This window comes from Fundulus heteroclitus, chromosome 17 (genome assembly GCF_011125445.2).
Source record: "Fundulus heteroclitus isolate FHET01 chromosome 17, MU-UCD_Fhet_4.1, whole genome shotgun sequence".
Taxonomy (NCBI): domain Eukaryota; kingdom Metazoa; phylum Chordata; class Actinopteri; order Cyprinodontiformes; family Fundulidae; genus Fundulus; species Fundulus heteroclitus.
Genome location: NC_046377.1, coordinates 11,017,102 through 11,160,231, shown reverse-complemented (window position 1 = coordinate 11,160,231; position 143,130 = coordinate 11,017,102). Strand labels below are relative to the sequence as shown.

The window sequence follows — 143,130 nt, the reverse complement described above, 5'->3', positions numbered from 1 at the left end:
ATAAGGCGAGAGGAAAAAAATATCACTGCAGGCTGTATTTATAAAATTTTAAAAGCCTCCATTTCACAGCAACTCATGCTAATGTCCAAATTTATAATTGATTTTGTAATACTGGGTATGGCAACCCTTTTTCTATTTTTCTGTATATTAATATGGGGGAAAAGCATTTACAAGTGTTTCTATGAACATCAGAGCACATTTTAGGATAGATTATAGATTACGAATAATGTTTACTTCGAAGACCTGATTTGATCGCACATTTGCCTCCACTTATGGATCATAACACAAAAAACAAGTCAAAAAGAAAAAAAAAAAGCCAATTGAAAAAGAACAAGGAACATCAGTTATTGAAGACTGAAAATATGCTTTGAATTTAGGTTGCTAAACTGTTAATTCTTGTTAGAATCAACAGTTAGTTAAACCACCTAAGACAACCTGATGAATAAAATTAAATATATGAACATTTAATTTATTTCAATGAAGTAATTGTATTGTTTAATTGTGACAAATTGATCTGTCAAAAATCATATTTTAGGTCTAAGTCAGCCTCCGCGCTGCTGTTTGGTCCCAAATTACCTGGTAGGATGAAAATTATTTTAGGCTTCATATATGAGCCTTTGTTCTGTTTTTATTCACTTATTTAATGAAACATAAATAATGCAAACATACTTTCAAATATTATGATGATTATTAATTATTTAATGCCAACAAAATAGGATTCAATTGGTCTTGAGATATAAGGTTGCAGCAGCTAAAGTGGAGGATCATGAATGAACACTGTGTTTTTCCTCCACATTTAAAAAAAAATGTCTATTTAACAACAGTGGTTTATACTTTTGTTGCACTTGATTTTTGCTTCCACTCACTATTTAGTGAAACTCTGTGCCCCTTTCCTTCACATTATTGGCACCCGTAGTAATGAGTAAAACATTAAATATGGATTAAGCTTTAACTGCAGTTGCATATGAACATTGCTGATAAATCCCATCTTGAGTTCATTAGGTAGGGAAATCCCACAGCTAAGTGAAACATTGTTAATTTATACTTTATAGCTTTTTTAAAAGCTGTTTAAAGTGTCTATGAACCTTCAATTAATACTTCAGATCTTTTGTTATCCTGGGTGTACATTTCATATCACATAGACCCATTTCTCTTACCCACTCTTCAAAATTGACAAGACAAGAGAACAAGTCATTCATGTAAAGCAGACTTGTGTTAATCTTCATGAGTCAGGAAATGGCTACAAGAAAACATCTACTTATAAAAACCTGCACATATACAGTCAGAGCAAATATTAAAAGAGCAAGAGTAGACTTGCATCCTGTGGACACTTAGTCCCCATCCATCAATTAGAAGCTGTCTTCATGTCATATTTGGGAGATGTGGAAAAGTGAATCTGAAAACAAAATGGCTCGTACTGTCAAGTACTGCAGAGATTCTGTGATCTTGAGGGTTTGTGTTCCAAGGACCCCAGGAACCTTGTATGAGTATGGCATGAGATGGTCTTTGAAATTCCAGGAGATCTTCAACAAAAATAGGCTGAGGAAGTGAAAACGAGTTGATCGAATCGGCACAGAAATGGTCCACCTGAAACAAAATCAATCTCCTGGGCAAAGCTGGCGTAGAGAGAAGAACCAGGACTTTGAAAGAGTTAAATGTTACAGAAGAAGAAGAATACCCTATTGCCAAAAAGCAGCTGTACAAAGTATCAGCAGCATTGGTCCCACGAATTCTGTTAAGTGTAGGGGAAAAGTAGGGGGAAAAAATCTTAATTTGGAATATTCCCCACAATAAATATTCAAATTAATATTATGATTTTTTTAATTCAGTGTAAAATTATGTTACTGGAATAAAATATGAATTTCCTTCTTTTTTTTTCTCCGTCAGGATTGCAAATAAACGTGGTTGACGCTGCATAGAAGACATTTTTAAGACAGTAAGTGGGGTTAATACAATGGAAATAACTTGATGGCTGATGCTTTTCATAATATGACTTAATTTCCTGAAGAAGCAAGTGGAACCAGAAGGATGACACTAGGAGGTGTTACAGCCAAGAAGGGAAATTGAAGCTTTCATGCTTTAACATGTTTTACATAAATAAGTCACAAGTGAAACAAGACGACATGAAGCAATGATCACAGAACTAAGTTGCAGGTTATTAATTTTGCATCTTTTTTTTTTAAATACTTTTGTTCAACATGTTTACCTAATTCTTTTTCATCCGACTATTTCTTTACCAAATAGTACCTGAACTGTAAGAGTTATCCTGGCAGATAAAAAAAGCACATTAAGCGATACAAAATTAGAATATCTTGAGTTACTAGCATTAAATAGCAGACTAATGTAACATGATGAACAACTTGAGGGATGTGTCAAGTATAGGATTACACCGCACAGCCCAAATTTAAACAAAAAGTCCTGATTGTGCTGTTCGTGTATATGCTGGTGCATCTGTCATCACAGCACGGGCCAACTTTGAGAAACTCAAACACTTTTGCCCTAAATCTCCTCCGGTGCACAATAATCACTTGTTGTACGACGTCTGGGAGGCAGCGCAACAACTTGTCAAACTCTCGAAGTCCCCACGAGAGCAAACATTCGATTTAACTTGTCAAATGAACCGAGACGTTGCGAAAAGCATTTATCCGTAATTACTTTCCGTCCATTCTCATCTGGGTGATTCTGTGCCTTGAAATATCCCTGGGCCACGGCGTTTTCTCAAATAGCTTTTAAAACCTCGTGATGGCTGTTTCCGTAATGGCTCCATCATCTCATTTGTGCGCGCGCTCCTCGGATGGCACAACACAAGCCAATTATTGGTGACGTCTTTCGGCTTGAATCGGAAGGAGGCAACAAAAAAAAAAAAAAAAAGCACATCCAGGCAATGACGGCCGACTTTATGTTTCAACGCAGCAGCACAAATGTGTTTTACATTCGGAAGCGTTATTGTTGTCAAATGGAAATAAAAAAAAAAAAAAAAAGCATGAAAATAATGAGGAGGTTTTGCCATGTTTCTGCTGAGCCCATCCTTTGTTAGAGAACGGGATAAAAACCCTTCCTTGGTGCCGATTAATTGGTCGACCAAATACAACAAGCTCACATTAGCATGCACACGCACTCTACTGCCCGGCACTCTGCACATATAAGACTTCAATCCGGTGTAAAAAATAGCCTGACGTGGTATGTGGACTTTTCTTCTCGGTAAAGCATGTCATTATTCAAAACGTTCCTTTTCCTGCAGTCTCCAGCTGAGACATTTACCGTGACGAGAACAATAATTTTCAGTCGGCGGACGATTACAGAAAGGCCCGACTAAAAGGGGGATCGCTGCTAAACAAGCACAAGGTGGACCTCGCTTTGTTGTTGCATATTCTCAGCATAAGTGTGTGTGTGTGTGTGTGTGTGTGGGGGGGGGGGGTGTCTTCACCGAAGGCTCAAGTTGGATTTGCAGCTCGTCAAATGGAGTAATTGGAGAGAAAACACAAAAAGCTGAGGCTGTTTATCAGTCTGGAAGAAAACTTCAATCTCGTGGATGAGTGGGATAGATTTATAGCCGCAGAAATTAAACGCGCTCTGAAACAAGAGAGCTGCCTCTTAGGAATTCTGTTCCAGAGCTGAAAAAGCGTGTTAGGCAGCGACGTTCCACGCACCCGCCAGTGTGAAGCCCAAATAAATCAGCAAGCAGTGTAAAAAAAAATGTTTGTTTGTTGAGACTGTAGAAAACAACGATGCAACAAAAAGGCCAGTAACGTCATAATTTAGTTATTTTAAAGGCAACAAAGCTAATAATGTAATAGCTTGCTAATGACGCTACAAGTTATGACATTAATGCCTGGTTGTTGTTTATTGGTGTAGCATTAAAAAAAATCCCTTGAAAATGTAACAACTTCAACCAATATTGTAATTATACAAACATAACGCTGAAATTCTGGGAAATAAAAGATTTTTGTGGGATAGGAGCCTCAAAATTGGTGTCATGGATTTATTGTCTTATTCATTCTTTGAGGCTATGCAGTGCTCCCGCCTTTTAATTGTGGTTGTAAGAGCTGATTTTTATTCTGATTCTTTGAACATGACTATATGTTTGTAATATTTTCCAGATGTAGAGTAACAAAGTGGTCAAAAGCTGTCACTAGCTAATTATTAGGCACCCAATAACATTATAAGCTAGTGGGCGCTTAATAAGTTGTTGGCAAGTTATTACAGTATTAGGGCAATAGAAATGGACAAAATAGCTACTGCTTCATCGGCTGTTATTTCATTGCTAAAACGAGATAAGATTTTGCCAATATTTTTAGGAAAACTAAGCCTTTTATTTTTTTTAGAACTACAGGTTTCCCAATTCCCATATAACATACTGGATCTAAAAAGTTTATTTTTTTTAGATTTTTAATCAGAGATGATTAAATTAAGCACAGAGACACCGAAACTGAAAAAAGCCCTTTAATTTGGCACCAATCCGAAGCTCTTACTTAAAGCGTTGCTAGTGGCTAATGGTTAGTGGTGTGTAGCTATATTACCTTACAATCCTTACAAATATAGGATTTCTTTTTCAGACTATGCAAGTGTTAACGTTTTTGTTTTTTTTTGTACTTTCTTCCATCATGGATTGGTAAATGCCAAACCTTTTGTCAATGGCGGCTCAAGTATTGTACCCATGATTACAAAACATTCTTATCTTGTCTATCACTGTGTCAAGTTGCTTTCTTTCTACTGAGTGCCAATAGTGCTGCTAAATGCGGCATTAAAAAGTTCAGAAGTGGTGGGGGCTTTTTAAAATGCTTTTGTAAACAAGTGTTGTCAGCTAGCCAGAAGAGAAGTCTTTATTAGTCAACGTTGTTACCATTGCGGGGCAGCTCAATAACTGGTTCCTTTTTTACTCCAAAATAAGAGTCTCAAACAACGATCAAGACTGCTTTAATGTCGGATGTCGTGCCACAACTTTTCATTAGACCCCCTGATTTCTTCCTGTAACATCAGAATCACAACACATTATCTCACTGGATGCTAAATCTGTACTCAGAAGGGAGTACAGGATGCTTTATTCACATTTCAATTCATTTTCAGATCATTCTGGACTTGATTTCATACATATTGTGGAACCAGATACTGTTTTGTAGCTGGCATATAAAACCTTTTGTATGGAAACTTGATGTTATGGAGACGTATGTTTCACTTCCCGACAAATTCCGTTTTGTTGTGCGACAAAGCAAAAAAATATAATGTATGCTATTATTTTTCATATATATGCATCTTTTACATCTTTATATAAAATTACATTCATCTAACTGTTACCTTTCTTACACTAGCTTTGGTTAAAATAAGACATCTTTATTTTGTTTAGCTGTTAAAAACAAAATGAAAAAAATACACAGTGGCACCTTTACACATTCAGATCTAAAGTGCTGAAGCTGTTTATATATATATATATATATATATATATATATATATATATATATATATATATATATATATATATATATATATATATATATACACAAACATGACCAGAGTGTTTATTAGAAGAAGCCCATAAAACAACCTAACATCTAGAGATGACGTCGATTCGCATTACCTTTACTCACCTGAATTATGTGTGTTTGTCGCCACCTGGTGGCCACTCAGTTGACGTTAGTTGTTTTACTGATTTTACATGCATTTTACTCTATAGGCCCACATAATCAGTTTTTACGTCCTATGTTTTTTTATATATAAGTGGATGTTTTACCTCATAGTTTAAAAACAAAGTATAAGGCTACTTTAAATCCAATGAATCAATATAAAACTCTTGACCCATGTATAAAAAAATACCAGATCAAATTTTAAAGTACACTGACATCAGATATGCCCAGCAGTCTCCTGAAATGCTGCTTAACATATATATTTGTTATGGCGTTCAAAAGCTACCTTGAGTTCTGCTTTAAGTTAATTTTTCTCCCTGTCTGGTTTTTTTTTTTTTTTTTAATCCAGAGTAAGGCAATCAGATATGGCTAACGTTATAGAACAGATGTGTTCGTGCATGCTCATGCATTTACTCTTACCTAATTCGAAACTCCTGAAATTCTCTTTTCATTTACAGTAAGTCTGAAGCATTCGCCTCAAGCGTCCAAATGCAAAAAAGTAAAGTTTTGCTGGTTTATAGCTGTTTGGTTTCTTAACCTCAGGAGGAAAACTAACTCGAGCCTGAGAGCGCAGACAGCAAAAATGACATCAGTTTATGTCCCAGTGCCGGTAAGATGGAGGTGTAGGAGTTCTTTCTGAAGAGGATTCTCAGATGTCCCGTGTTAATACCTAGCTGCAGAAACATATTAGGCCACCCAGCGGTGCGCGTCAGCAGCGCGGAGTCAAACATAGATGCCTTCTGGGTTTAGGTTGGAGGAGACCCTGCTCTGCAGAGCACGGAGGTCGCTGGGTAATAGTCGCGAGGAGCCAAGTCGTTTCAGAGAGCCACACTCCATTTCTGTAGATACAAGATAATAATAATAATAATCATAATAAGACTGTTTATTCACAATTGCTTACATATACATTTGTATACTATATTCGATACATATCCAGCTGTAAATCTAGTTCACAATACTAGTTATCTATATATTATACTCATAGGACAAATCAATCAGTAAAATTCTGTCTATAATAGTATACATCTCTTTATTTACTCAGTAATAATCCATGTCCTGTACATATGGAACCACTGCTTATCCTGCACTTGCTGCTATTGCACTTCTGGTTAGACCTAAACTGCATTTTGTTGCCTTGTACCTGTACCTGTGTAATGACAATAAAGTTGAATCTAATCTAATCTAAAAAAAGAAGAAAACATTTTTTGCAATACACTTTACATTTAAGACAAAGATCATCAAAGCAAGAATACCAGTTCTTAGTTAACAAGAGTTCACTAAGAACCCACCAGTCTTTTTTTGCAGAAATAACTGAAACCTAAACTAAAATTGTCAGACTTTAAGCAGCTCTGCCTCATCCGGATACAATATTATGTGTTATTCTGAATATGACCACAAGGTGGCACTGAGTTCACACAGATAGAACACCGTTAGCGTGTAAACAACACATCAGCCAAAAGGGTAATGAGCTATGAAATTGAACTTTTCATGAAACGGACTCTTTTCTCAGACGTGTGCATGCTTGCGTGCGTGTTTGTGTCTGCTCTCAGTTGTCGGGGGGCTCGTGCTCACCATTGTTGTTCTCCTCTGTAGGCTGAGCAGGCAGCACCGTGACCTTGGTGCCGGTCTGCTGGATGAACTGCTGCAGGTTGACCTGCCGCAGCTCCTTCGTCAGCTGCTCGAGCTCCTGCTCTTTCTCCTGGGGTAGAAAACAAAAACCCGGTGGTGACTAAATACGTCTCCTCCTTTCGTCTTTTATCTCACTGTACGGATAATACGTTCATATTCAAACCGCGTGAACTTAAATTCATGTTAGAATGGTCCAGACTTAAATTCCGATGACAAGCTGCAGTAAGACTTTAAGCTAATGTTCAAAGAAACACACTCTCACGTCTTTAAGCTTGAGCTATATTACAGGAAAATAGGCATTTTATGCTCTATTACATAAAATCCCAATAAAACATTTCTAAGAATTGTGGTTTGAGTGTGACAAGACGTGAGAGGTATACATACTACTGAAAGGTGGTGTAATCTGCTCGAGATCCCTCAAGCCGTAACCCAGTTGCAAAAGCGCATTGCACGACGGTTAAGCAACCTCAGGGAGGGGATTGCGTACTTATTACGCGCCTCTCTAATCAGGCAAAGAATGCCGTTAATACCCTCCCTTCCTCGTCTTATTACATCATATTTCTCACATCACAGCAGATGCCGTCTGCGGAGGGAATTTCGTTTCATAAGAGGGAGCACAGAAGCAAAAATCCATTGCACATCCCAGCAAGCATCGCTGGCCTCAATTTGAGGAGCTCAGACTTCTGCGGTTCCACCTGTGCGCGGATGACTGGCTTCTCTCTGCGGCACCGACTTATCCAGTCTTTTCATAAAAAAAAAAAAAATAACTTTCACAACCTTTTCTGAAACTTTCTCCCCAACTTTCGAACCATTTTTTGTTTGGAAGCTTTTTTTTTGGAGGGCAAAACTCCAGAAACGCGGCTGTAAATGGCCGTCGGCTCTGAAGCTGCGGTGCCAGGAAAGGCCGATTTAAAAAAAAAAGAGCAAATGTGAGCTGACCTGGAGACTTTTACCCGACTGGCAGAGCGATCGCTCCAACGCCTTGCAGCTGCTTTCCAGCCGCGCCGTTTGTTGGCTCTGCGCTTCCAGCTCTGCCCTCACTTTCTCCAGCTGGACCTGCACCTGGAGTCAGAAGTGGAAGGAAAACACTCATCAAAGGTTTAAAAAGGGGAAGCGAGCAAAGGGACTTGGAAAGACTTATAAACGTCTACTGGGTGATAAAAAAAAAGGGATGTTGAGATGAATAATTTCTCGTGACAGCATAAAACCTCTGCTTGGGACAAGCCTTTCATTGGCCCGCTCTTTAAACACAGGACATTCCTTTCTCTTCCCGGCCTGGTGTGTGTTTGGGAAAGAAAGACAAACTGATTTGTACCTCCTCCTCCTTGACCTTCAGATTGAGTTCAGCCTCCTGCTGCAGTCGCTCCTGCTCCAAGCCCGTCTCCATACTCTAAACAAAGCAGCAGACATCACTGCAAAAGCTTCGTGGAAACGGTCATCTATTTTACATCGCTTGTCTGGCAACAGATTTTGTACCCCTTGAACTTTTTCGTGTTTTTCCTCTCACACCCACAATCTACAATGTATTTATTTCCAGTTTCATGTGTTAAACCAACGTAAAATAAAGAAAATGTATACATAGTTTTTATTTTATTTTTTAGAAGCCTCTGAAAAGAACGCGTTAACGCTTCGTGTCTTGACCAACTTTGCAACTTCTAGAAAGTGAAATTTTGTCTGTCCTTTAATGCAAAATAGTTTGAACCGGATCAGGCCGGCTGGAGAGCATCTGTTCATTTTAATTTTCCAGTCTTTGCCACAGACTCCTAATTAGATTTAGTGCTGAACTTTGACCGGGTCGTTCCAACACATAAACGCTCGGAGCCAAACGAGGTCCGCTTGTATGCATGCTGAAAATATGCCCCCCAGCCATGATGAGTTAACATTTCATTTCCATTTGGGATTAATAAAATACCTTTAGAAATTAACTGAATCTCAGCTGAATCTAGCTCACACACTCCAGGATCCCATGAACCACTATGGTTCAAGACTTTTCCTCCATATTTCGCATTTTGCACTCAATTTTGCCTTCATCTTCTTTGTTCTCCATGTTTACTTTGTCTTCCTCATAGGTTGTGTCAAACTGCACATTGGGGACTTCAAATAGCTTTATTTTAACAGTGGCTTCCACCACTTTCCCTCATCGCTCAGATTTGATGAATCGAGGACAAAGAATTGTTTAAAAACTCTCCCGGCTGAGCTGCTCACTTGCCTGCTTCTCATTAAGGCTCTTCTGGCTAGTTCAGGTGGACGGGAATGTCTTGGTGGATATGCAGTTGGTGGAATGAAGATTGCTCTGTGAGATTTTCAAACCTTGTGACATTGGTTTGAGCTTCTTATACATTATAACTTTCTCCCTGACCTGTCTGCTAGTCAGGTAACAGTTTCCTTCTTTGACAAAAACCTGAGACCTTCACACAACGGCTGGATTTACACTGAAGTTAAATTACACAGGTGTTGTTTTATGACTGCCAAAGTTTCCAAATCTTTTACTTCCCAATTGTGCTCTACCTTGTATGGGTCTGTAACATAACATGCCAGCAGCTCAAGGCGCTCTACTACCAGCTGCAGATGTGGAGCCACAGTACAGGACTCCTGCCGTTTACAGCTCCGGTAAAAAACAGCGAAATCACGCAGCTTCTCTGCGGCGAAGGGCTCACCTGAATGCGCGTTAAGTACTCTGAAAGCTTGGCTTCGCAGTTGCGCACGCGGCCCTGCAGCTCGGCGAGCTGCCGCCGCAGCTGCCGCTCGCTCTCCTGCTCGATGTGCAGCTCGTTCTGCCAGAACTCCTCCTCCTCCATCTCAGCGTTGTTCCTCCTCACCTGCTGCTCCAGGACCAGCAGCTCGTCCTCCAGGTTTCCTTCCTGCTAAGTGGAAAATAATCGGAGTCGCCGCACGGTTTGCCTTTTTCGTCACAGGGATGCTCGGTTGGCGGCGGCGTTTGCTCACGTCTCTGGCCTCCTCCCAGTCTCGCAGCTCGGCCTCGCAGCCCAGCAGACGGCTCTCCAGGGCCTGCAGTTTGTCTCTCTGCAGCTGCACCAGCCGGCTGAGCTCCCTGGCCGGACTCCCAGGCGCGGACGCCGGTCCAACGCCTCCGACTCTGCTCAGGTTCAGACTAACGCCGCGCTGCTGAGGCTGTTTGGCTGACGGTAAAAACCAAAGAGACGGCCATGCAGTTGAGGGCACGGATGAAAAAAAAAAAACACCCAAGTTTGTATTTGCTGTAGCGATACCTTCGGCGTCTTTGCTTCTTCCGAATATTTCCCGCAGGCCCCTGGCTCCGCCGGTGAAGGTCAGAGACTTGCGTTTGGGTTCCCTGCGTCTGAGCGAGCGGTCCGTCCCCGAAGGCCGAAGCTTGGCCAGAGGCGGGAGGCTCTGCCGGTAGAGGCCCCGCTCCGGGACCCGAGCCAGCCCGTCAGAGGTGGGCCGCTCGCTGATGGAGGGGCCGGTCCGCTGGAGGATGAGCTGCACGTCGCTGGCATACTGACCCCACTTGTTGAGGGACACCACGGGGTTCTCATGCGGGGCCAGGTGGCGCTCGGTGTCTCGCCATTTCTCGATCAAAGTGTATCTGCCAGTTCGTCCTGGAAGGAAGAAAGGCGAATTAGAGCATCCACGACGCCGATTAGTGTTCATATGTGGATATTTATAACTGAAAAGGCAAAGGAAGCTATGAACTGAAGCTATTTTGCAAAGAAGAATGGTGCAAGAAACTCTGTGTGTGTCGGCCGCAATTCCAGGTGGTTCTACATGGGAGTGAGTGCGAGAGGCTGAATATGAATAAATAACACGCTGTTACATAAAATAACAATAAATTACATTCTGTACGCTGAAGCTTGTGGCTGTAACATGCAAAACTATGAAAAATTTTTGTAAGGCAGAGTCTATACGAGAACTCTGATGCTTTACCATCAACAAAGTCCAAATAAACTTGCAAAGCATGAAAGTCATCTTTAAGCCATGAAAAGGACCAAACTCAGTCTTTGAATTCTTTCACGGCTCTCCCACGCTCGTGCACCACCAGCGCGTTCGGGGAAGCCCACCAGAACGTGGACTGAAAGAGTTTTACGGTGGGAAAATTCAACTCAACAAGCGGCGATTGTGAGGAGGCTGGAGGCTCAATAGTTTTTCACGCTTTTCCTGCTGTGTGTACATGCGCTGTGTGGCTGTGTACCCTGCGTTCTAGTCTGTACACATGTAGATAAGAGCAGCACACTGCCTGTTTCACCCCCCCCCCCCTCTCCATCCTGCACAGTGAGGATCTTTGTGACAAAAAAAGGAAGAAAAAAAAAACGAGGTGCATTCATCACTGCAGCCATTTACATCAAAGTGGCCTGGCCTGAACAAAAGGCAAAGAGGACAAAAAGGACAACGAATGCCACACATCTTGCTGTGCCGCCACTTTGACAGGCATGTTTGAGCTCTAATTTATCTAAAAGGTTGGTTTTAATCTACAAAAAAAAAAAAAAGGGCTTCTGCACAAAACGGTTCCCATATTGTCCATTAAAAGCAGCCTGCTAACTTACTTCGCTGCAGCTCCACAGCACTTGTCAATAAAACCAAAGACTGCAGTATGACTCATCTCATTTTGTAAGGGCTTATTTATGGGGAAAATCTTCATGCCCTCCAGTCACTTTTCATCTTTATGCAATGCATCACCTCGAGTCAATCTGGCAACTTGCCCACCCAGTATCGAACACATCACAGAACATATGCAAATGTATCTCACACAAAATATCATCTACATCCCACTGACTACTCTTACTTGCATTTAGCCACAATTTTCTGTCGCATGTCAAAACGCGTCTTTATTTTGCATGAAGCGTTAAACCTACCAATCGCTTGTGCCAAAGCGATGACCACTTCCTGGCAGGTGGTGAACTCTGTGACGCCGCACACGATGCGCTGTACTCCGTCCACCCAGACTTTCAGCTCCATGGCCTTCATCCAGAGGCCCTCATTCCTCCACACCACCAGGGGGACCTGTTAGTGGTTTATTATCGCCACCTTTAAGCCAAAAAGAGAGAGAAAGAAAATAATTTCTCAAAATTTGTATAAAGTCAGCATTATAGTGAAGATGAAGTGTGAGTAAATAGGCATAATCCCGTTACTGAGAACAAGGTATCCAAAAGTATTAAAATGTTGAAATTTCAAACCCAATCAAATTTTTAATCACACTGTTTTTTTATGGATTAAAATAAATTTAAATGAGAAACCTGTTGCTGCACACAGCCAGACAGCTGGCTGAAAGAAGGCTAACAAACTTTTACCTAGCTTGAAAATGAAAATTTCTGTTTTGATTTTTTTCAGTCCAATAAGACATAGTCTATGTGTTGTTGTTTTTTTTAAATTATATGCACTAACTGTCTTAAAAAAGGAGAATAGTGTTAATACTAAAGGAGGGCCACTCATCACTTTTATTAAGGTAATGCTGTTACAGTTTGGCTACGAACGGCATGTTTAAGCAGTTGACTACAGGGTGGCTACCTGAGCAAGTAGCCTTATTAATTAAACAGCTATTGTTGTATAATTAATTAGCTTGTTGTGCTCACAGTGATGCACTTTAAAGAACAACAAGGTTTAATTTTCTATACTTGTCCAACTACTAAATATGTTTTCTGCAATCTTTTCTTCTAACTCTGTTCCTGAACCTAAACCACCAATACAGAAACGTTACACATAACCAATATATGTCACATTATTTTTGCTGCAGAATTATTAAATGTTTCTTTTCGGTTTTCGCTAAAATTAGATCTTGTTAGCCCTTTTTTTTTTTTATCTTTTGAGAAAAAGCCGTGATACTGTGAAATATTCGTTCAAGGTTAGCACCATGTTTCCATGGGAAGCTAGCAGTGCCCCAATGCCTAAACTGAATATTACCTATAATCATAAATCTGAAGCCCCCTGTTGATAGTTCGTCCCCAAGACTAAATAAACAACAAATCTGCCACCTAGCTAATGCTTTAAAAGTTAGATATAAAAAATTAATCTTTTAATCTATTAATTGAAAGAAGCTTTCAATTGTAAACAATGCAGCTGTGGTTAGACAGTGACAGAGAGGCTAATTTATTCTAGTCACATTCTTAAATGGGAAAGACAGGAAAATATGCTGCTCAAGGATGTGTGTCGCTCTGACATGGATAGGAAATGGCAACAAGTACACGGCCGCTCTCTTAAACCTGCAAATATTTACATTCAGAAACCAATTTGAACAACTGGAACCTAGACAAACAAGGCCGGATGAGGATTTGACTTTATCTTGCAGCCAAACTGTTAAGCAAATAGTAGGGGATGTAAAAGGAAATGCTCCCAAACTCGCTATTAAAAAGAGCAGCAGCATGGAGAGTCCTGTGCTTACCAAGATTGTCGATAGTTGACTTCTTAAAGAACACAGAGTGACATAGAAGAAAAAAAAATATCCTTGTTGGACACGACTGATCAAAAAGATGTGTTGAGACAAGCTGACGTGTTTGTGCGTCTCAAGATAAGGCTTTACAAGTTTTATTTCTACTTTTATTGCACTTTTTTTTTTTTGCCCTTTCAGTTCTGTCTGCTGCGTCAATCCGACACTGAGACAGCGAGAGGAGATCAGTTTTCCGTGAAATGGCTTTAACAAGGCAAATGTGCACCATCAGCCAAACTCGGGACAATTTAGCGGCTGAGGAAACACGTAGCTCTCCCGACGGTTTCTGTGACACAAACATGAATCATAACATAATGTCTCTCTCACTTCTCACCCAGCAGCTTCGTCACATTTAGATTCCGTAATTGCCGCTTTATCGTTTTATGTTCGGCGTAGATTTTAGGCCAAACCTAAATTTGGCCACCAGTGTATTATAAAAACCAAATCAACAAGCTCTCCCGTGCTTGCTTCATTTCCTTTGGGCTATTTCCTAAACGACTTCCAAACCACTGGAGAGCCCAGCTCAGCGAGGACGCAAAAAGCCAAAAAAAAAAAAAAACTTGATGTCGACACTTGTTCTTTGGAAGTAGATTCATTTATTGCTGCTGATGAACAGCTGCAGGAGCAAACCTGTGGTTCAGCAATTGTAGCTGTGTAATAGAACTGCTCCAATGTATTTTTCATTTGCCCGGCGCTGGAAAAAGAGCGTGCGGACGCAAAACGAGAGCCATTTCCAAAGTGCTGACACAAGCATCAGCAGCGGGGCAGTCATTATGAAGCTGGCAACGCCTCAACAGCTGCCAGAGCAGCAGAGCAGTTAAAGCGCAGCAGCCCAAACGCTCCCGCAACCTGGCTGAGCTGCGGCAGCGGGCCATCAGATCAGCTCCTATTTTTCACCGCTCATATCGTTTTGACACGGAATTAAAAAGCAGCGAGCATCTTCATCACAGCTGGAATGGGACCGCTCTCCCTCCTGTAATTTAACTACCGGAGCCCCAGGGAGGTTGCATCGTGCTGCACGCGAAATGCAATGTAGTCAAAACAGTCAAGCATTCATTTTTAACGTTTTTTTTTTCACATTACTCTTGAGATTTTAGGTGATGGACCAATGATTTACATGATATTCAATACTTTTTTTCTCCGCCCTTTTTACAAAATAAAATCCAGCTTGAATTTCGAGTTCTTAGCTGAACAACTGTGTTAGGTTCAGAGATATACAGCTTTACCACAGGCTATTAAGGGGGCGATAATGTGCTCATTTGTATGCAGACTGCTCAAAGCAGGAGAGGAAGAAAATAACTGAAAAGAATAAAGTGATTTCTCAGCAGGTTTTGTCTCTGAGACAATCTATTCACGGTGGGAAAACAAAGGATCTCTCCTTGAAGGCCTTATACGAAGCCTTGCGCACATAGGCCAATAGGTTGACAAAGATAATCTTGAAAAGGCATGATGCTGCCACCTAGGGCTGGACGATATAGAAAAAAAGCATATTGATAAAATAGATCATATTGATTAATATCGATAATTATCAACAAATTCGAAACACATATTTTCAGTGCAGCCCTGCCCATTTTATGCAGTTTCTTAGCGACCTATCTTTACATAAACAACACACAAACACGAAATTCAAACTTTATTCAACCAATTTTTTTTTTAGCATACCTGCATATTTTTTAAAAAACGAAAAAAGAATGTGTGCTTTCTGAACTCTTTGAAGGTGGAGCTTGGTGTGTGTGTGTGTGTGTGGGGGGGGGGGGGTTCCTGGGTCTGCGTTGTGATTGGTCGGGAGGACGTAATGATGACTGTAGTATTAACCTACATGATAAGCTAGAATACAAAAGGAATGAAAACTGTTATTCTATTGAATAACACTATGTTTCACTATGGCTATTGTTCGTTCAGGGTGATATGCAGTGTTAGTTTTCCCTTAAACTTATAGGCTTTTCCATATAGGCGGAAAAACCTACACTGTGGTCTCATCAGACCAGTGTACCTATCTATCCCTGACAGCCATGCGTCACCGTGGGCATGGTGTGTTCAGGGCGACGTGTGACCTGTTAATCCTGGTATCTGGCCATGTCTCGGTAGGCTTGCAGTTGTTGCTCTTTCCCTTTTTAAACGATGAATTGGACAGTGGTCCATGAAACGTGTAAAGCTTGAGTTATGGTATTGTAATCTGAACCTGATTTAAACCTCCACAACTTTCTCCCTGACCTGTCTGCTGTGTTCCTTGGTCCCCATGATGCTGTTTGTTCACTGAGGTTCTCTAACAAACCTCTGAGGCCTTCACAGACCAGCTGGATGTATACTGGGATCAATTTAAAAACATGCGAACCTCATTTACTAGTTAATTGACTTCTGAAAGAATTTGGTTGCACTGGACTTTAATGACGCATGGCAAGGTAAACTAAAGTGAAGGGGGCTAGCTTTTTTTTTGCTAAAGATTTCAGAAGCCATGTTTAAGGCTCCTTCCACGTCACAATCTTGCACTACTTTGTGTCACTCTTACAGGGGATAAAACTCGATGCTAAATTCGACTTTACCAAGACGAGACGAGTTTAACCGTTTTGGGTACTTTTGTGAGACACCGCTAATAAGACGGTTTAAGGTGACTGAGCTGTTGATTTACTGAGCAACACACATCTGTGGCTCTGGATTTAAAGGCAACTTTCAAACCGTGTGTCTTCTCAAAGAACCCTGGCACGCGAAGGAGCGGGGGAGATCGAGCTGTCCGCTCTTCAATTAGAGCGCAACCTGCTCAACCATCTGAGCCGCATCTGTCCGAGGTGAAAGCTTAGACCAACAGCGGGATAAACGAAACAAAGCAGATGGCCGTCGTAGGAAGATGAGGCCAGGAAACGAGTTGCGGCTGGTTTCAGTAAAAGGCATGAAATGTCGGCTGTTGACCATGTCAAACGGTTTGCAAAGCTCTGACACGACCCTGTGCGACAGTGTTTGGTCATTTACGCATTCATGGTGTTCACAGTTGACCGTTCTGTGAGGAGATCTCCGAATGGCACTCAGCAAAAAGGCATCTGCCACCAACTTGTGAACGTCAGCGGTTATGATACCACATTTGGATGCACACGTTGTTTTTCCAAGAGCGTTGAGGCGAGTAATCAAGCCGAAGTCATTCCCTGCTCTGTGATACGATCTGCCACCAAAAAGAGCCAAACAAAACAGACAACACAATTCCTAATCAACAGTGTTTACAGTCAAATAATTGCTCTTCTAGTGAAACCTCAGGCCAGTGCTCAGAAATGTAGCTGACAGAGTGAAGAAAGCTTGTTTTTTTTGCACAATAAAGGACCATTTTAGTAATAAGTTACAAAACTAGAACCATTATGATGTCAGTATTTATTGACGGATAGACGCAACCAATCACTATAAGTTATATGATGTGAAAAAGAGTAAAAGATACAGTATATCATTAGTGCTCTTTTCTCAATTTCAGCAACTGTAACACTAACATGTTGCTTCCTCACCAATACTCTGGCAATAATATATTGTTATCATCTATATTATTAGTCACAATTATGAGATGATTGCATGCACTACCTTTTGCTTGCAAATGTGTCGTTAGTTTTATTGTTCAAGACTGGAATATTACCTTCATCTGCAGCACTGTTACAGAGGTGGACAGAAATAATAAAATAAAACAAGATGGCCGACACTGAATTGAAGTTTAAGAATTTGAAGTTAAAAACATATTACACTTCTACAAAATAATGGATTTCAAAGTTGGGGGATTGATTTGACTCTAGGACATTGCGCAACTGTTTATTTGTAGTGCTGGTGTGTGTTGAGTTTCTTTTTAATATTGGCGTTTCTGTGGATGTTTTGATATGTGATTAGCTCCCATGCTGGCATTTCCTCAGGCAGTTATTCTTGTGCTGCCAGTGTTTGCATTAGGCGAAGGTAAAGATATAAACCGCACGCAGAAAGCAAACATCGGCCGGTTCTCAGTATCAGGGTAACGCCGGCTACCGAGCTTGTGAAACCTTTTGTATTGTAAAATTGCTAAAACTTACAGAGTGATCTCTGTTTTTCTCCAGCTGAAATTAAGAGTTGTGAAATGGGCTTTCCTTCTTGTATGCGTGGCAGCAGCAGATGTTCAAATGTTAAATGGTCCGAATAAGCAGAACTACAAGCGCCATAAGGCTTAGTTCCTGGATGCATGTGTGACTGAGCTGTCTGAGCAACTTAGAGACTAGCAATGGGTGATGCCAACGGAAACCGGCTTATAACTATTGAAGCCCCCAGGCTAAAGAGGCGCTGACCTGGAAACCCTAAAGGTCACAGTGTGAAGCTGAATTCTGTCCCAAACCGCTCCGACTCCATCACCGATGAAGTCTGTTTCCTCGTGGAAATGAGCTTTGATTTTCTTTCCCCTGCCGGGAACTTGCAGCTCTCCGGTCACTATGGAGACTATTGCTACGCCTCAGCCACCTCCATCACTCGCTCCTTGCAGCCGCTGGCAATGCGGCTCTGAATTTCCATGATAACATTTCCATCGTCTCCGTTTTATGGCCTCAGCAGCACTTACTTTGATGCTCCCTCTTCCGGCATGTAAATAAATAAATCATGCCACGCGAGTGTACATAAATTAGCATTCTGCGACATGGGTTTCTATTTTTGGACCGCGCCGCTGTAAATGCACTCTCTCATATTCAGAGCCGCTCATTGAGCTGCATCCAGACAGTTTTGTCAGAACATGCGGGAGAAGTGCTGTGGCCATTTAATGAAGAGTCAGACTCGGCGCTGCACATTTCAGCCCCACTGAACAATTCATGCACAGAGAATTTAACGCTATACTTCAACCACAAGCAATATAAATATACGCTTAACTTCTTTGTGCTTTGAGACTCTCACAGTGTGATAACAGAGTAAAAAAAAATACCACGGTTTCACGATATTTGCGCAAAAAGTTAGTAATTGTAAAACATCCTGTAATCGTCTTTAACAAAAACAGAAAACCAATTACAAAATATTAACTAACATACTGAGCTTTACATTTAAAACAGTGCTATATATAACGTTTTGTTAGAGTTATTTTGGTAAAAAAAAATATAAAATGAAACATCTGCTAAATAATAGTTGTTAACAAATATGAATACTCGTTATGGTGTGTACTAATCCATTCAATTCACAATGCAATACAATACACAATAATAGGGCTGGGCAATAAATCGAGATTTTTAAAATTTTTGGATTTTGTAAAAAGAGTTATAAGATGAGACTATATTGTTCATATCGAGATGGTCTATGTTGCGTTAGAATTATACTTTTATGTGTTCCATTAGGTTATTTTTCAGCTGTGTCTTATATTTATCTACAGCTGTTTGTTAAAAAATCTGCCTATGAGATATTTTATTCAGAGATGCCATTTTATAATTACTTTCTGGGGGGAAAAAACCACATTGAGATAAAAATTGTATATCGGTATTCATCCTAAAAATATCTATATTATTTTTGGTCCCTATCGCACAGCCCTACACATTAATTAGGAGTTTTTAGCAATACGTTTGGAAAGCCTGAAAAAAAGCTGTTTCTCCATGAAACATTTTACTAATCACAAATTGTGTTTAGCATCATCCAGAACCAGTATAGAATAATCCTTTCCAGGTTTGACTGATCCATATATAGGTCTAATTCTAATTTAGTTCTGATGATAGCGGGGGGAAAAAGGTACTAGAGATGCTCCGTTTTGTCTAATTTACATGAAATATAATATAAAACCGTTTTCTTTTAATTTCCGGTTAGTGTGGAGTAATCCAATCAAAGTTTACTTTGATCAAAGTTTTTAGCAGTTTTGAACTAAAGATGTTCACATGCTGCCCGGACTCGTTAGAAAATAGATCTTTATGTTGGCACAGGTAGGTCGCTATGAAGCAGATTGAAATAGTTGCGATATTCTCCCAATGCTTTCTACTCAGCACTTTCTAATCCCCTGCTTGATGAAAAGATTTCAAACTTTATACGATTTATGGATGCATGACTAGCACCTTTTTGTTAGCCAACTCCTTTAACACACAAGATCAATAGCTCAAGCATTACTTAACAATAAAAGCTTCAAACATTGGTACAGGGTGTCTATCAAAAAGCTATGATTTTCTTTCCTTTTTTAAATATAATTTTGTTACTAATAGCTTTTATTGGAAGAATACAGATAGGACAGGGAATGAGAGAGGAGGTAAGAAGTGCAGTAAAGGTCCTGAGGTCAGCAGTCTCACCTTGAACGGCTGCGCACTGGTAGCATCTGATAACAGGGCTCCTGCTCAATGCTATCCAATGATTCGCCCTTGAAGGCACTCTTATTCACATCCATCCCCCCTTTTTAGGGTTAACCATCATCCCTTAGAACAGGGGATGACGGTTCCCAATCCTAGTCCTCGAATACCCCTGTCCTGAATGTTTTAGTTGCATCTTTGCTGCCACACACCACTTAAATGACTAGATGATTAAGAGGCTTCTAGAGGAAGTCGTGCATTCTTTTGAACCCGGTGAGCTGGAACAGAGACACGTCTAAAACACGCAGAACAGAGATCCTTGGGGACCCGGGTCGGGAACCAACCAACGCCTTAGAACACAGAAATATCCCATATTTTAAAGTCAAAAGAGGTTTCCTGTATTTAATTGACACACTTTTCCCATACTTTGTGTGTGAGGGTTGTGTTCAGGCCGCCCATCAAGAAGTATCATCTATCTGCATTGCTAGGAGAACAGTAATGCAATATTTTTAGAGAAGTATAGCCGTAGTTAGCCAGTGAAACTAACAGAGATAGAAAAGAACTTCAGATGAAAAAACTATTTATTCCAATGGTGAATATCCACAACAAAGTCTGATGACAGGAGGTTTTATTCACTTTTTTTTGCTTGCAAACATTGAATGGGTAGACCTAATGAAATTGCCAGTGTGTGTAAGTGCTGCTACTAGCATAAAGTGCTACGTATCAGAATTGAGCAACTAGGAGAGGACAGAAAAATAATGTAATGTGTTCAGCGCGGGTATTGGCTTTTCATTACTCTCATAATGCCAGGGAAATTGCTGCGAATAGGAAAGGTTGCTGCTATCAATTCCAACCCCTGCAGTCTGGCAACTTTTGCAGCAGCCATTTGGACTCCGACGTCAGAAATATTGTGCTGTCTGGGCTGTAAACCACAGAGCTAATCTTAGTTGTGACTTCAGGCTGCCTCCCCTGAAGTTTCATTCTCGGGATGCCACAGGAAGGCAGAGCCAGGGAGGAGACGCAGCACACCAAGGCTGGGCCTCCTATTAGATCTTCCCCAAAAAACAGCGAGAAATACATGAGGCGGTTAATGTAAAACGTCCTAAGACAACTAATTAGAGTTAGAGCCTGACTTTAAAGGAAAACCCAACACTTAATTTCCTGCCGTCTTGAGCTCGCAACGTTCTCCGTCTTTTACTGAATTAAAGTTTAACAAACTCAGCGATTATGGTCGAACTCCTGACCCTTATGTTTCTTCAAGCCAGATAAGGCAAGAAAGACAATAAATTATAGCAGATATATAGCAAAAATATGCATCCAACACAACTACTTGTAATAACTAGGGCTGGACAATGAATCTGTTTTTTTAATTTAAAAAAACGCAATTTCCAAATGGCATGGGTCTGCAATTTTTGGCTATGTAACATTTAATGGATAAAACGCTTCCTTTAGCTGTCGGTAATATGTTTAAAGTGGGTTTGCCTCCACATGTAAGGGAAGAGAGTTACAGCAGTGAGATAATCTAGTTTTATAAGTTGTTTTTTGAGTTTACATAATCAATACTTCTTTACCAGAAACTTTCAGGAATCTCACCGTAGCATTAAGTAAACGCCCAAACTGTTTAACACATGGTCTTCTATGTTGGTTGCAATTTATGTTGAACAAGGATTGATGTCCAACTCAACAAGCTATTGTCTTTAACAATAACGTTCTGAATAATAAAAACAGTAAAATGTATTGTTTTAAATAGTCTTGGTTTACAAACCTCTTTATCTACAGGCCATTGTTGTTGCTTGAGGTAAAAAACTGAGAAAAGTCAAAATGAAATCGCAATTATGGTTGTAATATATCGCAATTTTGATTTTTGGGCAAATAAACTCTGTAATAAGTAGCCAGCAGTTCAGGACTGTGATGCAATCAGAGGACAGTTTTTTTTAAAGGGGGTTGCAGAAGCCCAGAGGGTGAGGGGTGGCGGGTTCTGCAGCACTGAATGGCGCTCAAACAAAAGAGCGCGCTGCGATGTGTGCGTGAGCCCACATGGCCGGTGGCATGACTGGATGCAAACAATCCCTCACCATAGCGACCGGGCCCTGGCTTTGTCCACGCTTTGCACACAGACGACCGGACTGATTGGAGGGCATGGTCTGGGAAAGGAGGCCAAACAATCAGCAACAATTAAGAAGCGAGCGGTGCTTTCCTGTTGCTTCCGCTTTGTCTCCCCTCAATGTGGGTACGAGAGAGCACAGAGGTGTGCCCGGCGACGGGGTTTCTCAATTTTTGAGATTAGGTGGGGTGCTCGGGATCGTGTCTCCCTCTGCAACTCACAAAGCAGTTATATAATCTCCTTAAAGAAGATGGTAATCACCCACTATGGAGCAACTCAGCTGCGCTATACAGAACTGCATCACGTTTAGACAACATGATAACATGTGTTCACTTTGTAAAAGTTTAAGAAGGCCTAGTTTACTCCCTGGCCTCTAAATGTAATCTAACTAACTAACTAGCTTGGTCGCTTCCCTCCATCCTTCCATAAATCACAATTGTTTAATCTTTGCAGGATTGTGGGCAGTTAATGGTGGAGGAGTAATGGTCTTTTTCACTGGGAAATGACTAACCTGTCTTCCAGGTGTTTGACATTAAAACACATTTGGGCCGTTTCCTTTCAACAACCACTGATATTATTGTCCTAAATGGGTTTTAGGATTAGCAAATGCTCCAATTCCTGGTGACAGCGACCAAGAATAGGCCAATGTGGGGATTAATCAGGTGGATCAATGGAAAGGCGATCTGACTTAAATAAGATTTAAGTTATTTAAAAAAGAATAGGGCAATGAATAAATACAAATCGACAAATGTTTAAAGCCAATTTTGACAGCAATCGATCCAACAGCCAATTGACATCTAGTTAAACCTTCTTCAGCCTTAGAGTAACATTAAGGGAACGGCCACAACAGGAAAACAAGGAGCTGAGGCTGCAGAGTGGCAGACATTGTCATGTTCAGAGCCATGCTGGTGCTGCGCGGGTAAACTCGCAACCAGAAACGCTAATGTCAGCAGCTGTTTCCTATACAAGGAAATTAAATTAGATTTGGACCCTTGTCCTGAAACAAGATGTCCCTTTCCCTGATGGAGTGTCCTCAGTGGCCCTTTCTCATACAGTAATACACTGATGACTCTGTGCTTCAGAGTTGGCAAGCCGCCTCCCTGCACTGTAGTGTCCTGCTCCTACCTCTTAGTGTAATGTCTACAGCAATCTTTAAATTAGTCCGGTCTCTCCCTCTGGTTCAGAGTTTGCTTGAAAGTTAGCATCAGCTTAAATGAGCTGAATCAACGGCTTCAGGGAAGCAATCCGCCTGAAAAGCACTGCATTCAGCCGCTGTGTGATTTTAACATGCTCAAACATGCGTGCACATGCAGCATTTTTCGCGAACTACATGTCAAGTTTCTGGAAAGATGTCAGGATCACCATGGTGAAGCAATGAAACCACCGCCCTGCAAGCTCAGAAGTTAAAACTAATCAGATTGATGGAGCCAATAAGCCTGTAAGTCTGGCAGCTTAGCTGACCATGTGATGGAAGTTGGGGTGGGGGGTGGGGCGGGGTGTCTGGTGCAAGACAAAGATTTACTCCAGTAAGCCTGTTCAGACGTTTCCTTTGCAGCAGCAAAAGTCTTAGAGGCAAATGACTACCAGGACAGGACAGCTGACTTCTGGCTAAAAATCTTTTTTTTTGTGACTTAAAGTGCTCTTAAGTCACATCACAGGTGAAGCAGACAAATTTTGGTCCAAACAGCTCTAATTCCCCATAACATACAACATTTTGAGCATTTGGTGTCTGATAAGGGTGAACGGCCAATTTGTCTTCATCTATTGTCTTCCACTTAGCTGAGATCAGGTGGCGGGGGCCAACTACTCCAGGAGAGAAACCCAGACATCCGTCTACCCAGTGACTTCCTCCAGCTCATTTTAGGTGGATCCCTAGGCATTCCCAGGCCAGACGGGATATATATAGTCCCCTCCAGCGGGTTCTGGGTCTTCCCTGGGGTCTCCTCCCAGCGGGAAGAGCCCGGAAAAAGTCCAGTCAATAGGAATGGGTGCCACATGTGGTGTGCTCAGTGTAAGCACTGTAATAAAATATTGCTGTGACCAAAGATGCTAGATTTGTTGTAGAAAAAGTAGATTACGATTCTGTGCTAAATCAAAGGGCTGTTTTTGTATTTTCAAGGACTCTGCTCTGCAACTTCAATACTGGCTAGAGCTCAAGTAGATTATTTAATATTATTTGAGATTTATAAAACCATTAAATTTTACTATTCTCTAACACAAATTATACAATTTCATGGCTTTCGCTGCTATCAGGTTAAAATAATTCAATTCTGATTGTTTCTAATATGTTCCATAATAAAAAAAAATAATAATTTTTGTTATTGTTTTTTTTTTTTTTTTTTTGCAGAATGGGCTTTGTCTGGGTAAAAGTTGTGCATTTCGTTGTGTGTGAGCGTGCAGGAGGGGTTCGCCCAGGTCGCTATTTCTGCTAGGACCACCACTGCTGGTTGTAGAGTACAAACTTTGCTATAAGCTAAACGAACAAGATCACAATGTCCTCACATACCTCTGCCTATTCTTAATCAATTTATTCACATTGTTGTTAATCTGTTGAAAAGATTACAGCAAAATCAATATTAAGATTTGATTTCTGGAAATTATCTCAATATAACAAGTGTTTACAACTGTAGACCAGACATATTTTACTTTGTTTGCCTCTCTGTTGTATTCACTACTGACAATAATTTGTATTTTACCAACTTTACAACTTGATTTCAATGCATATCATGAAATAATTTGCATATCGTATGATCCTGGGCATTAAGTAGGGTGTTATTTCATATCACAACAAACCAAATGATCTCTTTTAAAGACGGCAACTAACATACATATGCACCAATCAGTCTTGTTGTGACCGTTATGACCATGAGTCTAACAGTGTGTTGTACCAACTTTTGCTTTCAAAGCAACCTATGTATAGCCTTTGGGGCACTGATTTAGGGACGTTGGACTTGCATCCATTATTACAAATCTCTGTGATCATCCATGTTAGAATATTTCAGCATTATACAGCTGACGTGACCGTTATTAATGCTGACAAGAGAAATGTAATAAACAAAATCAGCTCTTCTTTGAGCTTACAACCAAATGTGTGCTGGTAGACTCAAATTCATTTAACAACTGGGATAGAGGGTGTATTTTTAACATGCTTTAAAAAAATCGTAAAAAAGGGATTTTTGTAGTCCACAGATACATTTCTGGAGTTTAGAAGTCAGGGCTGACTGGGAAAAGGATTGGAACTGTAATGCAAAAGGAGTCACCGTTAAAGGCATACTATGCAACATTTTTCAGTTAATTAATTTGTTCCATACCGTTTTGGATGATTAAATGAGTCATTTCAGGTCGAACAAAGTTTTTCTCGGCCGCCCTGGTGGTCTGTGGGGGAAATACCGTACTTGCAATTGCAAGAGCTCTCGGCCCGCACCCACAGGCTCAGAAGTCTGGTGCATCACGAGAGTCTGTCTTGCTTTACGGCGAGAACTGCTACACGCCCCCAGTGAAAGGCATGCTCGTTGCTAGCGCAGTGGCGATATTTGTGCAGTTATCATGGCGGAACCAGCGAGAAAACAGCAAAAGCCCATGTTGGAGCAGGCAAGAAAGAGGAAAAGGGCTCTGGACAGAGAGAGGAGTCGTACACGGGTGAACATCGGGCAAGCTTTTTCAGAATGGCGAGAGCTAAAAGAAAAAGAAGGCTGCAAGGCTGACGTGGACCTCGCGTTTCTGCTGATGCGATTGTAAGTAACATTGGAATGGTTTCTCTCTCTCTGTGTGCATGTTCATACTTTCACTGTGTTAGTCATTGTTTGTACTGCCGTTTTTTTCGACTTTTCGTTGCGTTCGCCTGTCTGCTAAGCTCAAAACAACCGCGCCTGGCTTGACAGAGAAACCAGAACAGCTGAGCATCTTTACGACAGTGCACTTTTACTTTCGCCCTCTGGGGGGAGCCTCGCTGGAAAATTCAACCCCGGTTGCATAGTATACCTTTAAAAGTAGTAAATTGTGTAACAAGTTCAGCACTCTTGGCCTGCCCCCTGCTGCTCTGGTGGCTCTAAGTACTCGGAGCTTACTTCGCTTCTGCTTTAGGCCGGCTTCGCATCAAAGTGTCTCTGCTATCAACACACCTGGGCTGTGATGGAGCGGCCTTAATTGGCTTTCATCACACATGAGCTTCCAGGACATTTTATTCTCTCTGCTGTTGCTCGCTGGCCCCAACAGAGGCATGTTTGGGTTTAAACTGCTCTGCTGCTGAGTGAGCTGCAGTAGGGGATTCATCAGCAGAGCCTCTCTCTCCCACACACCGACCGTCCACTCACTCATACACCTACTTCCTGCTGGCTCATTGATCTGGTATGTTCTCAGGGCACAAACGCACGACTGCCCTCCTTGCGTGAGTCAATCCCTTTAACCCTTCTCTTGCGTTGTCGCTCACGACGGAGGATAAGGAAGAAAAGAAAAAAGAATACAGTAGAAATAGCAAAGTTACGCAACAGCTGATGAGTGAAACTATATAGTACATTTGTCCGGGAAGCCAACATTGTGGCTGATATGTTTTTCTCAACCACATACCTCATTGAGCCGCAGCTCGTCGTCTGTCGGAGCATTTACAACCCCCCTCCTGGGGCTCTGGAGCCTCAATATGTCTCCTCTGTACTGAAATCCTCCGCCTTCCTGTCGCGGTTAAAGCGGGTTGATAGTTTGAGCTCCCGCGTTCAATCCGTGCTTCTCCGCTCCTGCAGGAGTTAACGGTGCGCACCCTCCTCCTCCTCTTCCTCCTCCTCCTCCTCTAGGAAGCCATGTGGATGCAAACACCAGTTTCCTCCGTCCCCTCTTCGGACATCCGACATGAGGGGTGGACGCATCTGATGCTCTGCCCATCAGTGACGGGGACATGACTTGGTGAATCGGAACTGGGAGAGCGCAGCGCTGCGCAAGGCACGGTGAAGCCATTTAAAGCTTCCGCGCACCTGTGGTACCTGCCGCACACATGATGGACCCGGTCAGAGACACTTTCATGCTGTCTTCAGAGGAGCAGAAACATTGTGCGGGCACACGTGCTTTCCTTTAAAGGCGCCATCCAGGGGTGTATTCCCCTCCAAAAAATACAAGGCGACAAAAAAAAAAGAATAAAAGAAGCTCAGCCAGGTAATGCAGCTTGGGTTTTATTGGCAGCTGGATTCACACCCAAAAAAATGTTGCTGTTCCGAAAATCGCAATGAAGAAGAAGAAGAAGAAAAAAGCTGCCAATTCTGATCAGTACGGTTTTGGGATTGATGACGTCACGAGGGGCACAACAAATGAGGCATCAGAGAAGTTACCAATAACTATTGAAAATCCCTTCACAGAAACTTCAAAGACTCGTGGCCAATTATTGCAAATGCTTGAAGGCATAATATGTCTTCAGCTACTAAGTTTAGGGGTAATTACTTTTTCCACATAGAGCCGAGATGTTTTGGATAGCTTTTTTTAGTTTTTACAACTAAACTAAATCATCACTTGAAAGCTGTAACTTTTACTTCATCAGCTATTAAAATGTATTTAATTGCCTGGAAAGTAGATGTGAAGACGAGCGTACTGTATATTGCAAAAACTAAATGTTTATAGCATCTGAGCACTGGACCCACCCAAGTGTATTTATGTCCTAAATTGTCTATATATATATATATATATATATATATATATATATATATATATATATATATATATATATATACACACACATATACACAACTCATATGCCTGATTTTGTCATCATTGTTATCCAAACACAAAACAGGAAAAAAAAAAAAACTACATCCAGAAGAAGAAAGGATTAAATGTTAAGTGTTACCTGGTTTCCAAATAGTTATTTAAATTGCATGCTTCGAGTCCTGTCCAGTGCAGAAGACTTTTTAAATCTATGATTTCATGTAAAGTTGAAAAAGATAATTTGGCTAGCCTGCGACTTCCAGCTTTGTCGGTTTAGTTGTAACATATTCAGGGATCAACAGCTGGAATTTCTCCAGATTCAACTCTTCATTGACAGCACACCCATATAAGCAAAAAAAAAATAAAAATAAAGAAAGAACCAGAAAACTTGTTCAGGGTAAACCTGACAGAAAGTTTGTATGTTTTTATCTGGTACTTGTGCACCCCCTTTGTAATACATTCCTGGACAATGGCCCAGGTTTGATTTGGAAATTTGATCAAAAACATGGGAATGAAGACAGAAAGAAAAAAATTACTAGTGGATATCACTAGAGGCAGGTCTGTGTGGAACCTTGCTTTTTGGGTGGATAGATCCTATTTATTAAAAATCAAGAATTGATAACTACAGAAAAACTCTACCCAGTAGCTTTAAGCAACAATATAAAGCTGTAATTACATATGTAAATCTTTGCTTTAAGCTTATTCATGAATCATATTTGTAATTGTAAGTCTCATGAAACAAAGAAGGCACTGAACAATACTTCTACAGCTTTTATACATTTTATCAACATCGGTAAACTTTTTTGGGTTATGAAAAAGCCAGTCAAGTTCTAGTTCTAATATTCTTACAATTTAGTATGTTTGTATTTCATTGCTCTCGGGAAATACCTTTGGGAGAATGTCTATCAGGGAAGCTCTGAGTCACACCATGAGCCATTTACATGCAAAAGGAAAACAACAGGAAGTAAATGGGTAACAGTGTACAAGAACAGACAGATATCAAAATGAAACTTTGAAAAAAGGATTTGGACAAAAAGGACTAAAAAAATGCAAAAATAAAATACAGATTTTAGTGAAAATGCTATTTGATTTTTAATAGGCCGTTTTCCCTGTGTTTCTAGAGTGGGTTCAAGCAGCTGCTGCAAGAAGACAGACATTATTTGAGAATCTTAAGTCCAACAAAAAATTATAACCAAAGTATTTCAAATTCTGAAATGTGCTGAAATGTAAATTCCAGTGTTTGGAACAGATTAGTTAAGATGATCATGTGGACTGTAGTCTCTTGCAAAACTTCATGCATCCATTGAACTTTTCCACATTCTATCATGTTACAACTTACAACCACAAAAATCAATGTCTTTTATTGGGATTTTATTTCATAGACCAATAATAACATCATTCTTCACAAATCTCTGAAGAAAACTGACATTTCGGGGGCACGGGCTCGAGTCTGCAAGTGTGTGAATGTAATAGCTCCGACCTCAGTCACAGCCAAACAGACTGGTTTGATTTTTTTCTTCAGGTATGGTAAACTTATCACCGACCCAACTACAAATGCATGTTGCCGATAGCCAATAAAAGAAAAGAGAGGCAGGAAGACGGCAAAGTTTGTGAACAGACTTAAAAAAAAAAAAGCTAAAACTCAATTTGTAACTACACAACATAACTATAAGGACAGTTGGTTATTTAGAGAAATCCTACTGAGAGGGCTCAGTACAAATGCCCAATACGAGTGACTGCTGCAAAATGAAGGACTTGATGTAATTAACTGCCCACTGTTGCTATGTGCTCGTTGAGGAGAGATTGCTGCAAAGTCAGTCACTAGATGCGATAGACTGGGTTTCCTTAAACAAGAGGCTTTGGCATAATAAACTGAAGCTAACTGTCTTGAATGATAATTAGGATCAAATTATAAAGGTATAATGGACTTTGAATCAGTTTGAATGGATTGCATTGACTAGACAGAAATTAGATCTCTTTACCTTGTAAAGTGACTTGAGACAACATTTATTAGTCTGCACTATAAATAAAGTGAACTGAACTGCATTTAATTCATTACTTCAGCGCAGTCTATAAACTGACAGCATTGAAACAACCAGCTTGTGAGAAGTAATGATGTGTTCTACCATTAGGACTGCACTGATCTAATTTAGACACAGGGCTGTTTTCAACACAACCAAACATCATCTCAGCTAACAATAACCATCCTTTTTCTTTGAAAGACATAAGTGACTTTATTATTTTACTGCATTTATTGCTTGAAGATCTTCCATCTGTGTTGCCTTAACATCCCAGTCACCTCTCAGGTCTTCGTGTCTTGCAACTTCCATCATGGCAGCTACCTGTTCTGCTTTCTTGTCACCACCAGCATCAGGACTTGACAGATGCTCCTAGCTTCTAAAGGTTAGCATTTTGCTAACATTTAGCATTTAGCATTTGAGGTCCAGGAAGACTAAATATACTCCTCTCTGCACACAGGGGGGCAGGTGGTGGATCGTGCGGACAGCATAAAGTTCTCCTGGACTGTGAACACCTCCCACCTGGTGAAGAAGACCCAACTGCAGCTCTTCTTCCTCAGGGAACTGAAACGGACTGTACTTTCTACTAAGCTGTTAAAAACATTTACAGAGCTACCATAGAAAGCATTTAATGTGCGGTAGGGAAGCTGCACAGTGCAGAAGAGGAAGGCTTTAGCACGGATGGTGAGAACAGTGCAGGGCATTGTGGGAGGCAGTCTACAAGATCTGGACACAGTCTATGATGCACGAGTCCAGAGAAGGGCCAGACGCATTGCCACAGATCCCACCCACCCAGGCAATGCGCTGTTTGACCCACTTCCATCAGACAAATGCTTCAGAAAGATTAAATCAAAAACCAATAGACTCTAAAAAAAATCTAATTTCCAAAAGTTGTGATGGCTATCACCCCTTGCTGAGAAGTTTGTGGTCTGTTACAATCACACTACTGGTAATGTCTATTTGCACACTAATTTATCAGGGAATGTCTGACTGCACAGTTCTGGAAATGAAGGCTTAAGATTATTGCACAGCATTTACTGCAGGCCTGGGTGTGTCATTGAGGGAGTGTTTAGTGATCAATTCATATCGATTGCTAACGATATGGATTACTGTGTTGTTGCATGAATTGCATGATATCCGACTTCTTGGACTTGGATACAAATCTTATCAGACCCTAAAGACTATTTGTACGCTTTCAGTTTCTCGGAAAGTGTGTTTGGTCAGTGCAATCAACTGATTTAATTTATTTTTAGTGTGGAAACATTATGTCTATTGTGTCTGAGTGTTATTTGTGTACATACTAAGCCGGTGTCTGTCTCAAAAAAAACTTTTCACCAAGGCAATATGGTGACAATAAAGATTATTGATTGGACCGTTCTTCCTGAAGACCATTTGTGAGGTCAGACACAGATGTTGGACAAGAAGGTCTGGCTCTCGGTCTCCATCCTAATTTGTCCCAAAGGTGTTCGTTAAATTCTCCACAATCTCTTGGTCTGCTAATGCATTCAGTTCCTTTCACTGGAACTAAGTTGACCGCGTAATATTGAGGAGCATCCTATTACAGAACCAGGCTGCAATTCACTAAGCGACCTATTCTTTCACAAATGTTTGTAGAAACAGTTGGCCTGGGTGTTTGATTTTATACACCTGTAGCCATGGAAGTGATTGGAACTCCTGATTTCAATTATTTGGATGGGTGAGCGAATACTTTTGCCAATATGGTGTTGTTCAAAACATATCTAAATCAGCTCCTATTGTTTCTTTCCTATTTACACATTTATAAATCATTGTGACTCTGGATATATAGTATGACAAAATAGAGGAGATGCTGTATCCTACTGCAGAGTAAGTTGGAGTTAGAAAATATACAGATTATGCCATCTTTCACCATGATATTTCATTTGAATCCAGGTTTCTAAGACATCCTTCTTTCACTTATTACATTAGTGCCAAAATGAGAAACCTCCGCTGCTCGATGATGCATAAAAACTAGTTCATGCATTTTCTTTTTTCAAAATAAAAACCAGTAAAAACATTTTCAGCTTACCAAAAGTGCTGTAGCAGGAATTTTGTTGACAGCTAAAAGGGCAAGCTCACATTCCTCTAATTTTAATGTCTTTTTATTTGTCGTCTTTAAAATCCAGAGACGAATTTAAGATGATTTTTTCATAAGAAACTCAAATATCAAGTTCTGTCAAAATTGGCTGATTCATATCGTCCAACAGAGCCCTTTTCTCTCAGACTGCTGGTTTACAGATGTTTCCTAGAGACTCTTAAAAACAGAATCACAGGAGGATCTTCTAGTTATCAGACTCATCTCCTGTTGAGGATTGTTTGATTAAGTTTATAGTACAGTTTACATTTGTGGTATTTAAAAAAGAGTAATTTATGCCATTCTGTCTTCATTTATACCAGAACGGAAGAACCGTTTCTCAGATCTGTATCAGGAGAGCAGAAGGAAAGCAGAACCCCTCCTTAGGCCTCAGACCTCCATCATAATCTGCACATAATCACTTTTTCCAGTAAGGCCGTCACTTCAACTTTATAACAATAAGGGCGGAACGTCATTCCAGACATTCCCAGAAAAGTACGACATTTAGACACCCCCCCCCCTTGCTTTAAAAGTGTCCGTTTAGATTTCACAGTATCTTGGCGATCATGTCAGCAGAGAGCAATCTGACCAGAGTGCCGACATCCCCGACAATGGCCCCCACTGTACAGTAAAAAAAACATCTTCCCTTTTCCCAGTTTCGCACTGCTGAAGATCTGTGAATGGATCCTTTCTGTGTGTCTGAAACATGCTCAGCAGGATTATGCGACAGCACCAGCATGCTCCACTTTAGGACCCCCACACCAGTAGCAAACAAACCTAATCTCATGTTTCTCCACACCTGCTGCCCCTGGCTATTCTGGTTCATTTGGGCACATGTTATTTCTGTAGGGGTCTTTAAATATTCTTCCGGCTTCGTTAAAGAAAGTAACTCATGTTGGACTGTTAAGGGGGAAGAAAAAAAAAAAAAAAAAAACAGGCGAGACTTTTTTTTTTTCTTGACAAATCCCATAATGCCTTTTTCTATTAAAAGTTAGGACAAGATTAAGCTTTTCTTGTGAAACATGAAATTGGTCCAATTCTCCCAGAATAGGAGGTGGAAAAAAAACAAGTAAGAGATTGATAAAGGGATTTGGCTTCTACTTAGTCTTATCCTTTGTCCGCCAAGACAAGAGTATTTAATTCATGGCCTTTTGTCGTCACAGTAGTTCTCAAAATGGGTGAAATTGGAAATGGTACCCCCCCCCCCAAAAAAAAAAAATTATAAATAAGGTGGATTAGTTTCTAAAATCTGGAGGCATCATACGAAGAATAAAGCATGTTTGACACATTCTGTTTATATTAATGAAAGCAGATCCAATGCTGTTGATGAAACAACGCTGCCCCCTGCAGGATATAACTGAACAATGATCTTCATTTAACTAATATAAAAGTGAGTTGTGCATTTTATGAGCCGTATTTTATCTAATACAGTATTAACATTTCTATGATACACAGTGTTCAGTTGGGCTTCACTAACAAAACCATTTGTTCTTCCACAAACTCCATTCTCTGCCTCTAATGCTTTTTGTTTTTCAGCTCACACCATCACCTAGCTTTCTATGGCATTTCTGTGTTGATTGGGTCATATATTTTGATTGTGATCCAGCTGAAAGACCCAATGACAATCCATTTCAGTTTACCGGTGGAGTTCACCAGGTTTCTATTTTAAATGTCCTGGTATTTGCTGTTAATGACGCCACTGACTCTAACAGGGTTCCCAGGGTTCCAGATGAAGTCCCACTAGAACAGTGGTCACTAACCTTTTTGAAACTAAGAGCTACTTTGGTGTTGTGTCAAGGGCTACCTGCACTGACCTTTGAACTAGAAGAGTCAGAGCTCACCTTAACTTTATGTAAAATAAACACATTTTTCATGCTTTGTTATAGATATTGTCATATTAAAATCTATATAAATGCAAGTGTGAATAAACAGGAAGAGTAATGTATTTAGATGCATTCCACTGGTGGATTGTGCTTTTTTTCCCTCACCATGTTGGTAACCCCTGCACAAGAGTTTAGTAAACTCCACGTGTTTACATTTGTAATAGCAAAGCAGATAAGACTTTTCCTGGCATGGCCTCCGAAAAAAACAATTAGCATCTAGGTAAATTCTAACGGTGCCTCTGGGAAAGCCTTGTTCTTCATACTGTAGATCCAGTTTTAAAACTTTTAAATTGTTGACTTGAATGTAACCATTTCTTGATTGACAACGCCTGAATGACATGTTCTCTTTTCTTTCCCGTTTTGAGTGGCTAGGAGAAATAGGCCTCATGTAATACTTGTAACCCAGGGAAACAAGAACTCAATAACTACCAACTAAATGTTCCTAAATATATCAGTCAGCTAACAAAAATTGGTAAATCTGCTTTGAAAAACAATTCTTTACCATTAAATGAATGTACTCAAGTGAAAATTTTAGACTTTGTTTGATGGTGCTGCTGCAATAGAAGCAATTTAAAGCTTTTTACACACTCTTATCGGGGGTTACAATGGAACGCGTTTGTGACCCAAATGTGTATAAAACAATAAAAAAATAACAGTCCTCAAATTGTATCCAGTGGGGTCATGCTATAAAACATCTTCCATGCTTACAGCGATAAGTAACATCATCTAGTGGCTCCATTTGGAATAAAAAGCCAAGGCAAAATTGGTGAGATGTTAGTTTGAACTAGAAGAATAAATCACTGCCCCAAATGTATTGAAATATTTCCATTCCCAGGTGGTGTCAGTTTCTTTAGATAAAGTGAATCTCTGGGCGACCCAAGATATTTAAATAAAACCATATCTGAGTTTAAGCAGAGAGAAGAAGCTGTCTTTTGTTTCAGTATAATTGTGCTTGAATGGCAGTCTCTCCGCTGTCTTGAGCTTAAAAATCTCGTTCTATGGAGGGGTTTCTGCTGACTAGCACTTTTCTGTCTAACTCCTCCCCTGTTACGGCTTCTCTGCAGTGCAGTTCACCCTCCCAGGACCCCTCAAGGTTAACGCTGCTTGAGGGGCCTCAAAGCCACTCAGATCTGATTAGAGCAGCCATAGAAACTCCATGGAAAAAGATTGAAATAAAATTATCTAAAATAAACACTTCCCCCCTTTCTGCAGTTTGTAGCAGGGGCGGCCCAAGTTTGTATGAGGCCTCAATCAGAATCTCGTTATAGGGCCCATTAACAGCAAAGCCACTCATGATTATATAGACTTTGAAAATCCTGTTGTTTTGAAATCATGTTTTCTTCACAGGCCATTAAAGAGAAAATGGAAATGTTCCCCCCCCTCCCCCCAAACATACCGTCCCAATCATGAAGCATGGAGGAGTCAGCATCATGCGGTGGGGATGGTTTTCAGTTCAATTGAGTTTATTGTTTCTTCTATCAAACACATTTAGTATATACAAAAATGAGATACTGTTCCCCGTGAATCGTGGTGCTCAATAAAACGAAGCTTAAAAGAAGGTAGAGAGAGAATCTAAATCGTAGATTCGTTGTGCTCATGAAAGAAAATATCTGCTACATTTTGAGTTCCTGTTTTCTTAAATGCTCCTCCATAATTTCCAGAATAAAAAAAATGAAAATGCATGCAAAACTGTTAACGGCCTTAAAAAAAAAATAAGAAAAAAATCTTGTTACATTTAAAAAAAAAAACACTTAGCAATAATTTATTACTTCATCTATTATGACATCACAGCTGTTACTATGGAGAGTGAAAAGTACCAAACAACAATAATTACCTAATATAATTAATGAAATACATTTGGAAATATACAACATGTCTCAAATATATAATTATGTGCCAAATATAAAAAAAACAATATTTGAATTTCAAAAATAATATTTAGACCAAAATAATGGCTCTTCTGGTCTAAGACGGTGTTCCCTAAGCGATAAACAGGTAAGTAGACGTGGTGAGATCTCTGTAAACTTCACTACTGACTTGTCAATGCACAATCATGAATTTATAGACATTTTCTAAATTAGATATCCCCAGTCTATAACTAAAGATGTCTATAAACCCTCTCAGATACAGTTCTCCCAGAACTGGACAGGAGTAACGCATCCTGATGAGTTTATAGACAGCATGACGAGTTTCTCCTGTCCAAGAGGAAATCCTACATGGTTTTGGAGTTACTTTCACTCTCTTAAACAAATCGCTTGAGCAGACAGCAATTACAGAACAGGAGTTATTTTCTGGTACCACATATGGAGCAGGACGGCTGACTGACTTAATATCTCGTCTGCTGTTCTGGAGGAATGTGTGCTCTCTGGACTTCAGGCTCACAAAATTGCTGAAAAGGTTTCACATCTCATCGAGGACCGTCAGGCTTCGACGAGCAAGTAATTCCTCCAGAACATCAAGGGGAACAGAAAAGTCAGCTTTCCAGGTCCATGTCTATGTGTTGTTGGGTTAGTCAAAAATAAAGTTAATACATCTAGAAAACATCTACAAAATCCAGAAAAGCATCTTCTTCAGCCAAGTACAAAGTAGCTTTTTCTTCAATTTAGAAAACTTTACACAACTCCTACAAAGGAAACTTAAACTTTGTGTATTTCCCAATATGTTTAACTAATGACAAATTTAAATAATTGTTGTAATTTGGCACTTTTTGTCCTCTAAAGGTTCCGTTTACTGCAACCTTTTTGAATTGTCTCCGTTTTACTGCCATTCTTTGCATCAGCGGCTACGTTTACATGGACAAAAGTAATCAGAATAAAGGGCCGATCGGAATAAAAATGGGTCACGTAAACAAGGCAATCGGAATACCGACGATCCGATCAGCATGCATGTAAACGCTTGTCAGGATCAAGTTATTCTGAAAAAACAGCAAAATTACCCATATATATATATATATATATATATATATATATATATATATATAGCCCATACATACATACATATATATACATAGACAGTAACGGAATATATATATTCTCCAGACCTTCCGTGTTACATTAACGCACAGTCTACTGTGTGTATGTGTATATATATATATATATATATATATATACACTACTGCTTTGCTTGCTATTTTTGTTGAAAGTATTATTTTTTAGGGTAATTTGGTAACTGCACACGTCAGTGCTACAATTCTGAATAAAGCTAGGTGCATATAAACGCAAATCATGATCAGATTAATTTGATTGTGCGCCCTTATAAACGGTACAGTCCGATTATTTATTGTTTTTTAATCCGAATACATTCCAATCCTATTGTGAAATTTTGTGCATGTAAACATAGCTTCTGTCACCAAAATATGATAACATGAATAAATCATTTGCATCGTCAGCATTCTTCATCTCACAAGGCCCTGCAACTGAGGCCAAGATTAACGTTAATTTCATGGTAGATGTCAAGGAAAGTGCTTTAAAAGTACCTAAAATGTTGTCTGCTACTCTTATTTCCATACAAACAATGTGAGCATTTCATTTCAGTATTTTTGTGTACTATAATAAAAAGGTTAGTCATAAAGAGTTGTCATCACGGCACTAAAAATGATTCCTAGTGGATAAACTGTGCTGTGTGTATTGTGTTGTTCTTGTTTTTGAAAAATGTGGATCCGATTTGGTGCTCAAGGATCTCTGGCCCACTCTCTGGACTTCACGATCTTTCTTGTTCCTGTTGTCATTGTCCTTTTGTTTTTTTGAGGGGTTTTGCTATGTTAAACTGTTGAGAAAAAAACAAACAAAAGGAGTGCTCATTACACTTTCTGCATTTCAGGTAAACTAGTCAATTTGGAAAATATTCACAGCACTTTACTTGTTATGTTAAAAGCCTAAGATTGAATTTAGTTTTGCTCCTCGTTCCAAACACAATATCCCAAAATGACAAAGTGAAAAAAAATAAGAACAATATTTGACTAATTTATTAAGATTTCACAGCTTTTACCCAATAAGTTTTTGAGGCAACTTGGGTCTACTTGGCTATGGCTTAACGGGTCTGACACAAATGTTCTGGGCTATTTTCTGCCATTTGTCTGAGCAGATCTCCAGCTCAGTAAGCTTGGATAAACAGCCTAGTTTTAGGTCTTTCTAGAGCAGTTCAGCTGGATTCAAGGTCCCGTTGAGGACATTTACAGAGGACCCTTGAAGACACTTCTTTGTTATATTGGCTCTGTATTGAATTTTTGCCGTAGTTTGAGGTCTTGGGTCAGCTGTAGTAGGATTTCTTGAGAAATATCTCGGTTTGGCCTAATGTCATCTTACTCTCCATGCAACTTGTTGCTTTGAGTCCGCTGTATAAAAATGTCCCGTCAACATGATGTTGCCACCACCATTCTTACCAGCAGAATCGATGTTAGCCAGGCGATGAGCTGCGTTCATTTTATACAGATATAATGCTCTCAACGTTGGCTGACCCATTTGGTCCTCTTTCCCTACCGTATAGATTTTTGTTTTGAACTAATTCAGTTTTAAAGACAATGTCTTTGACTTCATTGCTTGGTGTCTGTTGTGAAATACACCCTCAGCTGTGAGACCCAGCATATATAAGAGTGCTGCAGTCCAAATTATGTCCTGTCAACTAAAACTACCACAATTGGACTCAAATAAAGCAGCTACAGATGAAAACGCGTACATGAGCTCCATTTTAAGTGTCACAGCAAGAATAGTGCTCCTTTTTAATGTATTGCTGGCATCAATAATAATAATAATAATAATAATAATAATAATAATAATAATAATAGTCAGATTGCTTATTTTATAAAATAGAAAGTCGTCCGATGAAGACAAAACATTTACAACTGCCTAGGATTGTAAACAAATAATTACTCTTTGGATTAAACAATTTCTTGAAATTTAAAAAAATATCTTAGAATTTTTAGAAGAGGAAGAATAACCATGTTAAATGTTTTTAAGTACTCCTTCCTTTTTAAGCAATCCTTCAAAACGAATTAAATAAAAAAATAACAAAACAAAAAAAAACACCTGCATCACAGGTTCAAGAAGCATGTGCAAAAACACTCGGGGAATGCTTTCAGTGCTGTTTGTGTGCATTCATGCAATGACAGAATAACCAGAGACATCTACAGGCTGTAATGACATGGGATACAGTGTGACGAGTGAAAGAGCTCACCTCACGCAGATCCTTGTGAAGATCTTTGAGGTTCCATAGTATGCACCGAAGATTGTTTGCCGCATTTTCTGCTTTACTGGGTCAACGATGAAAAGAGCCGATTAGGGTCACACAGCATCTGGTCAAACCATGTTTTATCTTAACAGCTATGAGTCTACCCCTTACCCTTCCTGATCGTCGCTCAACATTGACTGCACGGCTTTGTCCTTGATAATATATCTGGCTTTAGTCACGTTGTTTAAGCTCAGCTTTGCTAGGATATGAAACACAATCTCTTTTGTCCCTTCGCCTGGTTTGCAGTGCAGCATCTTCAAAACTGGCAACAGCGTATTGACTGCAAGAAAAAAAAAAAAACTAGATTTATAAATTGCAAAATTACAGTTAGACAAGTTTTCAAACCCCTTAGAATTCATTTCACATTTTAACATTGCCACAAACTTCCATTTATTTTATATAGATTCTATGTTATAGATGAGCACAACACTCCATATCACCCTGAATACACCCCATTCCCCAGAGTTAATCATGGCGGCGGGGGTGGGATATGGTGTGGATATTTCAGTAGGAACGTGGATAAAAAGATGTTGATGGATCGAGTTAAAAACAGTAATAATGAAAGAAAACCTATTAGAGGCTGCAAAAGACTAGAGACCTCTCCTTAAGACCATCTTCTAGCAGAGGAACAACCCAAACTTACACAAAATCTCTAATGAGCACAGCTAAAAAAAAAAAAAAAAAAAAAAACTAGCCTGAAGGACTATCAGCTGTAAGTGCAGCGAAAGATTTTTGATCGTATAAAATCTGTAAACCATATAAATTTGTTTCTATTATGCACTTCTTTTTGTTTATCATATAAAATCCCAACAACATAGAATGAAATCTGAAGCTGTAACATGTAACAAGTTCAGGGGGTTTGAAAACATTTGGAATTCACTGAAACGTTTATCTTCTGGAACAGGAAAAAGTCAAAAGTTAGAAGGTGAAATTACAGATGACGTCGTGATGTTGTGGATAGTTGCAGAGGTTCTTTATCAGACATATGGTTTGCTCCTGCAGCAGACTGTCTTCATCTAATAAAACTTTAATCTTCTGGAGGTTTTCTGTAATCTCAACAATAGTGAGGGCAACAAATTCAGAGATCTGTCAGGGCACAGAAAAAAACATTTCAATAAATATATTAATTTCAGTCCCATTTGCCGGTCAAAACACAGGGCAGCAACAAAATATCCTAATGTTAAAAAGCACAAAAACAAAACAATGACACTTTATTTTAGGATTTTTGAGAATAGTTATATTATCTGAAAAGGATAACGGAACCAAAATGTTTTCAAGTAAATGACACGGAGAAAAAGGATGCCTTTTTTTTCTTCCACACATTGCATTTAAGAAGCTTTACAAAGACCCAAAGGTTAACTATTTATCTTGCCTTTTCCTTTCTAGCTGTGAGGTTCTGCAGCGCCCCAAGGGCGGCCTGCCGCGTCGACTTCTGCTTGCTGCGGGCCACTAGGGACAGATACAGCCGCACAGCGGTCTGGCTCCACAACCAATCAGCTCCTTGTGGGTCTTGTTCCACCAGCAGGAGGCGCCCGTTCTCTGCATCATTTGCAGCCTCCACGTTCTGCGAAGAAATGATTTAGAGCTGCAGAGGTCAGGCTGGTGGTAGTATTCAGTGGGCCACAAGGAGCAGCAAAACTAAGTGAAATATGATTGTGGCTCGTGGGATGGATTAGCATGATGTAAATTTAACTTTCAGGCAATGATCTTGAGAAGTTAAATCTAATAAAAGAATTCATAAATGTTAAGACATTCAAAGTGTTTACTAATTGCAAATGCCAATACAAAGCCAGACATTTACCTTTGCTTCTTTAAATCAGAGTTCATGCATCTCCCTGCATAGTAGTCTAGGTAAGTGTTACTGTGTTTGTGCTGCGGGGCACTCTGTGGTTCACAAGGCGAGGACATAAATTACAGTGCCATGCAACTACAACAAATTTTTAAGCTTTTTTGGGTTTTATGTTTAAAGAAAATGAAATAATCCACATTAACCTTTTTTTTTTCTCTTGAGAATTGTGGCACGTATTTATATCCAGCACCTGGATGGGGCCAATGCTCAACATGAAGTTTGATCCAAACCTTTCCATTGCAACGGTTTGTTATAGTTTCTTAAATGAGTATCCTCCATTGCCCCATCAACAATGACCAGCTTCTCATGCTAAGCATCTCCAGAGTTAAAATGTCCGTCTTCGCTGCTACTCTGGTGTTCTCCCTGCCTGGCCAGTCCGCTTTGGTTGGAAAGGTGTGCCTCGGTTTGCAGATTGAACAGTCCTCTGAGATGGTGAAGATTCTCAGTCATCCACATCACAGTCATTCCAAAAAAGTAAACTAGACTTTTTTCCCAAAAAGTTTGAAGACGTTTCGTTTCCTATCCAGAAAGCTTTCTCAATTCAAAAAGTAGTGCAAGTAGCAAGGTTTAAAGTACTGCCCAATAAATGCCTTGTAATGGCTTAGATAGCATGCAAATTGAACCGAAACAGGTCCAAGCCTCTGCAATGGGGAGTTGTTAGGGTCGTTATATGCCTGGTTTACAAAAGCGATGTTTTGATCACCCGTATGGGGGTAAGAATTGAGGTGATGATTGGCAGGAATCAACCCTATAGCTGTATTGTAAGTTTTTCCTAAGTCCTATGTTTATTGTTGTTGGTTTTTCTCTCTTAACGTAGATGGCTTCCTTCACGCCCCTTTCATCTGTCTTCTTTGTCCAAAATGTGAACATTTTGGTCCTCAAAAGAGTGAAAGGTTTGAGAAATCTTTCTGGATAGGAAGCGACACGTCTTCAAACTTCAGAAAAAAAGTCCAGTTGTTGTTTTTTTTACTTTTTTGGAAAGTCCTCTGAGATGTTCAAATCTTAGCCTGGGATGTTGTTTTATCCCAGAACCCTGCTAGACCCCCCAACAGCTTTATCTCTGATCCATCTGCTGTGCTCCTCGGTCTTTATGATGCCGTTTGTTCAATAATGTTCTTCTACAAACCTCTGAGGCTTTCACAAAACAGCAGGATTTACTGAGCAAAACACACAAACTTTTTACTACTATTGAGATTTCCGAAGGCAGGTGCTCGCCATGGATGTGATTGACACTTCATAGTAAAGTCTGTGCAAACCACACTATTCTTCCACTTTACAATTATGCAATTATGAGTATTTGAGTATTAAAATACCTTTAGTTTTTTTACTATAGCAAACTTTTTTTTTTTTTAACCGAGAGATGCTGATAACTAGACTGAGATGAAGACTTCATGTGGACTGACCAAAAGAAGCTAAAATCCAGCTGATAAAATCCCAGTGAACATAGATGTGCATATCAAAGCAATCATTTTAACCAGTAATGTAAAATATAAGGAAGCTTATCTAGTAACAAGCTCCTCATGGGGCAATTAATCAACGCTCCATCTAAATATCCAATTGCATGTGAATTTCTGGCATTGCCAAAAGGGCATTACTGTGCAAATCAAGTACCTTCATGGGCTTGGCACTGAAAATATTCAAACAGCCAACAGTTGTCTTTTTGGGAGCCACATCTTGTTCAGGCTCTTGATGCTTTTCAGTGGTTTGGGATGTGTAGTCAAACTCCGCTTCATAAGTCAGGTTTTGCAGGATGCAGGCACAGTGTTCTGTGGACTTCAAAAAGAAAGGAGACACATGACTAAATAAACCCAACCTAATCAGGCTGGTTGGATGTGTACAAAACTGAAACACAAATAACCTAAAAATTTTGAAATATTAGCCTGTGTTGTGGACTGAGCTACTGCTTTAGTGCCTTCCAAAACTATTAATCCCTCTAAAATCTTTTGGAACATTGAAACATTTATGGGGCATTTCTAGGACAGATCAAAACTGATTAATACAAAGTTGTTACGGCATTTAAAGTTGCTGTTTCTTGCATTAAAAAAAAAAACTGTTAAGTACACTGCTAAAAAAATAAAGGAAACACTAAAATGAAACATCCTAGATCTGAATGAATAATATATTCCTATTATATTCTTATATTCTTTACATAGTTGAATGTGCTGACAACAAAATCATAAAAATGATTAATGGAAATCTAATTTATTAACCCACTGAGGTCTGGATTTGGAGCCACACTCAACATTAAAGTGGAAAACACACTACATGCAGATCTAACTTAGATGTAATGTCCTTAAAACAAGTCTAAATGGGGCTCAGTAGCATGTGTGGCCTCCATGTGCCTGTGTGACCTCCCTACAACGCCTCGGCATGCTGCTGATGAGGTGTAGGAGGATCTCCTGAGGGATCTCCTCTCAGACCTGGACTAACGCATCCACCAACTCCTGGGCAGTCTGTGGTGCAACGTGGCGTTGGTGGATGGAGACATGATGTCCCAGATGTGCTCAGTAGGATTCAGGTCTGGGTAACGGGCCGCTCCACAGCATCAATGCCTTCATCTTCCAGGAACTGTTGACACACTCCAACCACATGAAGTCTAGCATCTCTGTACCTAATGGCAGTCAGGAGGCCTATGCGGCCCCCCCCAGAGAAATGTTCCCCCACACCATTACTGACCCACTGCCAAACTGATCATGCTGGAGGATGTTGCAGCAGCAGAACGTTCTCCACGGTGCCACATTTACAGCCTGTTAAAAGGTCATTTCGCAGAGCTCTGGCAGTGCTCCTTCTGTTCCTCCTTGCACCAAGGCAGAGGTCCTTATTGTCCTTCTTAACGTCTCCTGATGTACCGGCCTGTCTCCTGGTAGTGCCTCCATGCTATAGACACTACGCTGACAGACACACCAAACCTTCTTGCCACAGCCCGCATTGATGTGCCATCCTGGATGCGCTGCACTACCTGAGCCACTACCTGTGGGTTGGAGACTGTCTCATGCTATCACTAGAGTGAAGCACCGGCAGCATTCAAAAGTGACCAAAACATCAGCCGGAAAGCAGAGGAACTCAGAAATGGTCCGTGGCCACCACCTGCAGTACCACTCCTTTATCGCCTATATTTTCCTCCTGTTGTCTATTCCATTTGCACAACAGCAGTGAAATTGATTCTCAATCAGTGTTCCTTCTTAAGAGGATTATTAAGTGGATTTCACAGATGTGTGACTGAATGGGGTTACATTCGGTTTAAGTGTTTCCTTTATATTTTTAAGCAGTATATTTAGCTTTATCCATGTTCCCCAACAACTCTAATCAGCTTGTTCTCTGAAGAAAATAACCCCCACAGCATACGGCTGCCATTCATGTTGATTTCTAAAAAAAAAAAAAAAAAAAAAAAAAAAAAAAAAAAAATATTGAAAGCCACATATTTTCATTCTCATCAAAAGTGGGCTTTTCTTTGTGTAGATCTGTCACATAAAATCCCAACTATATACATTAATGTTTTTAATGTGAACATGGAACCGCACTGGAAGAATAAACACCTATGCACAGTGTATTTAAACTTTTGCCAAAACTAAAAAAAAAAAAGAAAAAAAAAAAGAAGTCCTGTAAAGCTGAGAATTTAGGCATTGTGCAAGGAACATTTCCTCTTCGGCTTATGTTCGTCTTCTCACCTCGTCGTTAGGGCTGCCGCTGGCTACGGTCCCTTGGATGTAGTAGGCCAGCGAGTCAATGAGATCTTCGCACTTCCTCATGTCTTTCCTGACATTTGGGCCAGCAGAGCTCAGGTTTCTGCAGGCACACACGCAGATGAATCATCGTCATGAAACATGCATGTCCTTCAGTGACCAGACGAGTTCTCAGCATTTAGAGTAATGCTCGTGAGTATCTGAGACCTATGGTTGCACGATTCTTAACCAGTTGTGAGAATATATTTAACAATTACCATCGTCTTTTTATATGTGCCGTCAGCAAACAATGGGTGAAGGTTTTTGCCATTAAGTAGGAGATAAGAAGGTTTTAAAACACGATAAGTAGACCTTGATAACATGAGCTCTGTGAGGACATAATTTCAGATGAGAGAGCCTCCTGAATAATTCAGTCTGTCGCCGTTTTCTTCAGACTGGAGTCGTAGACCAAATGTGTCAAATTGCCGCAGGTCAAAACAAGTAAAAAGGCAACTGCATGACTCATAATCCTTACCAGCCATATCGAACAAAGAAACTTTACAGGAAATGTGACATAGGTCGCTTCTTTGGAACACAGCTCTGAATTTCCTGCTCCATTCTCAGCGGCAAGGGTGGTACTGATTAACCACTTTGACCTGTTTTCCAAGAGATAAACCGCAAACACCTAGATCTACGCTGAGTGTAAACAATGTTGCTAAACGCGTCGCGTAAACAGTCCTTACATTTCCAGATCCTGCTCTTCACAGTTCTCATTCCATGTTCATTTTAAACCAGAAAACACTGACGTACCCTATGAATATATGACAGATGTTTCTGCAGTGGGAGGGTTTTAAAGATGGATGGATGGAAAACATTCACTACCAAAGGCAGACAGAAAGAACAGGGCACAGGGAAAGTACCATGTGAAGGAGGGAAGTGAGGGTTTTTCATGCTTTCATTTCTTTTTACAAGCTTATCCAAATCTGGAAGATATCTAAATCCCAGACTTTTCCGGGCTGTGCAGAAACCCTGTGTAAAGTATATATTGTTTTATAATGCAGGGGGCAGGAATCAGTGGGCTATAGACCATCATCCTCCAAGCTTTACAGCAGTAAATAAAAATAAAAAACTGGTTGAATTTCCCACCGTAGACAGCCCGTAGCGCAGCAGAACGCCCTGGGATCAGCGATCATCTCATCTTTGGGGTTATCGGCCGCATGAAGGCTAGAGCTGGGCACCAGAATGGACTTGGTGATGATACGTAGGAACCTTGATGAGAAAAGCTCCTTTATTGTATCATCTGAAGACAGATTCCACAGGAGACCTGTACGTGAAGGGCACAAAAATATCATTAGCAATGTGTCTTAAACAACGTTGGTGTAATCTATTTTGACCTTTTAACTGCAGGCAGTTTGGTCTCCTGCACACTTTTTCTGATCAACCTTTTGTTAATATTCACCCAAAATGAGCCGTTAAGCCCAAAATAAAGCATTTTATTTAATAATAGCTCCACTCAGATTACAGGTAAAGGTAGAGAAGTTGTCCTCGTCTTCAGATCCTGTTTTTCTTGTTGGCAGCTTCCAGCGGATGGCGCTTCCACCTCCAAAGTCCAATCGACGGAAACAAAATGTAACTCTCTGGTGTTGTGTCCCACTAAACTTTGCAGACTTACTTCCAGAGATTGTTTTGGGGGGGGGGGGGGTTAACATGCATGTCTGCTGTGAAACCAAGCAACTGATTAAAGACTTAACTAAGTTATTGGTCACACGTGATAAAATGCACACCGTGGACTTATTTTCAACTTTTGGTCAACCAGGAGATGTTAAAAGATATGTGATTCTGGAATCTCTGATCTTCTACCTGTTTTTACTTGAATTTAATCTTTTAACATCTACCCCTGGCCCAAGCACTCTCTGTTTATCAACCCATTGCACAGACACTGAGCTTCCCCACCCTGGAGCGTCACAAGAATGGAGGTGATGATCAGGATGATTTTACCTCTCTGTGCCTGAGTATTTTGGATGGTATTGCTCCTTTTAAGACTAAACACTGCAAAGCATCCACAGCCACGGCTCAGTGGACACCCTCATGCGCTTAGACTTTCCCCCACAACATGGAACAATTTACAAAAAGACTTGAAATTAAGAAGGAACTGGTCCCAATAGCCCAGTTTAAACTCTTGTTCAAAGGCTTGTAAATGAAATCCATGGTTTGTAAATCTTTTTAAATGGTCTTACGAAATTGTTATGAAATTGTCTGTAATGTATTGAATTGTTGTGATCTGTGCCGCTGTCTTGGTCATGACTCCCATGAAAAAGAGATTAATAATCTCAATGGGACTTTGCTGGCTAAATATAGGTTGCATAAAATATAACAAATAGATGTCAGAGCCATGAATAAGAGGGTAAGAAGGAAATGCTTCGCATTTCTTTGGAGATGTTTAAAAACGGTTTAACTTGAGTATCGGACTGCTGTTAGAGATGCTACGGCTCATTTTATTTCTAATTTAGTATCTGAAAACATCAGCAAGCCTCAAATTGTTTTTGATTCTCTGAACTCTCTCTGGATTCTTTATGATTCTTATCGCCTGACTCCTTCTGTTTTACTTTGTGAGTTTTTAATATTTCTTTTATTGAACAAAGTCTATACGGCCATGTCCCCTTGACTGTGCCATACCTCTTTTATCCTCAGATTTTTTTTAGATCATCTTTCCACCTCTTAGATTTCAGAGATAATCTGAAAGATGAGACCTTCATATTGTCCTGGTGACAGAGTTCCTCTCAGGTTGTTGGAGGTTTTTAGTGCTCTAGGTCCCAGGATTTAAAAATGTGGTTATCCCCTCTCTTTCTTTAGGATGTAAAACATGCTGCGGTCCAATCTCTTTTTAAGAGCAATTTGGATCCTACTGTACTCTTAAAAAGAAAGGCCTATTTCCAAATTGCCCTTTCTTTCTAAACATTTAGAGAAAAAGTGTTTTTTTATTCCACTAGAAGACTACTTACAGCTTCATAATATAAATTGATACGTTTCAGTCCAGCTTTAAGTCTTGTCACACACAGCTCTGACACTAACGTCTTATGGTGTGCAACGATGTACTTTTAACTGCTGATTCTGCCAATTCAGTAAATTCTTGAGCTCAACGTTCTTTAGTTAAATAATAAGATAGAGGTCATTCTATTTGGAAAGTCTGACCTGCTGACAGCATGCAGCGGTTCTTTTGGATCACAGGAGCCCATTGGGTGTGGTGCATCTTGAGAATTCAAGCATATGAACATCCAAAGTGGCAGAATATAGAGCTGGAAAATCTGAACATTTACAGCTGGACGCGGAGCATCAACCAATCAGAGAGAGCCTGCTATGTGACATAGTGTCAGATTTTTAGACGGGAGGACCATGAAAAGGCCGGAAGTCGACAATGGAGGACAAACTCATCGTTTCTGCCCATCCCATTATCTATGATCAGTCGAGCTATCACTACAGAGACATTATAGGACTTTGCCTGGAGAAGAATTGGTGAGGAAGCTGGAATCTCTGGTAAGTTATCAAAACTTCTACCATTTTAAATATTTCCCTGCATTCGATGAAAAGAACAGGATAGCTCCTCCCAACGCGCGTCAGACCAGTCTGTCAAAACGCTCTGCACAAGCGTCCAAGTTGAGGCGCTAGACGCATTTTTGACGCTCAAATCACATTCTGTATGGATGCAGCATTCGGCTTATTAGAAAAGTCAAAGTTATTCCTGCTTTTATCACTTCTAGACTGAACTACTGCAGCTCCCACTCCATACTGGGATAGACGAGTCTCTTCTTTAAAAACTCATCTTTTGACACTGACTTTTAATGCCAGAGAGCATGGCCATTAGACCAGCCCTTGTTTCTTCTGTGCTTTTTAGCACTGACTTTATTGCTTACATTCTCAAACTTGTATTTCATTGCTTCTATTATTCTGTTGCATTTTTCACTTTGTTATTTACTCCAAGGAACAATCTGGTTCCCTTTTTGTTTGTAAAGTGCTTTATAAATAAGTAAATGATGATCATTTCAGAGATCTCTGGTTTTTGTCTTCTTCCATACCGGAACATAAACAATTCATTAAGGTCAAAAAATGCATCAAAGTACATGCTGGTTTGGGTGTTTACAGATCAAACATGGTGGGAGTTGTTTGATGTATTTAATGAGAAGAGAAACAAATACTTTTGACCGGTCAATCGGTAACAAGAGTTCTCTGGTTGACTGATTGGTGCCTTATCATTTACAGCACAGGTGTCAAACTCAAGGCCCGCGGGCCAAATTCGGCCCGTCAAGGTAAATTATCCGGCCCTCGAAAGCCAAAAAAAGGCATATATCCTTTTAAAGTGTATAAAGTGGCTAAAACTGTGCCTCCTGTAAGTGTAACTCGCCACAATATCAACTTTTTTTTCAGATAAACTGTATAAACTGGGCCTAAGGGTGCTACTTTTATGTTACTGTGCATTTTTTATACTACTGTGTGAACTGGAGTGAAATTATGAAATGAAAAGTATCGTTTCTACACATGCAAGCGGCCCTTTTAATGACTTCATGATGCCAAAGTGGCCCCATATAGAAATTAGTTTGACATCCCTGATTTACAGTATTATGTTTAGAATTAAAACATCTTCAAATTTCTACATTAGTTCTAGACAGATTTATTAGGAGCTCAAGCGGAGGGCCAAAAACGCCACAAGTGGTTCTGACTTAGACTTAGACAACTTTATTTGTAATTTTGTATGCACAGAGTGTGTACAGAACGAAAGTTTGTTGCATACAGCTTGTAAATTGCAGTAAAAGTTAAAGTCTGGAGCTTCACTTTGCAGGAACTTGCACTGACCTAGACATTATTGTCAGTACAAAGCCACCCAACTTATGAGTTTGTTCTCTTGTTCCTTTTTTTCCTTTTCAACTTATCCAGGATCCAGCCATGAGCGGAAACCCAGACTTTGCTCTCCCCAGCAACAACATTCAGCTCATTTTGGGATATCCAGACGTATTCCCATGCCAGAAGGGGTATAAATTACCTCAAGCAAGGTGTGTTACCAGCCTGGAGGCCTCGTCGGATGACTTAGTCACCTCTGCTGGCTTCTTTTGAAGCAAACCGGCAGCAGCGCTATTCAGAACAATAAAACTGAGCAGTTACCCTACGAATGAAGCTCATTTGAATCTTGAATAAAGCTTTCTGTTCTTAAATATAGCACCAGTTATCCATCATCTATACCCGCATATTTGTACAGGTTGTGGGCAGGCTGCTGCCCATCTTCAGCGTTCATTGGGTGAGAAGTGGGGTAAATCCTGGACATGGGGCATGGCACTAATTAGTTAAAAACAAAAAATTTCTCACAAACCAAAGAAGCACAAAAAGTATTTTTCCCCATTTCAACCTTCGGTTTATACTAAAACGCCATAAACAAGTACCAGCAACTTCCATTTCCAACTCATTGATGTGTTCAAAGCCAAAAATAAAACTGTATAACAGGTCAGTTGGAGTGATGTATGTACTTAGTAGTGCAAGAGATTATGAAATTATAGAGACTAGACTGCAAAGCTGCTTACCATGGAAATTACAGATAAACGGACTCTGAAGGCAAAAATGTCTGACATACTAAGACTGGACTGAATGACTTATGGGTGATATGTTTCATAAAGGACATCTACATTACTGCATGATCTTCTCCACCAAATGTGATGAACGGAGCGCTGATATCACACTGTGCCCGCCCCTGAATGGGTGGACACATGCTTGGTTTTTAATGTCTGTGTGTGAGAACAAACGGGGTTCTCATACCGGTTGCCTTGTGTTGTTATGAGAACCCAGTACTGAATCTGTAAACATCCTCCTGTTTATTAGATTAAATATGGTAAAAATATAGTAACGGTTTGAAAAAGTTTTATTACTACAGAAGTCTACCATAGAAACACCACATTACCAGATAAAAGAACCAGGGCAAGCCGTGAGCATGTCTACAGTTTAGCAGTAGGTACAAAATATTTAAAAGCCTGACCTGCAAGCTCAACTATGGTCTCCTTATGGCGGCTGTTTTGTAGTGCTTCCAGGATCTTAGTCAAGTTGTCATCGGTCTTCAACACTGTCTTATTCTCGTTGTGTGTGTAGACGACATTACGCAGGGCCCCTGCTGCGGCGCACTGCACTTCTTCGTTGTCGTACTGAAGCAGCAGCAGAAGACTTTGAATTCCATTGCAATTGTAAACCTGAAACCAAGAGATGGAGCTGATGGCTCATGAACAGAGACTGAAAGACGTGCTGTGATTCTTTGCTTCTGATACTTTAACAGCCAGTTAATAGTGAAAATGATATTAGATAATTTATGTGGAAAAAAAAATACCTTAGTTCTAGCTTCAAATCCATGTAAACATTCACGCTGTATGTGTCTGGCAGCTCTGATCAGGACTTCCTCATTGTTCTGAGTCAGATTGCACAACGCCACAGTCATGGTCATATTTGGAGGCTTTTTCGCCGCCCTCCTAAGTGAGAAGTCACAAATATTTTTTCTGTTTAATGGGATGGCTACACAGATGATGAACAAAATGTTTAGAATGGAAGCAAATCTTACTCTACTGGGAGACTCTTCTGCTGGCCATCACGTTTGGACTCTGTCAGCCTCCTAAAGCCCGCTGCAGTGGGGCCGCCGTCCAGATGGGTGGATACAGGCACCCTATTCACACCTCGCTGTACCGTCTGCTTATCATATTTTACGACACTTTGTCTGTGACTCCAGGTATTACCTGGGCTTTGCAGGACCGCCGGGGATCCAGACAGACTCTTTGCTCTTACTGACTGTCTGGGTGAAATCCCAGGTCGAGACATGACTGGCCGGGGGACAGTGCCTCGGAACTTAGAGAGTGTGTGCTGTTGAGCTGGATTATGCGTGTCCAGCAGCGCTCCCACCCAGTTCATATGTTGGTCTGAGACTGGGTTCAACTCCTTGACAGAAATCTGGTACTTCAAGCGATGGGGCGAGGACTTTTGGCAGGGTGTTGGGGAGGCACCAGCCTGTCTGTACCGCCTCTGAGAACGGCTGTCTTCTAAGTGAAGCCTTCTGTATTCTGATCCATTTACCTTTATTTAAAAAAAAAAAAACAGGGAGTAGAAAAAAAAAACACAGGAGTAGAAAAAAAAAACAGGAGTAGAAAAAAAAAAAAAAAAACAGTGAACCATATGTAGGACCTCAAACCAGGGGCGGTTCTAGACAGGGGCCAACAGGGGCTCATGCCCCTGTAGAAATGGCCCTGGCCCCCGTTATGGCCCCTGTACTAAAAGCATGATGTTAAATAAACTTTTCATAATTATTTGCATTGGCAAAGAAACCATAACTGATTGGTCACTTTGACCAATATTATTTTTTTTACCTATACAGCTTTACTCTAAAAAGAATTTAAAACTTTATGATTAACTTTCTAGATGTTTTAGTTTAGCTTTAGCCATATTGAGCAGGGGGCAAAGTTTTCAACTGCTAGATCAGGGGTCTGAAACCTGCAGTTCCAGAGCCACAAGTGACTGACTTAATATTATTACACAGTTAAATATTGCCATTTTATTGTTTTTAAATTTTTTTGTTCTGTGCCCCTGTAAAAAAAAAAACAAAAAAAAAAACCTTGGCCCCACCGGTAAATTTGGTCTAGAACCGGCCCTGCCTCAAACATTTCGAGACATTTGACTTTTCAAACTTTTCCACTCTCTTTTCAAACCATCAGTGATAGCATGCTGCAGAAAACTTTTCAGAACACAGTGTTTCAAAACACTCCATGACATTTCCCACATTACGTCACATCACCACCACAAACAATATAGTATTGAAGACATTAATGTAATGGATCAACGCAAAGTAGTGGATAATCACTGATACCCCTAAATAAAATAAAATCAAAGCCACTATTCCATCAATCATTTGAAAAATGGAAAGGATCTGACACAGTTGCCAAGGTAACAAAACATGGCCGCCCTCCCAACCTGACAGCCCAGAGAGCATTAATCATTGAAACAGCTAAGAGGTCTCATCATAACTCTGGAGCTGGGTAGTAACTAGTTACATTTACTCGAGTAACGTTTTGCACAAAACATACTTTTAGGAGTAGTTTACCTGCACTGTACTTTTTTACTTTTATTTGAATAATATTATTTAAAAAGTATTGCTAAACTTCTGGCTACCTACTGCGAGTCACTTCATTGAATAGACTTGTTTTAACCAAAAAAAAAGCATCAGAGAGAAACATACCTATGATTCATATTAAAGTGAGACCTCTTGTTTGTACACAAGCTTGGTTATTAATGTTAATTTATTTCTTCTGAGACATGAGCCATTTGGAAGTCAAGTGAACATATAACAGTAGATACTGTCATTGGAAGTACTTTGCATTTTTCTAAAATACCGTGACTGCTATAATTATTGGTTTCATAAGTTTTACATTTCAAAAGTGTTTTTTCTGCCTAGATATGTTTTTTTTTTTTGTAATTAGGCTCTGCTATGTTATTTTTAGTACATTTTTATCTTAGTTTTTAAAATACTAGAACTTATGACAATTGTGTTGGTTCAATTAAATATTTTTTAAATATTAAGATGTCATGATTAGTTACTCTGTACTTGAGTAGCATTCTTACCAAATACTTTTTTACTCAAGTAATTTCTCAATTGGCTACTTTTTACTTTTATTTAAGTAAAACTATGTTAAATCAGTGCTACTTTTACTTGAGTGCAATTTTTGGCTACTCTGCACACCTCTGCTCTGGAGGAGCTGCAGAGATCTACTGCTCAGGCGACAATCTGTTGACAACACAGTTACTGGGGCTTTATGCAAAAGAAATAATAAAGGAAGTTAATTAGAAATCATATTTATAGATGGAAACAAACCATGTGGAAAAAGGTGCTCTGGTCAAACACTGTACATAACCCTAAATAAACCAACGGCATCCTGAAATATGCTGGTGGCCCCATCATGCAGTGGGGAGGTTTTTCTCCAGCAGGGACAGGGAAACATCACATTTCTTTTCTTTCACTACAGTACTCACTACTTTGAGTTGGTTTACCACTTAAAAACCCAGGGAAATGCCTTTTGTGGCAGGAATGGGACAAAACATAGAAAGGTTCAAGCATGTTCTTAAATGCAGTCTTTCACAAAAAATGCTATTCCTTATTTTGACCTCTCTGAGATATACTTTTTTATCAAAACAATTTTAATGTCTCTTTACAAGTTTTTCTGGCATGATATTTTACATCACATATTTAAATTATCCAACTAGGTTTTGTTTGTTTTTTTGTTTTGTTTTTTAAAACCAAGTCGTTCTTCACAGTCTGTCATTTTTTGGTAACAGCCACAGTTGGAAAACAAAAATTACATTATGTAGTATAATGACAAAAAAAACCCCCAAAAAAACAGATATTAGTAGACGGTTTCCACAATGAAAATTAAATAAGGCTTTTAAAGTAACGACAGCGATGAAAACATTACATCAGAACAGCTCCACACTTGTTTCACCAGACTTGTACTGTCACTAAATATGTATTGTGTAAAATGTAGCTAAAGATAAGAATACTGTGATTCATTTGACAGGCTTGCAAGAAGTGAGTGCAAAAAAGAAAGCAACATCCCAGAACAACGATTTGCCTATATTCAAATTCAGGAGTACACTAGTGCAGTGACATTGCAATGCGAGACGATGATTTACCTTTGTGTTGGAATTATCTCCATCAGCATCATCCAAGCCTCCATATTCAGCCTTGTTTGAGTTGGATCTCCCTGAAACAAGTGCAAAGGGATCCTAATTAAAGCATACAGTTCCACGTGGGTTTTACCTTAATGGATTGCAACATCTCCTTTACTCAGCGGTTCTTTTTCCAACTTGAGTGCATCAGCTAACAGGTTGACAGGCATCCATACACCCATTAGGGGCATGCATATTATCTTTTAAGGCTTTGAAAGGCCCATTTGAGCTGTTATTTTTTTTTTTTTTTAAACACGAACTTGAAATAATTCCTAACACTTTGAATTAGGTGTACAGCTTAGAATTTATTGTGCATTTTGTGCTACGCACACCAGTTGAGTTATATGCACACACCATTAATGTTTGGAGACAAGACACAGACTGAGCTATTTGGCCAAAGTGACAAGAAATGTGTTAGAATGTGCCAAAGTGAGGCTTTTAAACCCAAGAAACCTGTACCTACGGCCAAGTATGGCTGTGGTAGCGTCATGGTAAGGGGGTGTTTTTGCTGCTGGCGGCACTGGCACATTACACAATAATAATAATAATAATATTTTGGTTGCTTGAACAGGAAAATTATCTCCAAAGCATTCAAACTGGTACTGGAATTAAACTTCTGGTATAGCTGCAACATCCAACCTACTACAAAATAAAATTGTTTTATAATCATTCTATCATGAAAGTAGAAGTTCAAATGGGTATTTCAGATAAATGCCATAACATGATATTCATATTAATGATAGATGGATATTCATCTCTCACCTTTTGAGATACTGAAAACAAAACTTACCCCCCCCCCCCTTTTTTTATATACATAAAGAAATTCTGTAAATTCTCACACACAAAAAGGGAAAACATTTTTTTTTTTTTACAACCATAACAAAGTAGATAAATAAAAATAGGTAAGATGGCGAAATGTAAATATATTTCACATGGAATATTTATCATGTCATTTTTTTAAGTCTAAAAAAATGGGAAAATACCACTTTCTGCTGTAGATATGAGGATCTGCTAATGAAACTGAAGTGGATATGTAACGTAGCTTGAATGGGTGCCAGAGTGGAAAGAGAAAGTTTATTTTTAATGAGTTTGTGAGTCAGTTCTACCAGCATGACAACATGAGGTCTAACATTCCTCCGGAGCAGGTTCAGAAATGAACTTCCGTTCTATCACTTTTCATTCAGTGAACCTTACTATGGTGACAGATCCCAGGCTAAAACCAAATCACAAGCTTCTTACTCACTCCTGGAACTATGGTGTCACTGCAAAGCCACTTTCACATTTTAATTCAGGGACAACAAAAGGCTTTTGAGTGGAGGTATGGGTTTCAACTAAAGATGACACCTCATACGGGGGGACATAACGAAGGAGGACTACCTCCAAGTTCCCCAACTTTACCTTAAATCAACCTAGATGGTGGAAGCTTGGACTTAGCTGGGTGTTCTGACACAGCAATCTTCCCAAATATGTGTAATACAGGTTCTGGACCGGATGACGCAGGACAACATACGTTTCTGGCAAGGATGTGACCTTTATGGACGTAAAAAACTTAAAGGATCTGACTGTTTGGGCAAAACAAACTTTATTTCAAACAAGCTGATTGGTCGGATTATCCGGGAAGAACAATGGCGGAGGCATCTCCATGGCAGCAATAAATATATATTTTTAAATTCCCTACAGTGTTCTTGTTTTTGCTGTTTGTCATACCTACACATTTAATGTCAGACAGTTTCAAACATCAGACATAGACAATCGTAGTAAATACTAAATACTTAAGAAAATAAATTGTTTCTCATTTGTGGTTGAATTTTTTTAGCTCATCAGGGCACGACGCATTGCTTTTTGAGGCCTTTTAACCTACTTAATGTTGTCAGACAGGTTTCGGTTTGAAAAATGTACCCGGCTATATAGTTTTTCCTATAGTAAATTAAATATTTTTAAAACTGATTCCTGTGTTGCGTTTAAATAAACCAGAATTAAAAGCCCCAAAATGATTTTGGCATTCCTACTGATTATGAGAGGGTATTACTTTTTAATTGAAACTAATATTTATTAAGTACGTTTTGTGCTGTCAAAACTAAAGAGGAAACATGATATCTGCTGGCTGTAGATTACAATCTGAAAATTAGCAAGCAGGAATAATAAAATTGAGTTTCAGGTGGGTGGGGGTTGTGTGAATACTGATCCATGTTTATTAAATTAAACGTACTCTGTGTCTGGGCGTACAGGACCTGACGTTCCTCCAGATGCCCAATTTGTGATCAGTCTGTCACTTTTAATGCAGTGTGAAGGGAAACGGACCAGGCGTAATTAGAAACAATAGGCTCATTCTTCCAAGTTGATCAGGTGGATAAAAACATATGACAAGTGTGTGTGAAATGCTGCAGCTCAGCTGTTATCAACGTTCGGGCAGATCAATGAAACTGCAGGAACCTGTTGGACAAGGGACCTACTGTGCAGCTTTTCCACCCATGAGAAAAAGCCTACCTGTATTTACTCTAACCAGCCTTCATGTGGATCTCCATCAGGCTGCAGGTGTGAGTGGTGGGGGGGCAGCTCACCATGGGGGCGTCTGGTTCCAAACTCAATTAAATAGGCCACAATAACCCTAATTAACAAGATGATGACTGACACGTACATGCTGGCGCAGTTTAGATAATTAACATTAATTAATCTGTTTGCAGTACATGGTTAAAATGAAAATAGAGCAAACAATGGTTTATTTTGTCCCCCGAGGGGCCTTCAAAGACATGAACTCTCTCCAACAGAGACAAAGGCCTGGTGGGTGTTTAGTTTAGGTTGTTGTATGAGCAGGAAATTACAGTATAAATCAGAATATTACCAAAGTACAGACCCTTTTTCGAATTCCGCAGTGTGAGCCGGACCTGCTCCTGGACCCGGCGGGTCCTCTCGGTCGACTCGCTCCTCAACGAGGACTCCGCAGACGCCGGTCTGGGGAGAGCCAGGCTGGTGTCCGCCTGGGCCCGAGAGTCCAACAGCTTCGAGTTTAAAATGTTGCCCTCCATTCCGAAACAACGTCAACACCCCCCCTGCCCGAGAGTTTAAAGTGCTGGTGGTCATGCAGCGCCTTTCCACCGGGTTAACAGCGCGACTTGTTCTGCTTTGTGACGCCGTCCTCAAACCGGGGAGCGAGCGAGCGAGTCCGGCGTGGCGGGGGGCGGGGCTTAACGCGCACCTGAGGTGTCAGGTGTCTCCTCCACTGAGGCTCCACGGAATCCTTTTGTCCACGGAGCGATGACAAACGATGAAATTCGGCTAAAACGTATGATTCATCAACAGGGGCGGTTCTAGAAAGGGACCAACAGGGGCCAGGGCCCCTGTAGAACTCTTCCAGGCCCCTGTACTAAAGAGATGATATTAAATTTCTTAGGATGATAAATGCTGACAAAGATACCGTGACTGACTGGTCATTTGGATCAGTTGTATTTTTTATGTTTATAGTTTTACCCAATAATAAAATAACAAAATAAATAGAAAATAAATATAAAAAATAACTATAATTAAAAAATCAAGCTGTTTCACATTAAGCTCCAGCCGTACTGAGAAAAGATCAGGGGTCTGCAACCTGCAGTTCCAGAGCCACAATTGGCTCTTTGGCTTACTTAATATATTAAAAAAAAAAAAAAAAAAGCTTTTACAACTGGGCCGAATATCATACATGGTGGTGGTAGCATCATGCCGAGGGTCCATTTCGCTGTATATGATGCAGTTGCATCGTAGCAGATGAAGTTATGCAGGGTTTTTTAAAACGGATATGGCAGACTAACATGTTTCTAGTATACGGCTCATCCATCCTAAAACTGTTTAGACTGTGTTTAAAGGCCAGGTCGGTAAGAGCTGTGCAGCATGGAGGTGGCTGCATCATGCTGAGGGGAGTTTATAGTTCATATGTGCATACTAGTGTATTCAGAATTAGAAAAATACATCAATAGCTTTTTAAAGACCTTCTTTTGCTTAAAAACATGTATCCAAAAAAAAAAAAGAAAGGGATCCATTAATCACAACACATATAGCCTCCACATTAATGAACGCTCCACAACGGTTAGAGTTAAGTTGTTCTTTCCTTTAATGCACTCTTTTGTCTCCAGTCCAGATCACGTTCACATTACATCATGATAAACTGTAAGAACACCTTCATTCGCCATTGGTTAAAAAGCTTCTCGACAGGAATAAGACCAGATGGGTGTCGGCTAAGACTCAAAACATTCAGGCAGAACTAACCCACCAGTTAGACGGTGAAGAATACGACCGTAAAAAGCTAAAAATGCGGTCTTTAACAAAATAAATCTTTTCTACGTAGAACATTTAACATAGTGTGAAGAAACTCATCAAGGTTAGAGTTTAATATCTATTTTAGCCCAAATAGATGATATTCCCCCCCCCCCTACTATAGCACAGATTTTGATATTTGGCACGTAAAATTTTAAATTCATCTCTCGTAATAAATATATACACACAGACAGAAAGTAGATTAACAGCTCAGTCAACGTTTACATTACAAGAGAGAAGATTGTGTGATGGAGACAAAACACAGTGATGGGAGAAGGAGACGAATATTGGAAAACTGTTTGGTCTGCCAGTGTAAGAGGCTGAAACACTTTATTATTTTTTGTTTTAAAATTAAAAAAAAAGACAACTATATCTGATGTTTTTGTTTTTCTCAAAAACCACTCTCACGTTTTATTTAAAAAATAGTTATTTTAGCCTCGGCATAAGGTGAGACCCATTGTATTTTCATTCTTTGCAGGTTTTTCAGTGAGTCAGAAAGCAAACAAATACTCGATTTGGAAGGGAAGCTTTGTGTTTTTCCTATGGATGACACTGTGCGCTCCTTCCGCTTCATAAACATCCCACACTGTACACGTGCAGCTTGTGCGTCATTTTAAAAAAAAAAACTATAGAAAACATTAAAAGAGAAAACGTACAGGTTAAAAACACACTTCACAACGCCTCAGTTATCCACGCGTCTCGAGCGTTCATTCAGCCGTCGAGGCAAAAAGGTGGGATGGCCGTTTTCGTACAGGTGACGGTGTTTCTTCGCGTTTTCAATCTGGATGCAGTTTACACGGGACATAGAAATTCATGATAAATGCGGACTTTACTTTGTGGAAGCGTTTTCTCGAAAACTCTAGGCACATTTCGACTGCAGGAACTTTTCTAGAGCTATTATTTATCTTCTCAGTTTCCGATGCCTTTGCCAAAAAAAACAAAAAACAAAACACATAGATACTGACCTCCCAAGAAATAAAAAAAAATAAAATAAAATAACGAGGTCCAGTAGATTTCCATTGTCCCTGAACTTCTGGGTGGAGATTTCTCCTACTTTAAAGAGACGATCGTTCTGTTTCAGGGTGTAACCGCTGTGAAATCATAAGTTGTCATGCCTAATACGATCAACTCTAAATAAGCTCTGTGGTGTAATCGCTGTGAGAGAATCATCAGTTATGGTTTTTACTGGTTGAAATAAACACTTTTCATAAAGAAAAGATAAAGATCCTCTAAGCGGATGTAATCTTAAACAAAAAAAAACAATGTTGTACACCAGAAGCACAGAAGAAAATATTTAGGTTGGGGTTAAATACAAGGTTCTAAAAAATTAAGCTCAGGGTCTCATAGCCAAAAAAAGGGCCTTAAGATCCCTCTAGAAAAGTTTATTCAGAGAAAACTAGAATATTTACCTATAGATTCATTTGTCATGAGAGAATAATCACTGGTAGATGCATCTTTTTTACTAGACCTCTTTATCAGACTGCTTTAAAGTACCACAAGGGGAAACAAAATTATAAAATAAAGCGATGTTCATGGAAAGAGCAGACAATCACCACCTAATACATTAATGTTTTGCAGAAGTCTGTTTCATTCGAAGATGCAACAATCAGACTTTTCTGGGCCAGTACAGAGTTCCTATTTTCTTTGAGGTTTGACTTTCAATTAAAAAAAAAAAAAAAAAAAAAACAGGCTAACACAAACATGAAAGGGGGGAAAATGTACCGCAGGCTTAGTAAAAGAGGTAGTCTTGATTTGAACAGAGATGAAAGAATTACAAGATCATTGATGAATCGAACACATACGCCTTTAACGCTTATTTGTTGGTTATTAAACTCAAACTGCATCAAATTAAAGGTTTCCTATTGATTTAATACTTCAACATCACATCCTTTCTAGCTTTTTTTTTTTTTAAATTACTTTGTCTTTCAAATGAATGAAACAACCCAGCACTAAAGTAGGATTATGATTCTCTCGGGGTGGTGAAGGATGATTTCACAGCTTTTATTTTGGAACCTGGACCAACATCAATTCGCTCCATTTCACAATCTATACAACACGTTCACTTGTCGAACCTCAATTATTTAACAGTGAATATTGATTATTTTCCTTTGTGACTCCTTAATTATGATCATTTAAAAATGAATGAAAAAAAGGAATTGCAATACTTTTTATGGCATCTTACTCAGACCCGGTTCAAGAACCAATATTTAAGAAAGTCGAGTGGTCAAAACAGCCGTGAAGTGACACTTCCTGGATCTTTAAATGTTCAGTTCACTCATTTTCGAGTCCAACTCAAAAACTCATGAGTGAGGCGAACAGAAAAGCAATGTTTGATGTTGTAAATAAAAGAATAAGGATGCAATTTAAACAGAAATCAACTGAGAAAAAAAAATGTATTATTCAGATTTAGAGAAAATTAAATCATTCAGAAAATTGGAACAAGCAATAAAAGTCTGAAAACTCAAACCATTTTCCATACTTATGCAGACATAGAGAAAAAAATGAAAATATTCTAATTCCAGGGGTGTGTGCTTGTTGACCAATGGGGAAACAGTTTCAGTTTTGATGTATAGTAGAATTTTTTATATATATATATATAATTTGGTACTTGATCACAATTCAGCACCAATGAAGAAGAAAAAGTCAAATTTTGATCCCTGGCCAACTGATCAGTGCATCTCTACTTCAGCATCGTTCTCTGCAGAATAAAACCAGAGCTGCAGCCTGCATGATTTAACACCAGACTGTAGAGCACTGATAACTAGCACACATTAGTTAGGTAACGCTGCAGGCTGAATTTTAATTAGTAGCATTGTGTCAGAAAAGGTCACCAAACAGGAAGATCGTATCCAGTTTAAGTTCACTGAGGTAGAATGTATAGAAAACTTTATTAATTTCCCCCCCAAAACGACTCATTTTAGGTCATCGCTCATTTTGAAAAGCAATGCAGGAAAGCAGATTTTATAGCCAATTTATCTTTATATTATGTATTCTTAAAAAAAAAAAAAAAAAAAAAAAGAATCAAAGTTTACATGTGATGGAGCAAAGGGATGAACGTGAAGGTGTTTTCTTTTTAATAAATATTCACGTGTAATATATTTGCCGTTACCATCACGTGTTGATGACGTCACCATGGAAACATTCTGCACACCAATGTGCTCTGGGAGCCAGCTACCCCCTCTCCCCCCCACCCTCCACAGGCCGCATGACGCCACTAAAAAGGTAACTGTGACTGTCGGTGAAATAGAACGACCTAAGATTTGACATTCGTACAAAGTTTCGGTAAGGCATCCCATAGTTAAAGTTCATCCACACCACCGGCGGCGTCCTCTGCCCCGCACTGCAGTCTGGGAATTGTCTGCGACGCGACCGCTTCCCGGGAAGTCTTTTCGCCGCGGTCCTTGGCAACAGCTTTGTTCAGTCTTGCAGCGAGGGTAAGAAACAATAAATACAGGCGAGCCGGGGCTCTGAGAAGTCTTTAGATTCATGCAGGAGACTGTACAGACTTTCTGTAAGCTGTCCCCAGTCGGGACAGGAGAGCGCGGCGGGGGTCCTATCTGCAGGAGGGGCCCAGCACGCTGCCCGTCGAGGGGGCGCCGGTGGTCGTGCTGTAGTTGGGGTAGTTGTCGTTCGGAGGGGGGCTCGGGAGGATGGAGTTGCCGTTGGTGGGGGAGCAGCTGAGCTGCAGCCTCCGCAGGTACTCGGCGTGCACGGGTTTGTGGCTCTGCAGCACTTTGATGGCGTCCTCCACGGTGAACCACTCCCGCTTCCGGCCTGCAGATGGAGACACAGCACAGGCACGTGTTGGAAGACTAAACGGCAACAACAAGTTTGCAGCAGGCACAACACGGCATACATTTTCCTGCAGGTTAGGAGGATATTGCGCTGCACAAGGCGGCTGCATGTTAGAGCAGCTCTGTTGTTTTTATCCTGCGATTCTTTTTAAAAAAGGAACGTTCTCCGTTCTGCAGATCAAGGCTGATTTTTTTTTTTCCACTGGTGTTGGAGGCTGTGCAGCTAAAAGTTTTTTTTGTTGTTTTTTTCCTCTCTCTTCAGTTTTTTTGGACATTTGTTATGAGGCGTAACCGTAGCAACAAGTTGTTTTCTGTACAACCGGGAGCCGCTGATTAACATCTCAAAGGCTGAAATAATACTTCAACAACATCACCGAATCCCACATGAGCTGAAAAGGAGGCGCCGAGGATGCAGAGCAGGAGTAAGAGGGGGAGAGAGAGAGAGAGAGAGAGACGGAGGAAATTAAAGACACGTCTTCTAGTAATCATCGTGGGCAAAGGTAAAATCTTTGGGCAACAACTTTGAATGAACTCCAAGATGGTGGAGGAGTATAAATACCTCTGTGTTCACCTGGACAACAGACTGCACTGGAGACACAAATGTGAAGCCGAATACAAGAAGGGAGAGTTGTGGAAAGTATGATCTCCTCTGGTGCACAACAGCTTTGGCTTTTTTTTTTTTTTGTCCAGAAAATACAGGCCTTATAAATGTGACAACAGCACCCCCTGCTGTTTGGTCTGTACCTACGGTCAGAAGTATGATGAATACTATTAATAAACACCTAAAAAAGAACAAAACTTAATGTAACTGAAGCCTGTCTTTAATATTCATGGCTTGATATGATCTTTGCCACATGAGGGTCATAGTTAAAAGTTGACTACAGGTAAGAGTCGGGCTAAAGGCCAATTATATTCTTGTTAATATGATAGTTTAAAAAGTGCGACAATGTTGAAACATTGTAGTTGTTACAAACGTTGTTTCAAAGGGATACCGGGTCATTTTCAGAACGACTGCTTAAATGCATCAAAACAAAAAAAAAGTTTTATTTCTGACCCATTTTGTTGGGAGGGGGGGACGACGTAACAGTAAATATTTAAGAACCACTGCCCTAAAACAACTTGCTGAAGAAACCCCTGAGTTACACCAGCATTTAATTTCTCTTTAGGATGAATCATTTTTTAAATTTATTTAATTGATCAATTAAAATTAAAACTTTATTAGGGTCTGCAGGGAACGTCTTCTACCTACAAAGTCGAGGTACCCGCAGCTGGGACTGTAGCAGTTCACTGCAGCCATGGCCAGGATTTACGGTCCTGTTATCACCGCATTCCCACTCGGTCTCTGCCGGCCGCCACATAAATAAAAAGGCCGTGCAGGATATGTGGCGCAGCAGAGAGAGAGAGAGGCACGTGTGAAGAGAAGCCGCACCTATGTTAACGGAGTCCTCCCAGGCCTCGAACGTCTCCGTCACAGTCAACACATACACGTACGTCCGGTGCTTCCGATCCTTGTTTTGCTATAAAGATAAAAATAAACATTGATGCATTTTTTGAATTACAGTCAAGTTACATTTTGATTTTACATGTAAATTTTATTAAAATGTCATTCAATAGTTTTTTTTTTTTTTTTTTTTTACAAACATATATAAAAAGGAGCTTACCTCAAATACACCAAGCAGGCGCCCAAGCTTGCCCTTCACACCAGCCTGGGGAGCAAATTAAAGAAAAAAAAGCTGATTCCTTCTCTGTTAATTCATTCTTTGTAAAAACAGGAATTCTGCATTGCATATTAATATAAAGATGCAAATCCAACCCTATGAATAACTTAAACCCTCCATGCTCTAAAATACAGTGCCTTATTAAAAGTATTCATACCCTTTTAACATTGTTTTTTTTTTTTTTTTACATTTACTAAATTTTACAAACCAACACTGAACCCCCCAGAATAAATTAAAATATAAGGGTCTAGATTAACATGTATTCGTGTGTTGACGACAATTTTCCCCATTTTAACTTACAGCAAGGCTGACCATGCATGTCTAACACATAAAAAACGTAATAAAACCTAAAAGTTTATGGCTATAATGGGACATAAGAAACAAGTGAGGGGTATGAATACTTTTGAAAGGCGCTGGGCAAACACACAGAGGGATGCTTGTGTCGTGTTTGTTGTTGCTCTAATCACCCCCCCCCCCCCCTTTCAGGGGTAATAATGTCTAAAGGAGCGTACAAATGTTAAATGAGGTCTTCACACACAGTTTATAGCACGATAAGAGCCACGTTTATCATCTGCAGTGTCTTATCGCCTGGGTGAAACCCTCCGCTGTCTCCCCCATTACAGGAAGGCCATTATGTCTCTTTCATAAGCGTTATTTTCCAGCCAGGACGTACTCGACAGGTATCAAATGTTCTGCCGGGACCCCCGTGACATCTGTCCTTCCCGCTTCCCTGCAGGCTTCACAAGCGTCAGCCTGTCCGCTGATGTGTCCGCCGGCGGAGGAGGAGGCGGCGACGGCCGAGTGTGTCTTCAGATCCAAAGTTTAGATTGCTGACGCGGCAAAGAACAAGCGGTTCTCAAACAGCGGGACCTCTGAAATGCCAGGGGACCCCCCCACCCCACCCTGCCCGAGTGACCGAGATACTGTCGCTGTGGCCATTTAAAGATCTCTCCATCGGAGTGTGTAACGCTTCCAAACACACAGCTCCGCCTCCTGGCCGTTCTGTGACGGGACGCCCTCAGTTTATTAAGACTGACCTATGGCATTTGCAAGACTTCACGCCAACCTCAACAGGTGCTATTAATGTAAATTACACTAGATTTTTAAGTTGATCAGGGCGTCTAGGTCAGGGGTGTCAAACATACGGCCCGCGGGCCGGATCTGGCCCGCCGAACAATTTAGTCCGGCCCTGTGGCTAAATGCATTATCATTATTAAAAAAAAAGTGTCCTTTCTGTCAATAAGAATTGTTGTCTTAATGCCAAAAAGAGCTCATCAGATTTGACTTTCACAAGTGGAGCAGTACTGCTTTTGCCATAGTGCTCCGCTTGATTTATGAATGTGAATAGTTTTATTATGATTCATGCGGGGAATCTCAAATGATATGGACACTACAATGGGAAAGTAGGAGAAAAAAGGAAGAACAAGAAGAAAATAAAAACAAAAGGTGAAAGAAAGAGGAGATAAAAGAAAGAGAATGATAAAACAATTATTTAAAAAAAACATGTACTTCGTTTAATTGAAAATCTGCAGTTCCTATATTGTCCACGAGGGGCGCTGTGTTTTAATTAGCAGATTAAGCTTCAGGTGTGGAAAAATTTAAATCATTTCTTAATTTTTATCTGTTTGATGTATTTTGTCATGCAGGACAGTGTTTTTAAGTTCCAAAAAATGTGAATACATATTTTTCAACATTGTACAATCACTGTGATCAGTTCTTATGCATAATGCACTTAAGTAAATGTTTAACTGAGTAAAAGTATTGTTGAAATTGCACATACTTTTCTTAAAAACGCTGAGGTTATTCATAATATATTGTGTAAAAGTGAAATGAATTTAATATAAAAATCAACAACAAGTCCACATTTATTAGTTCTATTTAATCTTGCAATGGGTTTACTCGTGTGGCCCTCTTGAGATCAGATTAAGCTGAATGCGGCCCCTCAACCAAAATGAGTTTGACACCCCTGGTCTAGTACTTTTAATCAGTAATGGCCTTTGGTTTTCCTGCAATATAAATATGACATAAGGGCCCATTTCTTTTAGGCACTCTTCAAAATGGGGAAGAGAGTGGTACATGGCAGTAGAGTAGACCCTGTGTAACCTGCTCTGTGTCTTTCACGTTCTCACGCCGTTCCCATTTTGAAGAGTGACTAAGAGAAAAGGGCCGAAAAGGGAACCAAGAGGTCGGGGACGGCCGATTTAAAGGTGCGTTTAAACGCAGCGGGCGGCGAGCATTTACAAAAATAGAGCAGTGCACGAACCGTGTGCTCTGTGTGACGGTCTGGTGTGGAGGACCCGCGACACTAAAAACATGGCCACCCATTTACTGACCTCCTCAAAGACTTCTCGCACCGCAGCGCCCCACGGCTCCTCCTCGGGCTCCATCCCTCCTCCAGGAACGATCCACTGGTCCGGGTGCCGACTGCTGCTGACCAAAAGAACCTAAAGAAGAAGAAAAAAAACACGTTAATAAAACAGCGTGTTGATCCCCTTTATTCACGATAAAACAAGCTAAAGTGAAGATATCCTCTGGTGTTTGAACTACACCAGAGATGCGGGGCACTCTGGTCCATCTTAGCGATCAGAACAGACTCGAGACTTTTGGCACATTTGCCCAGACATTCTGAAAGTTTCCATAAAGCCGGAGTGTTTCGGGTCAGATTGAATCGGCGATATACGCCACGCTCCACATCAGTCGTGTGCGTCAACGACAGAAACGTGCCTCGGGCAGCTTGAGCGGCAGATGGTGAAATCCACCTCCAGCGAGCAGCAGTAATCTGCCGGAGGAGTCAGGCTGTCACTTAATCCGAGCGAAGCTTTCGCATAGCTTTCCTTACTTTGCTCTAATGGGATTGTGGCCGCAGCTACAGGAGGCCCTCTGATGAGCCTCCTCTGAAGAGTTGAACCAGGGCTGGGAGGCCAAAACCAACGGATGCTCATCCTGGCTGCCATTAGGTGTCGGGATGAATTTCCTACACCTGTTATTTTTTTTACGCAAGTTACGCACACGTTTTATACGCAAGTTACGCACACGGCGTTCAGTAAGCACGTGTGCGTAACTTGCGCACGACGTGACCAGGCTTTAAAGCAAAACAAAAAAAAAATGCCGCCCCATCGGGTAAACGGGAAAGTTTAGCTTCATTTTAAGGAAGAGAAAGATGGCAACGAGGCGCTTTGCAATCATTGCAAAATGGCATATACATCCGCGAGAGGAAATAGAGCCAACAGGCAGAAACACCTGCGCACACAACATGGCATACAATTTAATGAATGTCGTGTTTTTGATTCTTACCGGACAGAAGCTAAAGTTACGACCAGCATGGAAGGCAACTCTAAGTAGCTAGTTTTACATCACTGGCTGGTTCCTAGTAAATCATATGCCATTTCTGGAAATAAACCATTTTCCTACCTCTCTTTGGGGTTATTAAGGGAGTGTGCCTTTCTCATTAATCCAGCCCTTCATTGGTAACATGTTTAATTAGAACTACTGGTAGCTGGAATTCTTACATGATTCTAGGCATTGCAATGGATGTAAGGAAACACGCTACGAAGTTGCTCCGCAGTTCAGGGAGCGAGAGAAAGGTGACACTTGTTTATTTAAATCAGGGGGAGATTTGTTTATTTCCCAAAATTGTACAGTGATGCTTTTTCATTAAACGGATGGCTTCTCCTTTAGATTTAGATGACTGAGGTTATCTAAAGAGAGATTAATAAGCAACTGTCACAACAAACTTACATTTTCTTGTATTACAAACAACTCATCTACTGTATTTAAGTTTGTTCTTATATTCCTTTTTTTATTTAAACAAATATAAATGTTACTCCAGTTGCACATTTGCTGTGGACATCTTGACCTTGTTAGTTTGTAAGGTCGTGTGATAGTTAAGTAAACAAAGTTGATGCTCATTATCAAACTGTTTGTTCTCCTTTTTCCCCCCAAATTGGAATCGAAAAGAGAATCGATAAGGGAATCAGAATCGTGAAAATCTTTTCAATTCCCCAACCCTAACAGGCAGGTCCTGCAGGATGAAGGGATTGGTACCAGTGACCCGGCTCCTTGCTTCCCTAACCTAAACCCATTGGATGGTCTCTGGGACGTCGTGTTTAGCTCCGTCCGACGTCCAGGAGCTCAGTGATGCCCTGGTCAGGATCTGGGAGGAGGACACCCCAGGAGACCATCTGCATCTCGCTGCCTCAGGCATTCATACAAACTACCGATTGTCACTGTGAGACTGCTGCAACGGGATATTAGCAAGACAGACTAACCGGTCGAATCAGTTGTTCAGTTTCACTTCTTTCTGTGACTTGGCATTAAGCCCTCTGTGGGTTGATTGTTTTCATCAACCTTTTGATCCTAAGACGTCCCCCATTTGGTGTCAGTAGGGACGACGCAGCACGATTGTTTTTTTTAATTGGGATCCAGTGTGTTTCCAACGTTTTTTTTTTTGCAGCAGTGCATCCACTAAAGGAAGAAAACGTTTCCACCGACAGCAGATGACGTCTTCCCAGGAGAGTGAGAACTGAGAGAGGTGTGCAAACTTGAACTTTGTGACCCCTTTAAGAGGGCTGTGTAATGTGAAGGTGAGCTGAAACTGAACTTTGGTCATTGTCTGAATGTTTAAATTAAACTGGTAAAGATATTACCACAATATAACGTCTCCAGTTTAAGAATGATTTCGTCGCCTCGGGTCTGCCGCACACTTTTCACGTCAGAATTCAAATCAGTTCCAGTCCTAATTTAGCCGTCAATTTTAATTTTTATAATTAAAATTATAATTTTTTTGTTCTCAGTTCACACCTGCAGATATTTCAACCAAAGTTGAGCTTTAAAATTAAAACCCGCAAGACAGATAGGGGTATAAAGATGGACGGGTAGATGGATGATGAGCTCACGGTGACCTGAGCCGTGGATTTCTGCAGCTCCTCCAGAGCCATTTCTTCCCAAGTGTGTAATATCACTTTTCCCCTCGTTTACACAGCTCTCTCCTGAAAGACTTACTAGATTTATTGTTGCTAGCATGTACTCCAGGAGCTAGCAGCATTACATTAACGCACTTCTAGATCAGTCATTACAGTCAGGCAGTCTTGTAGACAGCTCAGGGGTCCTATCAGGTAATGACACAGTTTACCGTAATGCTCTGGTTATCCATTGAGCTGACCAAAGTCGTACTTACACATTTTAAAGATTTTTGAGCCCATTGTACCACATAAAAATAAGTCAGTAAGCACGACGGTAATCATATATGAAGGCATAACATAAATTTTTGAGAAAAGGTAAGGATTTTAAGTGCGCCTTATAGTCCGAAGAACACGGTACTTCTCACTTATCCCGCTACTTTATGTTGGTCTGTACAGAAAAAAACACACTATAAAAAGCTGTTTATAAAGAAGCAAAAAGGTTTAAAGGGTGTTGCATTTATATAGTGCGACAGGAAGGAGAGCGTTTCCATACTTACCCAGACCTGGAAATAATTACATCAAATCCCCATCTTTCCTGGGCTGCCTAAACATTCCCTCAGGAGCCTAGAGCTTCTTTTTCATTACTGTAACGTCGGGTTTATCTCTTGATTAGCTTGCTTCTGTCAGATTAAAACATTTTTTTCCCTCTCTCTCTGTCTCTCTCTCCTCCCCATCTGTCCAACAATGTGAGTCTGCTGACCTGCAGCCAGCGGGGCTTAAGGGGAGCTCACAGTCGTGGACGCATTCTGAGCAGACGGGGAGCGATGTATACAAAACAAAAAGCTTCCGGTGGCAGCGAGGACAAAAAGAGATTCCTGCTCTGCTCGCTCCGTTTTTAGCGGGTTTTTGTTGTCGTTGCCAGAGAGGGGAGCCAGATCGGTCAGCAGCACGTTATTTATTCATGCATTTGTTTTTTTATTTGGAAATGAACGTGCAGAAAATAAAAATCCTCATGCAACAAAAACGATTTTGGACAGCGAATCAATTTCCGCCCCCTCATGCCAGGAGTTATTTTCCCTCTGATCCTTACCCACAGGGAGGAGGGGCTCACACCACGCAGGCAGTGATTTGAAGCTGGGGCCCCCCCGAGAGCCAAAAACAAAATAACTCGCATCCTGATGAGAGCCGGGTCAACAGTCAGCTGACAGCTGAAACCTTACCACGGCAAGCCCCGCGTGCATTTGTCCAAGAGGGTCGAGACGAAGGGGAGGGAACGCCGTACTGCAGCGTTAAAACCTGCCTGTGTCATGATAACGCCGGTTAGCCAGAAATCGCCCCGAAAATCGCCCTGTCGTACGCTTTTTGGCGTACGACAGACGACTTGCATGTGTGACTAAATCCAGGTGATGACAGTTGCCAGACAGGTACAACAGGCAGGAATATCTCGGAGGACACAAACAGTTCCTGCTTCTCCCTAAAGAGGAACGCCTGGTAGCTGTCACATAAAGACGGCTCCGGATGCCGGAGCGGGCATGGCACCCGGGAGGAGGGACTGACGGGAGGCGCGAAGTAAAGGGCTGCTAAAACAGGACCGAAGCCACCGGATTACGCAATAAATAAACAGTGGAACGTTAAATGTGAGAGAATAAAGCAATATTTCCCTTTCTGGTTCCACAGAGGGGAAATTTGTCTCTGCTTTTAACTCATCCCTCAGGGACCAGCATGGGTTTTGAACCGGTGACCTTTGGAAAAGGCCGCTCTACAGAAAACGCCTCATCCAACAATGATGATCAATGCAGGAGTTAACTTTAACCTTAAATGAGGACAAAATCATGATACACATTTGTAACGCTAAACACAAAGAAGCAATGCAACCCATGTACGGAGGCCTCGGTCCTGGGTTCGCTTCCCGGCCCATTGGACCACACTCAGCCCCCCCCATTTTCCTGTTAGTTAGCTGTCAAATAAAAGCCACTGCTACCACAGAAGAGCCATTTAAATAGTCTAGATAATGTCCAGATTTAACTTTCATTTCAATGTTTAGTTTGAACAACCCAGACCAGTGATGAAGCGGTCCAAAACTCAAAAATCCAATCGTTCTCTGGTCAGCAAACAACTCTCGTTTGGGAGGATGTTGTTACGGAGGGAAGAAGGCTTAAATGTTGCTTCCTGTTGCAGCAGACAACAGGAAGGCTGGACATATTGACGTATTAACATAGACTCTGCTCGTAAGATAAAGAATTATTCACATATTGCAGCACAAAAAGTAAAAAGAGAAGCATTTTGAATGTATCCCTTATAGCTTCTCGTGCAATAGTAGTAAAAGAGACAGTGGAATTTGTTGAAAGTAGGGCTGGACGATAATTCAATAACGATATACATCGATTCATAGACGTATATCGATGATAGAAAATACGGGTCAATAAAAAGTCCAACAGAATAAGAGTTTTCCTTCCTTGTGCATTCTAGCCTATCATGTAGATTAATATTACAGTCAACCAATCACAAACTCAGATGCAGGAATGCTCCGCTTCCAAGCCCCGCCTCCTTCAAAGAGTTCAGAGAGCAGGTGTTTTTTCTTTTTTGGTAAAAAGTTGGTTTAATAAAAGTTTGAGTTTGAAGTCAGTGTTTGTGTGTTCTGCATCTAAAAACAGGTCGCTAAGCATAAACAGCATAAAATAGCCAGGGCTGCACTGAAAATACATGTTTTGAATTTGTTGATAATTATCGATAAATATGATTTATATTTTATCGACATGCTTTTCCCCCCCCCCTATATCGTCCAGTCCTAGTTGAAAGCTCTTTCTTTAAACAATCACTAACCACATTAGTATGCTGCGTTTTCATTTAACCAAGACTACCACTGACAAGTGGTTTGGGTCGATTATTGTCGGGGAACAGACGTCTGAGAATATTCCAAGATCACTCGGCTGCAAACCCGGACGTTTCACCTTGCATCATCTTTTTTGGAAAACCTCTGGGAAGTTTAGTTTCTGCTAAAACCAAACGTTAGAGCAAAAAGGCTTTCTGGGACTGGACGCTGCATATTTACAGCGTAAAATAATTACAGAGAACCCAAGACGGTGGATCCAGGCAATTAGGCGTCCTACTTAGCTGTCACCGCTGTCCCCCTTCATTGTCCCAACTCGTTATGGGTTTGTTGAGTTGCCGTCACAGAGCATTGTGACTGGGGGCTCCACTTTCTCCTTTTTCCCCCCCCTCTCCAAAACAAAACAGCCCGATGGCTCCGATTAAACAACAGCCGGGTATCATGTTTCTGAGAACGACTGGCTGTCTGTGTGTGTGTGTGTGTGTTGCAGCCATGAGTTTAAGGAAACCAGATACACGACGCAAAGCTCAGTTACAATCAAAGCGCCGCGCTGGTTCGCCTCCACCGCCGCCCCAATAACTGCGAAAGTACCTGCCACAACCTGAAATTCCCGGGAGTTGTGACGTTGACACACTTCTGTCAGAATTATTCTCCGAACTTTCATTCGACAAAGCGCTGTTTGGGGTAATTTGGAGAAGACGGCACTGCATGTGTTCTGACAAGCATTAGTCAAGAATGCAGGTAGAAGCGTGCAGCTGTACCATGGATGCACAAATAGGTTATATCTAAATCTCTTCACTGATTTAGCCAACAAATTTCATGCCTAAATGGCTGCGTACTATTTGCACACGAATATCCAAGCAGCGATGCAGAGCGCGAGGTAACTGTGTTGAACTATCAGGCAGTTATTAGACAGGCAAGACTATATGTAGGGAATAGTTTTGTTGCATAGACACAGATATCACTGACAAATTTGAAAATGAAGTCGTGAATATAGATATGGGTGTTGCCGAAAACCAAAACATGCAGGAAACTGACAGTGAACATAGTGAAGGGTGGGGGGTGGGGGTAGATCAGCTGTGATCTAGTTTTATATGGTTGTTTTTGTTCTGCTTGTGCCTCCAGATAAAAGTCATCTTCTCACTTTAAGGTGGGTACAATTTACTTTTTTTTTTTTTAAAATACTCCACACTATGCTAAAATTTCATCAGTATATTGGTATATTTTACATTTTGGACATCTCATTACAAAACATTTAAGTAGTTTAGTTTAATCATCTATATGTTTCACAGATTATGGCACAACATCTATGTTCACTTAGATCAGCTTAACTTTATTATATTTAAGACTTCGATTTATCAAATCTGGAGCAGACTACCATGCCATATATATATATATATATATATATATATATATATATATATATATATATATATATAACCAGATAAACAAATTGGAAATTAAATAAAGTTGGAAATTAAATAAAGAGCTTATGTCTTCCAAAAAGTTATGAAAAACGGTGTACATAGTTTTGGTGAGTTTTCTTTTAAAATGTAGACAAACACTCGTGTGTTTGTTTGTGTGTGTGACTGTATATATATATATATATATATATAATGAAAAATAGCTTTTTTCCATGTTTCTTCTAATTGGCATCTAAACCAGACTTGGCTTAAACTATTGATCCAAGCGGTCTAAGCTCCTCCCAAATGCATTGAAATTACACGTTTATTCCTCTTAAAAAGAGTCTTGTATCTTTCTGTGTGTCTGCACTCAAACCAAACACATTTTCAGACAGCCACTTGTGACTGGCCACTCAACAGTGGCATATTTTCTTTCCCCTTTCCTTGAGGGATATGTTACTTATGGCATTTTTGTGTTTATTCCAAATAAATTCCATTTATATATGAATTAGATAATATTACAGTGTAAATTACAGAAGTAGAGATCCTCTCAATAAACATAAGTAATGAGACTTTCCTTTTTATAAATTTTGATTTGTTTACTTTTGTGAGATAGGAATATGTAAAAAGTTCCACACGTACTACAGGAATAAATAATCTCCAAGATTTTCAGGAGAAAAAAAATAGAGTTTGTAAAGTGAGTATTTTTCAGGCTACTGTCCCTTTAAGAGCCTCTGAACATGCCTGCTACGCAGCTGGTTGCTGCTGAAGGCCGGCGGCGGGATGAATGGCTCCCGCTCAGTCATCATGGATGCTGACGCAACTGTCGGCTCGTTGTGTGACGCTACATCTGATTTACACGTTTACAAAAAAAAGGGTCCATATCTCATATCTTTGTCTCCTAACTATACAGGAGACGTTAAACTGCTTTAAAATAAAACGTGTAAAACCGAAAGCCTCGCCCTCTTTGCTTCGCCGTTTCACGCAAGCTAGCAAACAGTTAGCCGGATGTTTAAAAACCTGACCTTCAAAATAAAAGCATTTCCGCGATAACTGCGTACTGCGAAAACATGCCCCTGAACTTGAGGGTTTTATTTTGCAAAGGCGAACCGCTTGTCAGTTGCCGTCTAGATACGCGGCTTGATATCGGCGCCTTTTTCTCTCTTCTCGCTACGTACTCCCCAAACTAGCCCAAACTGGCTGGCCCCGGGCGCATCAGCGGCGGCGGCAACAGCAGCACAGACTCGAGGCGTTACGACACAGGAGCGGCCGCCAGTACAACACAACAGCGGAGCCACTCGTTAACGCCAACGTGTGACATAAAAAAAAAACGAGTTTGGCACGTTTTATTGGTGACCCCAGAATGAAGTGGCTGCAGCTAGGCCAGAGATTCACAACACACCCGCCGAACATTAAACGCATCAGCAGCACACCGCGGGGTCTCATACCTCCTCTTCCCGTTCATTCTTGAAGCACAGACACGCCGCTCTGATCATAAACCCCTCTCCGTCGTACGTCCTGGTCTGGTTCGGTTTCAGCTTCATCGTTGCGGACTTCAGTTTGCCTCTGTCCCTCTTGATTATGGAAACCAAGAACAAAAAAACAAAAAAAAAAAACAAGCTTCTGTTCAGTTTGAGTCCAAAGAGTTAACAGCGGTGCCGACGCATCGCCGCTTGCCTCTGCGTCCAAGGTTTTCTGTCATCAGCTGAAGTGACGAGGCTCTGTAGGAGGTATCCCCGCTCAAAAACAATGAAATTCAGCTTCCCTTTTTAGAGGAAAAACAGCCCCGACACAAAAAATAGGTAGCCAACGGTAAAAATGTGTGAGGTCCCGCGGGGACAGACAGATCTTATAAAGACTACACCTCCTCAGCCCTCCTCTGGATCCTTACATGCAGGAGATCTGAGGCAGCGACGATCTCATTGGCTGAGCTCCCGTGAGTGGGCGGGGCTACGCTGCTGCTCAAAACAATGCTGATGAACATGTCCTGGCTGTGCAGCAGGAGCATTTCACAGCACAATCCCCCGTTTGATGAGGACAGAAAAAGGTCTTAAGATGAATTTGGGAGGTTTTTTTTTATATATATGTTGACCAGGTTTACATAAAATCCCCACAAAATACACAAATTATTGTGGTTGTGACATGACAAAATGGGGGGGGGGAAAAAAGTGTACGGGGTGTTACTTTTGTGAAACTGTGATTTAGAAAATGCTTCTTTACTCGTCTAATAGTTACACCACATGCTATAAATATGCAGCATATGTTGCAGATCCAGCCCCATGCGAACCGGTTACATAAAACAGAGAGCAGCTGTTGAGGTTATTGTGAAGCATACCTTGTAAAACCAAAATATATCAGTAGACAGCTTTACAGTTAACCCAGGCGTGGTGTTAGTAGAAAACATGTTAAATACCTTATTTAGGCAGCCCCGTGAAGAGAAATGTCAGGAGATGACTATGAAAGCTCTTAAAAACCAAAAGTATCAATGGGATTTTCCCCCAAAAAAAACATTATTTATAGATTAAAGTCTTTTAATGCAAGCACGTCTGTGTTTTGAAAATGTTCTCAGATGACGCTGTGCAGAAATAATATTTCCAAACAGCTTTAGTATTTGGGTCGAGCAAATGTGTAAGCAGCATCAGTCCCCAGAAAGTATTGATGTCATGAATAACACTTGTACTTTGGCTTTTGTGAAAACAAGTCATTATATCTGACTGTTGCTTGATTGAATCAGATGTGCTTCTCAGTTTTTGTTTACCCCCTGATTGGCCATTTTCAATCACCAATCAGATCAAAGCTTTCCCCCAATTATATACCTCTGAAACTGCAAAAAAAAAAAAAAAAAAGACACCTCAAAGTGTGAGTCACTACCAAGGCTCTGCTTGAAATATCATGGCAATAAATTCAAACAGATTATTTATTACAATCACCAACGACTACGACTGTTTTACTGCAGTCTCATCATTTCACTTCTGAAACTTCCACTTTTCAGGTTCTATGTTTTTGCTCGATCACATGAGCACCATGCAGTAATCTATGTGTTTGCGTAGCTCAATTAATGTTTCGTTTATGTCTTTTCGTACAGGGTGGCTTACCTGTCAAACCACCAAGATAAATATTTGGTTACATCTTTTATAGAAACCTGCACCCGACCCGGCGCTTTACGCTCAGTCTGATGTGTTCGGAAATCGGTCAGTGACTCCCGGCTTCTATTGGCTTATATGTCACTCCTGCAGCCGCCTTTTGACCTTTCAATGATGCATTCTGGTTTACTAAAGTAAAGGAGTGCAAAAGGGGAAGGAGTGTTTGCTCGATCATTTGAGCGCATGGTCCGAAGTTCTACAAGCTTTGTGTGAACTTTGGGTCCCTGTTGCAACACTGTTTTTGCCTTTTTTTTTGTCGTTTTGAATCAACATTGCATATAAAGTCAAACTCGGATGTTATTACACGGTGAGAAGCCGCATCTTTTCAGCTGATTAAACCGACATTGTTAGCCAGATCTCCTTTGTAGCTGCAGCAGATAATCAAATTATGGTTAGAGTTGCATGTGCTCTTGTGCCGATGACACAATAAAATCAAGGACGGATCTTTTATGCTCTTCTGCAGCTCCCTCCTTCACTGGTATCTTTAAGTGCTGAAAGTAGGGCAATTAATCAGGTAAAAAAAATGATAGCAAACAGGCAGAGAACAATGAAACAATAGGATTAATCAGTTCTGGGTGATTTGCATAAAACGTTAACTTATTATTAAAAGCGGTCACGTGAAAACTGATCCTTCCTAAAGCCATAGGTTGGATAGAATCACTCAAAATCTATTAAGGAATAAATCCTTTTTTCTAAACCACCCAGATAAAATCATGACCGCTGATCCGATTTTCTACAAACTTTTAAGTTTTGCTTGCGTACCCTAGAGACACTGGGGCCTGTATAGCCATTCTTCAAAATGGGAAACACCAGAAAACATGCCATCCAGGTAAGGCAGATGTCTGTCGAGCTTCATAATTGAGGAAATTGTGATACAAAATTATTTTAGGCCATTAGATCCTTTCCAGGTGCCAACTGGTTATTTTTATTGCTAAATGCAGCGTTTCTGTCGGCAGTTCCTCTTACGAAGCCAAAATCTAAAGGAGCCAGATCCATGGAGCAGTTTGCCTCTGAGACGCCATGTTGCTGAAAACCTTCATGTTTTACCATATGGCACGGTTTCATTGGGAATCTTAATTTTTTAAACTGTTTATAATTAAATCTCACCTGTGCTGTGCAGCACCGTGTGAGCCTGTGCTGGAAAGGCTCTTTATAAATAAACTTCCCTTATCCACTGGCCGGCACTTTTGCTGGAACCATGTAATTTGATTGGATGAGAAAAAAATCTTTAGCGTTTCAGAATTAAACACTTCAAATGGGTTTGATGTAAAGTAGGCTAAACTAAAAAAAAAAAAAAGGATTACTGAGTGGAAAAATAACCCCTTGTTATGTACGGTGGAGAGTCTGTCATCCTGTGGGCCCGTTTCTATCTCACAGCAGGCCCTGGAAACCTTTTTAGAGTAGATGATATGATTAACGTTTTAAAATACGAGGTCAGTTTAAACGAATCTGGTCGACTCTTCCAGGTAAATAAAATCGGGTCATTGGACTTTCAACGCCAAATCGACACACAAATCAACTTTTCGCCGCTGAGCAAACGTGATCAAATGAACGGCTTGGGATTTTTCCGAAACCGTCAGCTTGAGACCATCCTGCTGCAGTGAATGATGCATTTATTTCAAGACGTTTTACACGTCTTCCAGCAACCTCTTACAAAAAAAACCCAGCCGCTTACTGAAAACCAGCGGACGCGGTGCCGGGATTGCAGAACTGACTGATGAGCTCAACAGGAGGCGTGTCATGGGACTAACACAGTGGATGACCAAATAAAATCCCCCTTTTATCTCCCATGTGCACACAGAGACCACGGATAAACAAAACTAACTGCGCCTTGCTTCCACATCCACATTACATTGGCAGCTCCTTTTGCACTATGATGTCAGGGAGACAAATGAAGGCTTTGACGACAAGCCTTCCCATCCAGTGGGAGATATTTGGGATAATGCTGTCTATAAATTGCAACGCGGTTTATAATAAGTCAACTATTACAGACTAAAATTAGAATCTCGCCTGTTGAACTCAATCCTGCCTGCACATAAAACAACAGATGCCACAATCTCAGCCCGTCCCCCCAGGGGAAGATAAAGCTGTCATAATATACTTGAAGTGGTTAATCATCATCTTCCTGCGTGGCCAAGGAGAGCAGCTAGGAGTTCCTCTTTTAGCCGAGGCCTGAGACGGGAGTGGAGGGCTCCGGTTTCTTCACGCTGTTGCTGAGACAGATTGGGGGGGGGGGGGGCGAATGAGGCCGGGGGCCGAACGCCAGCTCCGTCTTTATCACTGCCGTCAGACAACCCCTGATTCTTGACAAACGGCAAACGTCACAGACATCTCCGTGCAGACGGAAAACACACACACACACACAGATGTTCACGCTCCCACAGTTACATTCTAATCTCCTTGTTCGTTTGCCCGTGATCAAATCCTGAGCTGATTAGCCGAGCCTCTTCTTTGACCTCAACTCCGAGGACTCAGAAAGCAGCCATGTGAGGGCATCATCAAGCAAAAAAAAACAAAAAAAAGAAATCGCAGCCACTACTCCTAAATATTCCCTCGTAAGAACAGATTTAAAGTGCTCACTAACTACATGGACGATGGGGGCTTCATTTATCAGCTGTTAAATGTAGTTCATGGATGCTGACAAGCGCTAAACGTGAACCTGATCCTCTGCTCTCGTCAAGCCTCTCCTGTTTGCAAACAGGTGAATGGTCGTTTACAATATGGGGAATGAATGGGGGGAACGTTGTTGAGGAATTAAACTCATCCGGCGATGAAGGGAGCGCCCGATGGCTCGCAGAGGCTGCCAAGGCAGACGTGAGCCGCTGTCAGGTGTTGGATATAGACGCCGGGCCTCCTTTTAAATGGATTTATGACTTGAGTACAGGTGTTTTTCCACTGAGCCAGCAGCCGAGACCCGAGAGCATCCCGTTGTTCCTCATGTTACCTCAAGAAAAAAAGAATGAGATTTTTGTCTCGTCCTTTGCTTGTTTTGGGTTTCTACCACCTTCAGAGAGATGTTTTAAAGGCCATTTAATCGTAGCTCTGCCTGCACAGGTTTCAGAATCAGAATCAGAATCCGTCATACTTTAATAATCCCAGAGGAGGTTTTATTCCATGACTGCTTTGTATGTTGCTCCATTCATATTCCTGGTATCACTGGGAAGGAGGAGAACCCCGCAGCATGATGCTGCCACAGCCGTGTTACGCAGTGGGGGCGTTGTGTTTAGGATGATGAGCAGCGTGAGTTCAAATTTTGCTCTTATCTGTAAAGAGCACACTTTTGCTGGTTCCCCTGGGTATACAGCAATGGGTTTATTAAATGATATCAGAATAAAAATGCACGCCACATTTTTTTTTTCATGCCAGATTTTCATTTGTCAAAACTTTAACAACCATGCGTCCCACTTTACAATGTTGGTCTATGACAGGACATCCTGATGAAACGCGCTGAAGTTTGTGTCATAATGTGACTAAATGTTACAGAGTTGAAAAGGCACCATTGTTTTTGCAAGGCACTGTATGTTGAGACTCAAAAGATGAGAAGTCAGTGATAGAAGACTGATAATGATGTGTTTACAAGGGCTGATGAACACAACGGCCACTTGTTGGCACATCCTAAAACCTATCATCACGATAGCTGTGGATAATCCCGGCTCTGTGGGAATAAACATCACTTTCGATGAATTTCTCAGAAAGGCGGGAGCAGATAAGATGTTTCCTTTTCTGGACAGCAGGTAATTAGACAGCCTATGTGAAAAAACAAATAGAAAATGAATAAAAATAGGTTAAAATGCGAAGGATGTGTTTTGTATTTTTGAAAGTGCAAATAAAACTTCATGGGGTGGAAATGAGAAGCGTGTAATGTCATCGTTAGATGCTGATAAAATGATGCCTTCGTCTCCTTGAGAACAAAAACACTGGCACCGTATAATCATGGGAAGATTGAGCTTTAAGGAGCATTAACAAAGCCAGACAGTGTGATGGAGTGTGGGAAAGTTGTCTGAACTCCCACCCCCTCCCAGCACCGATGACACACAAATGTCTTTAAGCCTTAAAAACAATCTTTAAGGTTTTTAGCAGTTTCCTTTAGGACCGTCTAGTTTCTGAGATTAAAATGGGGGAAAAAATGTCAAACTAGATCCTATGTAAAAATTAAAGGAACAAATATTTAACTTCTAAAATATCAAAATATAAACGTTTAAATAAGGCATGTTAACAGAAAGCTTTTAGTCTTCAATTTTTTCAGAAATACTTGTTGGATTGTGTCCCTCTTTTTTCAAAATGTGTTTTTTTTTTATTACTTATCGTCACTTAATTTGAAACCGCTTTGAACATTTCCTTGTGAGACCGCATGTGGGCTAAATATTTGTCTCATGTGGGCTAAGTATTTGTCCCACAGTCAGATCTGAACCCTTTATGTAGTCCAATGGTGGACCCACAATTCGAGGCTACAGTAGGTGGGCAGACCCAAAAGGGGTTTGGTACCCTCCAAACTACGCCCAACTGGCTCAAGTGCTGCCATTAGTTGCTATACTTGATATGTTCAGGTGTTCGAATGGGCTGCTTAGCTTGGGATCCACAAGGGCTCAACTAAATGTGGCTATGGAGATGGTACCTTAGAAATGAGTACCCCACCGTGTCCCCATTTGGGCCTCGCATTATGGGCTTTGCACACACCCCATGCCAGGATCTGGGTCATTTGCGCCTACATGGGTCTCAGATTATATTTTGGTTCCTGTTGCCATTGAATTTAACTGCCTACCATAGTTGACCTTTAGCCCTACAAAGTTGGGCCCACACATGCATGTTTCACATGCCAATGGCAGGGTCCACAGAAATAAACAGTCCAGCATGGGTCCGTTTCGGGTAAACAGTACCGGGCCTAGACATGTTCTCCATTCCAAGGGGGCAACTGGACCAATAGAAATGAACTGCATTGCTGCCCTGTTTGGGCCATACAATGTGGATTTCACATGTGTGCTTCATTTCATGATATTATGTTGGCCTGGATAAGGTATTTTGTAATGTACACTCACCAGCCACTTTATTAGGTACACCTTGCTAGTACTGGGTTGAATCTGCTTTTGCCTTCAGAACTGCCTTAATCCTTGGTGGCATATATTCAACAAGGTACTGGAAACGTTCCTAAGAGTTTGGTCCATATTGACATGATGGCATCACGCTGATGCTGCAGATTCGTCGGCCGCACATTCGTGATGTGAATCTCCCGTTCCACCACATCTCAGAGGTGCTCTATTGGATTGAGATCTGGTGACTGTGGAGGCCATTTGAGTTCAGTGAACTCATTGTCATGTTCAAGAAACCAGTCTGAGATCATTTGTGGTTTATGACATGGTGTGTTATCCTGCTGGAAGTAGCCATCAGAAGATGGGTACACTGTGGTTATAAAGGGATGGATATGGTCAACAACAATACTCAGGTAGGCTGTGGCTGATGCTCAGTTGGTACTAAAGGGCCCAAAGTGTGCCAAGAATATATACCCCACACCATCACACCACCACCAACCTACACCGTTGATGCAAGGCAGGATGGATCCATGCTTTCATGTTGTTAACGCCAAATTCTGACCCTACTATCCGAATGTCATAGCATGGTTATGGGTTAAAATCTAAGTAGATAAGCAGTTTGTGAAATTCTCAGACCAGCCCGTCTGGCACCAACAACCACGGCACATTCAAAGTCACTTAAATCACCTTTCTTCCCCATTCTGATGCTCGGTTTGAACTGCAGCAAGTCGTCTTGACCATGTCTTCATGCTTAAACGCATTGAGTCGCTGCCATGTGATTGGCCGATTAGAAAGTTGCGTTAACGAGCAGTTGGACAAGTGTACCTATTAAAGTGACCGGTGAGTGTATTTTGTCCAATCTCACTGCATTTGTGCGCGTCCCGTTCCAAATACATTTTCAAGCAAGATTACATTTCTACCATGAGCTCAAATTAACAAATTTAAGTGTTAAAAGAGTTTAAAATGTGAGTCTTGGCAAAACGAAGGGCTTTACAACTGAATGGGAGAAGGCACCTTAAATATATCTCCTCGGCAAATAGTTAAATGTGTTGAGTGTAAATAAAGATCTTCTGGTGACACACACAAAACCTAGAATTAAGCCTTAAAACGTCATGATGTGCCAACAAACACTTGGCTAAAATTAGTCTCGGCAACGAGCGACCTGACAAGCCTTGTTTTGCCCTGACTGTGTCAAAGCCAGGAAACAGAACCAGGGACGCGCAGTTCACGTGAAATCCCTTCCTGCCACTTTTCTGTCGATCAAACATTAACAGCTGCTTTATCTCCTGCGCTTCCCTAATGTGTGCAAAACATTCAAACCCGCCATACCAGGCTTCACTAAGTGGAGGATGGCGACCCAGGCTGGTCACATTGTCTCGTTGTGACCCGTAGCGTCACCCAGCAAGGGCACCAGTCTGTGGCACAGCCGGCAACTAAAGCTTGGACATAAAAGTCAAATAAATAATTTTTTTTGCTGCTGGGGATGATTAAAACAATATTGTCCATACATATATGTTAGTAAGAACTTGATTTATTGGAAATTAGGCAAATAATTAAATACTATATATGAATGATGGGTGTAAATATTCAGACCTTTGAGTTTCCATGTTTGTTGTGTTAAATTGACAGCTATCGTGAATTGGGGCTAAATTAATGAATTGTTGCACAGAATAATAAAAAGCATTTGTTTGAGTCAAAATATGACAATGTCATATTTATGCGTACACACAGGGTTGTTATACTGTTTTGTCATATATATCAATTTTGCATTTTTTTAAACAAGCTTCTCTGCTTCTTTCCACTTCATTTGATCAGTTCTCAGGACACATCCTGGCTTTAAAGTCAGAAACTGTGTAGCAGCAGTAGGATTCATGATCAATTCTGTTCACTGCAAAAATGGATATAAAAATAAGTAAAATGTTCTTAAAGTTAGTGTATATGTCCTTGATTTGAGCAGGTAAAAAAGATGATTTGCCAATGGAATAAGATTTTTGCACTTAAAATAGGAACAACTCATCTCCATCATCTTATTTCAAGTGCAGGATGTCTAATTATCTTATTTTAGGGGTTAAAATACTCATTCCATTGGCAGATAATCTTATTTACCAGCTCAAATCAAGGACAAATACACTAACTTTAAGAACATTTTACTTATTTTTAGATCCATTTTTGCAGTGTTATCATTAACAGAGTATCTTTGAGAGATTAACGTTTGAAAAAGGATTTCCTTCAAGCTAACAGTTACAGTGCATGAATTGCTTCCCGGCACGACAGGACAACTGTGTATGCTGCAGCAAAAAAAAAGAAAAAAGAAAAAAAAATTCTCCCTGCATAGACATTTTTCCCGAACGTCTGGAGTCTCTTTTGCACGTCCCTTCCCTGAGGTGTGGTGCTGTTTTATGAATGAGTCGTTATGCAAGAAACAGTGACCTGAATACAGATAGACAAAAAAGAGGCAGGGAGGGATGGGAGGAGATGTACTCCTGCAACTCCAGTAACATCATCATTGTTGCGAAAAGAAACCCCGGCTCATCTCCTTCGTGCTTTGTTGGCAGCAACATTACAACTGTTTATCCGCTCGCCACTTTCTGCTAAAAAAAAAAAAAAAAAAAGCACAGGTTGTGTTTGCCAGCGCAGTAAAGTTGGATATTTATGGGCGGTTACTAAGACGGTCAAGGTCGCAATCATCCCAACTCTGACCTGAAGACACTCTGTGGTTCTTTTCTAAACCTTGCGTCAGTCAGGGCTGTAGAAAATGAACCGGCCCCTCCTTACAGATTCTTTCCTGTGTTTAATTATTATTTTTTTGTCTCTCTTAGATGTCTCAGATCATCAAACTAACGTCCACCTAAGATGAACAGAAGAGGTTGTTTTCAAATGAAAAACCCTCCAAACCAACCTGTCTATATATATATATATATATATATATATATATATATATATATATATATATATATATATAGATGGTGTGCTTGTTAAGTCTTGAATAAATAGTGAACTTCCACATTTCTTGGAAAGCAAAGTTCCGTTTCCACGCCCAGACCTGACAGCTGCCAGACATGTAGAATCAAGACGACTCTTAAACAGAACCTGCCTGACAGCATGGACAGAATATCAAGAGTAGATTGGAAACAAAGTCATTGACATCTGTCAGGGTGTGGAAGGGCAGCTTTGGGACTCCTGTGCACAGTCAGACTCATTACCATTGCTGTCACTGTGGTGCTAGAGTCAAATGGTGAACCTTCGAGGTTCATGAAAACCAAAATTACGCCAGGAGTGCATTGACGACTCGCCCAGGAGGTCACAAAACAGCCCAGAACGACACCTGAACCACTGCAACCCTCACGTGACCCAGTTACGGTAAGTGTTTATGATTCAACAGTAAGAGAATGAACAAAGATGGCTTCCAAAGGAGAGTTTCAAGAGTAAAACCACTTCTGACCGAAGAGAATGCTCCAAGACTTTTGAGAAACATATTCTTTAAACTGATGAAAAAGAGCCTCTGAGCTTCAACTCAACCCGGTGGTGGTGGTGTGATGATCTGGTGCGGCTTAGTTGCTTCAGGACCTGAATGACTTTACCCTTGTGGACAGAACTGGGAATTCGGCTCTGTGCCAGATCATCCTGAGGAAGCACGTCCAGCCATCCGATTATAACATTAAAGGCATACTATGCAACATTTTTCAGTTAATTAATGTGTTCCATACCGTTTTGGATGATTAAATGAGTCATTTCAGGTCGAACAAAGGTTTTCTCGGCCGCCCTGGGGGTCTGTGGGGGAAATACCGCACTTGCAATTGCCAGAGCTCACGGCCCGCACTCACAGAAGTCTCGCTTTACGGCGAGAACTCCATGTGTTTTTGCCCTGCCATTCACTATATGCACGCGCGAAAGCAACAACAAAGAACCGCGTGTTAACGTCAAATAAACATGCAAGCATATCGAGTTTTATTATTATTTTTATTATTATTATTATTATTATTTTATGTTGGCGTCTCGCCAACATAAAAAAAAAAAAAATAATAAAACTGGCGAGGCGGCGGCCGCGGCTTGGCGGCCGCGGCTTGGCGGCCGCGGCTTGGCGAGGCGGCGGCGGTAGCGTCTCGCCAACATAAAATAATAATAATAATAATAATAAAACTGGCGAGGCAGCGGCCGTGGCGGCCGCCTCACCAAGATAGCGCTGCGGGAAGCTTGATGTTCATACCTTCACTGTGTTAGTCATTGTTTGTACTGCCGTTTTTTCCACATTCGTTGCGTTCGCCTGTCTGCTAAGCTCAAAACAACCACGCCTGGCTTGATGGAGAAACCAGCTGAGCATCTTTATGACAGTGCACTTTTACTTTCGCCCTCTGGGGGGAGCCTCGCTTGAAAATCAACCCCGGTTGCATAGTATACCTTTAAGGTCAAGCGGCTTCTGGGAGTGCAGAAGGAAGGCTGTCCCGAAGCACACCTGCAAATCACAACTTAATGGTAAAAAAAAAAAACATCATGGAAAGGTCCAGTCAAAGTCTGCCAAGGGTGATACGACCAGTTTTTAGATTCTCACATGGGTCCAGGTTGGTTGGTTAACCTTTTTTCTCCCTCTAATAATTGAACTAATCGATTGATACGTTTCGTGTATTCACTCAGGTCATATTTGTTGAGTATTAAAACCAGCTTGAGGATTTAATAGGTTTTACGTTTCACACACACAAAAATAAAATGTAAACAGTTTCCACTGGAGAGATATTTTGTCAGGATGTGATCTTAAATGCTTGGAAGAAGAGCCTGCTAAGAAACGAGGTGATCCCACTCAGACTAAAACATCCTTCACGTTTGGACCCTCCACATCTCTGTCACAGTTTGGGAAACAATTTAGCCACAGCCAGCTAACGCGTTACGGACTGCACTGTTTAATTGCTGAATGAGAGCATCACAGATTAAACTTGCCTTGCAGTTAGAATAGATTCTCGTTTTAAATTATCTTTATTCTTTTTTACTAATTAATCATGCAACCCCCCCCCCCCACCCCGCTTCATACGAAGGCATCAAAGGCCATGTGTCGCCCTGTCTGGGACACATCAGCATGACTAACACTAGATACGGTGCAGGCTTTACCCCACGGGTCATCAGAGGTTCCCATATAAGTCAGAGTAAAACTTGTTATTTTATATATATATATATATATATATATATATATATATATATATATATATATATATATATATAATCCAATCAGAGATAACACAAAATAATCAACAACCCCCATCCATGTGCCTCGATAGTCCGTTCTGTTTGAACCTCCAGCTTTCCATGGAAACTAACCGCGCAGCTCGTTGTTTGACAAGCTGCCGATCCGCCCTGTCAGCACGACTTCCTCTGATACAGTAACACAGAGCCTATGATTGCTCGGCGGCGGGTTTGTTTACGCATCGGGTGGTGGTTATCGTGGCCCGGTCAGAGATTCACTGAATGGAGGCTGTTAATTATTTACACTGAACACAGCAGCACGAGGCGGCCGCCGGACCCTGGACGGCGTGTCGACGGCGGCCGGCGTTTCTGTCTGTGGGTGTGGCGAGAGTTGATTACTCCTCACTATGTGGCACAAAAAAGAAGTCAAGGCCTTTTAACGGCAACGGCAATCTCAGCACGGCCCTATTTCAATAAGGCGGCGGACAACGGGCAAAGAAAAGGGGATTCGGTGGAGAAACAAGAAAATGATTTACTCTGCTTTGCAAAAGCACTCGTAGGCCTGTAAGAGGAACTTCAATATGTTTTAGGCCACTCTGACACATGGATGTGTTTCTGGCTGTTTGGTAAGTCTCACCAACCTGATGATGGAGGGTAAACTACACCAGTCTGTTGCAGCCTCTACTTCCTGTATTGCCCTTCATTTAGCACCAGGGATCATCCCATCAACGGCAACGTGAGGAGCATCCCCACACCATGATACTGCCGCCGCCATGCCTCAAGACAGGTGATGTGAATTGTAGATTTTCTGCCATTCGTAGTGGTTTGTTCACAGGCCAAAAAGTTCGCTTTTAGACTCCTCTAACCAAAGTACCGTGCTTCACATGTTGACTCGTGAGAAACCGCAAACGGGACTTCCCATGGCTTTCTTTTCAGTTTCAGACGGTGGGTTGAACAGACCTTCTTGAGATGTTCAATGCTTTTTTTGTTTTTAACAACCTAACCCTGCTTTAAACTTCTCCACATCTTTCTCCCCGACCCGTCTGCTGTGTGTGTGTGTGTGTGTGTGTGTGTGTGTGTGTGTGTGTGTGTGTTCACTATTGTTGTCCAACAAACCTCTGGGGCCAGCACAGCACAGCCGGACTCGAGTGCACAAAGGTGGACTCTATTTAAGAATAATTAGGTGACGTCTGAAGACGATTTCGTAAATTTTGTAAATCCTATCACAATTTATTGAAATGATTAGTTTTCAACATGAAAAGTTACTTCATGTTGAAGTGAATAAATGGAAGACGGGGGAAAAAGCCTGAAAAGGGTAAATATGTCATACAAGGTCACTCAATTGTAGCAGCAATGTGCTGGCGTCTTGTGTGTAATATTTGCTACATTCAGGGACTTCTGCAAGGATTTGAAGATATATATATATATATATATATATATATATATATATATATATATATATACACACAAAGAGAGAGAGAGAGAAGGATGGATCAGGACAACTTGTTCTCACCGTGGATGAAAAACCCAGAGGTGCAGAAGAGGAATCCCTCTTATTGCAGTCTACGCAGAAATACTGAGCTGCATACGTATGGCTTTTCTTCACAGAGTCCTACAATTATTTACAATGTCGCTACTGTGATTTAATGCAAAACAAAACTTTCTATTTGAATCATTTCACCTTTGCAAAAACATTTCAAAAGCATTTGTTGTTTCATTTCCACCGTTGATGACTCGCTTTTCTGTGTGCACAAAATAACCGCGTCTAGCGCGATGCCAGCTTCGGCACGCACAGTTCTCCGTGCGGCTGGACACCTCAAGCACGTGTCTGTGTTAAGGCGTGTTGCTGCCGTGTCCTTTATGCACGGGCGAAAGCCAAAATACAACAGCCGCATCAGGCTCAGGAGGCAAAAGGCCTCGGAGACCTCACAGGAAAAGGTCGCCGGAGTGATAGGCTGGTTTCAAAAAAACGACTGGAAAGTGCACCATCTGCAGTAAGATTCCACTGCAGCTGTCTTGCGTAACGCTAAATCTCTTAAAATATTGAAGGCTCGGGGTACCTGCTGCAGCTTCAAGAAGGGATTCCCTTTTGGCTTGCTGAGTTTTGTTTTTACGCATGGGGGGATAATCAGGGTGGTTATATAAGGGGAAAAGGGTGGGGGGGGGTTCAGACTGCAGTGCCCTTTTTGGTTTATCTGCAGCGGGACAGGGATGAGAGGGAGGAAAAGGGAAGGAAGGTTAAGAAGAGGAGAACGAGTGCCTGATTTAAAAAAAAAGAAAAACATGAAATAAATGAAAGATGGATGTTAGCCCAGGTGAAGCAGAGTGAAACACTGGACAGGTGAGAGGAAGAAGAGGGGGAAAAGGTTAGAAGAAAGGATAAAAAGACTGAAGGTTATATAAAACCATTAGGTTTCGTAATAGACATCCTCTCTGCTCAGAAAAGCTGCCTCGTATTCCCCGGCAACGACCAGGTTTACTTTAGCGTCTCCCGAGGAGCGCGAGTCCTAACAGGATGTCTGGCGTCACCTGTCAGCCCGTCATCATCATCATCATCATCAGCAGCAGCAGCAGCAGCAGGAGCAGCATGTGACGAGAATGTTGTTACCTGCGGTCAGCAGTGGTAAGGAGACACGATCCGCTGTGTCAGAGGCGGTCTATGTTTAGGATGCTGGCTCTGTCTCCGGTCAGATGGGTCCCATTCGCACGGTTAAAGTTCTGCCTCGTCACGGTCAACGCCGGGCCTGCTTTTGTCAGAATAACAGGAAAGGAGAGTTTATAACAATGTCACAATAAAAAGGTAGTTTGACATAGATTTCTATACGAACTGCCTAAACTGAAAATCACAAATCTTACACATTACCCTCCATCCTTATTGGATCTCCAGTGAATGAGGTAGTCCAGGGTCCTGGGTCCTCTCATACATGACATATCAGTAATTCTACAGCAGGCGTGTCCAAAGTGAGGCCTGGGGGACATTTGCGGCCCCCCCGTACTGATTTTGTGCCGCCCCCCCCCACTGTATTTCAAGAATGATGATGCTGACCAGTACTGGTGGCTGGTGCAGATAAAAACTTTTTATTTTTAATTAGGGCAGAATTATTAGTTAAAATTAAGACAAATTAATAAAGTTAATATCTTAAATTTAAATATTGAATTGAATGTTAGGTACAGCACACAGGTTGAAAAAAAATACCTTTTTTCTTGGTTATGTTAGTTATCTTTATTAATTTTTTGGCCTTCAAGTGCTTTTGACTTGACAGTATTGGCCCACGAGCTAAAAAGTTTAGACACCACTGTTCTACAGGTTTGAATTGTTAGGAAACTTCTCAAGGGAAACTGGCCAACGGCATTACAGATCCTCCACCCTACTTAACAGTGTACATGACGAGCTTTTCCACATTTTCATTCTTTGCGCTGGTCCAAGGCGGTTTGAAGTGTTTGTTGTAAAGCAGCTTAGTCACGTGACTACGTTTGTGATGGTAGGACTAAAACACTGTTTCCCAAACAAACAGCTCACATTTGGACAGCGTTCAGTATTTTAATGATCTTACTTCAAACTCGTTTTGAAGAGGATGTATGAGAAATCTAACGCCTTTTGTGTTAGATCCTCTGTTTAGACCCCAGGGAAGTGGAGGGTAAATAATTACTGATTAGGGGTTCCTGGAGATTTTTGATGAAAAGTCTAAATTTCAAAAAAGAAAAGGACATTTTTCAAAGCAGCTTCAATTACGTTTATTTGATGGGGATTGACAAGGGGCCAATGACTGCAGGGGTTTGTTATAAATCATTTTTGAATGTAGGACCCTTGAAATACTCAATTTACTCAAATTAAAGGTAGATTTTCTTTCTAAAGAATACTATGGGAGATTATTGTTCTGCAATAAATATAATGTTACTTATCTACTTTTATCTCACTGACTAGAAACAAAAGAAAGTTTTATCAGTTTAATTGATGTATTTTGTGTACTCTCTCTTTTGGTTAAACCAGGATTTTCAAGGATATTGTCATTTTGATATTGATCAGCCCCCTCGTTCTATAATTTTTTTTCCAGGTATAATTAAAGTCTTTCTCTAAATCCTAGCAGTTATAAGTCAACCTGAGTCAAAACCAGACTCAGAAAGAGACATTGGTGTGTAAAACTCAATCAAAGGTTGACTAAATCTGTATTTACCCACAACATGTAATACCAAAACATGTATTCGCGGTCAAATAATTGCATGTTTTCTGTTTATAGTTTTCCAGTTATTTATATGGTTGGCGTGTGTCAGGAACTGACTAACTAAAAACAATATCACTTTGCGGATCTGTGGCCAGCCGCTGCAACAACAAAGCCTTTGCAGAGACAGCGGACTCACAGGCTGGTTAATGTTTTCTCAGGTCGTGGCAGATAGTGGAGGGGAAACGTTTCCTGCACTTCCACCCAAAGATTCAGCCTCAGTGAGTCATTGCTGCCATATAAACCAAAGTAGGATTGTAAAACACAGCAATTCTCTTTTTTTTTTTTTTTTTCAAAAGAGGGCACTGGTCACCGGAGGTCACATCGCATAGAGGAGTGGAAATCCATTCCCAAAATAGAAATACGTCACTTTAATCAGATCATGTGTAAAAGGTCTGAGCTGAAGGAATAAATCTAAAAGGCACTTTTAATAACGCTTTTTGTTTTGAGACACATTGAAAAACAGTGATTCATTGGAGCCGCTGTAGTGCCCCCTGGTGGGTGGAGGGAGAAATAAGTATTACAAATCAATGTGGGATCTGGCACCAAAATGTTAGGAGCGCATCAAAATCCTGTTTGTCAATTTTTTTTCCTGCATGCAACAAAACTTTGATGGCAAACGATTCATTTAAAGCCGTATATGTCCACATGTTTTCTCCTTCATTTTTTAGAGGTCACAATCTTAGGCCTGATCTGTGGATCAACTGGTCAACTTTAAAAAATAACTGTGGGAAAAAATGATACCTGTGATTTGGGACCCTTAGAACTAAAATATGCAATTAAATTCAGTTTTATTTCACTACCCTGTGTTTACTCTTTCTGGATATGTAATGGGCATGTTTAACCTAAAGATGAAACAGAGACAATGTGGTGTTTTCAGAAGCTTGATGCAGTGCTATCATTTCAATTAAAAAAACACACACTTGAATTTCAGGGGTTAAATCTAATAGTATTATGGGGTTCAAGACAAGGTACTTCAGTCAATATTAGTAACAGTTAAATGTTCTGTGGTACGGATGTTTTTCCGAATGAATACATTTACAAAACACGAGGAAATAGTAGAGGCTGTGAAGGAATGTCTTCACTGGGTTAAGGTTCAGCTTCATGTGACAAGTGCTGAGTTCAAAAATGGCCTGAGGATGTGTGGCTTAGCCTGGCAGTATTGTGATCCTCCAAGAGGAAATAGGAACAGGCCGGTTCATATATGTTCAGCTTAAAGATCTGCCCAGTCTTAGTAAAAAATAAATTAAATAAAAACAAAAACAAAAAAACCCTCAACTTCAGTCAGACTGGATGAAGAGCACTCAGGAAGGTCACTTTTCAAGACTTTTCTCAATTACATCTAATTCTGGACTTAGATTTTGCCTTTCTATCACATTGATCTAAGTCATTCCATTGCATCTCTGGCAGGTTGCTGTTGTGCTTGAAGATGAACTTCCACCACGGTCTCAGGTGTTTTGCTGTCCCTAACAGGATTCCAGGATAACCCTGTATTTACTCCAGACCATTTGTCATCAACTCTGGCCAGCTTCCCTGGCTCTGCAGAAGAAAAACATCCCCACAGAACGACCCTGGCACCAAGATGTTTTGCTCAGTGGTAACATCGGAGGAGACATGCATAGCATTTTGCATGTTAAAAAACAAAACAATATTTTGATCTCACCTGGCCAGAGCACAGTCTTTAAAAAGTTTTCTGTTTCTCCAACATGGCTTGTGGCAAACCACAAACAAGACTTCCTACTTTGGCTTCTTCTTAAGCCATGTCTTAGCAGGTTTGGAGCGGCTTCATACTCTTTCCATTTTCATGAAATAGGCTATTCTGGTAGCTGTTCAAAGTTTGGGATGTTGTTTGAACACCTAATGCCCTCTTAAACTTCTCCAAACTTCAGGAGACCTTGCACTCTGAGGATGACCTGCAGATGCGCCTTCAGGTCTGGCCTGAAGACATGCTTGGCCAGTCCACCACCTTTACCCAAATCATGACACTCCCATCACCATGCATAACTGTAGGCAAGACAGAACTGAGCACTGACAGATCCGGATACCCTTATTGGGTAAGGACTCTTTGGCCAAAGTGGAAGTCCGTCAGCGGTCACCATGATAAGTACTGTCCGAATACTGCAGTCAGTAAAGGAGGTAGGAAAAGTAGCGCGGTTAGTTTTGCCCGGTGATATAACTCTCTATACGCCGCTCCTTTTGCCTAGAAACCCTGCAACGTCTCTTACCGGTGCTAAGAACCTTTAAGGTATCCCACAATCCTTTGTGTGACATGACGTATCAGCACAACGCCCCCCCCCCCCCCCCCCCCCCCCCACGGATATCAACAAAAATGTCCAGAGAGAAGAGAGCGCGCACTTTGCAGTTCATTTTTGGCAGGCTGTTTGCCATGATTTGACTCACATCACCCATGTGTGTCCGTCACGTAATGACGTTTGAGTTAAAGGCTGTCCGAATTCGACACAGCAGTCCGAAGCTCCTTTCCTACACATGATAGAGTTCTTACTGTTGACCCAGTTAAAGGTCAAGGAACAGGAGCAGGAGCTATTATTAAGGGTATTCGGATGAAGTCTCGGATTGAGCCCAAGTTTTACACACCTGCTCGCCATTCACACCTGAGACGTCATGTGACTAACGAGTCACATGACAGGTGAGTGGAAATGGCTAAAGGGCACAGTTTGGCCGTTTTCGTTTAAGGGTGTACTAACGTTTGTTGCCAGCAGTTTAGCCATTAATGGCCGAGTTATTTTGAGGGGGAAACCAATTGACATAGTTTTACAAGCATTACCTTACATTGTCTATAAGCATCATATCTTCTGTTTTATCCTATAAATATATTTTTTTCTAAGTGGATGAGATACTGTACATATGTAACTATTTCATTGTTTTAGTATTTCAAAATTTAACCAAGGAGACAATATGCAGTACTTTTAATGGCAACGTTAAACCTAGAGAGCATTGGGTCTCTGAAGCTAATCTTAAACGTGTCGATGGCTCCCCCTTGTGGACAAAACTGCTCAGCAACTTCACCAGATTAACGTCGCAGTTGCACCAACACGATTCTGCCTCAGGTGGAAAGGAGTTCAAATGTACCATCTAACAGCTATTTGGATTCAGTCGAAGCAGAATAATTCAAATAGCTCCACATAATTAACTCTACGGGCAGTTTCCCCGGATTCAGCACATTTTAATGACTACTGCAGTCTGAAAAGCTGTCAGCCTCGTCTTGACAAGTCCTGTTGCTGAGGAGGAGAACATCCTGTTGATGTTATGGTCTGCTGCGAGCATGATTCATAGCCAGACACCAGTTTATGGCGCAGCTCCTGGGGAATCTTAGTCCACTGCTCGTGGGAACAGGTCTCTAGTAACTTAATGTTTGTGGGGTTTTGTGCAGCAACGACCATTATTAAATCCAGAGTTGTAGTTTAAAATAAGCTGGACTTCTACTCAAGCCTTGGAGGACCTTGGGACATACTGCCATGATTATTGTCCCAGTTGAAGGTCAGTGGTGGCCAAGCTTGAGCTTCCTCACAAACAGGGTTTTCTCTCAGGGTGTCCCGATAATTGATCGCTTCCCTCAACATGCTGCAGGTTCCTAATGCCAGAGGAAGTAAAGCCACTAGGCCTCCCCCCCCCAATATGGTTCAGAGCCCATCCTGGTTCCAGCACCAGGTTCTGAACTGCGGTCTGGTGTTTCCACTGAAATAACAGAGGTGCCAGAGCACAAAAATCAACCCTGGCACCACAAAAAAGCTGGTTGTTCTTCTGAACAGTGTCGTCAGAGCACACAGTATTAAAAAAAAACAAGCTAAGGAAAGTGCTAAATACACAAACACATCAAGTGAATTACTTATTCTTAAACTTGTAAAAAAAACACCATTATATATTAATGTAGAAACATGGAAACAGGCTGCATATTTGTTAAAACATAATCCTCTCAACACCGACTCTTCTGCATTTATTTTTCTATTAACTGATCAGCCAGAATGGATTGGCATTAGTTTTAATTATTAAAGCACAGTAATTACTTATATGGTTTTAGCTAGTGTTGCGCCGATGCCATTTTTTGGCCCCGATACCGATACCTGGCTGTGCAGTATCGGCCGATACCGATACCGATACCATACCGATACCATTACTTTGAAATTTATGTGTGTGTGTATATATGAAGAAAAGCATACTACTTGGATGTAAAATAATTGCCATCATGGCTTTTTCAAGCTGCTACGTTATTAAAGCAGGAAAAAAAGACTAATACAAAGTGAATCCAGTAGAACTAGTGTCAGGAGAGAGAAGGCTGCGTTCAAGTGACATACAAACATCAAAATGGTATCTGTGACTTATTTGTTGGTACTCGCCGATACCAATACCACCATTTTGGTGCGGATACTGGTATCGGTGCAACACTAGTTTTAGCCATAACCATCTTCTTTATGCTGCAGTCCTTTCTTTCTAGGAGACATTTCCATCTTCAGCCTCCCAAGAGATGGAAACCTCAGCAGCGGATGCATTTCTCTAGCGAAGGTCTTCATCACCTACCTCCTCAGGAACCTTGAGGCCACCGCTGATCGTTTTCTGCCACCTCCGGGTGGTGTAGACACCAAACCTTTAACTTTAAACCTGCAGCTTGTCCTTCCAGGTGGATCCCTACAAGCATTTTGGACCATTACCATCTTGCTCCATCTTGTGTGATGCAATAATCTGAGATAATTTTTCGAAAAAAAAAAACAAAACTTTTATTTTAATTAGGTTTTTCTGACACGCACCGACACGTTAACATCAGCAGTCCAGCTGTTTGTGTTTTATTTCAAGCACAGCTGACGCACCTCCCGATTGGAGGCATCAGGAGGGACTGAACGTGGGATTCAGCAGTGAATTGGGAGAAAAAACTTGTTTTTTTTTTTTTTTACTGAAAACACCTGAATTTTGCCTAATTTCAAATTCGGGGGGGGGGGGGGGGTTTTAGATGCAAGTGGGGAAGATGAATGTGTGAGCTAATGACGTACGCTGGAAACCTCGGATGCAGACCTTTAAAGTCATAAACAAAACAAACCAGAGTAGACTCCTCTTACTTACTCAACTCAGTTTTATTTACAGCATGTTTGAAGAGCCATGTAAGCAAATGTACTCAAATTGACAAGAGTTCCTTTTTTTTTTTTTCCCCCCCTTCTCCAATACACACGGGGAGCCGATTTATCAGTTTGATCTCAAATTATTCCCATCTAGCTGCTTGAACTGCTTCCTACCATAAGCTCCCGCTGGAAAACAATAAATTAAAGGTTTTAGGGCCGTCCTTTAATCTCTTAAGCTAGAGAAAACATAGCAGTTAGTAAGTGGATGACAAATCTAAGCAACAACTAGTGGACAATAACTCCCCCCCCCACCAAAAAAACAAAAATGTAATTTACAACAAGTTGTTAGGTTCTAACCCAGACACTGAAGCCACACGAAGTGGTCTGTTGAGACGAAACCAGACCACGGCATTCATCATTCGGTCAAGTTTCTTCCACCGAAGCACAAATTACCTCTTTCTTCTGCCGCCATGCTGCCCCTATCCCCCCCCCACCCGGCCCCCCCGGAGTCAAGTAAAAGCACTTGCATAATCATTACATCGGTATCACAGACAGGTGGAAAGTACGACTGACAAACTGCAGGGTTCTATAATATCCAGCTTTGTCCATTCTGGGCCTGATTTATCTCGGTTAGCTGAAAGAACTCAAACTATTTTCTTGTGTTAAACCGTTTCGCTAACTTCCAAATGAAGAACGGGACTTTTTTTTTATTTTTTTTTTAAGACCGACGATGCAAACGTTTCACAACGATTCGCCGGGCGCTGCGCGAAACAAAAAGACGTACAGATGCGTTGACAAATGATGGGTTTGTTAAAAGAAAAAAACTTTAATGAATATTTTTGCAAACGTACCAGTCTGTGACTAGCTCAGGACAACATATTGCATGTACTTTAAGACATGGGGAGGGTGTTGATGCTTGTCCATGCATTTAAATAGCAACACAGAAAAAAAAAAAGAAACCAAAAAGAAACAAAAAAAAAACAAAAACAAAGGCCAACACACATTTAACGCGTCTTGAGAGAGGAAAATAAGTCACCCAGGAGTCTGCAGCAGTAAATCTCATCATTTCTTTCAAATATATTTGGACTTATTTCTTTTTTTTGTTTTGTTTTATGTGTCCGTTAAATTCAAAGGTTGACAGAATAGGAGTACATTTTGTGGATCACATTCAGACGCCTCTCCTCGATTCCTCTATACTTCAGTGTTGCTCGCGTAGAGCCTGGTCCATGTTCGGGCTGCGGAGGGGGGGGAAGGAGAAACAGGAAGCTTGTGACGTCGTAAAAGATGGTGAAACAGTTCAAAATGGAACAGCTAAGCACACTGACAGGGAGGAAAGCGGCTCCAGCTAAAGATTCGTTCTCATTATCATGACTTTATCTGGTCATCAGAAAATAGCTTTGCTGAAATTGCACAGGTAATAAATCCCAGTCACCTATAAAAAGGACCCCTGAATTTTCCGCCTCTTTAATTGCCCTCAGATTTGAGTTTGGGGGTTGTCGGTAGAATCAGGCAAACAATCCAAACACGATCAAGCCCATTGGGAAAGAGTTGAGAAAAAAAAAATCTTCCATGTTATTTTTTTCCCCTCCATATTTAGGTTTCACATTTCTAAAATATAAGTCTATAACTCTGTAACAGATGCATCTACAGTGGTCCATCCCTAAATATGCGAGCTGAAAACTAAATTACTGTTTAGAAGACGAGAGATGGATGGAGAATATTTAAAAAAAATGGGATAAAAAGAAAATTAGAACATGGAGAAGATTTCCAAAAAAACAAACTTTATTTTCTGTTTCTCTACTTATCAAAAGAATCATCTGGGCCGGTTGCACGTGTATTGATGATACTTTTGATTTCATTTCAGTTCATATAGAAATATAAAAAATGCACAGTAACATTAAAGTAGCACCCTTAGGCCCAGTTTATACAGTTTATCTGCAAAAAAGTAGATATCGGGGTGAGTTACACTTTAAACTCATCATTTTGCGTCACTTTTTTCTCTTTTTGGACATTTCTGGGTTGTTTTAATGTGTTGTGGGAAAACTGACATCTAGTGGCAGGATGATGTTACTACACAGTAAAAAAAACAGTTACAAGAGGCAGTTTCAGCCACTTTATACAATTTAAAAGGCTATATACCTCTACTTTATGACATGATATGCCTTTTTTGAGAGAAGACGTGACAAACCAATGGATGGATAAACGGGGTACAGATCTAGGCTGAAAAACAGGGAGTGCAGGTCAGTCATAAAGTCTTAAAATACTAATATTTGTGCATTTTCTTATTTTCCACACTTTCCCATCACTGGAAAATACTAGCCCAACTACAGACGACCCCTGACTTATACACAATACATTTACCATTGAATTTACCATCTAGAACATTTTTCATTCCCTCCAGGAAGTTGCAAATTCGTGATCAAATATTCATGCAAATTCAATCATTATCCGCAGATTTTGCACAGACTGGCAGTTTTTACCAGTCATCTCAGCGTTTGCCGTACTTCCCTTCATCTCCGACCAATCACGGCTACTCTGCTGAATTTAGACCTCATTTCACTTCCTGTTTTTTCCGTCTCTGAAGCCTAACCTGCGAGATGAAAACATCTGTGACACCAAACGGTCACATTCGCCATCAAAACTTGCGGCTAAAATACGCGGAGGTCAGTTTCCCAGAGTTATTACACTAAAGCGGTGGAAAGCTGTTCTGCAACACAAGGAACGTTGTGGTGGAAAGTTGATGAAAATCTGCACTCTGTAAGCCTTTTCTCAGCAGTAAAACCTGCGAGGAGAATGGCAAACAAAGCTAGTTTAATGTTCGTAGTTTAAAGGGACCACCATTTATTTTAGGGGGAGCTATCCCAGGATTTCATCAGCATCCCCTGGGAGAGGGGATCCTGGACTAAACTGTCTACAGCTCATGTTGACTTGAATGAACAATACTGAATTCTTCTTTTACAATTTGAAAATTCCTCAGAACTTGTTTTTTCCCCCCGTTTGGATTAAGGGTGCTTTTTTAATAAAGTGGTTGAAAATAGGTCCAGACGTTAAACCGAAAATTTACAGATACTGAAAGGTATGACAATAATTGACGTCATTTTGCCCATGTCGGTGTTTACAACAAGTTGTTATGCTATATATAATATTTAGAGATATTTATTTTAGGTCATATCGCCCATCCCTGCTTGAAAATGTTACCTGCGCTTTATACATAAGCCACTTTTTTGGAAGGTTTGTAATGACGATGTTTAGGCAAAAATAAATAAATAAAAGCTTTGATCACAACTTTTTCAAAATGGTGCCACAAAAATACGTAATTTTAGGCCGAAACCATCAGAAAAAAAAACCATCGCAACATCCCTGGAGGGACTGATTTTTAGCTGTTTTCCCCCTTTATCATGTCAATCACTATGAATGTAGTGAAAACGGATCAACACTGATAAGCTCTGCTGGATGAATCTCTGTGTTCAGAATCCAGGTAAGTATTGATAGAAACACTCTTGAAACCATAAGGTTGTTTGTTCTGTGATTAAAAAAAAGGGGGGGGGCACTTTTTACCTTGACCTGCTTTATATTCGGACTTAAAATCGAAGATTAGCTGTTTGTGATAAAAAAAAACATGGGAAATAATAAGTGAAGCCCTTTTGAGAGCATGAAACCTATTTCCTCTTGACCAAGCAGCGGTTTTAGGCTGCATAGATATAGAGTAAATGGAGTGAAGCAGCAAGATAATCTGAGCTCAAGCTGCTGAGCTCAGCTGCTCCTGGAGCTCGTAAAAATAACCTCTTAGATAAGATCACAAGATTTGAGCGCACATATGTGGTTCATTGACATTTTTAAGGAAGAGAAACCGATGATGAAGCAGAGTTTTGGTAATAAAACTAACAAATGACAACACAGTAAAATAAGTGAGAAACACTGCATTTCATTGGTCCTAAGTACAATTATATGTAAACGCTGCACTAAAGCTTCATTATAAAAACGAAGCGCGGCTGCAATGATCAGGACTATCCTGGCTGGTAAGTGGTCATATTTGCAGATTTTTTCTAAGGCCAATAACACAAAAGGAGATGAAAAAAAAACTGCACGTTTCTTTGATAGAGGAAGTAGTTCTGATTAACAAATAAAGAAGGAAGATTTCCCCAACAATGCATCAAAGTACATGAACTTTTATGCCTGCTGTTCGCTAACAGATGACAGAAATGGAACTAGTTCTTAACTTTTAGGCATTAAATAAAATTTGAGATATATACACACACTATAAAAAAAAAACAGGCCAGTTCTGATCTGATCTGGACAACTGATTAATCTCCAAACAACAAAACCCCTATCTCCTGTAAATATCTGTGTCAGATTAATTTCGTAATGACCTTACTCCCTCTGAAAAAGCTTTTTACGTTGATTTAAATATATTACAGACATAAACCCCCCCACCAAACCAAATGCTTGGTACCTAAATGATTAGCTAACACGTTTTGCAGTCTAAGCCTTTCTTCGCAATATGAATATTGCATCCAGCCAAAGTGTGATGGCGCTAAATTTGCAGTACATAATCAGAACTACTCTTCATTGCGTCCGTCACGTGTCAGCAGAGTCCGGCTCCTCTCATTGGCTGGCTCTGTGCAGCCAATGAGAGGACTCTCAAAAAGAAATAAGAAAAATAAGAACATGCTCTCCGATGATTGTTGACTAAGCTGGGTTTTGGTTTTTTTCAAGGCAGAGATGGTTTAATTGGAGAACTTTGAACAGCCAGCCCAATCAGTGAAGGCTTATGTTTATATGAATCAGATTTTTACTGCAACAATTCCTTGATAATAATTATAAATACGAGCCATTTTAGGGCTCTTCGTTTTGAGGAGTGGTTTCATGTCTGAACTGAGAGCTAATATCGTGTATATAAGAGTTTAATATTTATTTAATATTAAACTCTTAAGTAGGACTGGGTGATTTGGACGAAAAACAATATCTTGATATTTTTAAGCTGAACCCAGATATATGATATTTATCTCAATGCGTTTTTCTTTTCATAAGGTAATTATAAAAAAAGCATCTCTGAACCAAAGCTTTATCCCAAATGTCTCACAGACAAATAGATAAGTAGAAGAAACTGCTGAAAGATAACCCACTGGAATACATACAATTATAATAAAATATAAGATCATCTCGATATAAACGAATGTTTATTTTATATTTTTAATCTCGACATTTTTAAAATCTTGATATATTGCCCAGCCCTACTCTTAACAACCAGTCTTATAAATCAAAGGCTTCATTTACTTTTCCCATATTTTAATAAGCCAATCCTTGGCAACTTGCTTTTTTATGAGACTGAAACCCAGAAGCTTTAAACAAACAACAGGCAACATGTACTTTGATGCACTTTTAGTTTTAATAGAAACAGATAAAGGTTAGGGACGTGCTTTGACCAGTTGTGATTTTGTCATTTTATGTTGCATTAATTATGGCTGCCTCTAGAAAACACACAAAGCACCCCCCATCCTTAATTCTTAAATCTGAATCAGTAGTTCTGAACTCAGAGAAAACTAGAAGGTCAAAAATAATAATAGAAAAAATAAACGAGCCAGATGAGTCCATCTTTAAAAAATAAAACATCCTGGCTGATGCTGCAGGCTTGCATTCAGATCAACATCCCAAGAAAGGTGCTGCCATTTAATTTGCCGTTTCCATTCCTAATGTGTTATTTCACAGTATTTCCTGCCAAGTTTGATCTTTTAAGGCCAAATAAATTAAGTAAGCTCATCCGATTTTATACTGAAACATTAACGAACACGTAGACTGCTCATCTGACGAAGGCTACAGCAACACATCGTCTAAACTTTGCACAAACTCCCTTTATTCACCTCCAGGAATTTATTTCAGCTCTTCCCAATCTCTTGATCTTTTTGTTTGGATTTACCGCCCGACTCCGACAACTCTGTCCCCTCCTCCTAAGCTGCAAGCAGAGTTAGCGCCAGATCGTTATTCTTCTGCAGCCTGAAAAACTATCACCGAGCTCTGGATGTGGGTGGAATTTCAAAGATCTGGAATGGAGCTAATGTTTGCAGCCATCTGTCAAAGTATTTCTCCAACTACAAATCTGTGACAAGCTGAAGGAGCTGCAGTTTGCGCTTTGGTGCTCCCACTCCTTGGGTTTTAATGAGAAATAATAATAAATAAAAAAAAAGTAGAAGAGAAGACACCAATCTTATACTGACCTGTCTCAATGGCATGGCTTTCGTTTTTCTTCCACTGCTCTGCGACGTCGTTTGCCAGGGGATCGTCTGGGTTAGGAGCACTTAATAATGCCTGGATGGATAGCAACACTGTGCGTATCTGCAGGGCTGGGGACCACTTGTCTGTTAAAAGTGGGGAGAGGATGTAAAAGATGACGATTGATACTTATGCCAAATACGCAAAAAAAAATAAAGAAATATCTGACAGAATCCAAGGGATTACAGTAACAAAACAGATCTGAGCGAAATAAATTCAATAACTGGATTAGCAGTGGATAAAGTTGGGGGAAAACTTGTTAAATGAAACAAAAATGGCACAACACAACCACACAATGTTTTTATATTGAGGTTTCATGCATTAGATCAACACAGAGTGGTTCAAAATTCTAAAGTTGAGGGGAAATTACTGTATTTTTCAGACTGTAAGTCGCACTATTATTTCACAGTTTGGACGTTCCTGCGACTTATATTCAGATACGACTTGCATATCCAACTTAAATGGTACTTAATTTATACCAGTAAGAAACCAAGGAGTGAACATTACTGTCTATAGCCACAAGAGGGCGCTCTAGGCTCGTGAAGACTATCCTGCTTCTGTACCAATTAAAAATTTACTGAAACATTAACTTATAGATAACAAAGACTGAACACATGTTATTTCGCTGTTTCAGTCTGCACTCACGCAGCAGAGCGTTGCGTGGTGTGCCTCGAAGGACCCAGACCGCGACAGAACCTCGTTACTGGGCTGAAGCTAACAACAGCTAGCGCTAGCTTACAGCTCTGTTGTCCGGGCGGTTTACAACTTCTTTGATGCACGTGAGCTCCATGTTGCTCTGAAACATCCGTCTAGTACTGTTAGGTTAAGCATAGCACCGCTACGCTCACGGTCTAATTTAGGTGTAATTTTCACAACTTTACTGGATAAAAGTTTGCTAATTTACTCCATTCATCCTCCCAGGTCTGTTCTGTGTTATTCAGCTGGTTGGGGATGCAGCTGTGTAATTGGATAAATTGGCTTACCAGATTAAATGTCAGTTTTTAGTGGATTGTGTGATATAAATACGTATAGTCCGGTGCGACATATGTACATACAGCCGGCACCAGCCTTTAGGCCCATTTACTTCTACATACCCAATAAATGGCTAATATTTTGGCTATGTTGTTCCCTCATCTTCAGCGATTTCCCAGGGTCATTATGTGTATTGAAGAAAAGGATCCCTGCAGCGTACATGTTTAACAGTGGGGCTGATGGTGTTTAGCATTAGCATACATGCCAAAAAGTTTGATTTAGATCTGACTTCAGAACATTATCTTCCTATTTTGCTGGATTTTATTCAGTGAGCTCAGAGATGAGGGGATGCAACACAAAGGATGGTGTATGCTGAGATATTCAGGTCGCTATGACTTTTATAAGTTAGAACTATTGTTATAACTTTAAGTGACTAAAAAAAATGTTTTTAAAAACAATTTTAAGAGCATATACCATTGCGGTCAGTGAAACTCTAAGAAACATAAATACTGCTCTAAAAATAAAACACCCATCATCCCTGAATTTACGTAACGTATTACAATTGTACCGATAAACAGGACAAATTTAATAAAGTCCCATTTTTAAACTTGTTGATATTCTTTAATATTCTATTGGAACAAACAGTAAAAACATTGTCATTATCCCGATAAATCAAAGACGCATTTAAACTGAGATTAAACAAAAGTTGGATAATTTATTAATTGGGGAGATGTCTGAATTGACCTTTTAACCCAGGATTTGCTAAACTTTCCAGATTTTTTTTTTAAAGAAACCCATTTATATTTATTTCACTTTGCATTTACACTCAGCTTTGTGCTAGACCTTAGTTTTGGTTTCTCACCTAAATTTCAAGTAAAGTCCATTTTAAGTCTTAGGAGGTAACATGACCAGATGACGGGGTGTAAATACTTTCTGCAAGGCCAAAAATGGCTGTAAGGATTATTTTAAAGCTCCCACCACTGTTTTAAATAATAAAAAGGTTAAAACATTAGAGTAATTACGGTAGTCAGATATAAAAGTAGAATTGGAATAAACATGAATCAGGTGTTACTATACCATAAGCTTTTAAAATATATTTTGCTTCAACATTCAGAGTAAAGAAACTATTAGTTAAAAAGCTAATTGTTTCACTTTTCAGTTAAACTATAGTTTATTACTTAAAGGTTTTGAGTGATGCACAATAGTTAATATTCACATTAAACATTCAACAAACACACAAAGCTCCCCTGTCAGACAAGAAAACATGAAAACCTATAATAAAAAAGATAAAAAGCACATTGAATCGGAACCAACAGTTTGAGAACGACATGTAGAAATAAAAGCAAAAATGAACCTCAGATTGTAGCAAAGCAGTTAGAGAGCAAAGCAAAGACAAAAAAAATAAAAAATAGAGACCCGTTCTTACCTTTCAAAATGTCTAAACATATTCTTCCCAGTTTGTCGACGTTGGGGTGATAGATTTTGGTCATGAATCGCACTTTGGGAGCTGCCATGGGATACTCTTCTGGAAGAAATAGTTCAAGTTTAAACGTGCCTCCCTCGAACGGAGAGTCCTGAGGCCCCGCGATGACCACATGGAAGTAGCGCGCGTTCCCTTCGTCAGGCGTAGCTGTGATCCCGGGGACGGGCTCCGCCATCAACCGCTGCGTCTCCTGCGTTTGACGGGGATGACAATATGCACCTTTGTTGACATTCTTTTGTTTGTCTTTGTCTTTTAAACATGCATGCTTTCAAGTCACGAGCTAAGTTCACATGGACAAAAGTGATCGGAATAAAAAAAAAAGCGTTGTGTAAACAAGCCAATCGGAATATGATGATCAGATTACGCTCAATCGGAATTAAATTGTAATGCGAATGAGAGGGTTGGTTTATGCTGATTGATAATCCGATCAACGGGGCGCATAAACGCTCGTTGGGCTCTAGTTACGCCGACGGGAAGCAAAACTGTCGGGCCTCCCGATGCAACCTGTTCAGAAAAAAATAGAAGAACTCAAAACTATTGCTTACTCAGCGACGTTTCAACCGTAATTAAAACATCGTTTAAGTCCATCCTGGGCACTTGGAAGACAATACTGCTTTTTTTTTACTATTTCTTGTGTGGTTTTTTTCTTTTTATAGGAACTGTGCATGTCAGAGTGGCTCTATTGTGAATAAAACCAGGTCCATATACCCAATAAGATAAGATTAACTGATCGTGCGCCCACATAAAACGGTGCAATCCGATTATTTAATCCGAACACGTTTAAATCCGATGGTGAAAATTTGTTGCGCATCAAAACAGCTACCGAGCATCGAGAGTCCACCTTCAACCACAAACCGGAAGGACGACATTCCAGGAACTGCTGACAACGGAGACGCGGCAAGACGGTCAACACAACACGACAACACCCGACTGACCGTTTCACTAATAGACGCGCATTCAACCCCATCCTTTTCTGTTAAATCCCTTCGCTTTTCTTTTTCTTGCTTTCCACAGCAGTGCGGCTGTGCAAGTCTGTGACGAGACGTGGGGCCCAAGCGAACATTAGTGGCTGCTGCTGTTGAACCACAGATGAACCAGTGGGTGCAGGTGCAACTGGTGCAAAAGGAAATATGCAAATTACTGTTACAATGGGAGACTGCTGCCGACATTTGGAAATATTTGCAACCTTTTATTATAATTACACCAAAAATAGAAGCATTTAATGGTCTTAACTGAGTCCATAATGTACTGTAATGACCTAAAAGCGCGTGTGTGTCCCCCAGTAATCAGTTTTTCTGACTGACCAAGCAGGTGCAGACACACTTCATCTACCATCGGCAGGGAGGAAACCGCCTTAGCGTCTGAGTCAAACAAATGACGCTCTTTGTTGTAAAGGTGGAGGAGGGAAAGAAAAATGCAGAATGACAACCCAGGAACCTGGAAGTGGTTTCACTTTGTCAACTTGCCGGTGCAGGCAGAGGAAGAAAAAGAAATGAAAAAAAAAAAAAAAAGCCTGCCAAACCAGAGGGCTCGGCGTGGCGGAAAAGGCTGACCGCGCATCGGTGTTGTACCGGAAAAAAAAAAAAAAAGCTCCCTTGCTGACTAAACACCCCATTAAAGGAAGTGCTTTTACCGAGGTTTTTGTTGATAAATCTGAGTGAAAGTTAACTTTAAAATGTGTGAATTTAGCTTACTCAATTTTCTAATGCGTACAAGGACAGTGTAATGCGCTTCCTGTAAGAAAAAAAAGGGAGGAGGGGGATCCTAAAAGACAGGGGTGGCTTTTTTTTTTCGGCAAAACACTGGGCCAGGCCCAAAAAACAGGCTGCGGTGCGGCGAAAGGGAGGAAACCGCAGCGCAGCTGGACTCACAATACGCACATTTGCTCTAGTTCGTTCAATGACACAGAAGCAACGCGAACACGTCTCTCCCACCCCTTCCAACGAAGGCGATTCCCCGCATTTTCAGGAGCGCACAAGGGCAAAGTTTCCCCCAGAAAGCGCCGGGCGTGTGTGTGGGAACCAGCGAGGCTACGGCTAGCTAGCTAACTAGCTAGCTAGCTGGCTAGCTCGGAAAGGCGAATTCATTCATATGGCGGCTGAGGTGAATTCCAGCAATTAGCTCGGCGCCGGGGGTAATTGCGCAACGAGCACGTACCGAATCAAACCCGTCCGAGTTGCAGCACAGGCCGAGGCGCGTGGGGCGAACGGAAGTGGCAAACTAAAGACTTGCAGTGCAGCGGGCTAGCGCGACAGCTAGCAAGACGGAGGCTAGCTATGCTAACGAGCAGGCTACGAAGCGACATGGTGGCAATTTATTTTCAGCATCATCGCCAAACGACCCCCCCACAGAGAGCCCCCCCACACGGCGGCTCATATACGCGTACAAACATTATCCGTTGTCAGGTGTACCTTTATAATCCTACGAGGCAAACCGGCCATCTTGTGTTAGCAGTTATATTTGTAGCCGCTGACTCGCCCTGTCTTCAGGTTGGATTGAGCGAAGTAGCGGGGCGGGGACTAATAACTCGCTCCTCCGGTACATTCAGACGACCTGACGACGGATGGGCTCAACAAACAGATTACACATTAAAAAAAAAAGTTTCTCTATATACATGTTTTTCAATAATATTCTAAGCTACTGAATAAACTTATTGCTATTAATTATGTTAAAGCTAATAAAAAAAAAACATTTAACATTAGAATATTACATCAGAAATGTGGGCAGGTTAATACAGGCTTAAAGGGTTATTTTGTTTTATTTTTTTAAAAGCTCCTCTTAATCTGTTATCTGACAAAGCGAGTCGGAACAAATTGTGTCAGAGCACAAATTCTAATTTATTGAAAATGGCTATGTGAATTCAACAGATTACTGCAAAGGGCTTGTTGGGAAAGTGATGGCTGTCCTCCCTAATATAGACATTTCCATTTTAGCATTATTGTTTAGGGTCGTTCCTTCTGGAAATCAAACCTCCATCCCAGTTTCAGGTCTTCTGCATCATCTATAATGTTTTCCTCCTGGAGTGCCCAGCAATAGCTCCATCCATCTTCCATCATTTCTGAACAGCTTCCCAAATTCAGCAGGAAAAAAAGCAGCCGGTATGATGTGGCCTCCGCCACATTTCATTGTGGGGATAGGCATAATTAGGGTATTATGTAGTGTTAAGTTGTTTTTTTCCATCACATTCCATTTTGTGTTTAGGCCCAATAGTTTTTAGGTCTCATCTAATAGAAGTACCTTCTTTATCACATTTGCCATGTCTCCTACATGGGTTGTTGTGACATTTAAGTAGGGCTGTTAGCAATTTTCAGTAAAGGCCAGATTTGTTGAATTAAAGACACACTGTTGCCTTTTTTTTTTTTGGATTTGATCTTTGTTTCCTTTGTAGCTGGACTTCATGTCCAAATGAAGAAAGCTGATAGCAAAGTATTGAGTTGTATTACTTGTTAATGTAGTTAATTTTCAACACGTGACATTTAGAGATAGTACAGTATATACAAATATATAAAGTAAGGTAACTGCACTATAGATTTAATTTTTTTTAATAACATTCAAAATGCTGCCTAGTAGATGAGGTGAATAATCTTTATTTTTTAAACACCGTACGATTTTCAATCAATGCACTCCACACACACACAAAATAAATTCCTACACAATCTTTTCATTAGCTCATACTCTGTAGGGGAAACAATTCAACATTTAGAAACCGATAATTTATCACTTTTTACCTTTTATAGCCTAAAAGTTTAACCATGGCATAATACTGAGGCCTAGTTTTCTTTAGTCACTCTAGAAAATGGGAAAGGCAAGAGAACACAGTCAGTAAAGTAACGGCAACGAGAAAATACCTTCCTGCAAAAAACTTATCGAGCTCATATCTACAAACAAGGCAATAATAACCTGGACTGTTACAAAAGATCCATGTTTATCTTACCACCAGTGAGGAAGATGCAGGGGGAGGTTTAAAAAAAAAAAAAAAAAAATCTTCAGGGCTCATCTTGGAATCCCTCAGCTGCTATTATAGCAATATTTTAACATTTTTTAAATTTACATTAAATCAGAGGTCTCAATCAGAGGAGACAGCAAATAAGACTAGAAACTAATATTTACAAGATATTATAAATAAATGTGGAAGTACCAGGTCCAGGATCTATCCATTTTTTTCAAGAAGACTAAATAGTCAACAAATTTTCCTAATTCTATATTTGCGCAGAGATAATACAATGTGAGGATTACCGGTACTTTTAATAGATTTTTATTTACTATTTTTCAAACTAGCATTAGACATCAGCACCTCCCCATTTTGATTCCATTTAATAATTACACAGCCACTGACAGCTAATTTAAAATCCAAATACAAATGGACGAATTCCTCTGTGTCACATCTTTGCTTCTGCCGGCCCTGAAACGTACAGCAACGTAAATACACTCTGATCCAAATTACGAACCCAGATCGGTTTAATACTGATGGGGAAAACAAGCAACAGACAACTCACGCAACATTATTGACCAGTTTATTATACAATCCTATTACAACTCAAACAACCAAACTTCAGTTATCTGTCCTTTGGGGGGTTCTTATTGATGCGCCTCCTGTGATACCTGTGAACAGTGGAAAAATATTATTTAATCAATATTTGCGAACAAAAACTTCAGCCATTTTTTTTTTTTCAAATTCAGAAGCAAAACGAGGCCCGGTCTATAAAGGACATCTAGTGAGCTGGTTGCAAAAGTAGACACTTCATTAAAAAAAACAGGCTTATAGCAAAACTAAACATTTATTTTAAGAAGTTTAGCTCCTACAGAGGGCAGCAAAAAGCTGTATGGGTGTACTTACTGTCCCTTCGGATAAAACCGGTGTTTCGTGGTGAAAAACATCTTGCTCAGCTCCTCTATAGTCGGCCCCTGTTTGTCCTTCAGCACCTCTTTGCTGAGCTGGGCTCTCAGAACCTGATCGTGGGATTCGGCTTGGTTGCCCAGAGGGTCCGGTCGCTCTATGGGCTGCAGAGACACACAAGCGTGATCTTGTTTCAGCCAACGAACTTCCACGGCGTACCCGACCAAGTGACGCACACTTTGTTTGTCATATTATCGATCTCAGCTCCTATCATGCGTGAGCTTACCTGAGTGAGCTCGTAGGGAACGTCGACAGCGGGATGGAAGCATACTATAGTTCTCCCATCTGAAGTGACACCTATTTCCGGGTCACTAAACGATGGAAATTGAAAGAGTTAACGTCTAGGACACAGCTCAGGAAATTCAATATATTCTCTTTTACCTTAGTCGATTCAGCACTTCTGGATTTAAACATACTCTATTTTTTCTTTTTTCTACAGTAATGCGTAGATCTGAGGATCACATCTTCCTGTCAATCTCTGACTCAGAATTACCTCCAGAATTGCGCCACTTTTGTCTGTATTCACATCTCACCTGTTTATTAAATTGTTCTACTATTAACGCCACAGGGAACTTTTACAGATAGAAAAAAACTCTTAGCCATAGTTCGATCTTTTTGGCGGACCTTTCTGTTAAGAACTGAAGATCAACGATAAAACATTTCACAAGGTTTGAGCAAATGTTTAATATTTACAGACTTGCTTGGCCAAATCCCGACTGAAGGCGACTCATTCTTGCGTTATTGGTGTTCGAAGTCTGCCATCATTTTGCTTTGAGTTTTTGGAGCACTAGTTTTCAGTGACATTGGACCTAGAGGATCTCCTGGCCATGGACCACATTCCAACATTTTAATCCCTCAGATACTTAATTATAAATTTTTTCGTCCAGTAAAACAGCAGACCATTGTACAGGAAAATTAATGGCTCAAAACCCATAATTCCTCCTGAATTGCTGAACAAAGTTATTATATTATATATATTAATATATAACAATATAAGATTTAAGATACAATCTTAGATAGATAGGAGAAGAAAGTAGATGAGAATGAGAGGAAATTATAAAATATTTAATTTATAAGGCTAACAAAATACTCTTTAATGAGAGAGAGAGAGAGAGAGAGAGAGAGAGAGAGAGAAGAGAGAGAGAGAGAGAAGAGAGAGAGAGAGATAGAGAGAGAGATCTCTAGACTAAGAATCTCTCGAGAAGAGTCTCTCTCTCTCTCTCTCACTAATCTCTCTCTCTCTCTCTCCTCTCTCTCTCTCTCTCTCTCTCTCTCTCTCTCTATCTATCTCTCTCTATCTATATATATATATACACATCTTATATATAATATATATATATTATATATAAGATGTTTTGAGCCCACTCCTTATTAATCAAAGTGTGCAAACTTCTGTGAAAGAAAGGTCTTTCCTGTCAGCATGACCAAGGCCTCATGGTAGCAATCATCTTTTCTTCTGTAGCGATTCTAAGAAACTAACAACCCCAGCCTTCCTCCATCCAGTCCTGGTATGTCTTGCGGTATTTAAGTCTGCTCTTGAGCTTTTTCTCAGAGAGATAATGCTCACAATATATGGTTAAACAGTCATACCTTGCCGCATTTGATCAAGCTCTGCACTGGCGGCAACGTGATCCTAACTTTCCCCTTTTGTCTCAAGCTCTACCGGTGTCCTGCAACCTTAAGATGTGTTCCTGCTTAAGTTATTTGCGGAACGAAGCCTTACGCTGAGGAATTCATTTATGTGTGCTGGAGATGAGACCCGTCTAAAGGCTGCAGCACACCACCACTGTGGGTCTTAGATGATCCTGGGTCTTAAAGGAGAGAAGTTTAGGCCACTAAGTACTTGGCTTTCAATAGATGGTTGATTTGGATGCAACCTTACTAGCAGCAACATCCATACCTTTCAACCCCCTTTACTCATTGCTTGCTCCATTTAAAGTAACTATAGTGGACAAATAGGCCTGATTTCAAACACCTTCCCATTCTAAGCGACTCCTCTGCTCTTCTAATGCATCAGACTCATGGGGTGATATGAGCAGCTGTGTCCTCATTAACCCTTTGCTTTAAAAGGGTAGGTTAGCAGGTGATTTTGTGGCGGGGTCAAAACACAGTGCGAGTGAGGTTTTTGTGATTTCTGTGTTTAATTTTGCGTATTTAAACCAAGAGACATATTAACAAAAAAAAAAAAAAAAACACAAACCAGTTATGGCCTTGAGGAGACGAAGCGTCAACACCGGACTTCTGTCGAAGTGGCACCAAACAAGCTGCAGGCATGACAAACAGGGATTCAGCGACTTAGATATACGATTAATCGGGATAACCAAGATATCTGACCATTCTTAGACGACATCCTTTTATCGTTTTTTTTTAAAAAAGGGAATATGAAAGTGTTCAAGTGTTTATTAAAATAAACCGTTTACCAGCTGAGCAGACGTCAAGGTTAGCACAGTTAGCTTTAGCAGCCACCGTCAGTTTAAGACGCATTCAATGGGAAATCTAGATACCGTAACGACGTTATCAGCCCACACCGCATTAACAATACTTACTTTGCACATTTCGCGGGGTAGCGCCGTATGAGAGTCGCGAGAAAACACTGTGCAGCCTGCACAAATGACCCGACGCCATGCTCGCTTATTTTGGACTGTCCGTCAGTATAAACGTTCCGTCTGAGCAATCCGTTCATTGGTTCCGCGTCCTCAAAAGACAAACAAATCTTTCTCTGTTTACTTTGAAGTTCCAATGATGAAAATCTTAAAACTTAGAAAATACTTTCCTTAGTAGCTTAAAGACCATAGTCTCAACGTTAAACTACAAATATGTTGTTCCCAAAACAATACTTTATTTATTATATGTCCTGACGTTCACAGAATGTTACTGAAATGCTGACAAACACAAAGTTGTATGTAACCTTAAAATGGAAGAAAAAAAAATCATGATTTTCAGAATTTTTTTTTGGATTCAGCACCCTTTGAACAAGCAAACTGGTTGGTAGGAGTGGTTGCGTTGCAGTGTTTTAAAACATTTCCTCCACTACACAAATGGCTGCATTCTTCCACTGCAAAGCAACAAAAAACAAAACCCACATCTATTTATAATAGTGACAGTTTAACTGTTTTTTCTTCTTTTTGAGGACTTAATGACCACTATAACCTTGACTGCAAGCTCAATTCTCCCGGTATTTGTGCGTTCACAAAACACGAGAATCCATCTTGTCCTGCTCCCGCCTCAACTGTTCAAGACCGAACAAAAACAGGTCAGGCCAATCACTTAGCTGTATTATGGTTTAAGGCGAGACGTACAGCTGTGACAAAAGAAAGAGCTGCCAAGCCCACAGCTGAACCAAAATAAACATGGTGGCGCAGGAGGATGCCCACATAGCTGCTGCTGTCACATCTGTTTTGCCAGACTCCCCGATTGTCCGAATAAGACGTACGCCTTGACTAGCTTAACTTGTGGTCTCTCATGGCACCTGCTACTTAAGACATTTTCATTTGATACCGTGATTGGCTAAAACCAGCCTTTGGTAGGCGGACAAGAGGATTCACTTTGCCCAATAAGCTCGGAAAGTTCTGCTGAACAGATTTGATGGGAGCAGTCCCAGATTGGTAACGTGGAGAACGGGGAGTGTTTGTTACACACCATCAATCTGGCTTGCTATAGTTATTCATGAAAAAAACTTTAGCATTAAGATATTTGAAAATGCTGTGCATGTCACCAGATGTAATGAAACATTTTTACACAGTTTAACATATTTGATCTGCTTCAAACAAACTGGCTTTGTTTTTAAAACTGAATGGTGAAAATAATGCATTAATGGTAGTAATCGGATGAGCAGGAATAATAAAACAAAAAACAACAGCTACAAATTTGGTAACAATAGATTTATATATTTGTTATAACAGGTAAATCAGTTCTACTGCTTTTAGTAGTCCATTATATAATGTAAAGATGTTGGCAAACTGACAGAGATCTGAGAACATTTTTTACTATTTTAGCTCAGTTATAAAAATATCATCTCTGCCTTCACCAAATCATTTTTAGACGTCTTTGCAAGCATGTTGGTTAGCCTTTTTTAGACCCAGTGAGTTCAGCTTTATCCAGCTCTGTCCTCCTCATAGCAAGGCACAGCAGGGAAGCTTGCTGGGGTTCCATGGTAACTCAGCTTATTTATGTTAACAGCCTGGGCTGCTGTATCCAAAAGACCACTAGGAGACTTCCATGTCTGCCGACGCAGAGGCCTGACTTCCAGGGAACACCGTCAAGCGCTCGCGGCTCCCGAACACCTCGGTCACTAAAAGCAAACGGTGAAGGAGAACGGAATGGTGAAATGACGGCTTTCAATCCGAACTAATGCTCAGTGTGGTGTTAGTTGTACCTGCTGCGACGTCACTTATGTCCCAAACACGCAAGCCATCCCTCTGTCCCCCGAAGGCGTAGACGAAGGGCAGATCAGGGCAACATGAAGCGCAGAACAGCACTCCCTGATCACAGCACACCAAATAAATGCGTCATTTCCCGACTCAAAAAAAAAAAAGAAAAAAGAATCATTTTCAAAAGCTTCAGCTCTATCTAAAATTATTTAACCCCCACTGCAAAGCAGGGTTTATTGGCAACATTTGAAATTGTTTAGGAGTTTGCAATAAAACAAAGCTAAAGAAAATAGCTAAAATAAACTAATATCACAAGTATTTTATGCACATTCAACATTTAATGCCAACTCCTCGATTATAATTCCTGATTAGACCGTGCATTTATGAATGAGGTGTGATCTCACGTGTGCTGCAATAAATCGACTGCTTTATTAGCTGCATAAGGTGTTATTAAGTCAGAGCACCTCAAATACCTGGATCATTAATGGAAACAATTCACTCCATGTTCCAAAACAACCACTGAACAGTTTGTGCGCCATCAGTGAGGGTTGAATAATTTTAGGTATTGTATGCAACTGCTCACCATTTTCATATCCCGAGAATGCACCAGGCTGGGTTTGTTGCCTAAAATGTCCCAGATCTTTACATGCTTGTCAGCAGATGAGGTGACGAGACATCCTTTGATCTGGCTGCTGAGGTCCAAACCTGCAAGGGTTTTAAAAACAGGTGGAGAGCGTTCAAATCGGATCTCATCCCACCACAAATGATGCAGACAGACGAGCTTTCTGCCTGGAACGGGTTTTAGTTAACGTCAAACACAAACCTGACACTTCTTCGTCGTGCGCCTTTAGTGTGAACACCGGTTTATCCGTGCGGGCATCCAGACAGTAAACAAAGCCGTCTTCTGTGCTGGCCTGAAACACACACACACGTAGTCCGGTCAAATATTCAGCCAAAAAGATATAAAGACACAAACAAACAATTATAAATGAGTATATTTGACGTTCTGAGGATTTACCAGGAAGTCGAAGGGTGAAAAATGATTCCAGACTAGACGCTCCACTTGGCCACTAAACCTCCAGGTCCTATTGCTGCTGTCTGGACTCCGGCAGTCATAAAGGACGGCTGTCCTAAAGAGAAAACCCCGATCTTAATATAAAACCATTACAAAGAACTGCCAGCGAGGACGTAGTGCGGATCACGCTCACTTGTCATATGATCCAGATATCAAAGTCTGAGCCTCAAAGGGATGAAATCTTAACGTCTGGACCTGGAACATGAGAAGCAGGTTGATTAACAGTGGCTAAAAGCCGTCCACTCTGAAAAAGTGAATCCTAAACGTTCCACTGTCACACGATACCTTATCTTTATGCTTCCGCAGAGTGGTGGCTGGCTTGCCTTGAGTCAGATCCCACAGGATGACTGTGTTGTCTGCAGAGCCGCTGGCCAACACGTTCCTTCAAAACGTGCACAAGTTTCGTAAATAAATCGTGCGATTGGCATCAGGGGCCTCATGTACGAAGCGTACGTACGCATAGAGAACTTCAGCACAATGTTTACTGCACAACTCTCCAAGGTCAAAGATGAACGGCGCGTGAAAATGTGATAAAACTCACCCAAATACACTGAAGTATAATTAAATTCAGTTCTATTTAACTCCAGGAGCGTCAAACCTGATGTTTTTTTTCAAGAGTTTGAGCTTTTATGGTTTAAATGCGCACAAATAGTCACATTTAGACACATACAATAACGTAAGAAAGCTCAGTAATGATGGAAACAACCTACATCAGATGTATATTGTAAATAGTTCCGTGTTTTTGTTACATGTAGATGGAAGTTTGTCTTTTGTGACTTAAACAATTAAATCTTATCGAATGCTGAGGACTATTTGCGTGCTTTCAGTTTCTCAGGAAGTGTCGGTGCATTAAACTATTGAACATTGTGTCTTGTATCTGTGTGTGAATTCTGTGCTAGTGTCTCATCAAATTTCCATCATGGTTACATAATGACAATAAAGAGTCTTGATTCACTTAAATAGCTGCATAAAGTGGAGTGTAATTGTGGATCGGGGGCAGCGTTGGAGCTGCTGGAGGACATCGCCGGCGGAGGAATGAGGAGGGAGCGTATGTTCAGAGATTCAACTGATCTGTGGCTTATTGGCCGGTTTAGATTACCCAGGGCGATTCTTTTTTTTAACTGGCCTACCATCATAATTATTACAATTATTCTCGTTTTAATAGTTGTGTTGAGAACGAAATAAGAGCAGGCTCCGTGCAAGGTGCGTGAATTCTAGGTAATTTTTTCATGCAACATCCTGACTCGTTTTTAAGATTTAGACCACTTCACTGTGGTTTCACACTACTTCGAGGTCTTTCTCTGTGAAAAGTGTGACAGAGCCGTGGTTATCTGGACCCTTCCGGGTTTTTACAATGATTTGCATATGTAATTATGGGAGAGGACACGGCAGCACGCGATTTACACGAATGGGCGCATAATTTCCCGCACATCCTGATTCATCAAGGCAACGCCTGCAGCCGGTCTATTTAAACGGTGTATTTGTTTCAGGATTTCTCTCTACCGCCAGCGTTTAGTATGAAAGCTGCGCACCCCTTCGTACACGAGGCCCCGGGACAGCAACATTCAAATGTGCGCTTTGTAGTGGAACTCAACAGATCCTCCTTCCAGTTTTTACTCAATTTCTAAACTCTAAACACAGAAGTTTGCCATAGAAGGATAGATGAACAGATGTATCATTTAAATAATGCCTTAGGGAAAAAAAAGTCTGGAAAGATGACTAGTTTTCATACTTTTTCAGACAACTTTAAATCAAAAACATTTCCAGATTGTAGAGGAATTGTGATTGGTACAGTAAAAAAACTGACCTGACCAGCTTGTTCCAGGATAAATCCAACACGGCATCGGTGTGTCCCTCCACCGTCTCCGCTGCTGCACCCTGCCACCCAACCAGCAGCAATATGTTCAGAAACCAGCCACTAGGCAAGCTTTAATAGCTTTAATAGTTTGCAGAAAATTATGCAACATTATTTGGAATTCTGCACCTTTTTGCTTTTCTTTTTCTTCTTGCAGGCCTTTTTGCTGCCGAGGGAGAAGACCGGCTCCAGACAGTCCACCACATCCAGATCCCACACATCTATCTGAGGAGTCATGTTGCCCACAGCGACGTAGTTAGCTGCAGAGTGGACAGACGCAGAGGGAACGGTCTTTCATTTTCTTTTCTTAAAGCTACAAACACGACTTATCAGATAACTGGAGCTTTATCGGTGTTGACTCATGGCTTCGTTACCTGGTCCCTCCTGTGGGTTGGGATCAAAGTCCAGCCATTCCACGCAAAGGGGATACGCTGGCAGCAGGATGTCATGATGAACATACATAGAGTCCTCCTCGGAGTTATAAACTGGGAAGTCATAAAACACTTTATTAATGTTTTTTTCCTTGAAAGAAATGCCTTTATCTTTAGTTAGAAAACGTTAAAACAGGGTTCTACACAATCTCCACAGATATGTGGAGAGTATCTTTCACATCTAAGGAGAAATAAATGTGAATACATTAAATGGAAATGCTGTGCTTTTTACTGTCAAGATGCTTTTAATTTTTTTTTTATCTGTTCAAAGGAATTCAGCCAAGAACTTTGGGCAAAAAAATAAATAAAAAACAATCACAGGATACACTGATCATGGCTGAATGAATGACATCTAACGGCTGAAATGAGCCGGCTTCGGCCTTTCAGAGGGTGAGAACCGTCATCATTTAGAAGGGGCTTAGGATATTCAAAAAATATATTTTTCAAAAGTACTTTTTTTTTGGCTTTCCGATTAGTAAATACACTCATCACATCAAAAATGACATATTTACTATAGATCTCTAAATTGCAGCAGTCCTTCTCCGCTTTGCCAGACAGGATGAGGTTGTCTGTGGGTTTGATTTGGAAGTCTTCTCGCTCATAATGGTCCTAAATGGGGACAAACACACACAACTTGTATAATTATTTTTTTTTGCAACGAATATTACTCGATGAACCCAATCTGAACAGATACTCACCGTGTCTTTGATGGTGATGTAGGGATCCTCGTCATTGGAGCTGAACACGGTGAGCCCGGCCAGACTGTCGCCAAGGTTAGACGCAGCTGAATTGGATATAGACAAACATAATGTAAAGCAATGCATCTGACTACCTTATTAAATATTCTTATTTTTTTTTTTTTTTACATTTTGAAAACCTATACACCACAATGTCATTGTATTTATTGGGATTTTATGTGACAGATTAGTCCACAAATGTGATGGAGAAGGAAAATGATACATAAATACATTGAATTGACAATAAGTAACCGTCTCCATATGTTGAGGGTTGCTGTCCTGCAAACTTTCAGATTTTGTATTTAAGCTTGGTTTTGGTCTCTTAAGTAACGTGCATTGACGTTTTAGGTTGAAACAAATAAAAGGTTCCTTGTTGTGGAAACACAAAGGACATTCTGATTAACGCTTAGAAGAGGAGGAACAAATAAGAGCACACATCCATCATTTACCTGTATCCTCTTCATCATACTTGTCCAAGCCATATTCTGCCAGCTCATCATCTTCCTCATCATCATCCTTTGGACCCAAGTCGTCGTCATCATCATCATCTGCTGTTACGTTAGAAGGATCGTCATCACGTGGTATTCCCTCGTCCTCCTCTTCATCCTCTCCTTCCACGTCCCTGGGTTCAACATCAGGAAGGGAAATGTGTGTTTTGGCAGTAGGATAAAAATCAGCGCTCGTCTTTGCATTTCGGGATTATTACCCTAGATCTTCTCTGGCTTCGGTAATGATGCGCTGAAGCTCCTCTTGACTCAACTCCACCTGGCAGAAAATAAAACGGACGCTCTTTTTCTTCGCCTACACAAACAAACTTAAAGCGCTTCTACTGTGTAATGTTAGTTTAAGTCTAATTGGGGGATACAAATGTCACTTATCATGAATGGGGTTTTAAAATGGCAGTACAGGCACCACGAAAACGCGTTCATTGAGCCTTTAAAGTGCCATGTTGACAGCTATCTTCTGCTGGGTGTGCGCCTTACTTACCTTGTCGGGGGTTTCTTTGGCGACGCCACGTTTCACCCACCCAACACACGTGATCTGGGAGCTCATCCTGTACAAAACAAATATTCGGAGGCCAAGTGCAATGAAAATTATATATATATAAAAAAATGTGCTGTTTTCTTTCTCAAACTGCTTCACCTCAGGCATGCATACAGTGGTACATGTGAGAGATTTAGGACCGCTCCTTCTGAGGGCGTTCAAAAAGCTGCCTGATCAGAATTCCATCGAAATTCACAACAAAGACTCATAAAACGACCAAACTAATCTCAAATGTGACACGTGAAGCTGGGATAAAAAGTTTAAAAAGTCAGATAGAAATGTTTTATTTAATATTTCAATGAACCTTCACCGTAAACTCAGACAGGAGCTTTATTGGCGTCTATATGCAAGCGGCAAGGGTGATGCGTTTTATTCACTGAGCTATATAATAATAGAGCTCAGTGGTATAATATAGCTCAATGATGTCTATGTATGATATCCATGATATAGACTCTTATATATTATTTATGTCTATGGAGCTGAGGACACAGGCGGTGTACGTCGGAACGGGAAGACAGTAGTCAGCACAACACTGTACGTGACGCTGGTGTTTGGGGGCGTACGTTACGTGCCACTGTCATGGCAACAGCGAAATTGACAGCATGTGAGCTAAATTTAAAGGAAGTTGAAACACTTTCTCTAAACCACGCTTCTTATTTGTGTATGGCCCTTACAAAAGGTGGGACAATCCTAGCATTTATGGGATGGTTAAATAAATGAAAACAGCCTTTGATGCTTTTTTTAAACTGTTTTAAGAAAAAGAGGGAGGGGAGGGAAGAGTAAAAAAATCTCTAAACAGAATGAAATATATAAAAAAAATCATAAAAGCAGAATAGTTTTTGCCTTTGAGAGAGACAAAGCAAACCAATACACACAAAATTAACAATTTGGTTTTGTTTGCTAAAAACTTAAAATAAGTTGGTCAATATTTCTTACTAGTTAAAACAACTTTTGCATCATACTTTTATTTTTTAATCTGTTGAACGCTACAATGTGGAACAAAACTTTGGAACCCTTGTTTATTGCCTGTTTGTCCGTTTGCCTTCATTATGTGCACTGTGAACCGGAGAGGCCAAAGAGAAAATTTGCCACAGTCACACGCGGTGACAATAAAGACTCTTTCAATCTTATGTGTGGTGATGACTGAAAGTGATAATGGGATGCATGGAGAAAACATGTTTGAGACATATTTCTGTGGCTAAGCTCAGAAAACACTTTTTTTGTGCAAGGGACATAAGGGGAGCATGAAGTAAACGGAACCCAGAGGACTAATGAAATGAGCAAGTGTTTATTTATTTTTCCTAAAGAAAACAGTATAATAACAGAATAACAGTGACAACACAAAAATATATAAAATCTCACGCAGAAATGATACTGTTTGCATGCGTGACAGCTGGATTGAGTACCATTGCTTAAATACAACCCATAATACAACATTGGTTTCGACACATTTGTACAAATTAAATTTAAGTGCATTATTAATTCTCTGAGAATGTAACACACAGTGGTTATCAAAGCAACTTTAAGCAGTAGAAAAAGTGCAACGTTGGTGAATATAGCTGGAAGCAGAAAGAGAGGTTACGCTCGTGTCAACAAACGGACACAATTTGACGCGGTAATTAGACCGTTTGTGTACGTTTACAAGTTCACAACGGTCAATAATCAAACTGTAAGCATGCTTTTCCACAGGCCATTCCAGCACATCGGCACGCAAACTGTCTTTGAAGTCTGATGGGTTAGATCAAACCAGCTTAAGAGACAAAACTTTTGTAAAATGTAAACACTTGTGCAGTCATACGTTTCTGGCTCACAATCCCGTTTCACAGATCAGCGTGGACTTTCAAGAAATGAAGTATAAAAATGACCCAGAAAATAAAACAAAACTTGTTCTAAAACTATGTGGAGCCCATAGATGTTGCATGTTACTCCTAATGCAATACTGACATTTTATGATATCATTAGGGTGGAGCGTTTACCGTGAAAGCTCCTAACATGCAGCATTTAGGAGAAGTGGGAGACACAGCATAACCAAAATGTTGCAGTCACATAGTCAGTTGAAGGCACCAGATGGCAATAATTCACGTGTTTAAGGCAAATTAGTTCATCTGAGGTTGTATCTGTCATCTTTACCAGTTATTTTACATTTCTCTTACATAGTGACACACAAAAATAACTCCACAGCCAACATAAACCAAACATATTGGTTAGATAAGGGGGAAAAGGGAGTTCCCCTTTTTTTGTCTTGAAACTTTTCAAACAGACATTTTCCTTCACAGACCACAAAACATCCATGCATAGTTTAAGATATTAATTCATCCATCCATTTTCTATACCCACTTATCCATTCAGGGTCGCGTGGGGGGCCGGTACCTGTCAATGGGCGAGAGGCAGGGTACAGCTTGGACAGGTCAGATTTTAATTCAAAGTTGGGTTTTCTTACCAGAATGCTAAGGATTGTTTTATGGGAGCAACAATAACCCAGTAACAACAGCTCTGAACCAAAATGTCCTCTGCAGCATGTCTCTGTCAGTATTGTGACATTTCGATTTCGTTGTCATTCTTTGCCTCTATGTGACTTGAAAACCCATCAATGACTGGCCTTAAACGCTTGGTCACCAGCTTTAGGTTGGTCTCGTGAAGGATGACCTGGGTCAGGTACTTCTCTCGTTTGATCCGTTCTTTGATGGTGTACGGGACGTCTGGGATTACGTAGTTAAGGATGAACTTGGTGAGGTAAACAATGTGCTGCGAGGAGACGATAAAGAGTAAGTACGTTTGTCCAGTGCTTTGACAATCAGAAATACATTTGTGTGTGTGTGTGTGTGTGTGTGTGTGTATGATCAGAGTTTCCTTCTTACCTCTACGACAATTATAAAAGCCATTTTGGCAGCGATCACATGCCAGTAGTGCATGTTGTACTCATATTCTCGGGGGTGTCCAGGAGGAAACCGAAAGTCTCGATACCTTAAGGAGGAAAAAATATTTAAATTTACCCTTGAGGCTGAAAAAAGTTTTTTAAAACATCAGAGAAGCCTTTGCTGTTCTCTTTATATAATCCAAGAATGACCGCATGCTTCACACTCATTGGCACCCCTGATGAAAGGTGTGCAGCTTTTACAGCAGCAATGAAATCTCTCGCTGGAAAATTAGGATAACGTATTTTTTACAACACCATTTACCCTAAATTAACAATTAAGTTTTCAAAATTCTATTTGCAAATTTTTACTAGATCGTCTAGAATCCTTGCTGGTCTCTGCTCTTCTGTTCACCCCATAGGTTTTCTTTAGGGTTTATAAGGATTGTAAGCAAGAAAATCATCATAATTAACAGAAATGAAGGCTTGGAAACATCAGTCTGTGGGTAATTAATCTATATAATATTTTTCAGTTGGTGATGGCATAATTGAAATAGACAGAAACCGAAAGAACTTCTTCATAATATTGCTAAGTATTTTTGGACAACTTAATGCTCCCAGAGGATGGCCTCTTCCTGTTCCAACATGGCCGTGTACCACAGCACGAAACAAGGTACAGACAGATATGGATGAGCGAGTTTGGTTTGGAAAAACTTGACTGGCCTACATAGGGATGAATGTCCAACATCAGGGTCTGACCTCACAAATGCACTTCTGGAAAAAAAATGGTTTTAGATTTCCATAAACCAACATTTTAACATTGTGGAAAGCTTTCCCAGAAGAGTTGAAGCTTTTAGATCTTTAAAAAGTGGGCCGACATGATATAAAAATCTATGGCTTAAGAATGGGAGGTCCCAGAAGCTCATGTGTTTGAAGGCAGATGAAGATATGCTTTATTTACATTTTACGAGAACTGTTAGGGGTACCAAAACGTGGGCAGAAAACAGTCATAGCTAAAGTTTGGATATTTTTTCCCCACTGAATAAATGTGCTCCAATATTGGCTGGATTTTAAAAAACATTAAGCCAGCACGAGAAAAGACGACTTTATTTTATGGCTTCTTACACATCTTTAACCAGGGGGCCCATCCGAATATACAGCCTTCGTACCTGCAAATGGTGACGTTGCGAAGTCGTTCGATTGGAGGGTTTAATGCAGTACCACTGAAATCGCTGGTGTTGAAATAAGACAGGGAGCTGTTAATGAAACCCTTCATGGTGTGGTCGGAGTAACCTTCATGCAGAGAGAATGACCAGTAGTAGACCAGTCGTGGAATCATATCGGACGTAAAAGCAATGATCATGGCCTGCAGAGACACAAACAAACAACAAATGAATAGAAATAAGAGGTTGGTTGCGTCTGAGTAAAGCCTCTAGCATCAAATTATTATGAATGCTTTTTTGGTTTTGGTGGAGCAACAGAAATAACTGCAAATAAACATGTTCTGCTCAACCTTTCACAAAAGGCACGGATCAAAAAATGTGTAAAATCCAACGCACATTTGTTGCGACTGCCAATATGGCGATGCCTTGAAGAATGGGCTGCCAAGCTCCTATGTCCTGCGCCTTCTCAGGCACAATGCGGCGAAACTGCGTTGTGATTTTCCAAGCATCGATGCGGATCTCGCACAGATTGTTGATCAGAGCCAGAACCGGAGCCAGCGGGAAAGAGGCCACGAACAGCGTGACGAAGCCAAACTGGATCACTGTGGAGAACGAAAGACACTGGATCAGACTGACGTCTTGTAGCTACAGCAACAACTCCATGTTTACGCCTCCACCTGGTAAAGATCAACTTGAGTTATTACCGATGCCTTCTTACCCATCTCAAGATATTCATAGAAGAGGCCGAGTTTTAAATTGGGCTGAAGATGAAAGTCTTGCTCCCAGCGAGGCAGTTCACCCTTCTCCAAGGTCGAACGGTTGAAGTAGCGGGATATCAGATTCTTAACCCACCTGCGGAGGACCGAAAAATGTCTCGGCATGAAAGACGTCGCAGCGCTTCGTTGCCCGGCAAAGTGGCAGATCGTTTGTATTCGTTGTTTAGGGTACAGTATGTGAGAAAAGAGTTGTTTCACTTACGGCAGCAAGACCTCTTGGATGTTGTTCCAGATTGCTTTTCCGCCCATGATGATGGCGAGTTGCGTGGTCAGCTCAATCAGACAGCCGCCGGGATCACACTGCAAGGAGCCAGGCACACAGGGAAATACAAACATTTTAACTTGACATGTACAGTGCCTTGTATAAATCATTGTTTGAACATTTCAGGCATTTTATCAGTATTTTTATATGATAGAGTAAAGTAGTGCAGATAATGAAAAGGGGAGAAAATGGGGAGAAATATTAACCTCTAGATGTGAAAAGCTGGTAAAGACATACTCCAAAAGACTTGCAGCTGTAATTGTGCTCAAAGGTACATGCCACACTTTTCAGCTTTTATTTTGTAATAAAGTAAAAAAAATAGGGTATGATTTCTCTTCTACAATTATTAACTGTCACATAAAATCTCAACACGAAACATTGAAGTATGTGATTGTATTGAGACAAAATGTGAAAAAAACTTATGATTATTTTTGGTTGCTGCAACAGTTCATAGCAGAGACATTCAATATCACCTCCTCGTTCCGGTATTTTCCCAGGAGATAAACTGACTTCCCGGGGTAGCCGACTATCTTTCCTTTCACAAAAGCAATGTAGAAGCATGAGGAGTAATAGTTGACGAACTGGAAGAGGAACATCTTCAGCGTCAGGCTGTTCTCGTAGTCCGTTCTGGTCCGAGGGAGCTCTGCCATTACATTAGAGATTAAATTAAAAACACGTTCAAGTCATAAGAAGAAGAAGAAAAAAAAGAGTACAGCACAAACCATAGTCTGTGATCCAGATAGCGACGCGCTCGTAGAGCGTATTGAGGATCATGATCACAACGAAGCTGATGATGCCGGCTGTGACTGAGGTGGCCATCTGTGGTGTTACGTACTCCTTTATCGGCTCTAGGTTCTTCAGATCGCCTGCGTCTTTTAGTTTGATTGACAGGGAGAGGAAAACAGCCAGTCGGTAGACAATGATGGCCACGATGGAAACCAGGATCAACATGATCTGAAGGACAAAAAGCAGATTGTTTTGTACACAGTTTTTGGACTAACTGTGGCTTGACATGTGCCAGGTTTCTATATCCAGGTTTTCATTAACAAACCTTCATAGTGTTAAAAGTTAATACATTTAATTACATTACCCAGAACAGGACGGTCCCAATTCCTATGGATAGTCGAAAACATCGTCCACATGCTGTATAAGGCACCATTTCTTTTACCTATATTAAATAAACAAACTTTAATAACACAGTCTGTATCAGAAACAGCATTATGTGATTTTATTTAATTTTTTTACCCCTGTGACAGGATTAATTCTGTCATAAATGCACTTGGCCTCATATTCAGGGCGAGGCGGCTCCCCCTGCTCCAGAAACTCCACTGTGTCCCATTCGTACTCCAACTCCGCCTGGTAGCGCTTCCAAAACTCCAGGAACACAGTGACTGCAGGAGAAATAGTCAGCAAAGCAGGAGGAGCACAATTAGAAGACAGATATGTCTGCTTTTCCATTTCATTATGACATAAAAAGAGTTTAATAGACTCAAACTTGGTGATAAAATTTTTTTTTTTTTTTTTTTAAATATGCTGACTTAAACTCACCCCAGATTGACATGAAAACCGCAAACACCAGGCTTCCAAAGTTATCGAATATGGTAAGTGTCTGAAAAGAGAACAGCACAGAAGGAATTACAACGGCGTAAACACACAAGCTCTTAATGAAATGCATTGCAAAGTTGGCCACAGATTCACTCCCAGGTACAGGAAATACAATTGAAAAAGTAAAATAATTCCCATGGGATTGCTTAACATTTGTTTGTATGCTGGGACCGGTCAGTGTAAGCACGGGTCATGGATCGCATGTGGAGCCACGGTCTAAGGACAAAGTCAAATATACTTATGGCTTTAAAGCTCACCTTCGAAGTGTCACAGGTGCTGTTTAACATCCAGTAGTGGCAGAGGTCACACTGAGGACACATAACAATCTTTCCTCCTATCTCAGGGTCGCACACCTCTTTGCTGCATTGTTTTAAACAGAATAGACGTCATTGGAAAGAAAAGCATGTCTACAATACAAGTTTGCCCAACACAAAACAACTAGCATATAAGGCCTTTGATACATATTTTGTCTCTAATACAGTATTCAAACACCCTTTCAAACCAATCTCCTGACCACATGGTTGCAAGAGCCACTGGCAAATAAATGATCATTTATACAGTGATTCAGGGTCTGTATGTACCACTTCATTTGAGAGCTAATACCGTATGCAATCTAGAAAACTTTTCTTATACATTACTGATTTGAAATACCTCCACGTGTTTGTTTCTTGAGTCCGGTATCCGTAAATGAAACAGCTCAGTCCCACCACAGCAGCAAGAGCCAGCATGAACGTGTAGAAACCCAACCAGGCGAAATAAATCCCGATCTTCTCCCCATAATACCTCCTGTAGGAGGGAAATTAAACAAGTGCAACGTGAGTAAAATATTTGGCTGACATATCACCAGCTGAATAAGCAGTTTTTTTTTTTAATAAAATAAAAACTTGAATTATCTGAAAAAAATGTGTAGAAATTAAATTCTGGTTCTTACTATGAACATACAAAATATGTTCAAATATTTGGTTTATCATAATCTCTAAATGACACCTGAGAGAGAGTTTTCTGTTAATTGTCTTGCTTTTGCCTTTCAACAAAATTTACCATGACATCTTACTTAACGGTAAGTTAAGCTATTATTTTTGATTACGAGTCAGAGTTATTTTCTTCCTACTTAGCTGAAAGGACTTTTCTCTATTATGTTGTGCCACCGGGCCATGACGAAAATAAAAATCAGATTGAATTGGCAACATGTAACCGGAGGGCAAATGGAATAAAATGGAGTTGTGAGCAAAGGAATTTCACACATCCACACAGAGACAGTCTCTCTCTGCGGGGGTGGGGTGGGGGGGGGGGGGGGTGCTGCTATGATCATCGACCATTCCTTACTATCTCACACACTTCTTCCTGGGAGAGTCCAGCCTGACCCAGCCAGCCAGCCATGCATGCATGGGGGCCCAGAATCCCCTATGCCAAAACCAGCTTTGTTTATTCTTCTTAGTTGTTGCAGGAAGCTGATTCCAGACAACGTGGAGAGGCCATAAACCGACACAGGACTCAGTATCCCAAGCTGAGAACTCAGAGACTGCATGCATGCAAGACCTTGGGCCGGTCTGCTCCGACGGCCTTTTGGCTAGCTTAGAGCCGCATGTCTGCTGCTATCCCCTGCTTTAAACTTCTTCCAACTGGATGCCCAAAGTGAAGCGAACTGACACAGACGCACCGACTGGTTTGGCAGAGAAACAAACAGGGAAAGTTAAATGGTTTATTCAGAAGGTTTACATAATGCATTTACATGTTGTTTTTAAAATAAAAGACGAAAATAAAGCTGAAGCTTTTTAAAATTAACGCCGAATGTCCGCTAGCCTAAATGCTATTAGCTTCCGGTAACTTCCAGCTTCGTCGGACGCGACTACGATTTGTTTCAAGCATAAGGTTTGTCACTACCGCTCCACTATCGTTTGATAATGCTACGAGCATTATCACCGCATTAATGTGGAATATTGATGCCGATTTAAAGGTGTTTTATATAACTTTAGAAGTAACCAATTTTAGCGACCAATGGCTACAGCGATCCCTAGACTCCCGGAGGTAAAATTGCATTAATAATATCAAGCGTCCCTAAACTTTAAAGATTCTTACTGAGAAAATCATTCTTTAAAATGTTATTTTATCAGCTAATGTTTTGTTTGGCTCGGGACCTGCATTGTGAATGAGTTGAAACACATACCAAATGTTGTTCTGAATTAGATAAGCTAATTTAACCTCAATTCACATTCTTTAATATGAAATTTGGTTATCTAACTCAGATTTGGAGTGAACCAAGATACACTGAATTATTCTGATGATGCTACTGATGACGATCAACCACTTTGTTTTGTCTTTTGTTTCTTTTGTGTGTAAATAGTTCCTTAGCTTCTTTTTATCTTCATTTTGCTTAGTAGTTTTAGTTTTACTAGCCTAGTAGAGGATTTGTTAATTTAAATATATTGTTAATTCAGATAGACAGCATTCTATAGTGGTGTTCTCTGGATGTTCAATTTATTTCTGTTAATAAATTATTGAACTTGAAGAGAAGTTGTCACTCCTTATTCTATATGTTTGCTGTTAAAAGACTGCCAGTGCTCAAATCATCCCTTTCAACTATTGTCCTGATATCAGCTATAGAGCTGATATTCACTGGACAATACCTAACAGAGAGTTATTTATTAACCATTAAATAACTTTAAAACAGTGTGTAATTGCACAACAATTCTGAAAACCTGCTTTCCTCTAACATGGGTTCTTGACCTTGTGGGTTTCCACAAGGTTCAGTCCTGGGTCCATTATTTGTTTCTTTATGCATTCTTCCATTTACTGGCATGACTATCTTTTTCAACCATTTCCTGTTACTTCAAAATCCAGGAGCTATAACACTGACCCCCCTAGCTCACTGTTTAATCCAGATTAGTGAGAAGCTATTGAGCAATTATCTTGTTTTAAATGTCAGTAAAACTGAACACCAGATTTGCCGTACATCCACCGTACATCTGTCAGACTCTTGCATACTTTTGCACAACAGCATACCCAGTGTTTTCTTAATAGTAGAATCATTTTTCACTGGCTAACTTTAAATTGGACACTATGTCTATCTCTTATTTGTGTTTTTTTTAATTCAAGAAACATTTTAAAGGTGTTCCTGAAGTAGGAAATCTCCTTCATGCTTATATCACTGGAGTAGCTCGATTCACCCTTTTAACCAACCTCGTTGCATTTCCTTTCTATTGCACATTGCTTTATGATTTCACAAGAATGTTTACTTACTTACATGAAATGTAACTGCAGGAAAGCACTGAATATAAAACCTAAAACCTGAACATAAAGCTGTTTGCGAACCTTATGAGGTCCAGAGGCTGTATCTTGTAGAAGTTCTTGGGATGAGCCCATTCCTTAAAGAGCAGAAATCTCTCATTGGGACAGCTTTCTTCTCTGGACTTGACATTGAACCTGCACTGAAATAGCGAAAAAACAGAAGTATTTAACATAGTATGTGCTTCCAGTCAGTCAGTGTATGCCTTTACGCTACTGTAGGCAGACGGATATAGGAAGAAAACTCACGTCATGTAGAGGATAGGCAGCTTTGTACACTCCACCACTCAGCAGTTTGGTGATGCCAAACTTTTTAACGCGTTCATTGAGTTCATAGGGAGCTCTGCACAGGATGTAGTACGCCTGAGAGAAGAAGAAGAGCTCTAAAGTTATCTTCTAGGTAAATCTTATGATCAACACAAAGGTTGGGACAGACATAACTATCTTTCATTAGTCATTACCTCTAAAAGTAACATGAAAAGTCAGAATCCAGTTTTCAAATGTGCTAAAGGACAAATACCTTCCTATTTGGAGGCATGTCATGTCGCCTGATGAAATAAAGACTCAGTTGTGTAAATTTGGAGAAAAGGGGGAGAAGCTTGAAAGCTTAAGGGCAACATCCTAACTGGGAAGAACAGGAACGGGAACATCCTGTGTTGGTGTTTCACTGCAGGAGGGATTGATGCACATCAAAACAGAGGTGAAGTCACGAGGAACGAAGATTACGTGGAAATATTCGAGATGATAACTCAAGACATACGCCAGGACTGTAAAGCTTGGGCATAAATTTTGATAGTGGCCCGAGGCATACAGCCGAATAAGTTACAAAGTGACTTCAGACAAACAAAGTCTATGCTATGGGTTGGCCATCATAAAGCCCTTATTATGGTCCCACAGAAATCTGGGAGCTCAGAGCTGAGTTTTGGTAGAAGAAGTCAACCAAACTGCAAAAAAAAAACTTACTGTAAGACACTCGGGGATAAAATAACTGATACATTTGACCGAAGCCATACTGCTAATTCAATCACTGCTAAGGAAATGTGTGGAAACTGCATAAGAAGAAATATAATATAGATAAATAAGACAGAGATTTTTCTCTCTAATTATTTTGGCATTTATGCAAAATAACTAATTTACGTCATACTAACTGACCTAAATCCGGAAAGGTTCTGATTTAATACCAGACAGTGAGAAAATAAATCATATCGTGTTTCTATACAGTGTAAATAAATATCTGGTCTCAACTGATGAGTCCCAAACTAAATAAGTGCCTGTCTATTGGGATCAAGTGTAAATTTTCCATGTAAGTCAGTTCCTTTGGCCATGACGTCAACATGTTGTTTTCTTTATTTTTTCATATCAAAAGACCTGCAAATAAAACTTCAGTGTTCTATGTTTGCCCCCAAGAGGTAAAATAATTACTAGCTGATTTAATCAGGGGTTATCCGTCAGTATCACTGTCAGTTTTAAGAATCCAGCATTAGTTAAAATCTTTATGAATGCTGCCAGCGCGGGCTCATCTGGTGACCAAATGATGTAACCTACAGTACATATGGTGATGCCAGAATAAGGAAACTATGCCAGCATGTTATTGCCCTATCTTGTCTGCCTACCCCTGCGAAACAAAATGCAGATACCCAATTGCGTGTGATGCCGTATGAGAATAAAAAACTTGAAGATAACCGGCCACAGGTAGATAAAAAACGAGTAGAGATCAAAAGGAGTGCCACATGCTACAACTTGCCATCCTGCTCTTCATGGATGGCGTGAAGAAATGGTTCTTGTCCCCGATGTAGAAGCAATCCCTACGGTTCTTCTGAAAGGGCGCAGTGAAGTAGTCCGTCTCCTTTTTTATCAGATCCTCGTCGGGTTTGAAGTACTTGGTGACGCAGTGGAAGCAGTTCCACACGGAGGGGCGAGGGGGGGTCGTGTTGACTTCGATGGGAACCTTGATGTGAAGGACCTCGGCGTATATGCACTGCACCTCCCACGGCACGTGAACTTTCACAAATATGAGGTTGTCATTGAGGACCTGCAGAACGTAACGAGAGCTGGTGTGAAGCGGGAGGCACGGGATGAAAAAACGGCAGCTTCTGAGGGCGTCCACTTACAGAGGATGTGGCCTCCAGCTCCAGGCCCATCTTCATCAGGCTGGCCTCAAAGTACTCTCGCCGAGCCTGCGGGGAAGAAAAAAAGCATTCTGTTAGCTTGCTGATTAAACGTTTCAAATTCCTCTCCAGGAACCTTTAAATAGTAACCCATGACTTCCTGTTATCAGTACGGCATCACATAGAGGGCCTATTTCCCCTGTGGGACATCTGAGAGGTTAGGCTGTCCAAAGGGCGACCTATGGGCTTTTTGTGGGCACTGAACTGATTTTGTGTGGCCCCCGACTGCAATCAAAACAGAAAGTTTGGACACCCCTGGTGTGCAAGAGAACAGCTCAAGAGAACATTTGAAAACTGTGGCATGCATTTGTAATTTAACCCTCGCCCCAGACAGAAACCCACAGGAAAATGGGATCGTTTTGGATGTATAACAAAACACAATCAACCAAACTCAATGAACATTGGGATAAGTTTATTATAAATATTTCCACTTGGGTTATTCTGATAAACCAAGGTCAGTATCTTTGAAAACGATTAAGTCCTTCGTGGCAAATAAATACAAACTGGGATGCACGTGTGCCAGTATTTCTGTTGTCACCTGCAGCACCATTGTTGTCGCTTCCTTTTTCTGGGACCAGCCGGCCTTCGTTTCCAAGAAAAACAGGAAAGGCAACAAACTGAATTCATTCTTCTTCCTGTTTTGTTCTCAAACACAAGTACCTGAAATCTAAATAATCCAGCATGTGTTTAACATAAAACTCTGGCTTTAATTATACAAGTATCCATCCATCCGTCCATATTCTGTCACGCTTGTCCCTATCGGGGTCGTGAGGGGTGCTGGTGCCTATCTCCAGCTGTCAAAAACAGGTTCATTGACAGATCCAGCAGCCAGAGCAGAAAGAGAATGAGGAAACTGAGCCCTGGGAGCGCTGGTGGATGTTGTTTTGGGACATAATGCAAGATGAGTTGCCTCAGTGTATCTGCTTTTGAGGAAACTTTAGCACCGACTCTGAGTAGCTGTACGAGTCCGCCGTTTTCAAGGAACTGCCTATAGGCTAAACTGCTTTGAGGTTTGCGTTTCAGGGCATGTTTTCAGTCGCCACCCATTGCTGCCAAAAAAAAAAAACCACACCCAAAAACAACACATCCATCAAAACCTTGCAGGGGATCTTCTTTGAAAATAACTAAAGGTAAGATAGCCACTTATTTAATTGCCTAATCACATTAGTGTTTTGAAACAATCTGAAGGTGTGCGGCGTTTCAAAACAATCCCGTGAGCCTATTGTGAAAGACTCTAAGGTAACAAACATACCTGGGGATGTGCAATTGCACAGTAATCTACATTGTCTGTAAAGGGACACCTATTATGCCTCGTATATGTGCATGTCATGTCTGTCTCATCACAAATTTCATTACGGTAACACAAAAAAAGATTGTTGGATTAGGCCTTGTTCAGCTCATATCAATGTTTTGCTCATTTTATTCCCAAACCAACTGAATGCGCCAGTTACCTATTGTTATATAACCAAACAGACTTTGAGATTAAACTGAATACACATTTGATCTGAATTCCGTGTGCACAGCGGAAGCGCAGGAACTGAGTTTTTTTTTTTAGCCGTACGACCTTCTGCTGCAGCTGCCCCGGCCACGTCGAAGGGTAAAGCCGCAGTTAATATTGTGTACACAAAGTCAGGAGAGCATTTGAGCTCAAAGGCTTTCACCCTGGTGCAAACAAAGGACTGGCATTCATCAGAGCAATGAAATATGTCTCCTACTGTAAGTCCTTTAACGTGTTTTTTTTAAAGAGACAGACTTTTGTCAGCATATGGCTGCTTATATTAAATAAAAAATTTTCAGCAGTTCTTAAGTTGCTCTATCTCTACAGAACTCACTTTAGTAAAAACAAAAACTGCTAGACTTTCCAGTAAAAGATGAAATAGAATTAATGAAATAGTTTAATCTGCGATGTATAAATAAAGAAATGCAAAAGTTCTGGATGTTCTCATTATCATAATCAGTTCTAATACAGTCCTTTAAGCATTGCTGTTGTTGATATCCTTCATCTTATTACATAATTACCTCAGACAATCAGGCATGTTTAAGCAAAGAAGAACCCTACCTTACGCCTAACGATCGTGTCCTTCCTCTCAGACACCTTCTCCTCATCTTCGTACACCAGGATGAAGTCGATGCTCCTCACGCCGTCATCAAAGAACAAGGAGTCCGGTTTGCTGTTGTACTCGACCTGAGGGCAGAAACGCGTCCCGTCAGGCAAGTCTACATCACGAAACTCATACGATTCCTCCTCCATAACATCATACATGTTGGCGAGGACGGTGAGTTAAAAAGGACGGTTTGGACTGTGAGTAATTGCTGCCCCTGATGAGCTGATTTCATCTGTGATGCCAAGAAGGGGAAAATGCGAAGAGTCAACAAACCAAACGAGGCCCGCCCTCCGTCTCCCTCTTTCCTTCCCACTGTCCAAACAATACTATTCGTGTCATGGTAGAGCTATCTAAATGTCTGTCTTCTGTTAACTAAAATATTATTTACCTTAGAAATGTATGAAACACAAAGCAACATTTGGAATATCTTTATAAATACAATATATAAATATGCATTCCAAACCAGAAACTGTGCGCTGTGAAAAAGTAATTACTTCCTGAGAGATTTTGATTAAATGTTTCAGATCGTCAAACTAACAGAGGTGGGTAGTAACTAGTTACATTTACTCAATTTTTTTTTTAACAAAAAGTATTTTTAGGAGTAGTTTTACAGCACTGTACTTTTCACCTTTACTTGAAGAAGTATTGTTACTCTTACTTAAATAACATTTCTATCTACTCTACCAACTGTGGGTTACTTCAATGAATAAAGAACATAATTGTTTTAACCAAATGTGCACCAGAGAAACACACACCTACAGTTTTATGTTAAAGTGAGATTTCTTGTTTAAAGAACACACGCTTCGTTATTTGATGTTACTTTCTATCTGCTGAGCTCACTGAGCCATTTGGAGGTCAAGTAACCATACAGTAAACGGTAGATAGTGTCACTGGAAGTAATTTGCACTCTTCTTTCATACTGTATTTACATTAACTACTGTAAGGGTTGGTTTCATAGGTTTCATGTTGAAAAACATTTATTTACAAAAGTGTTTATTCTGCCTGAATTTGTTACTTTGTAATTGTTAATATTTTGTACAGTAGATTTTTTATGTTAGTCTTTAAAATACCAGAATTTGTACATAACTTTATATTTTTGTCTGTCCGATTACCTCATTTTTAAATATCACATAAGTTGTTATTATTAGTCACTCAGTACTTACTCAGTATAGGCTTCTTACTGAATTATGTTTTGTTTACTCTTGAGTAGTTTCTTGGTTGGCTACTTTTTACTTTTACTTGAGTAAAAACATGTTGAAGTAGTGCTACCCTTATTTTGAGTACAATTTCTTGCTACTCTACCCACCTCTGCAAATTAATCATAATATCAAAGATAACCAACCCCCGTCCCTGTGTGAAAAAAGTAGAATGCACTCTAAACCTGATAATATAATATAACCAGCAGTCAGTTTTTTTACATTGCTGCAAAGAACGCTCTGCAGAGATGTTTTAGGTCCATGGTCAGGAATTTTGGTTCATGGGTATGCCACGACATTTCAGTTTTCTTCATGTTTTTGAGTCATTTAAAGGTGGTTTTGCTGCATCACTAAAGTATCCTCGAGCTTAAGGTCGCAAGCTGTCGGCCCGGACCTTTGTCTTTTTTTCCGGTCAGCAGGGGCTACTGCCTTGGAACCTTTCAGTGAATGCTATTTTTGCCCAGTTTCTTTTTGTATCGTTGAATATCTAGCCATGAACTTCACTTGGGTTGGGTTTTCTCCAGTTGTGGATAATGGCTCTCGTACAGACTACGTCTCCCTTCTGTTATTGAACTCCATTAAATCTGGTTATGATGTGATTCCTTTTGAGAACATTTAGCCTACTTCATGCTGCCAGACAGGTCATATTTAAAGGATTTCTTGATTCTGCAGGTCAGGCAGAAATCAGTGAACGTAGCTCTCCTGCCTACAGATCTTTGCCAGATTATTGAAAGCCCCGGCTGTTTTTTTCCCCCACTTCTGATCTCCTTGTTTTGACCTTGTTGTTTGTATCCTGGATTTTCCTGCCTTGCTTTGCCTCGTCTGACTCCCTGACATCCTTACCTAAAGTCTGGATTTATTCTCTGACTTCTGCCTCAGTGTGCGACCCTTGCCTGTCCCTCGGATTCTGGACTGCTCTTTATTTATTGAGACAATGCTGCAGTGACCTTAGCCTGCTGTCTGCTTTGCCAAGCTGCTCCTGCTTGTTCCTCCAGAGGTTTCCTCACTTTCACCATCTTTCCTAGCTTGAATGAACCTTGTAAAACACACTGAGTGTCTGGCTGGAATTGCCAGTCCACAGTCTGTTCCATGACAGAAAGCTTTAAAAGGGGCAAATATATTTTCACAGAACTGTACAGTAATTACATTTGACTCATACAGACATCTAGACCTCACAAATGGAACTCACCTGATTCGCTTTGGTCAGTATCGGTCCTTCAATAGCTTGAAAGGTGGGTAAAAACTCCTGAGGGCAAACTGATAGACAAAATGATACAGGCATCAATAAAACGATCAACAGATATGGCAAAGTAAAAAGTGAATAGTTTGCATCGTTTTCTAGAAAGAAATTTCTTCAATGTTAAAAAAAGTAAAGTAGCGATGCCTTCAGTTCATACTGTAATGATTTCAATCTGTCAGATCCTGTCTACAGTGACTGATGTCACTTCCTGCCTGCTCAGCTCTGCTCAGCTCTGCTCTGACAATGAGGTCTGAGTAGTTACATCTGCAGTGGCTCTAAATAAGCAGAACGCCTGGGGAGATCACTATATATACCTGCTTCTCCCAGTGTGTATCTGCCGGATCCTTGAAATCCTAAACCGTCTCTCGGCCTCGTCTTTCTACCTGTGCCCCTGTCTGATTCTGCTACCCCTCGTTACCAACTCAAGCAAGGACCCTGGATATGTCTTCTGTCTTTGCCCGAGTCTGTAAACGCCTGCCCGGGGTGTGCCATCTGTGGCGGATTCTCTCGCCACTCTCGGAGAGTGTTTCTGTTCTGCAAATGTTCTTCCCCTTTCTTAACATTCAGCTCACGGCGGTACTTTCTGATCTCATAGACTGAAATTTCCCACTTACTGCACTGTTGCATTACACCTTGGGAAAAGATGAGAAGTTGGTGCAGTGTTTGCTGTCTTACTTATCCATAACCCTGACCATACCGGTAACAGTAAGCCAACAAACAGTGTAAGCACGATCACAGTTTTTTTTTTTTTTTTTTTTTGGGGGGGGGGGGGGGGGGGGGTCGCGGCTCTATTGGCTCGCTTTTTAACACAGTAGGCTGACAGGAAGGGGGGTGGAAGAGGGGGAGAGACATGCGGCAAAGGACCACGTGTCGAAGTCGAACCGCATCGAGGACTAAGGCATGGGTCGCGCTACCCGCACCCATTGATCACTGTTTTTTAGAGTAGTGTTTTTTTTTTATTTGGGTGTTGTCACTCAACCTTCAGGGTGCTATTCTGTAAAGAGCAGCACGAGCCCTTGGGGGGAAAAAATTAAGTCAGCTGCACTCCAAATGAGTTTTCTATTACTCATTTGCATGTCAAGACAATGAAGATTGTGTGTCCCCTGTGCTATAAAAAAAGTACAATAAGAAAACATTCTAGGTAATGATGACACTTTGAACTGAACACTAAACCACAGGGCTGGGTTGCTGTTTTAAAAGACTGAATTTTACTATCCGATATTTGAAAAACTCAGTCTGATAGAACCTAAGCTGTTATTATACAGCTGGAATGTTACACACCGAATCTATGCCCCAACTTTGAAAGGTTATTAAGTCCTTGTAAAGGCTTTGAGGCTCCACACAGTAAAAGCTATTATCTACAAATAAGCAAAACATGGCACATACCTTCCCAGATTTGAGGACTAAACAAACAAGAGTGGGCCAAAATTCCTCCACAGTGATGCAAAAGATTAATTGCATCATTGCAAACGCTTTAAGGCAGTTGTGGCTGCCAAGAGTAGTACAAAATAGTTTTTTTCCCTACCCTTAATAAATACAGTTATAATGTCTGTATATTTCTCTGCTTGTTTTAACATTAGTTTGACAATCTGACACATTTAACTGTGAGAAAAAAAAGCAAAAACAAATTAAATCCGCTGGGTTTGAATACTTAATCACAGCGCTGTAACCCACATCTGGAGGGTAGGAAGGAAGAGGGCTCGCGCCTCCTTCAAGAAGATGACACAGCTTCTAATATGGAAAGTCTCGTGTTCTTGGCACGCGTTGTGGAGCAGTAACTCAAGACAGATGTTGTTTTTACAATACCGGCCACAACAGCAGGCTGGGAAAATAAACGTCGAATCACTGCTTATATACGTAAAAAAAAAAAAAAAAAAGATTTGCAATGTCTGAACTATGATAAAAACGAACATAGTTTCAACGTGAGTTTCCCATGGATTTCTCAATATGGACACGTTTCGTCTGTACTGTTCTGCTGTGACTTGTTTGCTTTGACATGAAATATAAGAAATCAGAATGAATCTTGGTACCTGGGAAGAATCCTTCCAGGGGATTACAATAAGCAGTTATGTCAGATTGTTTTGAAAGATACATGCTCTGCCATTGGCAGAGGCAGCCGGCTGTAAAAAAATCTGCTTTGATGCCGCAACCCACCGCTTACTTCCTCTCGAGTGAACACCCTGCACACCAGCCTGAAATTCAAAGAAGGCCCAAAACAAAAAGGGAAACAACGTTTTACTTTGACTGGTTCCACCTTTTAACAGGGCATGGTGACTATTTAAACCAGAATAAACTAAGCGAAGTCCCATCTGTCTGTTTTACTAACTGACAGGAAATGGATTTCTGTCATTAGACCCAGGGGACATCTGTAATGGACTACAGTGCCATCTCCATGGCAATCATCAGCTCAAAGATCTGGTTTAAGCATGCGCAGTAGTTGGTAAGGCCAGCTTAGAAGTGTTTACTGTTCAAGGAAACCATAATGAAACCATTTCCTTCGCAAAATAGATTAAGTACCAGACGAATGGGAAACAGAGCACTTACAACTGAGCAACAGTAGCTGTCAGTCTGTGCATTCAGTTCAAAGTAATCAACAAATAAACATTTAATGAGAATGCAATAAGCAAACAGTCCTCAGTTTACGGGCCAGTGTGCAGGCTTTGTGTGGTCGAGCATCTTAGGGATGCACATTATGGTGGGCGACATGAATGATGGAGTTGAAGAAGACACGAAAAGCCTTTACAGCACCTTGGACATGTATTCACGCCTCTTGAACTAGGTGACATTTACAACCCAAAGCAAACTTAACGCACCAATGCAAAGTAGAGTATATTTGTGAAATGGATTTGCTATTTACAAATAAAGATCAGAAAAGCGTTGTGTACATTTAGGAAATTACATTGTGAGCTGCTCTCATTAACACAGTCTTGACAAATAAGTTAATGAAAGTATTCCAATTAAATTAAAATTACAACAACAACTAAGTTTACTAGATCAGACAGTTGTACAAAGAATGTCATAAGAAGTTCTGTTTGCCGTTTTCCACAAGCTAGGCAGGGGACACAACAAACATGCGGAAGAAGGTGCTCTTGTCAGATCAGACTAAAAATAGATTTGCTGACCTAAATATAAATTAAGTTGCAGAAAACCTACACTTTACATCACCCTGAACCCATACTCCTCACTGTTGCATGTGATTTGCGGAAAAAAGTTTAAGACACATACATATTTCTCCAAGGAACTGTTACATGGACAAAGTTTCAGCCGTTTTACACAGATAACTTTAAGTGTTTGTACAGGAATGTACAGATAGGCTCAAACAGACTCACACCGCCTGGCAGATTTAGATTTAGAATGATCACCGACATGTTCGAGGGGTTCAGCTGACTTGAACCTGACATAAAATATGTAGATGCAGCTACAGATTAGCAGGATTGAGAGAAAAAAACGTCCAATCTCAAAAACTCAGAGCTCACTGCACAAAACAAAAGGGGGAAAAGAAAACACAACAATACGAGTGGAAACATGCCTTAATCTTGTGAGCAATTGTATTTTTCACCAGCATCAAATTCCTGGGGGTATAGATTACATACACTCTAACATGTTCCCTCTACACCTCTGCTCTTGTGAAGAGTATCTTCACTTTTATTTAGTTCCTATGCTCCACTTATCTGGAACAAACTTCGAGAAAACTGTAAAAGTGCGGAAAGCCTGAGTTCTTTTAAATCAAGATTAAAAACACATTTGTTTAAAATTGCCTTTGACTGTTCTAGTTAAACTGTTTTACTGTTTTTAATGTTCTTTTTTGTTTCTACGTTTTATTCCTACTTGCTTTTATTCTGTTTTGTTTTCCTATATTTTAATCATGTAAAGCACTTTGCATTGTCTCTGTACTGAATTGTGCTATCTAAATAAATTTGCCTTGCCTTGCCTTTCTTCGTCAGATAAGAAGAGCAAAGGTCTCCCCTGCCATCCTCATCCCTTTCTATAGAAGGGCAACAGAGAGCATGCTGGCCAGCTGCATAGCTGTCTGGTTTGGGGCCTACAATGCTTTAGACAGGAAATGTGTAGAGAGATTGAGGACAGTGGATACAATCATCGGGACAGCGCTTCCCTCCATCCATGACACTGCTTGCAGACACTGCCTGACCAGGGCTCAGACAACCATAAAATATCTCTCCTGCCCTCATCAAAGGACTGTTTATCCTGCTGCCCACTGCCAAGAGGTTCAGCTTCAAATGCAAAACAACCAGATTCCACAACAGCTTCATTCCACACGTCATAAGACTGCTAAACTCCCAATTATCCATCCATACAAAACCACTTTACATGGACACTGTGAACTCACCCCTGCTAACTGTACTATCTGTCCATTGTTGTAATATAAACTGCTCTCACATTTACTTACAACATTCATATTTTTTTACAGATAACTTTTCTGGTGTTGTTTGCTGTTGTATTCCCTATATTTATTATGCATCTCTTTTGTTTCCTGTTTTTTTACTCTGAGCCTTGCAACAAAATATTACAAATATAACAAAAATTTATCTCAAATAAACATTGTAAAGGTGCAGTTGGATAACAATAATGTCTCGCCTGGTCAGATTCGACATGTTTTGTTTAGCCTATCAGTCAAGATGAAATATATCAGCTGCTTAGTCTAATATTCTCTCTCTCTCTCTCTCTCTACTGAAAGGAAGTCACTGTAACTATATCTGCCAGTGGTATGACTCATTTTGGGCTTAACTGTAGACAAACGTGCTGACCCCGTCATAATTTACACAGATAACGCAGTAGTCAAGGGGAATTGTACTTATGGAGATTTATACAGTTTTTTCAGAATTTTAGCCATGTTTGGCACCCCATACCCCAAGACAAAAAAAATAATAATGCTACAGCAATATACTTTTAGAAATGATACAAATGTTTGCAATTCTTAGACAGAAATAACTGTGGATATTGTGGATATCACCGTGTAAAAGTATTTTTTAGATTTTTATTTTGCACATCTGGAACGTAGAGCCGTTTGAAAGGAATGTGAATGTGGAGATGCAGGTCTTCTTGGACAGGCGTGCACGCCACGCCCACTGCTGAACAGTTGTTTCCACTGCACGCAGTTGGCATAGTTTGAATATGTAAAAATGGACATTTGGCTCTACTGCCGACTAACTCTTAGTAACAGCGCAGTTTGGGTTTTCATATACATGCGTAAAAAACTATAGTGGAAAGATAATAAGTTATACCATGGATATTATCAAACAGAAGTTGATGAAGATTAATAAAAGTAAAAAAAAAAAAGGGTGGGGGGTTGTCGAAGGAGGAAAACGTACTCTGCAGCCGCACCTCAACTCAACAGTGTGGGGTGAAAAGACAAAGTGGCGCGCTCACCGAGTTCCTCGTTTACATTGCCCACCCTGGCATCATCGGAGTCCGCATCGGATGGGTAGTCGCCGTTCATCGTCCTTCCAGAGAGTCGGGAGGGGCCCCCGTTAACGAACAGCTGAACTAAGATGAAGCGACAACTCCGCCGTGTTAACGTGCGGGAGAAGCGTCAGTGCGGCTTCTAACCGCGACTCAGCCGCCTGCGCATTCCTGCTTTACTTCAACACGTTCCGCTGACCGAGACAAAAAAAAGAAAAAAAAAACTTTTATCAAGTTGAGGCTTGAAAAAATGAAAGCCAAACAACAGCAGGCCTACGGGTAGGAGAGGAGGAGAAGGAGGAGGAGATGGTGAAGGAGAAAGAAGAGGAGGAGGCTTTATGTGTTGATGCGAGATTTGATAAGTCGCGTCACGCATGAATCCATCACACTGCGTTGGTTCGCTCCGTTGGTCTGGGTTACTTATTTTTGCTCAACAGGCTGTACAACGTTGACAGAGTAGAACTTGACATTGAAAAAAAAAAGTTTTGAAGGTTATATAAACTAAATACATACTAATTATGACTTTGTGGAAATACGTTATGTATTTCAGTCTCATATACATAAGGCTTGACGTCTCATCCAATAGAACACCATCAAAAGGAGTTTATTTCAGTAATTAAATTCAAATTGTGAAACTTACATGTTATGTGGACAGAACGTTTCTGAGGATTTTGATGAGAACTTCTTGTAGCTAATTAAAACCCAAAATTCGGTTTCTTCAAAGATTAGAACAGAGTATTGCACAGCAAAAAAAAAAAAAAAAAAAAAAAAACAGCTTCTGCAGAAAGGGTATGCTGGCCTGCCTGTCAATTAGGAGCTTTTGCGCCACAAACGGTTGCAAAAGAAGTTGGTAGACTGTACATGTTTTCTACAATGTAAGAGTAGACTATACATGTTTTCTACAAGGTTTAGGTCAAGTGAGTTTCCTGGCCAGTCAAGGACAGTTATACCCTGCTCATTAACGCAGGTATTCGTACTTTTGGAATGTGTGCATAGGTGCCCGGTCCTGGTGGAAAATAAAATCAGCATCTCCATAAAGCACCGACTCCAGCAGACGACATGGCTCTCAATATTATCACAAACCGTGGACACTAGAAATCAAGCACCTTGGATTATATTTCTCTCAACTCTTCCTCCAGACTCTAGGACTGTGATTTAAATTTTTGTTTTCTAGAAATAGAACTTTAGACCTCTGAGCGACAGTCCAGTACTTTTCAGTTCAAGTAATTAAGGCAATTAAGATAGTCTTTATTGATCTCACATTGGAGAAATTCACTTGTCACATCAGCTCAATAGTCAGGAGAAGGTGCCAAAAGTAGTATATATACAGTGTATCTTCCTATATACAGTGGATCAAAAAGAAAATGTATATATATATATATATATATATAGATAGATATATAGATATATATATATATATATGTATTGACAAATGTTCACTTGGTGATAGCAGCAGAAGTTACCTCTTTCAGGATCATTGCACAGGTTATAGCACAGTGTATTAAATAGATTATTGCACATTAGTTATTTCCCAAAGTTATTACAGTTGTGGTTATAGATATTGATAGCAGCAGAAGTAATTTCTTTCAGGATTATTGCACGGGTTATCGCACAGTGAATTAAATAGATTATTGCACATTGGTTATTGCACATTAGTTATTACAGTTATGGTCACAGTTACAGTGCAGCATTGTATAATCTGATAGCAGCAGGGATAAATGACCTGCGGTAACGCTCCTTTTTACAGACAGGATGTCTAAGTCTGGCACTAAAGGAGCTGCTCAGCTCCTCTACAGTCTGGTGCAGGGGGTGGAAGGTGTTGTCCATGATGGGTGTGAATTTGGACAACACCCTCCTCTCTGCTACTTCCTCCACAGAGTCCAGAGTGCAGCCCAGGACAGAAGTGGCCTTCCTCACCAACTTATTCAGCCTCATTCTGTCCCGCTCTGTGCTGCCAGGAGCCCAGCAGACGACAGCATAGAGGAGGGCTGAGGCCACCACAGAGTCATAGAAGGTCTTTAGCAGGGGTCTGCTCACGCCAAAGGACCTCAGCCTCCTCAGGAGGTGGAGGCGGCTCTGGCCCTTTCCTATACAGAGCGTCGGTGTTATGAGTCCAGCTTATTATTGACGTGAACACCCAGGTAAGATCCTTCTGACATTGTCACTTGTTCAGGAGGAACACAAGGATCAAAGTGTTTGTGGCGTTTCCTGGACAGATATATG

At 40.6% G+C, this 143,130-nt stretch overlaps 7 protein-coding genes across 10 annotated transcripts; all 7 read right to left on the bottom strand.

Annotated features, from left to right (window-relative positions):
- Positions 1–5,710: 5,710 nt before the first annotated feature.
- On the bottom strand, positions 5,711–26,880 carry rassf8b (Ras association domain family member 8b). Of its 2 annotated transcripts, none has more exons than XM_012851204.3 (9): positions 26,551–26,880; positions 12,083–12,254; positions 10,481–10,831; positions 10,197–10,390; positions 9,908–10,114; positions 8,566–8,640; positions 8,190–8,312; positions 7,194–7,320; positions 5,711–6,460 (listed from the first exon to the last, which is right to left on the bottom strand). In XM_012851204.3, exons 2-9 carry the CDS (start codon positions 12,192–12,194, stop codon positions 6,345–6,347), a joined length of 1,305 nt encoding a protein of 434 aa, XP_012706658.1. In that variant the 5' UTR covers positions 12,195–12,254; positions 26,551–26,880; the 3' UTR covers positions 5,711–6,344. The 2 variants fall into 2 exon arrangements, with proteins under 2 accessions (XP_012706658.1, XP_012706663.1); XM_012851209.3 differs by having other exon boundaries at positions 9,908–10,111; positions 26,551–26,875.
- A 9,895-nt stretch (positions 26,881–36,775) lies between these two features.
- LOC105916616 (plakophilin-2) lies at positions 36,776–57,283 on the bottom strand. Its single transcript, XM_012851193.3, has 13 exons — positions 56,986–57,283; positions 54,096–54,166; positions 50,986–51,491; positions 50,758–50,896; positions 50,416–50,623; positions 45,546–45,723; positions 44,406–44,523; positions 42,349–42,510; positions 40,261–40,452; positions 39,824–39,974; positions 39,000–39,168; positions 38,835–38,910; positions 36,776–37,427 (listed from the first exon to the last, which is right to left on the bottom strand). Exons 1-13 carry the CDS (start codon positions 57,155–57,157, stop codon positions 37,386–37,388), a joined length of 2,184 nt encoding a protein of 727 aa, XP_012706647.2. The 5' UTR covers positions 57,158–57,283; the 3' UTR covers positions 36,776–37,385.
- A 917-nt stretch (positions 57,284–58,200) lies between these two features.
- nudt4b (nudix (nucleoside diphosphate linked moiety X)-type motif 4b) lies at positions 58,201–74,958 on the bottom strand. 2 transcript variants are annotated; one of them, XM_036148951.1, is made up of 6 exons: positions 74,745–74,958; positions 74,516–74,641; positions 66,267–66,377; positions 63,877–63,921; positions 63,645–63,732; positions 58,201–62,195 (listed from the first exon to the last, which is right to left on the bottom strand). In XM_036148951.1, exons 2-6 carry the CDS (start codon positions 74,609–74,611, stop codon positions 61,975–61,977), a joined length of 561 nt encoding a protein of 186 aa, XP_036004844.1. In that variant the 5' UTR covers positions 74,612–74,641; positions 74,745–74,958; the 3' UTR covers positions 58,201–61,974. The 2 variants fall into 2 exon arrangements, with proteins under 2 accessions (XP_036004844.1, XP_012706671.1); XM_012851217.3 differs by having other exon boundaries at positions 74,516–74,958.
- A 20,831-nt stretch (positions 74,959–95,789) lies between these two features.
- Positions 95,790–106,975, bottom strand: ube2nb (ubiquitin-conjugating enzyme E2Nb). The gene is made up of 4 exons (XM_012851228.3): positions 106,835–106,975; positions 104,367–104,613; positions 101,914–102,054; positions 95,790–96,933 (listed from the first exon to the last, which is right to left on the bottom strand). The coding sequence occupies exons 1-4, from the start codon at positions 106,862–106,864 to the stop codon at positions 96,890–96,892; spliced, it is 462 nt and encodes a 153-aa protein (XP_012706682.1). The 5' UTR covers positions 106,865–106,975; the 3' UTR covers positions 95,790–96,889.
- Positions 106,976–108,920: 1,945 nt separating this feature from the next.
- Positions 108,921–112,010, bottom strand: mrpl42 (mitochondrial ribosomal protein L42). The gene is made up of 5 exons (XM_012851240.3): positions 111,867–112,010; positions 111,521–111,584; positions 109,547–109,631; positions 109,261–109,424; positions 108,921–109,025 (listed from the first exon to the last, which is right to left on the bottom strand). Exons 1-5 carry the CDS (start codon positions 111,943–111,945, stop codon positions 108,980–108,982), a joined length of 438 nt encoding a protein of 145 aa, XP_012706694.2. The 5' UTR covers positions 111,946–112,010; the 3' UTR covers positions 108,921–108,979.
- Positions 112,011–113,180: 1,170 nt separating this feature from the next.
- Positions 113,181–118,984, bottom strand: pwp1 (PWP1 homolog, endonuclein). Its single transcript, XM_012851253.3, has 15 exons — positions 118,776–118,984; positions 118,495–118,553; positions 118,238–118,410; positions 117,750–117,835; positions 117,564–117,660; positions 116,995–117,105; positions 116,750–116,880; positions 116,573–116,643; positions 115,051–115,147; positions 114,899–114,960; positions 114,709–114,820; positions 114,514–114,604; positions 114,274–114,395; positions 113,696–113,801; positions 113,181–113,611 (listed from the first exon to the last, which is right to left on the bottom strand). Exons 1-15 carry the CDS (start codon positions 118,938–118,940, stop codon positions 113,526–113,528), a joined length of 1,569 nt encoding a protein of 522 aa, XP_012706707.2. The 5' UTR covers positions 118,941–118,984; the 3' UTR covers positions 113,181–113,525.
- Positions 118,985–120,104: 1,120 nt separating this feature from the next.
- ano6 (anoctamin 6) lies at positions 120,105–141,210 on the bottom strand. 2 transcript variants are annotated; one of them, XM_012851266.3, is made up of 20 exons: positions 140,875–141,210; positions 135,436–135,503; positions 133,005–133,130; positions 130,889–130,954; positions 130,522–130,809; positions 129,027–129,140; positions 128,805–128,920; positions 126,144–126,278; positions 125,750–125,852; positions 125,436–125,496; positions 125,133–125,278; positions 124,978–125,055; positions 124,610–124,841; positions 124,361–124,530; positions 123,828–123,925; positions 123,568–123,701; positions 123,246–123,451; positions 122,856–123,052; positions 121,691–121,796; positions 120,105–121,577 (listed from the first exon to the last, which is right to left on the bottom strand). In XM_012851266.3, exons 1-20 carry the CDS (start codon positions 140,942–140,944, stop codon positions 121,359–121,361), a joined length of 2,733 nt encoding a protein of 910 aa, XP_012706720.2. In that variant the 5' UTR covers positions 140,945–141,210; the 3' UTR covers positions 120,105–121,358. The 2 variants fall into 2 exon arrangements, with proteins under 2 accessions (XP_012706720.2, XP_036004842.1); XM_036148949.1 differs by lacking the exon at positions 135,436–135,503 and having other exon boundaries at positions 140,875–140,942.
- Between the last annotated feature and the right edge of the window lie 1,920 nt (positions 141,211–143,130).

What these genes read in the sequence shown, in the direction of transcription:
- rassf8b (XM_012851204.3), bottom strand. Translation starts at nt 12,194, where the DNA reads ATGAAGGCCATGGAGCTGAAAGTCTGGGTGGACGGAGTACAGCGCATC. An exon ending in AGTCGGGTAAAAGTCTCCAG is followed by an intron (nt 7,321 to 8,189) that starts GTCAGCTCACAT and finishes TTTCTACCCCAG; the next exon opens with GAGAAAGAGCAGGAGCTCGA. An exon ending in TACAGAGGAGAACAACAATG is followed by an intron (nt 6,461 to 7,193) that starts GTGAGCACGAGC and finishes TTGTATCTACAG; the next exon opens with AAATGGAGTGTGGCTCTCTG.
- LOC105916616 (XM_012851193.3), bottom strand. Translation starts at nt 57,157, where the DNA reads ATGGAGGGCAACATTTTAAACTCGAAGCTGTTGGACTCTCGGGCCCAG. An exon ending in GAGATAATTCCAACACAAAG is followed by an intron (nt 51,492 to 54,095) that starts GTAAATCATCGT and finishes TTTTAAATAAAG; the next exon opens with GTAAATGGATCAGAATACAG. An exon ending in GCGGCAGCCCTAACGACGAG is followed by an intron (nt 42,511 to 44,405) that starts GTGAGAAGACGA and finishes TTCTTTTTGAAG; the next exon opens with TCCACAGAACACTGTGCCTG.
- nudt4b (XM_012851217.3), bottom strand. Translation starts at nt 74,611, where the DNA reads ATGAAGCTGAAACCGAACCAGACCAGGACGTACGACGGAGAGGGGTTT. An exon ending in AGAATGAACGGGAAGAGGAG is followed by an intron (nt 66,378 to 74,515) that starts GTATGAGACCCC and finishes CTTCTTCTTTAG; the next exon opens with GTTCTTTTGGTCAGCAGCAG. An exon ending in TGCGAGAAGTCTTTGAGGAG is followed by an intron (nt 63,922 to 66,266) that starts GTCAGTAAATGG and finishes TTTGCTCCCCAG; the next exon opens with GCTGGTGTGAAGGGCAAGCT.
- ube2nb (XM_012851228.3), bottom strand. Translation starts at nt 106,864, where the DNA reads ATGGCCGGTTTGCCTCGTAGGATTATAAAG. An exon ending in ATGTTTAGACATTTTGAAAG is followed by an intron (nt 102,055 to 104,366) that starts GTAAGAACGGGT and finishes CACTTTTAACAG; the next exon opens with ACAAGTGGTCCCCAGCCCTG. An exon ending in AAGCCATGCCATTGAGACAG is followed by an intron (nt 96,934 to 101,913) that starts GTCAGTATAAGA and finishes CCCCCTCCGCAG; the next exon opens with CCCGAACATGGACCAGGCTC.
- mrpl42 (XM_012851240.3), bottom strand. Translation starts at nt 111,945, where the DNA reads ATGGCGTCGGGTCATTTGTGCAGGCTGCACAGTGTTTTCTCGCGACTC. An exon ending in TACCCCGCGAAATGTGCAAA is followed by an intron (nt 111,585 to 111,866) that starts GTAAGTATTGTT and finishes TCATGCCTGCAG; the next exon opens with CTTGTTTGGTGCCACTTCGA. An exon ending in CGGTTTTATCCGAAGGGACA is followed by an intron (nt 109,026 to 109,260) that starts GTAAGTACACCC and finishes CACTGTTCACAG; the next exon opens with GTATCACAGGAGGCGCATCA.
- pwp1 (XM_012851253.3), bottom strand. Translation starts at nt 118,940, where the DNA reads ATGCCTGAGGTGAAGCAGTTTGAGAAAGAAAACAGCACATTTTTTTAT. An exon ending in CTGCAATTTAGAGATCTATA is followed by an intron (nt 117,106 to 117,563) that starts GTAAATATGTCA and finishes ATGACTTCCCAG; the next exon opens with TTTATAACTCCGAGGAGGAC. An exon ending in AGAAAAAGAAAAGCAAAAAG is followed by an intron (nt 116,644 to 116,749) that starts GTGCAGAATTCC and finishes GTTGGGTGGCAG; the next exon opens with GGTGCAGCAGCGGAGACGGT.
- ano6 (XM_012851266.3), bottom strand. Translation starts at nt 140,944, where the DNA reads ATGAACGGCGACTACCCATCCGATGCGGACTCCGATGATGCCAGGGTG. An exon ending in CAGCCTCTGGACCTCATAAG is followed by an intron (nt 126,279 to 128,804) that starts GTTCGCAAACAG and finishes TCCCTCCTACAG; the next exon opens with GAGGTATTATGGGGAGAAGA. An exon ending in CTTTTATAATTGTCGTAGAG is followed by an intron (nt 121,578 to 121,690) that starts GTAAGAAGGAAA and finishes GTCTCCTCGCAG; the next exon opens with CACATTGTTTACCTCACCAA.